General features: G+C 41.0%; 9 protein-coding genes, 1 long non-coding RNA gene, 3 other non-coding genes and 1 pseudogene across 17 annotated transcripts in view; 10 read left to right on the forward strand and 4 right to left on the reverse strand.

The window, feature by feature from the left end:
• Positions 1 to 1,086: 1,086 nt before the first annotated feature.
• Positions 1,087 to 13,520, reverse strand: LOC117497931 (phosphorylase b kinase regulatory subunit alpha, skeletal muscle isoform-like; the record flags this gene model as incomplete). The annotated part of the gene is given in 18 exon segments (XM_034149961.1): positions 1,087 to 1,134; positions 1,137 to 1,220; positions 1,328 to 1,406; positions 2,191 to 2,298; positions 3,829 to 3,924; positions 4,904 to 5,026; positions 5,908 to 5,961; positions 6,591 to 6,737; positions 7,365 to 7,463; positions 8,826 to 8,867; positions 8,869 to 8,907; positions 9,611 to 9,693; positions 10,114 to 10,168; positions 10,170 to 10,283; positions 10,403 to 10,448; positions 11,219 to 11,322; positions 11,324 to 11,383; positions 13,214 to 13,520. Coding segments are annotated over 18 exon segments (1,459 nt in total), but the record flags the coding sequence as incomplete, so codon positions are not given.
• Positions 13,521 to 14,235: 715 nt separating this feature from the next.
• Positions 14,236 to 16,422, reverse strand: LOC117497941 (tripartite motif-containing protein 16-like). Its single transcript, XM_034149972.1, has one exon. It carries the CDS (start codon positions 16,331 to 16,333, stop codon positions 14,657 to 14,659), a length of 1,677 nt encoding a protein of 558 aa, XP_034005863.1. The 5' UTR covers positions 16,334 to 16,422; the 3' UTR covers positions 14,236 to 14,656.
• Positions 16,423 to 16,868: 446 nt separating this feature from the next.
• Positions 16,869 to 19,768, forward strand: LOC117497942 (histone deacetylase 8-like). Its single transcript, XM_034149974.1, has 4 exons — positions 16,869 to 17,071; positions 17,161 to 17,213; positions 17,871 to 18,001; positions 18,729 to 19,768. Exons 2-4 carry the CDS (start codon positions 17,167 to 17,169, stop codon positions 18,890 to 18,892), a joined length of 342 nt encoding a protein of 113 aa, XP_034005865.1. The 5' UTR covers positions 16,869 to 17,071; positions 17,161 to 17,166; the 3' UTR covers positions 18,893 to 19,768.
• A 1,868-nt stretch (positions 19,769 to 21,636) lies between these two features.
• LOC117497940 lies at positions 21,637 to 23,449 on the reverse strand (annotated as a pseudogene).
• A 262-nt stretch (positions 23,450 to 23,711) lies between these two features.
• LOC117497943 (histone deacetylase 8-like) lies at positions 23,712 to 25,506 on the forward strand. 4 transcript variants are annotated; one of them, XM_034149976.1, is made up of 3 exons: positions 23,712 to 23,878; positions 23,968 to 24,020; positions 24,604 to 24,929. In XM_034149976.1, exons 2-3 carry the CDS (start codon positions 23,974 to 23,976, stop codon positions 24,824 to 24,826), a joined length of 270 nt encoding a protein of 89 aa, XP_034005867.1. In that variant the 5' UTR covers positions 23,712 to 23,878; positions 23,968 to 23,973; the 3' UTR covers positions 24,827 to 24,929. The 4 variants fall into 4 exon arrangements, 3 of the variants coding, with proteins under 3 accessions (XP_034005867.1, XP_034005866.1, XP_034005868.1); XM_034149975.1 differs by having other exon boundaries at positions 23,712 to 23,858; XM_034149977.1 differs by having other exon boundaries at positions 23,735 to 23,792.
• Positions 25,507 to 28,408: 2,902 nt separating this feature from the next.
• LOC117497947 lies at positions 28,409 to 42,940 on the reverse strand. The gene is given in 6 exon segments (XM_034149981.1): positions 28,409 to 30,027; positions 30,029 to 30,065; positions 30,067 to 30,261; positions 35,761 to 36,419; positions 36,421 to 37,412; positions 41,226 to 42,940. Coding segments are annotated over 6 exon segments (5,043 nt in total). The 5' UTR covers positions 42,898 to 42,940; the 3' UTR covers positions 28,409 to 28,539.
• Positions 30,489 to 31,094, forward strand: LOC117497944. The gene is made up of 3 exons (XR_004557513.1): positions 30,489 to 30,609; positions 30,825 to 30,933; positions 31,040 to 31,094. It is a non-coding gene; the product is annotated as an uncharacterized LOC117497944 (long non-coding RNA).
• A 2,605-nt stretch (positions 42,941 to 45,545) lies between the features above and the next one.
• LOC117497961 (histone deacetylase 8) lies at positions 45,546 to 80,226 on the forward strand. 2 transcript variants are annotated; one of them, XM_034150003.1, is made up of 11 exons: positions 45,546 to 45,771; positions 45,881 to 45,933; positions 46,589 to 46,719; positions 50,262 to 50,403; positions 50,999 to 51,111; positions 51,471 to 51,548; positions 51,648 to 51,756; positions 54,130 to 54,302; positions 55,273 to 55,367; positions 68,669 to 68,774; positions 78,451 to 80,226. In XM_034150003.1, exons 1-11 carry the CDS (start codon positions 45,655 to 45,657, stop codon positions 78,471 to 78,473), a joined length of 1,140 nt encoding a protein of 379 aa, XP_034005894.1. In that variant the 5' UTR covers positions 45,546 to 45,654; the 3' UTR covers positions 78,474 to 80,226. The 2 variants fall into 2 exon arrangements, with proteins under 2 accessions (XP_034005894.1, XP_034005895.1); XM_034150004.1 differs by having other exon boundaries at positions 45,739 to 45,771; positions 46,605 to 46,719.
• A 6,416-nt stretch (positions 80,227 to 86,642) lies between these two features.
• Positions 86,643 to 95,908, forward strand: cited1 (Cbp/p300-interacting transactivator, with Glu/Asp-rich carboxy-terminal domain, 1). Its single transcript, XM_034149963.1, has 2 exons — positions 86,643 to 86,839; positions 90,836 to 95,908. The coding sequence occupies exon 2, from the start codon at positions 90,856 to 90,858 to the stop codon at positions 91,417 to 91,419; it is 564 nt and encodes a 187-aa protein (XP_034005854.1). The 5' UTR covers positions 86,643 to 86,839; positions 90,836 to 90,855; the 3' UTR covers positions 91,420 to 95,908.
• Positions 95,909 to 100,745: 4,837 nt separating this feature from the next.
• rps4x (ribosomal protein S4 X-linked) lies at positions 100,746 to 109,758 on the forward strand. The gene is given in 8 exon segments (XM_034149964.1): positions 100,746 to 100,819; positions 101,412 to 101,489; positions 102,557 to 102,737; positions 104,554 to 104,651; positions 105,498 to 105,585; positions 105,588 to 105,668; positions 107,702 to 107,859; positions 109,612 to 109,758. Coding segments are annotated over 8 exon segments (786 nt in total). The 5' UTR covers positions 100,746 to 100,816; the 3' UTR covers positions 109,711 to 109,758.
• LOC117497965 lies at positions 103,309 to 103,386 on the forward strand. The gene has a single exon (XR_004557517.1). It is a non-coding gene; the product is annotated as a small nucleolar RNA SNORD61 (small nucleolar RNA).
• LOC117497962 lies at positions 106,406 to 106,476 on the forward strand. The gene has a single exon (XR_004557515.1). It is a non-coding gene; the product is annotated as a small nucleolar RNA SNORD61 (small nucleolar RNA).
• LOC117497964 lies at positions 107,940 to 108,010 on the forward strand. The gene has a single exon (XR_004557516.1). It is a non-coding gene; the product is annotated as a small nucleolar RNA SNORD61 (small nucleolar RNA).
• An 8,438-nt stretch (positions 109,759 to 118,196) lies between the features above and the next one.
• nhsl2 (NHS-like 2) overlaps positions 118,197 to 127,500 on the forward strand; it is a 143,011-nt gene continuing 133,707 nt past the window's right edge. The window contains exon 1 of the mRNA XM_034149982.1: positions 118,197 to 118,482. Within this exon, the coding sequence (XP_034005873.1) occupies positions 118,197 to 118,482 (286 nt within the window). The remainder of the gene's footprint in view (positions 118,483 to 127,500) is intronic.

Genomic DNA, 127,500 nt, shown 5'->3' on the forward strand with positions numbered 1-127,500 from the left:
TTTTCTACATCAACATGTGTCCCCTCTTCTTCATGTCTCTTCTACATCAACATGTGTCCCCTCTTCTTCATGTCTCTTCTACATCAACATGTGTCCCCTCTTCTTCATGTCTCTTCTACATCAACATGTGTCCCCCTTCTTCATTCTCTTCTACATCAACATGTGTCCCCTCTTCTTCATGTCTCTTCTACATCAACATGTGTCCCCTCTTCTTCATGTCTCTTCTACATCAACTTGTGTCCCCTCTTCTTCATGTCTCTTCTACATCAACATGTGTCCCCTCTTCTTCATGTCTCTTCTACATCAACATGTGTCCCCTTTCTTCATGTCGTCTCTTCTTACATCAACATGTGCCCTCTTCTTCATGCTTCTACATCAACATGTGTCCCCTCTTCTTCATGTCTCTACATCAACATGTGTCCCCTCTTCTTCATGTCTCTTCTACATCAACATGTGTCCCCTCTTCTTCATGTCTCTTCTACATCAACATGTGTCCCCTCTTCTTCATGTCTCTTCTTCATCATCATGTGTCCCCTCTGTGGAAAGAGACTCTGAAAGTTTCAGGAACAAAGATTCTCTCTCTTTTTGTCCTGATCCATTTTTATAAAAACTTGTCTGAAAATGATCTGATCAGATTTTGGCCACTTTATGATGTCATAACAATTGTTGGCTTGTGTAACCATTAGCCAATCACCAACCAAGGTAACCCCCCCCCCCCCCCACCTTATCACCTGAATCTCCTCCTAGAGCACCATTGTGTTCTTTGTAACCAAATCTCTCTCAGAGGGGCGTGGGGAGGGGCTCCTTATTTTCATCTAAAGTAACAGACAGAGAATCAGCACTTTGGAAACAGGGCTGAAACAGAGGGGATTATGGGTAATGCTGCAATGATCTGTTTGGTGTTTCAGCCAATCATCTGAGACCTATAATGTATTGATGAAAAACAGTATGATAGGGGACCTTTAAGTCCAGTTATCAAGAGAAGCTGTGGAGCAGAGAGTTCTCTTCCAGCCAGAGGTGAGGCCTTAAGCGCTTTTATTTTGATTATTTGATTATTGAGGATTCAAATGTCCTCTGAGGTTGTACCGAGTCGGGCGTAGATGTGGCTCAGGACTCTGGAGGGCTGCACGTGGATGGATAGATGTCAGCGACCGTCTCCACCTCAATGCCGTTCTTCATCAGCAGCTCTTTGATCTCCTCCGTCTCCGCCAGGATCGACACTACGACAAGAGAGAGGAGAGGTTTAAACATGGATAAAACACTGTTAGCACTTCACTAGGATTCTCCAACGCTATTCTGGTGTCTAAAACTTGTCCTGTAATCTCACCCTGTACCACCACGTCAGGTTTGGGGATGGTGGAGAAACGTCGGTTAAGAGGGTCGATCTCTCCAGGGGCGAGGAATCCCTGAAGAATTGGGAGAGAGGTCAAAGTCAGAAGCTACATCTCACTTCGGTTAAATGGATTCCTTGCGTCCCTCACTTGCGTTGTTTCCCTGCGACTAGTCCCTCCCACCAAGGAAGCATGGAGAGACGCAGGAAACCCACGGAAGCAGGGAAATGAGTTTTAAGAGCAATGGGACGTCGTTTCCTCCGGAGCGTCACGTTGAAGCGACGTCCGTTTGTGATGACACCGCACAGCTGATCGTCTGACAGCAGCCGGATCAGTGCATGCGCTGCATCGTCCAATCAGTGAGCGATACACAGTAAGGGGGCGGGGCGAGTGTCTGAGGATTTCACCGGAGGATGGTCTGGTAGTTCCTCGATTATCACCCCTCGATCCTCCGGCACAAATAAGGCCACTGGGACGCTACTCAAGATGGCGCAGACAAATCAACTTTCAGTGCCCGAGGAGCGAGGGAATGAAAAATAACCGAAGTGAGACGCACCCAGAGTCACAAAATCCACAATAATTGATTTGTTGGATAATAAAATCACACAACACAACCTAATCAATATCCTATGTTTTGCATTCAATTGAAAAAAATAGTGTTTGCTGTATTGCTTGTGCTTTGAAACAAAGAAACAGATAGACGAGATAAAAAAATAATAATAACAAATCTGAATAATCCTTTAAAAATATTTATAATTGTTTTAGTTTCTGAGGAATTTCCAAGTGAAACTTCAACTTGTTCTGGAAAGATAATCTACCCAAGTGTGTTATTATTATTTAGAATAGATCATTATTTTACCTCTGACAGGAGGTTACCCAGGATGTACAGAGACTGTCCCCACTTCAGAGGACATTTCCCCATCGGGACTCTCTCCACAGAGTGGGGGTTCACATACTCCTCCTCCACCTGTTTCACAAACAAACAAACAAACAACAACAATTGCAATAATGTGGCATGAATCCTAGAAAATACAAAAAAACTAAAACCCTCTAAACCAAACGTTCAAACTGATTTCCTTTGACTAAATTTGATTTGATTTGAATGTGTAAAACAATAATGCAAAATGTAACATGCGAATGATTATACAGTACAAAATTAAGCAATGTCAAAATTGATATACAAAAATATTACTGATTCTAAATTATATAAAAACAAATAATCTACTTAATTACTAGGGCTGTCAAGTTAACGCGTTAATAACGCGTTAACGCAAAAAAAAATGAACGCCACTAATTATTTTAACGCGATTAACGCATGTGTATTTTTTGTCCTCGGCCGCCGTAGTTTCAGAGCGCATCGAGTTTAAAATACCATCTACAAGCTGATGCTGACAGCCCCGCTCCTGCTGCCCGCTTGTGGCAGACCACACTTCCACGCTCACCGGCAGGCCCGGACTGGCCATCGGGAGGACCGGGAGGGTGTGTGTATGTGTGGCGCGAGCGAAGCACACCTTACGTGTTGTTGTTAGCATCTGGTGCTAGCTAGCTGAGCTAACGGATATAAGGAGCTGTTTCAATGAAAACAGAGGAGCGACATTTCGCCGACAACTGCGCCGAGCACTTGACTTTATGCAGGTAGCCAGACAGCACACTCAGCACGGATAGTGCCGCAACACAGCTCATACACACAGGCATATATGCCTTGAGCTGCACATAGCTCCAACGATCACACACACACACACACCCACACACACACACAACACACCACACACACACCACACACACACACACACACACACACCACACACACCACACACACACACACACACCACACACACACACACACACACACACACACACACACACACCACACACACACACACACACACACACACACACACACACACACACACACACACACACACACACCCACACACACACACACACACACACACACAACACACACACACCACACACACACACAACACACACCACACACACACACACACACACACACACACACCACACACACACACACACACACACACTATTGTATGAGAGAGGTTCCAGGTTGAATTGAGGCGAATATTTGTAATGTTCAGGTTGTTGTGTTTAATATTCATGAGAATATTTGTCATTGTTCAAATGATAATAAACAAACATATAAAGCATAGTTGTACACTCATATGTTGATAAGAGTATTAAAAACTTGAAAAATATCCCTCTAAGGTACATTTAGAACAGATAAAAAATGTGCGATTAATTTGCGATTAATCGCGATTAACTATGGACAATCATGCGATTAATCGCGATTAAATATTTTAATCGACTGACAGCCCTATTAATTACACATCCGAAAATGCAGAAACACCAGAAAAGAACAATATCAGTCAATACAAGCCCATTTGAAATATAAGGACCTCAATTAGACTGTTTTTATTGCCAATATAAAAATATGTCAGCACACATTTTCTACAGCTTCCCTCCAACGCCTCACCTTATCAGCAGGTACGCTGTAGAGCTCAGGCACGAGCCGGATCCCGTCCTTCTGTTTGATCAGGATCCCCTCCAGAGCCTCCTGGTACTCCTGCACCTGAGGAAAGAAACACAGACACACAGGTGGGAAGTAGTGGAGTACAAATACTTCGTTACTGTACTTAAGTACATTCTTCTGGTACCAGTACTTTACTCCACTACTTATTATTCTGACGACTTTTTACTTTGACTTCTTACATCTTGAACACAAATACCTGTACTTTCTACTTCTTACATGTTGAACCCAAATACCTGTACTTTCTACTTCTTACATGTTGAACCCAAATACCTGTACTTTCTACTTCTTACATTTTGAACACAAATACCTGTACTTTCTACTTCTTACATTTTGAACACAAATACCTGTACTTTCTACTTCTTACATGTTGAACACAAATACCTGTACTTTCTACTTCTTACATGTTGAACCCAAATACCTGTATTTCTACTTCTTACATGTTGAACCCAAATACCTGTACTTTCTACTTCTTACATTTTGAACACAAATACCTGTACTTTCTACTTCTTACATGTTGAACCCAAATACCTGTACTTTCTACTTCTCACATTTTCCAAACAGGCTGGTTCCTTTAGTTTGAATGTGTGTTTGGTGGCGTGATCATTATTATTTAGAGTCATTGCGTGCCTATTGATTTGAACACGATCCGTGTATCCATCATTTCCTGGTCTTCTCTAAAGAAGAGGGACCAATGAAAACGTTGTCATTTGCCGTTGTTCAGCATGGAAACATTCATTAGCTAACAATGACATTATTGTTCTATTAATATAAAGGGAGGTCAGGTACTCTTTAAAACAGCTGCTAGTTATGGGTACTTTTTACTGAAGTACATTTCAAAGCCCTCTTTACTTTTACTTGAGTAAAGAAGTTTAGTCAGTACTTCTACTTTTACCAGAGTATTTTTAAACATCTGTACTTCTACTTGAGTAAAGGATGTGGGTACTTTCGCCATCTCTGCACATATATTATAAAATCCCCCCAGGTGTGTATCCATACAGTCCATAGTGATGAAGAGTACCTGCTCGGGGCTGTTGATGAAGATGCCGTCCAGGATGAGGTAGGTCCAGAACAACGGCCACTCACACTCGATGTTCTCAAACAGCTTCAGCTCTGCAGACTCGTAATACAGGCGGTTTGGATCCTGCAGAGGAAATTACATTAATGTGTGTGAGGGTAGAATATAATCATTTAAAAGTGATATTGTATTGATCCCTGTGAGAAGGTCAAAAATCCATGGATCTGAATCTGATAGGGCTTCTTTAAGATTACATTCTTGCTTCATTTGAAACTGAACTAGTGCACTGCAGCACAAATCCTAATTCACACAAGTTATTTTCACAAAACAAAAAATATTCTTTATTACGCTGGAGTTTGGACCCTTGTGTGTTAAAAAAAAAAAACCTCTACGTAACTTCTTAGCTTTTGAAAATCCATAAAAGTGCACGTTTTTTGGGTTAAAACCATTTTATAATTGCTTTTGTAGGCTTTATATGCCTCGTTTTCTAATTTTCAAATATTCCTTTAGACGTTGAACCCCTGTCTCTGTCTCGCTGCTGAATAACTGGGACAATGAAAACAAGTCGGACAAAAACACACCATTCTCACATGACTACAACATGAACATCAGAGCATTAAGGAACAGATCAGATGCAGTAAGAAGTCCTCTGGCAACTAAAGAATAAACCTTTTTCTGTTCCTTTTCTCTGCAGTGCATTGAAGCAAACACAACCTCACAGTCCCCTTTGTGTGAGAGCTAAGCAACACTGACATGCAGCTCGAACAGCCACACGAGAGGAGGAGACGGACTGAAAACAGAGAGTTTAAACCTCCGAACAACAGACACCATGAATGGACTGCAGACAGGATAACACTGGGGCTCCTCACCTGGTCGAGAGAGGTGGATTTACTCAGCATTTTCTGCTTTAGGTGGTGAAAACGTGACACAGAAAAGCCACGGAATAACTTTCTCTACTACTCATGTGAACAAAGTGAAATAAATGATATAATAATATGGTTGTTTACCTCTTTCGGGGTCTTGTGTCCGTCTCTGAGGAACCTGCAGCAGCCGTACCGACCCTAAATTCAGAGAGTAAAAAATGCATGAGGTATAAAGTGTGGCAGCATCTGTTAAAATGTACTTTTGGACTTTAATCAGTCATCAAATAAAAGTCAAATACTAACCCACTGAGGTTTATTACGTATGGTTTCCATACTGTCTTCATGTGACGTATTTATCATGATTTGTTTCCTGTATTGTACTCATGGGTAGTGTCAGATTTATTCCCTTTTTTAAGCTAATTTTGAAAGCCAGTTTCGACAGTAAAAATACACTTTCTCAAACCCATTCTAACTTTACTTGTTGATCCTTTCACTGGTTTGTTTTGGCCAAGAATACAAACTTTAAAGAACATTGTTTTACAGCGACAACAATGGATATAAATGCAAGACTTAACTGTTTCATCCCAGAGAACGTCTCTTGACGTTTTGACAGCCTCGACAATAAAAAGTCCAGGACTTCAAATTATGTTGTGTTGTAAATACTGTACAGTTTCAGGAAGTTGTTCTTTATTAACTAGGAGGTCTAAACCACATCTGCCATTTTCTTCAAGCTATTAGTCTTAAACTGCAGCCCTAAGAATCAATATTTTCTACCTTTCAGATAGTGACTGAACATATGTTTCCTGTTTCTCTGCACTTCTCCGTACCTGCAGTTTGGAGATGATCTCCTCCTTGGTCCTGTTGACGATGGAGATGTCCTCCACAGCGAAGGCGGGGTACGAGATGATGGCGAGGACTCCTGCGTCCACCTCTTTAGAGATGGAGGCTCGGGGTAACATCGACGTCAGGATGGACTGGAGAGGGAGAGAGCGAGGGATAAATATAAATCATGGCATCTGTTGGGAAAATACTGAATGTACTCTTCCAATATGAGAGTCCACATGATAACAAAGGTATCCCAACTGTAGCTGTGTACATGACAGATGTATGATTACCTAGAAGAGCATCAGGACTGTTTTAGGCATATGGTAGCTATGTGATTAACATGATGATTCAGCCTCTATGGAGATAGACATATGACAAGCATGCTCATTTCTGACGTGGAGCTAATCTGAAGTAAACATTGAATACTGCTTTCTATTCCTCCATCTTGTGACTGTGTAACTCCCTCTCTTGGATATCAGCATGTGAAGGACACTGTTCAGGAACTAGATGATGCTCTGTATGTGATGACTACTTCCATTCTGGAGAGGATCACAAATACATGGATCCTGAGATTGAAGATCAAGCTGGTGACCAGTGATTATTAACATTTTTAAGTATTCAGAAAAAGTCTGAATTTTGAGAGAAAGTCTGAATTTTGAGATTTTGAGAAAAAGTCAGTATTTAAGGTTTATATATATATATATATATATATATATATATATATATATATATATATATATATATATATGTGTGTGTGTGTGTGTGTGTGTGTGTACCTGGCAGTGCTGGATGTCGTCAGCCAGAGCGTGGACCACAGACCCCGGTCCTCCTTTCGCTCCGAAAAGGTTGAGGTCGTCCAGGGCCTCCAGAGCCGCCTGCAGGAAACACAGACGTCATGTGACCTTTTGACAACTACAGAGGTCATGTGACCTTTTGATAACTACAGACGTCATGTGACCATTTAATAACTACAGACATCATGTGACCTTTTGATAACTATGGACATCATGTGACCATTTAATAACTACAGACGTCATGTGACCTTTTGATAACTATGGACATCTTGTGACCATTTAATAACTACAGACGTCATGTGACCTTTTGACAACTACAGAGGTCATGTGACCTTTTAATGACTACAGACATCATGTGACCTTTTAATAACTATTACACTATGATGTAATAAAAACGACTGGGATTATGCTTTTATAATATAATGTCTATATTAGTACTAATACACAACATAATATATTGTAATAAACACATTTTTACATATCTATATTTTACTTTGTCCTTTTATTGCACATGTTTTTCTTTATCCACATATGTTTTATTCTATATTATTCTAAATTGGGAATAACTAGATGTTATTAATGGAGCAAGGAAAGTCCTGCAGGGGTGCCCCTTTCCAAAGTCTTAAAATAAACCGTGTGTGTGTGTATGTGTATGTGTATGTGTGTGTGTGTGTGTGTGTGTGTGTGTGTGTGTGTGTGTGTACTGGGTACTGCGAGTCCTGTGTTATTTCTGAGTGTGATCCATTCCTGAAGGTTCACAGTGAACCTGATGCCTCGTGTACACAGAGAGCCAAGGACAGGCTGGATCGCACGCACACAGTTTCCTGTTATCTGAAAACTTCCTCACAAGAATCAAGACTCTTTCTCCTAATATGATTTGTTTTGATAAATAAGAGAAAAAAATGAAACCTTTATTGCTAAAAATGACTGTTCTGTTCTTTAAAAGAGATTTTAACTGAGGGATTTTCATTACAGCAGCACTTTATGTATCTACACTGATATCACAAAGTATCTGTGCTGCTGTTTTCACTTTCAGCTCCAAAACAGTGTCCTACCATCTGATCCTGAGTCAGTTTGGAGAGTCCGGGCCATTAAAGGTAAGCCTAAAGGCCAGCAGCAGTGACTAGACATCTAAACAGCCAGAGAGTTTTACTGGAACCTGTTATGTGTGTGTGTGGTGTGTGTGTGTGGGTGTGTGTGTGTGTGGTGTTGTGTGTGTGTGTGTGTGGTGTGTGTGTGTGTGTGTGTGTGTGTGTGGTGTGTGTGTGGGTGTGTGTGTGTGTGGTGTGTGGGTGTGTGTGTGGTGTGTGTGTGTGTGTGTGTGTGTGTGTGTGTGTGTGTGTGTGTGGTTGTGTGTGTGTGTGTGTGTGTGTTGTGTGTGTGTGTGTGGGTGTGTGTGTGTGTTGTGTGTGTGTGTGTGTGGTGCTGGGTGCATGTATTAACCTTAGCCTGCCTATAGAGCTGGACGTTAATCTCGGTGATGCCCCTGGTTGGTTTTGTCTCCTCTCTCCCACATCCCATAATCCTGTGAGGAACCAGAAGGAAAAAGATAGAGTTAAATGTCACATTACAGGATCAAGACGCAGTGTATGCTCCGACCGTCCACACTCACAACACGGCCGACAGACATAAATAAAACCAGCGGACTGTACTCGCCATGACACAGACAACTTGTGGTTTTGTACTTGTTTCACTCTGTCTAGTTTCTCAAGGTTCAAGGTTCAAGGTTCTTTATTGTCAATCTGACATAGCACAGAGTAATTATGTAGTTGAAAATCTTATGTCACAGGCTTCTCCAAACAATGCCAACATAATAACAATAAGAGCAAGAGCAATACAAAAAGAAAAATAGTTATTATATAGTTGTTTCAACAGTTACATTTTTTAACAGTCTCACTGCCCGCCGGGAAGCCAACTGTCTCCGAATCTTCTTGTCCTTGCATGGATGCTTCTGAACAGATATGAGGAGCTGTGAGCTCTGAGTGCCTAACAGCTAACGGCTGATGTTGGTTTTGTGGTTCGCATTGAAGATGACGTCACGGCTCACGCCTACACTGCGTTACTATAGTTACTGCCCCAGTTCCTAAACTGTAATGGAAATGCAGGCATAAAGTGAGCCTGGCTAACAAGGCCTAACGAGGCCTAGCCATACCGTATTAAGCCGAGCGAGTGGGAAAGCGCCATAAGTGGATTTGCTTCTAGGGCTTTGACAATGGAAGGACACTTACAGCCACTTTGTAAGCCGTCTCGATGTAGAACATGAGATTCTGAACTACGTCCACTTCATCTTGAGTGTAGACGATATGGAGACCTGGTGCGCCACACACAAATACAGAAAAGGTTTATATTAGATTGTACGTAAATAGTTAATTGCAGGCATTCAAGTATTTGTCTGTGCTGGAATGAAGAAGTGCTATGAAACATAATACACTGATATGCCTAGTATGATCAATCTATGTCTAAATCTGAAAATAGAAGACAAAAATAACACTTACTTTTATATAACTGAATGTAAAATAAATCTTAAGTTTCATAACACCACATTCAGTACCATGTTTCCTTCACATTAACTCAAATATCCTTGATCTTGTTTTTTTTTGTTGAACTAAATCAGATGCTCTCAGATACATTTTAAATTAATACGCCAGAAATTAACTCCGGATGATCTGGATTTGCCCCAGATTAATTTAAGATTTAACCTGCAAAAATATCCTGTTTTTCCTATATTTACCGGAAGCAGTCATCTGAGCGAGGAAGAGCAGGAAGAGGGAGGTGGCGTCGACCTGCCAGGTGACCCCACTCATCGTCTCCCACTATCGGAGCACAGGTGTTGGTGTTGTACTTAGCATGGAGCGAGTCTGAGGTGCTTCTGCTGTATTTAAACTTCTCCACTTTATCCATCTACAAATACAGCAAATAATAACGTGTTTATAGAAGAAATCACAAGGAAGGAAGCGGTATAAAAACTCAACAATGTATGTATCGTGAAAAACAAAGAAGGGGTATTTGAGAGAACATACCTGTCTCATTATGCACTGAAGGATGCCTCTCATTAGCTTCACCACGCTCTGAAGAGAAAGAGATTAAAATCAACTTTTTTCCACACATTGCATCTGGTTTTCAGTTTAGAGAACATTACGGACATGGACTAAAGTGTAAAACATAATACACACTTAATAGAGTGGCGCAGCAAGGAATGAGACCTAAGCCCAGAAACTTAGCATTTGAGCACTTTCGGGTACACTCATCAAGGCTTTTTTGATTGGTTTTTAGTTAGACGCCTGAATAAGATCTTTGGTTAACACAATCTGAGCTAACATTTTGTTTTATAACATTAAATATGTCAAGTAAATACCGCGGCTGGTGAATGTCCTGAATTTCTTATGTGTATTGCGATTGCTACCCAAGAGTCTATATGAGGACTACTACTGCATTAGCCGCCTTTAGCTTAGCGGTGGTGACATGAAGTCATGTGAAAGTGCTGTAGTTGCCTTTATATCATAACCTTTGTTTTGTACTTCTCAAGACTACATGTATGCATCAACATTTATTAGAAGTGGTGTTAATATGTGGAGATTATTCTGCTTAACAAAACATGTAAGTATCATAAACGTGCGTTAGCAATAATCCAATGGAAAAATCCCTTGCTTTTTGTTGAGAGACCCCTTGCATTGCTAACTTCCGGGTCAACCTACATAAGTCACGTTATCACAGCACCACACTATTCCACTGTCTTCTTTTACAGAACGCACGCACGCACGCCACGCACGCACGCACGCACGCACGCACGTACGCACGCACGTACGCACGTACGCACGCATACGCACGCAAGCAGCTACCTGCTCAGTTCGTAGGCCCTTGGCCTCTTGTCTTCGTCGCGGTCAGCGTTCTTCCTGTAGGCCAGGCTGAGCCCCCACACTGAGAGGATGCAGTACACATTCGTCTCTGACCCACGAGTGGTTCTGATCCGAGTTGCCAGGCAGCAGACCCGTCACTGGATCCTGTCAGACACAGAGAGAGGTCAAAGGTCATGGGTCAATGGTTAACAAAACAGAGGGGCCCATAAATATGTGTAAAAAAGTATATGTACACGTCTTCTCCTTTAGCAACATTTTTTTTTTTTCCTTTGCAGAATTAAAGCAACTTCCTTAAAGTTTAGTATCTGTAACATATCACTTAATAACATTTCCCATAAGCCCATTCAACGATGACTTCACTCCAAATTCAGCACTTCCATTTACAGTTTTTAACTAGTTTATATAGATCTACAAAGAGCACATAACTGAAAGGTGAGATCCCCAAACTCCACGACAAATGATTGCTGTGCTAAATAATCAGGATTAAACCCCAATTCAGAATGTTTCTTCTCCTCATAGGTGTCTTTATTGACTTACATAAGATAGCATGTAGTTGTTGGATTTTTGCTCTAAAAGCCAGGTATTTTGCTGTCCTTCACTGCAAACATCGCTGCCACAAACCCGCCGCTGGCTGCAGATACACTCTTTACAACGTCAGGAGGATACGTCCCCATCTGACCCAGAAGAAAGTGACACAACTTCTGGTCCAGGCTCTCGTTCATCTCACGCCTAGACTACTGCCAACTCCCTCCTGGCTGGTCTACCTGCATGTGCCATCCGACCTCTGCAGCTCATCCAGAATGCAGCGGCTCGCCTGGTCTTCAACCTTCCAAATTCTCCCACACCACGCCGCTCCTCCGCTCACTTCACTGGCTTTCCAGTAACTGCTAGAATCCACTTCAAGGACACTGGTACTTGCGTACCATGCGTGAATGGATCTGGCCCTTCCTACATCCAGGACATGGTTAAACCATACACCCCAGCACGTGCACTCCGCTCTGCCATCAGCCCAAACGGCTCGCTGCACCCGCACTGCGAGGGGGACCCAAGTTCCCATCAGCAAAAACATGTTGGTTTGCTATCCTGGCTCCAACATGGTGGAATGAGCTCCACATTGACATCAGGACAGCAGAAAGCTTACAATCTTCCGGCGCAGACTGAAAACTCATCTCCTTTGACTCCACTTCGAGCAATACAATTACTAACAAAGCACTTATATACTAACAAAGGACTGGCTTTATCTAAAGCCAGTTGAGTAGCACTTGAAATGTTTTGGCTCTATGAAACCTGATGTACTTATATGATTCTGTTTTCTTCTAGTTTGTATCTTCTTGGCGAATGCCACTTATTGTAAGTCGCTTTGGATAAAGCGTCAGCAAACGCATGTATGTAATGTAATATTGACTATTTACAAAGTTAAGTGTGACATGCCAATGATTAGTCCGTAGAGAACAATAATGGCCAACTATTTGTTTTTGTAATCAATGAATCATTGAAGTCATTTTTCAAGGAAGAATGCAAACAGAAAATGCTGTATGCAGCCAGTCAAAGACATGCATTTGTTTTTTAAACAACACAGCACACCTTGGACTTGAGGGGAACTTAACTGGACATTTTTTCACTATTTTCTAACATTTTATATACCATTAATAACTAATTCATCAAGATAATACACGGCAGACTAATCCATCATGAAAATAATTCATACTTGGGAACATATAATGTATTGAATGAGAGTCAAGTGAAAAGTGCAAGTGCAAAATAATATTTTAAAGCTTCATGAAGACACACACACTGTAACAAGTAATGAGTGTGTAATATACAGTAGTGTGCATGTGTGTAAAGATGCATTGCGCAATATGGAAACACTGCTGCCACTGCACCAGCGAACATAACCTGTATGCAAGCATGGAACAGATGATAATGTACTTTTATTTAACTGTGAATTTGACTAGAACACTATAAAATACTCACTTGGTGTCTCAGGATAGTTTGGTGCACCATCCGGGCATAGTTGTCCAGCTTTACGCCGGAATTGCTCCTGCTTCTCATGGTGATAAGTGCGACGTTCAGCTCACTTTCAGGAAGGATTAAAGTACAAAACAACACAAAACTTGCTAAATCCTCGACGGTAAAGTCATTTCTTTGGTGCTTCTCGGAGTCCAAAACGCTGTAAAGAAGTGCAGCCTTCGAGGGGAGCAGATATATCCTGCTGCCTGGCTGCTGGCTGTCAAAACACAGACGTAACTGTGGCAGGAACCTGCAAGTGTTGTAACCTGAAGCTGCGGCGAGGTGGGCCCCGGAAGTCACGCCTTCAAAATAAAAGCTTGTCAGGAAACATAGCTCTGTCCTGTTCTTGCGATGCATTTGTTTTTTATTACAGGCCAAGAAATCCATAAATTGAATAGAAAAAGATGTCTAGTTTCCCCACAATGTATTCCTGTGAGTAAGATAAAAATAAGATAGACCTTTATTAAACCCTGTGGGGAAATTCAAGAGTTTAAACAGCAACACTGGAGATTGAAAAACAGCACAGATTCACACAAATTAATACAATTAAAGATACAATTATATTCAGGTAAGTAACTGTTCAAATAAGAAATGAATTAAATGAATATATAAGACGTCTTGGACTGTCACAGTATAAAATTCACTGTCACCATGTGTCACTGATTTCTGAGACACTTGAATTAAATGAAGCTCAGCGCAAGTTCTTTCAGGAAGACTGGGTATATACACATTCACTCCACAGCTGCATATAATCAGCTCATCACGGGCGTTGTCTATAACCTATTACATTCACCTCATTCTCCAGCAGCAGCCAATCACTGTGCTGCAGCCAAACTTTAAAATGGTTCTCCTCTCTCCTGCAGTCAGCTGTGATTTCAGGTTTTCATGCTGCGGCCCGCCTCCTCCTTAAAAACTGAATGATTGAAACTCAGTAGAAAAAAACCGACAAAAGTAATTTTTTAAATAATAGAAGTTTGCTGATAAAATGGTGACAACTCATCGATTTATTCATTTATTTGTACAGATTTGAACATATACTTTTTATAAAAGATTCCTAAAACGTGTTACAATGTAAAGACAGACATTATGTGTCATACTAAATTATATTTTACATGTTATAAAGAATCCAAATACATTCGTCATACATTTTTACATAATTACACCTGTTTATATCAAATTAGATTAGACATTTTGTAAATGTTGGACTTTTCCAAGCATATTATGTAATGAAAATGTTGAGAAAATATAACGTACAAATCACAACTTCAACAAACAAAATTGTTTTATCTAAATTAAAATAGAAAGACACAGACAAAAAAATCAAACAGGGAAAATCCCAGTCCCAGCCGTGTTAGAGTCCGGACATATTGTAGTTGCTCTGTGTAGTTGCTCTATTTAAACTTCCGCCTACTTCAGCTCACAAAACTCCGCTGAGCTTCCAGGAGTGTTTGAAAGCCCAAACCCAGGAAAGAGAGGCTGAGTGAAGGTGGCCTGCTCTCTGTGGAGGAGGGTCATGGTGTCAGACACGCTGTAGAAAGAGAGAGAACCTGCTCTGTGATCCAGGTACACTCCTATTCTGGAGGACGGAGGGCCTGAGATGGGAGTAGAAATATATTGATGGTAGAATGTATATTTACCGCCAATGTTACACACTAATGCCCAAGATTTGTTATTTCCAAATCCACATTCCTTAAATGTCCCAGTTCTGTTAATATCCTTGTATGCCACTGCTATAAGAGCTTTCCCGCTCCTCTCCACCTCCCAGTAACAACGTCCAGTTAGACCCTCTGTACTCAGGACCTGCCATCTTTCACCAAATCTGTCTGGGTGAGCAGAATATGACTGATCTACTTTCATTAGTGTTGCTTTCCTGTTCCCGTCACTCAATGACAACTGCCTCTGTGCTGTATTTGGATCCAATGTGATTTGACGAGAATATGTCCTGAATTCAGCTCTGGTTCTGGGCTCTGCTTGGGTCATTAAAACATCCACTCCAGTCACTGCCAGAGAGATGTTTTCCCACTCCTCAGTCACAACACCCTGCAGTTTATCTCTGGTCTTTGACACCGCCGCGGTCACGTCCTCAAATAAGCGCAGAGGACAGATATCAATGCTGGGTAAGTCTTCAGACTCACTCAGACGTGACAGTGAGGGGTAGGGGTAGTTGTTTAGGAAATGCAGGTGGTCCTCGGTGTGAGAGAGCTGCAGCAGCTCAGCGTCTTTCCTCCGCAGCTCAGTGATCTCCTGCTGCAGCTTCTCCTCAAGATCTTGAGCTTGACTCACTTGGGTTTTCTGCTGGGATCTGATCTTCTGCTTCACCTCAGAGCTTCTTTTCTCAATGAGATGAATGAGCTCAGTGAAGATCTTCTCACTGTCCCTCACTGCTTCATCAGCAGAGCCATTGATAGCCTCCACCCTCTGTTGAAGCGCCTTGACGTCTTTCTCTCTGTCCTGGGCTCTCTGTTGGACTTTTCCCCGGCTCACCCCGAGCTCCTTCTGCCTGTCAGCCCTCTCTGCTGCAGCGGAGACGGTGTCATGGCCTTTGTGGTCATCCATGGAGCAGAGATAACAGATGCACCGCTGATCAGTGCGGCAGAAAATCTTCATCACCTCATCATGACGAGAGCAGATGTTCTCCTGAAGCTTTGAGGTGGCTTCAACCAACTTGTGTTTCTTTAATGGAGCTACATCAAAGTGAGGTTGGAGGTGTTGCTCACAGAAAGAGGCCATACACACCAGACAGGACTTGAAGGCTTTCAGCTTCACCCCGTAGCAGAAATCACAGACCACATCTCCAGGTTTTGCAATGGAAAGATCAGGTGAAGCATCTTGAAGCCCTGTTTTCTTCAGTTCCTCCACTAACTCTGCAAGCATGGTATTTTTCACCAGGGCAGGCCTCGGTTTGAAGCTCTGACGGCACTGTGGGCAGCTGTAGGTTTTCTCCTCATTCTCCTTACCCCAGCAGTCTTTAATACAGCTCATGCAATAACTATGCCCGCAGGGAATGGCTACCGGATCCTTTAGAATATCCACACAGATCGAACAGCTCAGTTTTTCCCGACCCAAACTCACTTGCTGCGCCATTTCTCCTCTACGACAGTGAATGTCAGTAAGGTTCACTTTCTGTTTCCTGATGTTGAATCACTGATCTACAACGTATGGGCTTTTCAGCACTTACACGTCACCACGTGGTGCTTACACCCATCTTTAAACTGTCAAATCTGTGAAAGGGGAGGAACAACGTCTGAGCTGTGTAGACTTTGAGCAGGAGGAGCCAGATGGGCGTGAAACACTATTAAACACTTTTAAAACCTAAGCATTACAAAAAGTGAAAAGACTACAAGAAATCCCAGAATGCTCCTATCTCCTCATACGTTCTACTTTAAAAAAACGTCCGAACTCGGACCGTTGGATTCAAATTTTTGACCGTTAGGAATAATTCCTCCCCTTTATTCGTTGCCAAAATTGTCAAAAACAGTACAAATATTTAAATTGATAACAAATCATAATATAAATGTATATATTTTATTTTTTTAATCGTCATATATTTTTCTAACAGACTGGCAGTGATGTTACACCGACTGTTGACGGTGTAACACCACACTGGAGAATACGCTTGCATCCCTTCATTGTAAATTGTTTTTTTAGCTCCGTTTATTCTCCTTTAAATATCTTTAATTCATCGTAAATGAGTTGCAGCGGAGACAGCGATGATGACAGCAGTAGCTGTAAGCGGAAGGTGGCTTATGTTTACAGCCCGGAATACATCCAGACTTGCGATAGTTTATCCAAAGTACCAAACAGGATGAGTTACCTTGAAACGTTAGTTCACTGTGAGGCGTTTTACTCACTGGTTCTGCTTTGTTGTTATCATTTTCAATATTTAAATGTAATTCTCTGCTCATTTCCAGAAAAGTATGGTCCACTCACTGATAGAAGCCTACGGACTCCTTAAACACATGAGGTGAGTGAAGCTAATGTTGGTTTCTTAGTTTAACAGAGCTATTAAAACACATTTTAATAACAGAGAAATAGCATCACATAAGGTTGCTTTACAGACGAACAACAAGTATGTTTACCTAGGTGCTTCCTGTAGTGCTAACCTTTTAAAAGTACTCCTTAAAATGAATCAAGTGGATGCTGATACATAACTTTTTTAATTGACTAATTTAACTTTGTAACATAACCATGATGTTCTGAAGGAAACTGATGTGTCTGTCAAACTGGAGTCAATGGCTTTGACTTACTATTTTTAAGCTGATCTTATTACTTATCTTTTTAGGTGGAGCTAACTCCTTGTAAAACGACCTCAGTCTTTTAAGGATTACACTTTGCTGCCCTAACCACATCCCTTACAACCATATACAAGTCTATTCATCCTCCCAGTAAATATCATGGATGTTTTTGGAAAGAAAAATGTAGAAGCTTCTATAAAATTACACAAAACCTATAGCTGTAATCCAAAGACTTCTTAAATATTGAATGTTGTTAAGGTGTGGCTGTCTTACTTTTGGCTTTTTTGTCACTGGATTTTTATTGACAAAGACTTCCTCTGCCACTGTTTGCTTATACAACACTAAAGCCTGCACCACTCATATTATTTTATTTTCCTTCCCCGCAGCGTCGTTAAACCTCAGGTAGCGACCATCGAGGACATGGCCAAGTTCCACACAGACTCTTATCTGGAGCATCTTCACAAGATCAGCCAGGATGGAGACAACGACGACCCGCAGTCCGGAGACTACGGCCTGGGTGAGAAGAGCCACGAAGAGCCTCTACACAATGCCATTTGTTATCAGAATCTGTTCATTCACTACAGACAGATTTATGGAAGCATTAGATGAAAAATAAAGGGTTTCAAGTGGAAACAATTACTGCTATATGACTTTTTGAGAAGAGCTATGCAGTTCTGCTTTGTCGCCAACAGGGGGCACTATAACACAAGCTTCAAAAACAATAATAACAGCTTTATTACAGGCCAAGAAATCCATATATTGAATAGAAAAAGATGTCTATTTTCCCCACAATGTATTCCTGTGAGTAAGATAAGATAAGATAGACCTTTATTAATCCCTGTGGGGAAATTCAGGAGTTTAAACAGCAACACTGGAGATTGAAAAACAGCAGATTCACACAAGATAGATCACACAAATTATTACAATTTAAAGATACAATTATATTCAGGTAAGTAACTGTTAAAATAAGAAATGAATTAAATGAACATATAAGACGTCTTGGACTGTCACAGTATAAAATTCACTGTCACCATGTGTCACTGATTTCTGAGACACTTGAATTAAATGAAGCTCAGCGCAAGTTCTTTCAGGAAGACTGGGTATATATACATTCACTCCGCAGCTGCATATAATCAGCTCATCACGGGCGTTGTCTATAACCCATTACATTCACCTCATTCTCCAGCAGCAGCCAATCACTGTGCTGCAGCCAAACTTTAAAATGGTTCTCCTCTCTCCTTTAGTCAGCTGTGATTTCAGGTTGTCATGCTGCGGCCCGCCTCCTCCCCATCCACCTCCTTTCATCATATCCAGTGCCAGGAGAGTTAATCCAAAGACCTCATCACACCTCCTCTTCATCCCATCTCCTCATCAAATCCAGATCTTCAGCATCATCACCAGTGTCTAGACCCCGGGGGGTTCCCTATATGCTCACGGCTGCATTTCCCCCTTTAGATATATGATTTCAGGATCGGGGTCTAATCGCCAAAGACTTAACATTTATCATATGGCATGTGTCAATGAATGTTCTTTAAACAAAATGAAGTCTCTCCTGATTGAACTGTGAATGAGCAACACATCATTATTTGTTTCTTTACCAGGTCAAATGTCTGCTTTGAAAAAGGACTTTATCTCTCCTGCTCCATGTTTAAGGGAGCCTCTGTTCCTCAAGCTTCTGCACTTTACGTTGCTTTTTAAAAACTGACACGTTATTGACATTTATATTCACATTTAAGTGTCTAACTTGGGTTTTTCCTTTTGCACTTAAAAGCACCAAGTCTTTAAATCAACATAAAAAAGTGTATGTATTCAACATTCAACAGCGTTAGCTCCCAGGAGGTGTTGCTGGTGGAACAGGGGCTAGTTCCACTCATTTCTGTAAATCCATACAATCTTTGACCTTTGATCTTGGTACTTATTTTAATGTTAATTGATATTCCCAAAAATGTCTTCGGCTTTTGGGAAAGACAGTTCAAAAGATAACTAATAAACAACAACAAACACCTAAAGTCAAATAATCATTGGTAGCTGGATAATGTGTAAACCAAATCCTGGTGATCAACTCTTTGTTGGATTTTTCATATTTTGTGTCAATGTGATTTTAATTAAGATTTCCTTACCTGTAACAGTAATTATTTATTCATCTTAGAACATGGAAAGAAAATGTGTAATCTTATTAGGAAGACTGATGAAAGAAAATGTATTGAGATACAAATGTTAATGACACATTGTTTGACATGGTTAAGATTTGAGTAACAATTAAAGCAGGACTTTAACATCTGAACACTTTTATCCTATTATCGGAGATATTCGTTTTTCAGACTTGTTTTAAAGAGCGAGTTATCAGTGCGACTGATTTGTCAGCATGTAAAGAGTCGCCTCAGAGCTCCCTGTGTACGTCTGTTTCACTGAGTAGCTCTGAGCTCTTATTTAAATGATTTGGGATAAGGTGTAGGAACGCATGTCATGTGTTGTGTCTCGTCAAATGTGTTAGTTGTGTTTATGTATTTTGTCATTTCCTGTTTTATTTGTACTTACCTCTTGTCTTTCATTCAGGCCCTGTTTCTTCCTCCCCTGTGTGTTTCCCGCCATCATCAGTGTCTGCCCCGCCCCGGATTGTTTCCACCTGTTCCCACTCACCTCATGTTTAAATAGTCCTGTCTCTCCCCTGTCCTGTGTCAGTCGTCTTGTTTGTTTCCCCGAATGGTCGTGCCAAGCCTCAGCTCAGAAAGGATCGCTTTTCACTCGTGTCAAGTTTTGTTATTGTTTGTTGGCTTAAGTTTTTATTAAGTCCTCTTTTTGTTATGCTAGTTTTTCCTCCTTGTGAGCGCCTTTTTTATTTCCACACCTACTCTGTAAGAGGGATTACCTGCACTGTGAAATAAATATACTTTTTTTATTCAAGACTTTGCCTCTGGGTCGTGCATTTGGGTTCATCAGTTGTGTCGAGGTCCTGACATCATGCAAAGTACTTTTTTCTTTCTGACCGACATTTGAACTGAACTGACATTTTGGATATGGACCTCCGAATGAAGACAACACAAAAGGGATACGGATGTTTATGGAAGTTGGTTTACCTAAGACTCAATAATATGCCTAATTTATACTAATTCCTGTCATTAAGCTGTAAATTAAATCAGTGCACACAAATTCATACTTGTTATATTCCTTTATTATTTTTGGAGTGATGTACTCTTTGTTGTGTTCTGATATACTCCTGCCAATAGGGGGTGCAGTGTAACCATAGTAACATACAATGTTGAGAGAATAACTGTATGCCCGGGAGTTGATGCTGTGGCGGTTAAGCATGAACAACAGTAAAGAGCTTAGTACCCGTATCCTCTGTCCCTTGCTTCATTAATGTTTTTACTAATACACAACACTCTTCTCACTATCTTCAGCAATAAAGCAACACATGGTATGTTGTCTGTATGATTTCCCAAACTTTAACTCTCCTATCGAGTGTTTTTGAGACAATGTGAAGCCTGTAAAGCTTTCTATCATTCCTATTTTATTCCTGCATGATTGTTGTGGAATAACTCAGAAAATCACACACTTTGAAATATTGTCTTGAAATGTTTTCCTTTGCAAAAGAACCAGCATTTCACAAATAGGGTTGATTTATCTACCTGTATATTTGTGTTACCAAAATATCTTAAAAACTGAATGATTGAAACTCAGTAGAAAAAAACGGACAAAAGTAATTTTTTAAATAATAGAAGTTTGCTGATAAAATGGTGACAACTCATCGATTTATTCATTTATTTGTACAGATTTGAACATATACTTTTTATAAATGATTCCTAAAACGTGTTACAATGTAAAGACAGATGAATTTACCCTTAACAAGTTTACATTGAAATTGTACCCTTACTTTTGCAGTCATATTAACAAAATAGATGGAAATTTGTATTATCAGAACTAGAGCAACATAGAATGCAGTACAGACACCATTATGTGTCATACTAAATTATATTTTACATGTTATAAAGAATCCAAATACATTCGTCATACATTTTTATATAATTACACCTGTTATTAAAATTAGATTAGACATTTTGTAAATTTTGGACTTTTCCAAGCATATTATGTAATGAAAATGTTGAGAAATATAACGTACAAATCAGAACTTCAACAAAAAGATTGTTTATCTAAATTTAAATAGAAATACACAGGGAAAAAATCAAACAGGGAAAATCCCAGTCCCAGCCGTGTTAGAGTCCGGACATATTGTAGTTGCTCTGTGTAGTTGCTCTATTTAAACTTCCGCCTACTTCAGCTCACACAACTCAGCTGAGCTTCCAGGACCTTGCCAAAGCCAAAACCCAGGATAGAGAGGCTGAGTGAAGGTGGTCTGCTCTCTGTGGAGGAGGGTCATGGTGTCAGACACGCTGTAGAAAGAGAGAGAACCTGCTCTGTGATCCAGGTACACTCCTATTCTGGAGGACGGAGGGCCTGAGACGGGAGTAGAAATATGTCGATGGTAGAATATATATTTACCGCCAATGTTACAATCTAATGCCCAAGATTTGTTATTACATCCAAATACACATTCATACAGTGTCCCAGTTCTGTTAATATCCTTGTATGCCACTGCTATAAAAGCTTTCCCGCTCCACTCCACCTCCCAGTAACAACGTCCAGTTAGACCCTCTGTACTCAGGACCTGCAATCTTTCAACAAATCTGTCTGGGTGAGCAGAATATGACTGTTCGCTTGCCATTAGTGTTGCTTTCCTGTTCCCGTCACTCAATGACAACTGCCTCTGTGCTGTATTTGGATCCAATGTGATTTGACGAGAATATGTCCTGAATTCAGCTCTGGTTCTGGGCTCTGCTTGGGTCATTAAAACATCCACTCCAGTCACTGCCAGAGAGATGTTTTCCCACTCCTCAGTCACAAACACCTGCAGTTTATCTCTGGTCTTGACACCGCCGCGGTCACGTCCTCCTCAAATAAGCGCAGAGGACAGATATCAATGCTGGGTAAGTCTTCAGACTCACTCAGACGTGACAGTGAGGGGTAGTTGTTTAGGAAATGCAGGTGGTCCTCGGTGTGAGAGAGCTGCAGCAGCTCAGCGTCTGTCCTCCGCAGCTCAGTGATCTCCTGCTGCAGCTTCTCCTCAAGATCTTGAGCTTGACTCACTTGGGTTTTCTGCTGGGATCTGATCTTCTGCTTCACCTCAGAGCTTCTTTTCTCAATGAGATGAATGAGCTCAGTGAAGATCTTCTCACTGTCCCTCACTGCTTCATCAGCAGAGCCATTGATAGCCTCCACCCTCTGTTGAAGCACCTTGACGTCTTTCTCTCTGTCCTGGGCTCTCTGTTGGACTTTTCCCCGGCTCACCCCGAGCTCCTTCTGCCCGTCAGCCCTCTCTGCTGCAGCGGAGACGGTGTCATGGCCTTTGTGGTCATCCATGGAGCAGAGATAACAGATGCACTGCTGATCAGTGCGGCAGAAAATCTTCATCACCTCGTCGTGACGAGAGCAGATGTTCTCCTGAAGCTTTGAGGTGGCTTCAACCAACTGTGTTTCTTTAATGGAGCTACATCAAAGTGAGGTTGGAGGTGTTGCTCACAGAAAGAGGCCATACACACCAGACAGGACTTGAAGGCTTTCAGCTTCACCCCGTAGCAGAAATCACAGACCACATCTCCAGGTTTTGCAATGGAAAGATCAGGTGAAGCATCTTGAAGCCCTGTTTTCTTCAGTTCCTCCACTAACTCTGCAAGCATGGTATTTTTCACCAGGGCAGGCCTCGGTTTGAAGCTCTGACGGCACTGTGGGCAGCTGTAGGTTTTCTCCTCATTCTCCTTACCCCAGCAGTCTTTAATACAGCTCATGCAATAATTATGCCCACAGGGAATAGTTACCGGATCCTTTAGAATATCCAGACAGATCGAACAGCTCAGTTTTTCCCGACCCAAACTCACTTGCTGCGCCATTTCTCCTCTACGACACTGAATGTCTGAACTCGGACCGTTGGATTCAAATTGTTGACCGTTAGGAAGAATTACTCCCCTTTATTCGTTGCCAAAATTGTCAAAAACAGTACAAATATTTAAATTGATAACAAATCATAATATAAATGTATATATTTTATTTTTGTAATCGTCATATCTTTTTCTAACAGACCGGTAGTGGTGTTACACCGACTGTTGACGGTGTAACACCACACTGGAGAAGACGCTTGCATCCCTTCATTGTAAATTGTTTTTAGCTCCGTTTATTCTCCTTTAAATATCTTTAATTCATCGTAAATTAGTTGCAGCGGAGACAGCGATGATGACAGCAGCTGTAAGCGGAAGGTGGCTTATGTTTACAGCCCGGAATACATCCAGACTTGCGATAGTTTATCCAAAGTACCAAACAGGATGAGTTACATTCATGAAACGTTAGTTCACTGTGAGGCGTTTTACTCACTGGTTCTGCTTTGTTGTTATCATTTTCAATATTTAAATGTAATTCTCTGCTCATTTCCAGGCAAGTATGGTCCACTCACTGATAGAAGCCTACGGACTCCTTAAACACATGAGGTGAGTGAAGCTAATGTTGGTTCTTAGTTTAACAGAGCTATTAAAACACATTTTAATAACAGGAAGAAATAGCATCACATAAGGTTGCCTTTACAGACGAACAAGTATGTTTACTAGGTGCTTCCTGTAGTGCTAACCTTTTAAAAGTACTCCTTAAAATCAGTGGATGCTGATAAATAACTTTTAGTCAATGTCTTTGATTTACTATTTTGAAGCTGATCTTATTACTTATCTTTTTAGGTGGAACTAACTTCTTGTAAATCGACCCTCAGTGTTTTAAAGGATTACACTTTGCTGCCCTAACCACATCCCTTACAAACCATATACAAGTCTATTCATTCTCCCAGTAAATATCATGGATGTTTTTGGAAGAAAATTGTCGAAGCTTCTATAAAATTACACAAAACCTATAGCTGTAATCCAAATACTTTCTTAAATATTGAATGTTGTTAAGGTGTGGCTGTCTTACTTTTGGCTTTTTTGTCACTGGATTTTTATTGACAAAGACTTCCTCTGCCACTGTTTGCTTATACAACACTAAAGCCTTGCACCATTCATATTATTTTCTTTTCCTTCCCCGCAGCGTCGTTAAACCTCAGGTAGCGACCATCGAGGACATGGCCAAGTTCCACACAGACTCTTATCTGGAGCATCTTCACAAGATCAGCCAGGACGGAGACAACGACGACCCGCAGTCCGGAGACTACGGCCTGGGTGAGAAGAGCCACGAAGAGCCTCTACACAATCCCATTTGTTATCAGAATCTGTTCATTCACTACAGACAGATTTATGGAAGCATTAGATGAAAAATAAAGGGTTTCAAGTGGAAACAATTACTGCTATATGACTTTATGAGAAGTGCTATGCAGTTCTTCTTTGTCGGCAACAGAGGGCACTATAACACAAGCTTCAAAAAACAATAATAACAGCTTTATTACAGGCCAAGAAATCCATAAATTTGAATAGAAAAAGATGTCTATTTTCCCCACAATGTATTCCTGTGAGTAAGATAAGATAAGATAGACCTTTATTAATCCCTGTGGGGAAATTCAGGAGTTTAAACAGCAACACTGGAGATTGAAAAAACAGCACAGATACATGACACAAGATAGATCACACAAATTATTACAATTAAAGATACAATTATATTCAGGTAAGTAACTGTTTAAAATAAGAAATGAATTAAATGAACATATAAGACGTCTTGGACTGTCACAGTATAAAATTCACTGTCACCATGTGTCACTGATTTCTGAGACACTTGAATTAAATGAAGCTCAGCGCAAGTTCTTTCAGGAAGACTGGGTATATATACATTCACTCCGCAGCTGCATATATCAGCTCATCACGGGCGTTGTCTATAACCCATTACATTCACCTCATTCTCCAGCAGCAGCCAATCACTGTGCTGCAGCCAAACTTTAAAATGGTTCTCCTCTCTCCTGCAGTCAGCTGTGATTTCAGGTTGTCATGCTGCAGCCCGCCTCCTCCCCATCCACCTCCTTTCATCATATCCAGTGCCAGAGAGGCTAATCCAAAGACCTCATCACACCTCCTCTTCATCCAATCTCCTCATCAAATCCAGATCTTCAGCATCATCACCAGTGTTCTAGACCCCAGGGGGTTCCCTATATGCTCACGGCTGCATTTCCCCCTTTAGATATACGATTTCAGGATCGGGGTCTAATCGCCAAAGACTTAACATTTATCATATGACATGTGTCAATGAATGTTCTTTAAACAAAAATGAAGTCTCTCCTGATTGAACTGTGAATGAGCAACACATCATTATTTGTTTCTTTACCAGGTCAAATGTCTGCTTTGAAAAAGGACTTAATCTCTCCTGCTCCATGTTTAAGGGGGCCTATGTTCCTCAAGCTTCTGCACTTTAACGTTGCTTTTTAAAAACTGACACGTTATTGACATTTATATTCACATTTAAGTGTCTAACTTGGGTTTTTCCTTTTGCACTTAAAAGCACCAAGTCTTTAAATCAACATAAAAAAAGTGTATGTATTCAACATTCAACAGCGTTAGCTCCCAGGAGGTGTTGCTGGTGGAACAGGGGCTAGTTCCACTCATTTCTGTAAATCCATACAATCTTTGACCTTTGATCTTGGTACTTATTTTAATGTTAATTCATATTCCCAAAAATGTCTTTGGCTTTTGGGAAAGACAGTTCAAAAGATGACTAATAAACAACAACAAAAACCTAAAGTCAAATAATCATTGGTAGCTGGATAATGTGTAAACCAAATCCTGGTGATCAACTCTTTGTTGGATTTTTCATATTTTGTGTCAATGTGATTTTAATTAGATGTCCTTACCTGTAACAGTAATTATTTATTCAACTTAGAACATGGAAAGAACATGTGTAATCTTATTAGGAAAGACTGATGAAAGAAAATGTATTGAGATACAAATGTTAATGACACATTGTTTGACATGGTTAAGATTTGGGGTAACAATTAAAGCAGGACTTTAACATCTGAACACTTTTATCCTATTATCGGAGATATTCGTTTTTCAGACTTGTTTTAAAGAGCGAGTTATCAGTGCGACTGATTTTGTCAGCATGTAAAGAGTCGCCTCAGGGCTCCCTGTGTACGTCTGTTTTCACTGAGTAGCTCTGAGCTCTTATTTAAATGATTTGGGATAAGGTGTAGGAACGTATGTCATGTGTTGTGTCTCGTCAAATGTGTTAGTTGTGTTTATGTATTTTGTCATTTCCTGTTTTATTTTGTACTTACCTCTTGTCTTTCATGTCAGGCCCCTGTTTCTTCTTCCTCCCCCTGTGTGTTTTTCCCGCCATCATCAGTGTCTGCCCCGCCCCGGATTGTTTCCACCTGTTCCCACTCACCTCATGTTTAAATAGTCCTGTCTCTCCCCTGTCCTGTGTCAGTTCGTCTTGTTTGTTTCCCCGAATGGTCGTGCCAAGCCTCAGCTCAGAAAGGATCGCTTTTCTCTCATGTCAAGTTTTGTTATTGTTTAGTTTTGTTGGCTTAAGTTTTTATTAAGTCCTCTTTTTGTTATGCTAGTTGTTTCCTCCTTGTGAGCACCTTTTGTTATTTCCACCACCTACTCTGTTAAGAGGGATTACCTGCACTGTGAAAATAAATATACTTTTTTTATATTCAAGACTTTGCCTCTGGGTCGTGCATTTGGGTTCATCAGTTTGTGTCGAGGTCCTGACATCATGCAAAGTACTTTTTTCTTTCTGACCGACATTTGAACTGAACTGACATTTTGGATATGGACCTCCGAATGAAGACAACACAAAAGGGATACGGATGTTTATGGAAGTTGGTTTACCTAAAGACTCAATAATATGCCTAATTTATACTAATTCCTGTCATTAAGCTGTAAGTTAAATCAGTGCACACAAATTCATACTTTGTTATATTTCCTTTATTATTTTTGGAGTGATGTACTCTTTGTTGTGTTCTGATATACTCCTGCCAATAGGGGGCGCAGTGTAACCATAGTAACATACAATGTTGAGAGAATAACTGTATGCCCGGGAGTTGATGCTGTGGCGGTTAAGCATGAACAACAGTAAAGAGCTTAGTACCCGTATCCTCTGTCCCTTGCTTCATTCATGTCTTTTTACTAATACACAACACTCTTCTCACTATCTTCAGCAATAAAGCAACACATGGTATGTTGTCTGTATGATTTCCCAAACTTTAACTCTCCTATCGAGTGTTTTTGAGACAATGTGAAGCCTGTAAAGCTTTCTATAATTCCTATTTTATTCCTGCATGATTGTTGTGGAATAACTCAGAAAATCACACACTTTGAAATATTGTCTTGAAATGTTTTCCTTTGCAAAAGAACCAGCATTTCACAAATAGGGTTGATTTATCTACCTGTATATTTGTGTTACCAAAATATCTTAAAAACTGAATGATTGAAACTCAGTAGAAAAAAACGGACAAAAGTAATGTTTTAAATAATAGAAGTTTGCTGATAAAATGGTGACAACTCATCGATTTATTCATTTATTTGTACAGATTTGAACATATACTTTTTTATAAATGATTCCTAAAACGTGTTACAATGTAAAGACAGATGAATTTACCCTTAAAAAGTTTACATTGAAATTGTACCCTTACTTTTGCGGTCATATTAATAAAATAGGTGGAAATTTGTATTATCAGAATTAGAGCAACATAGAATGCAGTACAGACACCATTATGTGTCATACTAACTTATATTTTACATGTTATAAAGAATCCAAATACATTCGTCATACATTTTTATATAATTACACCTGTTTATATAAAATTAGATTAGACATTTTGTAAATGTTGTACTTTTCCCAAGCATATTATGTAATGAAAATGTTGAGAAAATATAACGTACAAATCACAACTTCAACCAAACAAGATTGTTTTATCTAAATTAAAATAGAAATACACAGACAAAAAAATCAAACAGGGAAAATCCCAGTCCCAGCCGTGTTAGAGTCCGGACATATTGTAGTTGCTCTGTGTAGTTGCTCTATTTAAACTTCCGCCTACTTCAGCTCACACAACTCAGCTGTTTCACCAGGATTGTGTGGAAGCCAAAACCCAGGATAGAGAGGCTGAGTGAAGGTGGTCTGCTCTCTGTGGAGGAGGGTCATGGTGTCAGACACGCTGTAGAAAGAGAGAGAACCTGCTCTGTGATCCAGGTACACTCCTATTCTGGAGGACGGAGGGCCTGAGACGGAAGTAGAAATAAGTCGATGGTAGAATATATATTTACCGCGAATGTTACAATCTAATGCCCAAGATTTGTTATTACATCCAAATACACATTCATTAAATGTCCCAGTTCTGTTAATATCCTTGTATGCCACTGCTATAAAAGCTCTCCCGCTCCACTCCACCTCCCAGTAACAACGTCCAGTTAGACCCTCTGTACTCAGGACCTGCCATCTTTCAACAAATCTGTCTGGGTGAGCAGAATATGACTGATCTACTTTCATTCGTGTTGCTTTCCTGTTCCCGTCACTCAATGACAACTGCCTCTGTGCTGTATTTGGATCCAATGTGATTTGACGAGAATATGTCCTGAATTCAGCTCTGGTTCTGGGCTCTGCTTGGGTCATTAAAACATCCACTCCAGTCACTGCCAGAGAGATGTTTTCCCACTCCTCAGTCACAACACCCTGCAGTTTATCTCTGGTCTTTGACACCGCCGCGGTCACGTCCTCAAATAAGCGCAGAGGACAGATATCAATGCTGGGTAAGTCTTCAGACTCACTCAGACGTGACAGTGAGGGGTAGTTGTTTAGGAAATGCAGGTGGTCCTCGGTGTGAGAGAGCTGCAGCAGCTCAGCGTCTTTCCTCCGCAGCTCAGTGATCTCCTGCTGCAGCTTCTCCTCAAGATCTTGAGCTTGACTCACTTGGGTTTTCTGCTGGGATCTGATCTTCTGCTTCACCTCAGAGCTTCTTTTCTCAATGAGATGAATGAGCTCAGTGAAGATCTTCTCACTGTCCCTCACTGCTTCATCAGCAGAGCCATTGATAGCCTCCACCCTCTGTTGAAGCGCCTTGACGTCTTTCTCTCTGTCCTGGGCTCTCTGTTGGACTTTTCCCCGGCTCACCCCGAGCTCCTTCTGCCTGTCAGCCCTCTCTGCTGCAGCGGAGACGGTGTCATGGCCTTTGTGGTCATCCATGGAGCAGAGATAACAGATGCACTGCTGATCAGTGCGGCAGAAAATCTTCATCACCTCGTCGTGACGAGAGCAGATGTTCTCCTGAAGCTTTGAGGTGGCTTCAACCAACTTGTGTTTCTTTAATGGAGCTACATCAAAGTGAGGTTGGAGGTGTTGCTCACAGAAAGAGGCCATACACACCAGACAGGACTTGAAGGCTTTCAGCTTCACCCCGGAGCAGAAATCACAGACCACATCTCCAGGTTTTGCAATGGAAAGATCAGGTGAAGCATCTTGAAGCCCTGTTTTCTTCAGTTCCTCCACTAACTCTGCAAGCATGGTATTTTTCACCAGGGCAGGCCTCGGTTTTGAAGCTCTGCCTGCACTGTGGGCAGCTGTAGGTTTTCCTCCTCATTCTCCTTACCCCAGCAGTCTTTAATACAGCTCATGCAATAACTATGCCCACAGGGAATAGTTACCGGATCCTTTAGAATATCCAGACAGATCGAACAGCTCCGTTTTTCCCGACCCAAACTCACTTGCTGCGCCATTTCTCCTCTACGACAGTGAATGTCAGTAAGTTTCACTTTCTGTTTCCTGATGTTCAATCACTGATCTACAACGTATGGGATTTGCAGCACTTACACGTCACCACGTGGTGCTTACACCCATCTTTAAACTGTCAAATCTGTGAAAGGGGAGGAACAACGTCTGAGCTGTGTAGACTTTGAGCAGGAGGAGCCTCGGATAGCCAGTAAATGAAGTCGACAGTGGGGAGGCGAAGTCAAACCTAAGCATTACAAAAAGTGAAAAGACTACAAGAATGCTCCTCGCTCCTCATACGTTCTACTTAAAAAAACATCCGAACTCGGACCGTTGGATTCAAATTTTTGACCGTTAGGAAGAATTCCTCCCCTTTATTCGTTGCCAACATTTTCAAAAACAGTAAATATATTTAAATTGATAACAAATCACAATATAAATGCATATATTTTATTTTTGTAATCGTCATATCTTTTTCTAACAGACCGGTAGTGGTGTTACACCGACTGTTGACGGTGTAACACCACACTGGAGAATACGCTTGCATCCCTTCATTGTAAATTGTTTTTTAGCTCCGTTTATTCTCCTTTAAATATCTTTAATTCATCGTAAATTAGTTGCAGCGGAGACAGCGATGATGACAGCAGCTGTAAACGGAAGGTGGCTTATGTTTACAGCCCGGAATACATCCAGACTTGCGATAGTTTATCCAAAGTACCAAACAGGGTGAGTTACCTTGAAACGTTAGTTCACTGTGAGGCGTTTTACTCACTGGTTCTGCTTTGTTGTTATCATTTTCAATATTTAAATGAAATTCTCTGCTCATTTCCAGGCAAGTATGGTCCACTCACTGATAGAAGCCTACGGACTCCTTAAACACATGAGGTGAGTGAAGCTAATGTTGGTTTCTTAGTTTAACAGAGCTATTAAAACACATTTTAATAACAGAGAAATAGCATCACATAAGGTTGCTTTACAGACGAACAAGAAGTATGTTTACCTAGGTGCTTCCTGTAGTGCTAACCTTTTAAAAGTACTCCTTAAAATCAAGTGGATGCTGATAAATAACTTTTCGTCAATGTCTTTGATTTACTATTTTTAAGCTGATCTTATTACTTATCTTTTTAGGTGGAGCTAACTCCTTGTAAAACGACCTCAGTCTTTTAAGGATTACACTTTGCTGCCCTAACCACATCCCTTACAACCATATACAAGTCTATTCATCCTCCCAGTAAATATCATGGATGTTTTTGGAAAGAAAAATGTAGAAGCTTCTATAAAATTACACAAAACCTATAGCTGTAATCCAAATACTTCTTAAATATTGAATGTTGTTAAGATGTAGCTGTCTTACTTTTGGCTTTTTTGTCACTGGATTTTTATTGACAAAGACTTCCTCTGCCACTGTTTGCTTATACAACACTAAAGCCTGCACCACTCATTATTTTCTTTTCATTCCCCGCAACGTCGTTAAACCTCAGGGTAGCGACCATCGAGGACATGGCCAAGTTCCACACAGACTCTTATCTGGATCATCTTCACAAGATCAGCCAGGACGGAGACAACGACGACCCGCAGTCCGGAGACTACGGCCTGGGTGAGAAGAGCCACGAAGAGCCTCTACACAATCCCATTTGTTATCAGAATCTGTTCATTTGAACCACCTGAAATGCTGCTTTGTATGAATTTAGTAGAGTTTCTAATGAGAAACTACCTTTTAGGCTGAGATCATTTTATATAAATGACAATGTATGCAGTTTATTGTGAAGGACAGCAAATTCAGGTTACAGGAGAACACTCAACACATTTTCTGTCTCAAATTAATCTTTCACATTCACTACAGACAGATTTATGGAAGCATTAGATGAAAAATAAAGGGTTTCAAGTGGAAACAATTACTGCTATATGACTTTTTGAGAAGAGCTATGCAGTTCTGCTTTGTCGCCAACAGGGGGCACTATAACACAAGCTTCAAAAACAATAATAACAGCTTTATTACAGGCCAAGAAATCCATATATTGAATAGAAAAAGATGTCTAGTTTCCCCACAATGTATTCCTGTGAGTAAGATAAGATAAGATAGACCTTTATTAATCCCTGTGGGGAAATTCAGGAGTTTAAACAGCAACACTGGAGATTGAAAAACAGCAGATTCACACAAGATAGATCACACAAATTATTACAATTAAAGATACAATTATATTCAGGTAAGTAACTGTTAAAATAAGAAATGAATTAAATGAACATATAAGACGTCTTGGACTGTCACAGTATAAAATTCACTGTCACCATGTGTCACTGATTTCTGAGACACTTGAATTAAATGAAGCTCAGCGCAAGTTCTTTCAGGAAGACTGGGTATATATACATTCACTCCGCAGCTGCATATAATCAGCTCATCACGGGCGTTGTCTATAACCCATTACATTCACCTCATTCTCCAGCAGCCAATCACTGTGCTGCAGCCAAACTTTAAAATGGTTCTCCTCTCTCCTTTAGTCAGCTGTGATTTCAGGTTGTCATGCTGCGGCCCGCCTCCTCCCCATCCACCTCCTTTCATCATATCCAGTGCCAGGAGAGTTAATCCAAAGACCTCATCACACCTCCTCTTCATCCCATCTCCTCATCAAATCCAGATCTTCAGCATCATCACCAGTGTCTAGACCCCGGGGGGTTCCCTATATGCTCACGGCTGCATTTCCCCCTTTAGATATATGATTTCAGGATCGGGGTCTAATCGCCAAAGACTTAACATTTATCATATGACATGTGTCAATGAATGTTCTTTAAACAAAATGAAGTCTCTCCTGATTGAACTGTGAATGAGCAACACATCATTATTTGTTTCTTTACCAGGTCAAATGTCTGCTTTGAAAAAGGACTTAATCTCTCCTGCTCCATGTTTAAGGGGGCCTATGTTCCTCAAGCTTCTGCACTTTAACGTTGCTTTTTAAAAACTGACACGTTATTGACATTTATATTCACATTTAAGTGTCTAACTTGGGTTTTTCCTTTTGCACTTAAAAGCACCAAGTCTTTAAATCAACATAAAAAAGTGTATGTATTCAACATTCAACAGCGTTAGCTCCCAGGAGGTGTTGCTGGTGGAACAGGGGCTAGTTCCACTCATTTCTGTAAATCCATACAATCTTTGACCTTTGATCTTGGTACTTATTTTAATGTTAATTCATATTCCCAAAAATGTCTTTGGCTTTTGGGAAAGACAGTTCAAAAGATGACTAATAAACAACAACAAAAACCTAAAGTCAAATAATCATTGGTAGCTGGATAATGTGTAAACCAAATCCTGGTGATCAACTCTTTGTTGGATTTTTCATATTTTGTGTCAATGTGATTTTAATTAAGATGTCCTTACCTGTAACAGTAATTATTTATTCAACTTAGAACATGGAAAGAACATGTGTAATCTTATTAGGAAGACTGATGAAAGAAAATGTATTGAGATACAATGTTAATGACACATTGTTTGACATGGTTAAGATTTGAGTAACAATTAAAGCAGGACTTTAACATCTGAACACTTTTGTCCTATTATCGGAGATATTCGTTTTTCAGACTTGTTTTAAAGAGCGAGTTATCAGTGCGACTGATTTTGTCAGCATGTAAAGAGTCGCCTCAGAGCTCCCTGTGTACGTCTGTTTCACTGAGTAGCTCTGAGCTCTTATTTAAATGATTTGGGATAAGGTGTAGGAACGCATGTCATGTGTTGTGTCTCGTCAAATGTGTTAGTTGTGTTTATGTATTTTGTCATTTCCTGTTTTATTTTGTACTTACCTCTTGTCTTTCATTTCAGGCCCTGTTTCTTCCTCCCCCTGTGTGTTTTTCCCGCCATCATCAGTGTCTGCCCCGCCCCGGATTGTTTCCACCTGTTCCCACTCACCTCATGTTTAAATAGTCCTGTCTCTCCCCTGTCCTGTGTCAGTTCGTCTTGTTTGTTTCCCCGAATGGTCGTGCCAAGCCTCAGCTTTGAAAGGATCGCTTTTCACTCATGTCAGGTTTTGTTATTTTTGTTGGCTTAAGTTTTTATTAAGTCCTCTTTTTGTTATGCTAGTTTTTTCCTCCTTGTGAGCGCCTTTTGTTATTTCCACCACCTACTCTGTTAAGAGGGATTACCTGCACTGTGAAAATAAATATACTTTTTTTATATTCAAGACTTTGCCTCTGGGTCGTGCATTTGGGTTCATCAGTTTGTGTCGAGGTCCTGACATCATGCAAAGTACTTTTTTCTTTCTGACCGACATTTGAACTGAACTGACATTTTGGATATGGACCTCCGAATGAAGACAACACAAAAGGGATACGGATGTTTATGGAAGTTGGTTTACCTAAAGACTCAATAATATGCCTAATTTATACTAATTCCTGTCATTAAGCTGTAAGTTAAATCAGTGCACACAAATTCATACTTTGTTATATTTCCTTTATTATTTTTGGAGTGATGTACTCTTTGTTGTGTTCTGATATACTCCTGCCAACAGGGGGCGCAGTGTAACCATAGTAACATACAATGTTGAGAGAATAACTGTATGCCCGGGAGTTGATGCTGTGGCGGTTAAGCATGAACAACAGTAAAGAGCTTAGTACCCGTATCCTCTGTCCCTTGCTTCATTAATGTCTTTTTACTAATACACAACACTCTTCTCACTATCTTCAGCAATAAAGCAACACATGGTATGTTGTCTGTATGATTTCCCAAACTTTAACTCACCTATCGAGTGTTTTTGAGACAATGTGAAGCCTGTAAAGCTTTCTATAATTCCTATTTTATTCCTGCATGATTGTTGTGGAATAACTCAGAAAATCACACACTTTGAAATATTGTCTTGAAATGTTTTCCTTTGCAAAAGAACCAGCATTTCACAAATAGGGTTGATTTATCTACCTGTATATTTGTGTTAACAAAATATCTGAAAAACTGAATGATTGAAACTCAGTAGAAAAAAACTGACAAAAGTAATTTTTTGAATAATAGAAGTTTGCTGATAAAATGGTGACAACGCATCGATTTATTCATTTATTTGTACAGATTTGAACATATACTTTTTATAAATGATTCCTAAAACGTGTTACAATGTAAAGACAGATGAATTTACCCTTAAAAAGTTTACATTGAAATTGTACCCTTACTTTTGCGGTCATATTAACAAAATAGATGGAAATTTGTATTATCAGAACTAGAGCAACATAGAATGCAGTACAGACACCATTATGTGTCATACTAAATTATATTTTACATGTTATAAAGAATCCAAATACATTCGTCATACATTTTTACATAATTACACCTGTTTATATCAAATTAGATTAGACATTTTGTAAATGTTGGACTTTTCCAAGCATATTATGTAATGAAAATGTTGAGAAAATATAACGTACAAATCACAACTTCAACCAACAAGATTGTTTTATCTAAATTAAAATAGAAATACACAGACAAAAAATCAAACAGGGAAAATCCCAGTCCCAGCCGTGTTAGAGTCCGGACATATTGTAGTTGCTCTGTGTAGTTGCTCTATTTAAACTTCCGCCTACTTCAGCTCACACAACTCAGCTGAGCTTCCAGAAGGGTTTGAAAGCCCAAACCCAGGATAGAGAGGCTGAGTGAAGGTGGTCTGCTCTCTGTGGAGGAGGGTCATGGTGTCAGACACGCTGTAGAAAGAGAGAGAACCTGCTCTGTGATCCAGGTACACTCCTATTCTGGAGGACGGAGGGCCTGAGACGGGAGTAGAAATATATCGATGGAAGAATGTATATTTACCGCCAATGTTACACTCTAATGCCCAAGATTTGTTATTTCCAAATGCACATTCCTTAAGTGTCCCAGTTCTGTTAATATCCTTGTATGCCACTGCTATAAGAGCTTTCCCGCTCCTCTCCACCTCCCAGTAACAACGTCCAGTTAGACCCTCTGTACTCAGGACCTGCCAATAACCACCAAATCTGTCTGGGTGAGCAGAATATGACTGATCTACTTTCATTAGTGTTGCTTTCCTGTTCCCGTCACTCAATGACAACTGCCTGTGTGCTGTATTTGGATCCAATGTGATTTGACGAGAATATGTCCTGAATTCAGCTCTGGTTCTGGGCTCTGCTTGGGTCATTAAAACATCCACTCCAGTCACTGCCAGAGAGATGTTTTCCCACTCCTCAGTCACAACACCCTGCAGTTTATCTCTGGTCTTTGACACCGCCGCGGGTCACGTCCTCAAATAAGCGCAGAGGACAGATATCAATGCTGGGTAAGTCTTCAGACTCACTCAGACGTGACAGTGAGGGGTAGTTGTTTAGGAAATGCAGGTGGTCCTCTGTGTGAGAGAGGTGCAGCAGCTCAGCGTCTTTCCTCCGCAGCTCAGTGATCTCCTGCTGCAGCTTCTCCTCAAGATCTTGAGCTTGACTCACTTGGGTTTTCTGCTGGGATCTGATCTTCTGCTTCACCTCAGAGCTTCTTTTCTCAATGAGATGAATGAGCTCAGTGAAGATCTTCTCACTGTCCCTCACTGCTTCATCAGCAGAGCCATTGATAGCCTCCACCCTCTGTTGAAGCGCCTTGACGTCTTTCTCTCTGTCCTGGGCTCTCTGTTGGACTTTTCCCCGGCTCACCCCGAGCTCCTTCTGCCTGTCAGCCCTCTCTGCTGCAGCGGAGACGGTGTCATGGCCTTTGTGGTCATCCATGGAGCAGAGATAACAGATGCACTGCTGATCAGTGCGGCAGAAAATCTTCATCACCTCGTCGTGACGAGAGCAGATGTTCTCCTGAAGCTTTGAGGTGGCTTCAACCAACTTGTGTTTCTTTAATGGAGCTACATCAAAGTGAGGTTGGAGGTGTTGCTCACAGAAAGAGGCCATACACACCAGACAGGACTTGAAGGCTTTCAGCTTCACCCCGGAGCAGAAATCACAGACCACATCTCCAGGTTTTGCAATGGAAAGATCAGGTGAAGCATCTTGAAGCCCTGTTTTCTTCAGTTCCTCCACTAACTCTGCAAGCATGGTATTTTTCACCAGGGCAGGCCTCGGTGTGAAGCTCTGACGGCACTGTGGGCAGCTGTAGGTTTTCTCCTCATTCTCCTTACCCCAGCAGTCTTTAATACAGCTCATGCAATAATTATGCCCACAGGGAATAGTTACCGGATCCTTTAGAATATCCAGACAGATCGAACAGCTCAGTTTTTCCCGACCCCAAACTCACTTGCTGCGCCATTTCTCCTCTACGACAGTGAATGTCAGTAAGTTTCACTTTCTGTTTCCTGATGTTGAATCACTGATCTACAACGTATGGGATTTGCAGTACTTACACGTCACCACATGGTGCTTACACCCATCTTCAAACTGTCAACACTGTGAAAGGGGAGGAACAACGTCTGAGCTGTGTCGACTTTGAGCAGGAGGAGCCTCGCATAGCCAGTAAATGAAGTCGACTGTGTGTGGGTTATACAACTCGCCTTCATTCCAGGAAAAGGAGTGGTTTAAGAGTTGCAATCTGTCGTTAACCCCTTAGTTAGTCTGCCTGTCAGATAACTAAAGAAAACTGTGGATCTTAAAAGGTTAGACAAGATCTTTACACGTCTTGAAATCATGTCAACCATATTTACAAGGCACATCAATGTCTGTACCACATAAAATAACGATATTTTCATGAAACAGCAAATATTTAGAGAATACAAAATAAGGCACACAGGAATCAATTCTAGCTGATAATCAATACACGTCATGTGACGTTATGCACTTTTCTAACAATATCTAATAAGATAGTTTGAAGTAATATGTTACAAAGTGTATTTCATTGGTTGCTTCTGATTTCCATTCTCCCTCCATCTGTATTAAGACGTTACAATCTTATGTTATTTTATTTTTGATGATGATACATTCTGTTTTTGGTATTGGTATAAAGGGATTTTAGTTGAGTTTATGGCTGACATGACGCCTGTTTTACATTCTTGTGTTTGAGTTTTTTTTTTACAGTCTTTGTGTTCGATTGGTTATGTTTGTTTGTATTACTCGTTTTTTTCAAGGCTTTTTGATGCATATGATGAGGGGGAGGCTGAAGGGATGCTGGCAGGATGCACTGTTTTCTGAGCAGTCCCTCTTTCACAATATATAGGCAACACTACTACTACTACTACTACTACTACTATTACTACTGCTACTACTACTACTACTACTACTACTACTACTACTACTACTACTACTACTACTACTACTACCACTACCACTACTACTACTACTACCACTACTACCACTACTACTACTACTACTACACTACTACCACTACTACCACTACCACCACCACCACTACGACTACTCCTACTCCTACTACTACTACTACTACTACTACTACCACTACCACTACCACTACCACTACCACTACCACTACCACTACTACTACTACTAATCAGAATATTAATAGTATACATTAGCTTATAGACCACCATCTGGGAGGTGTATTTTTTTTTTAAATTACCAATTTCTATTATTTTATTGCAGTGGAAAGGGCCAAGCTTCCCCTTTATAAAACTGTTGAAAATCGCTTAAAATGAACTGCAAACAAATATGAATAGTGTCTCTGATGCACGTTCTTTTATATAAATAAATACATACAAATACATATTAATTTCACTGTATTCATTGGTATCAGTTATAATACATGTTTTATTTTGAGTTTTGAACCGGAAATGCTATTAATTGTTGTAAATAACTTGACACTAGTGTAGGTTACTCCACTGAATGTAGTTTGCACACTATTGTACTCAGAATTAAAGTCATACATCAAACTTGTACATCATTACAGATATTTAAGAATAATATAAAAGCTCAAAAGTGCATAACTGTGTGCTGTCAAATTTAACTAGGAAGTCAACTGAATTAAAAACAGAACGAAACAGCCTTTCTCCAACTTGTACATTTAGAGGTTTTACACATGCATAATCCAGATCCAGCATTAGATGATTAGTGATTAATAAAATAAGGAGAAAATATTGAGTCGATGTGAATTAAATGTGGTTACTACAACTCAGCAATTTCTTTTTTGTTTTGTCTTGTAATTTCAATTTCAGTTTATTTGATTTGATCTATGTTTCTGATCTAGGTTTGTAAATGAATAAATGAATACAAAAATAAAACCACTGTTTTTAGCGTCCTCTAGCGAAAAGCAAGGACGTCATATATTTGTCCACATTTTATAAACATACTTTAAACTTTAATAAACCTTATCAACCAAAGTCAATTGGAAACGAATGGTCGTGCCAAGCCTCAGCTCAGAAAGGATCGCTTTTCACTCATGTCAGGTTTTGTTATTTTGTTTATTTTTGTTGGCTTAAGTTTTTATTAAGTCCTCTTTTTGTTACGCTAGTTTTTTCCTCCTTGTGAGCGCCTTTTGTTATTTCCACCACCTACTCTGTTAAGAGGGATTACCTGCACTGTGAAAATAAATATACTTTTTTTATATTCAAGACTTTGTCTCTGGGTCGTGCATTTGGGTTCATCAGTTTGTGTCGAGGTCCTGACATCATGCAAAGTACTTTTTTCTTTCTGACCGACATTTGAACTGAACTGACATTTTGGATATGGACCTCCGAATGAAGACAACACAAAAGGGATATGGATGTTTATGGAAGTTGGTTTACCTAAAGACTCAATAATATGCCTAATTTATACAAATTCCTGTCATTACGCTGTAAGTTAAATCAGTGCACACACATTCATACTTTGTTATATTTCCTTTATTATTTTTGGAGTGATGTACTCTTTGTTGTGTTCTGATATACTCCTGCCAATAGGGGGCGCAGTGTAACCATAGTAACATACAATGTTGAGAGAATAACTGTATGCCCGGGAGTTGATGCTGTGGCGGTTAAGCATGAACAACAGTAAAGAGCTTAGTACCCGTATCCTCTGTCCCTTGCTTCATTAATGTCTTTTTACTAAAACACAACACTCTTCTCACTATCTTCAGCAATAAAGCAACACATGGTATGTTGTCTGTATGATTTCCCAAACTTTAACTCTCCTATCGAGTGTTTTTGAGACAATGTGAAGCCTGTAAAGCTTTCTATCATTCCTATTTTATTCCTGCATGATTGTTGTGGAATAACTCAGAAAATCACACACTTTGAAATATTGTCTTGAAATGTTTTCCTTTGCAAAAGAACCAGCATTTCACAAATAGGGTTGATTTATCTACCTGTATATTTGTGTTACCAAAATATCTGAAAAACTGAATGATTTAAACTCAGTAGAAAAAAACGGACAAAAGTAATCTTTTAAATAATAGAAGTTTGCTGATAAAATGGTGACAATTCATCGATTTATTCATTTATTTGTACAGATTTGAACATATACTTTTTATAAATGATTCCTAAAACGTGTTACAATGTAAAGACAGATGAATTTACCCTTAAAAAGTTTACATTGAAATTGTACCCTTACTTTTGCGGTCATATTAACAAAATAGATGGAAATTTGTATTATCAGAACTAGAGCAACATAGAATGCAGTACAGACACCATTATGTGTCATACTAAATTATATTTGACATGTTATAAAGAATCCAAATACATTCGTCATACATTTTTACATAATTACACCTGTTTATATCAAATTAGATTAGACATTTTGTAAATATTGGACTTTTCCAAGCATATTATGTAATTCAAATGTTGAGAAAATATAACGTACAAATCACAACTTCAAACAAGATTGTTTTATCTAAATTAAAATAGAAATACACAGACAAAAAATCAAACAGGGAAAATCCCAGTCCCAGCCGTGTTATGGCGCATTTCCACCATGGCGCGGAGCGCGGTTTAAGCGTGCCGTGTCGTGCCGTGCCCGTTTTTGGTTGCGCTTCCACTAGGCCTAGGTACGGCCCGGCCCGGCCCGGGGCCACTTTTTCACCTCTTTTCTGGCCCGACAAAATTGTGGTTCTATCGGGGCCAACAAACAGGGCTGAGTCGGGCTGAGTATGCTAAACTAAACTTGCTCTATTTAAACTTCCGCCTACTTCAGCTCACACAACTCCGCTGAGCTTCCAGGACCTTGCCAAAGCCAAAACCCAGGATAGAGAGGCTGAGTGAAGGTGGTCTGCTCTCTGTGGAGGAGGGTCATGGTGTCAGACACGCTGTAGAAAGAGAGAGAACCTGCTCTGTGATCCAGGTACACTCCTATTCTGGAGGACGGAGGGCCTGAGACGGGAGTAGAAATATATCGATGGTAGAATGTATATTTACCGCCAATGTTACACACTAATGCCCAAGATTTGTTATTATATCCAAATCCACAGTCATTACCTGTCCCAGTTCTGTTAATATCCTTGTATGCCACTGCTATAAAAGCTTTCCCGCTCCACTCCACCTCCCAGTAACAACGTCCAGTTAGACCCTCTGTACTCAGGACCTGACGTCTTTCAACAAATCTGTCTGGGTGAGCAGAATATGACTGATCTACGTTCATTCGTGTTGCTTTCCTGTTCCCGTCACTCAATGACAACAGCCTGTCTGCTGTATTTGGATCCAATGTGATTTGACGAGAATATGTCCTGAATTCAGCTCTGGTTCTGGGCTCTGCTTGGGTCATTAAAACATCCACTCCAGTCACTGCCAGAGAGATGTTTTCCCACTCCTCAGTCACAACACCCTGCAGTTTATCTCTGGTCTTTGACACCGCCGCGGTCACATCCTCAAATAAGCGCAGGGGACAGATATCAATGCTGGGTAAGTCTTCAGACTCACTCAGACGTGACAGTGAGGGGTAGTTGTTTAGGAAATGCAGGTGGTCCTCGGTGTGAGAGAGCTGCAGCAGCTCAGCGTCTTTCCTCCGCAGCTCAGTGATCTCCTGCTGCAGCTTCTCCTCAAGATCTTGAGCTTGACTCACTTGGGTTTTCTGCTGGGATCTGATCTTCTGCTTCACCTCAGAGCTTCTTTTCTCAATGAGATGAATGAGCTCAGTGAAGATCTTCTCACTGTCCCTCACTGCTTCATCAGCAGAGCCATTGATAGCCTCCACCCTCTGTTGAAGCGCCTTGACGTCTTTCTCTCTGTCCTGGGCTCTCTGTTGGACTTTTCCCCGGCTCACCCCGAGCTCCTTCTGCCTGTCAGCCCTCTCTGCTGCAGCGGAGACGGTGTCATGGCCTTTGTGGTCATCCATGGAGCAGAGATAACAGATGCACTGCTGATCAGTGCGGCAGAAAATCTTCATCACCTCGTCGTGACGAGAGCAGATGTTCTCCTGAAGCTTTGAGGTGGCTTCAACCAACTTGTGTTTCTTTAATGGAGCTACATCAAAGTGAGGTTGGAGGTGTTGCTCACAGAAAGAGGCCATACACACCAGACAGGACTTGAAGGCTTTCAGCTTTACCCCGTAGCAGTAATCACAGACCACATCTCCAGGTTTTGCAATGGAAAGATCAGGTGAAGCATCTTGAAGCCCTATTTTCTTCAGTTCCTCCACTAACTCTGCAAGCATGGTATTTTTCACCAGGGCAGGCCTCGGTTTGAAGCTCTGCCTGCACTGTGGGCAGCTGTAGGTTTTCTCCTCATTCTCCTTACCCCAGCAGTCTTTAATACAGCTCATGCAATAATTATGCCCACAGGGGATAGCTACCGGATCCTTTAGAATATCCAGACAGATCGAACAGCTCAGTTTTTCCCGACCCAAACTCACTTGCTGCGCCATTTCTCCTCGACGACAGTGAATGTCTGTAAGTTTCACTTTCTGTTTCCTGATGTTGAATCACTGATCTACAACGTATGGGATTTGCAGTACTTACACGTCACCACGTGGTGCTTACACCCATCTTCAAACTGTCAAATCTGTGAAAGGGGAGGAACAACGTCTGAGCTGTGTAGACTTTGAGCAGGAGGAGCCTCGCATAGCCAGTCAATGAAGTCGACTGTGTGTGGGTTATACAACTCGCCTTCATTCCAGGAAAAGGTGTGGTTTAAGAGTTGCAATCTGTCGTTAACCCCTTAGTTAGACTGCCTGTCAGATAACTAAAGAACACTGTGGATCTTAAAAGGTTAAACAAGATCTTTACACGTCTTGAAATCATGTCAACCATATTTACAAGGCACATCAATGTCTGTACCACATAAAATAACGATATTTTCATGAAACAGCAAATATTTAGAGGATACAAAATAAGGCACACAGGAATCAATTCTAGCTGATAATCAATACACGTCATGTGACGTTATGCACCTTTCTAACAAGATCTAATAAGATAGTTTGAAGTAATATGTTACCAAGTGTATTTCATTGGTTGCTTCTGATTTCCATTCTCCCTCCATCTGTATTAAGACTACAATCATGTGTTATTTTATTTTTTATGATGATACATTCCGTTTTTGGTATTGGTATAAAGGGATTTTTGTTGAGTTTATGGCTGACATGACGCCTATTTTACATTCTTGTGTTTGAGGTTTTTTTTTACAGTCTTTTTGTTAGATTGGTTACGTTTGTTTGTATTACTCGTTTTTTTCAAGGCTTTTTGATGCATATGATGAGGGGGAGGCTGAAGGGATGCTGGCAGGATGCACTGTTTTCTGAGCAGTCCCTCTTCCACAATATATAGGCAACACTACTACTACTACTACTACTATTACTTACTACTACTACTACTACTACTACCACTACCACTACTACTACTACCACTACTACTACTACTACTACTACTACTACTACTACTACTACTACTACTACTACTACTACTACTACCACTACTACCCACTACCACTACCACTACTACTACTACTACCACTACCACTACTACCACTACTACCACTACTACTACTACTACTACTACTACCACTACTATACTACTACTACTACTACTACTACTACTACTACTACCACTACCACTACTATTACTACTACTGCTACTACTACTACTACTACTACTACTACTACTACTACTACTACTACCACTACTACACTACCACTACCACTACTACTACTACTACCACTACCACTACTACCACTACTACCACTACTACTACTACTACTACTACTACTACTACTACTACCACTACTACTACTACTACTACTACTACTACTACTACTACTACTACTACTACTACTACTACTACCACTACCACTACTATTACTACTACTACTACCACTACTACTACTACTACTACTACTAATACTAATAAGAATATTAATAGTATACATTACCTTGTAGACCACTATCTGGGAGGTGTATCTTTTTTTTAAATTACCAATTTCTATTATTTTATTGCAGTGGAAAGGGCCAAGCTTCCCCTTTCTAAAACTGTTTAAAATCGCTTAAAATGAACTGTAAACAAATATGAATAGTGTCTCTGATGCACGTTATTTTATATAAATAAATACATACAAATACATTTTAATTTCACTGTATTCATTGGTATCAGTTATAATACATGTTTTATTTTGAGTTTTGAACCGGAAATGCTATTAATTGTTGTAAATAACTTGACACTAGTGTAGGTTACTCCACTGAATGTAGTTTGCACACTATTGTACTCAGAATTAAAGTCATACATCAAACTTGTACATCATTACAGATATTTAAGAATAATATAAAAGCTCAAAAGTGCATAACTGTGTGCTGTCAAATTGAACTAGGAAGTAAACTGAATTAAAAACAGAACGAAACAGCCTTTCTCCAACTTGTAAAGCACATTTAGAGGTTTTACACATGCATAATCCAGCATTAGATGGTTAGTGATTAATAAAATAAGGAGAAAATATTGTGTCAATGTGAATTAAATGTGGTTACTACAAATCAGCAATTTCTTTTTTGTTTTGTCTTGTAATTTCAATTTCAGTTTATTTGATTTGATCTATGTTTCTGATCTAGGTTTGTAAATGAATAAATGAATACAAAAATAAAACCACTGTTTTTAGCGTCCTCTAGCGAAAAGCAAGGACGTCATATATTTGCCTACATTTTATAAACATACTTTAAACTTTAATAAACCTTATCAACCAAAGTCAATTAACTTTAAATGCATTAAATATGAAAGTGTGGCCTTAATTAATCTAAAGCGGCACTTAAACACTTTTAAAACCTAAGCTATTATTACAAAAAGTGAAAAGACTACAAGAAATCCCAGAATGCTCCTCGCTCCTCATACGTTCTACTTTTAAAAACGTCCGAACTCGGACCGTTGGATTCAAATTTCTGACCGTTAGGAAGAATTCCTCCCCTTTATTCACTGCCAAAATTGTCAAAAACAGTACAAATATTTAAATTGATAACAAATCATAATATAAATGTATATATTTTTATTTTTTTAATCGTCATATATTTTTCTAACAGACCGGTAGTGGTGTTACACCGACTGTTGACGGTGTAACACCACACTGGAGAAGACGCTTGCATCCCTTCATTGTAAATTGTTTTTTAGCTCCGTTTATTCTCCTTTAAATATCTTTAATTCATCGTAAATGAGTTGCAGCGGAGACAGCGATGATGACAGCAGCAGCTGTAAGCGGAAGGTGGCTTATGTTTACAGCCCGGAATACATCCAGACTTGCGATAGTTTATCCAAAGTACCAAACAGGGTGAGTTACATTCATGAAACGTTAGTTCACTGTGAGGCGTTTTACTCACTGGTTCTGCTTTGTTGTTATCATTTTCAATATTTAAATGTAATTCTCTGCTCATTTCCAGGCAAGTATGGTCCACTCACTGATAGAAGCCTACGGACTCCTTAAACACATGAGGTGAGTGAAGCTAATGTTGGTTTCTTAGTTTAACAGAGCTATTAAAACACATTTTAATAACAGAGAAATAGCATCACATAAGGTTGCTTCACAGACGAACAAGTATGTTTACCTAGGTGCTTCCTGTAGTGCTAACCTTTTAAAAGTACTCCTTAAAATCAAGTGGATGCTGATAAATAACTTTTTGAATTGACTAATTTAACTTTGTAACATAACCATGATGTTCTGAAGGAAACTGATGTGTCTGTCAAACTGGAGTCAATGTCTTTGATTTACTATTTTGAAGCTGATCTTATTACTTATCTTTTTAGGTGGAGCTAACTCCTTGTAAAACGACCTCAGTCTTTTCAGGATTACACTTTGCTGCCCTAACCACATCCCTTACAACCACATAAGAGTCTATTCATCCTCCCAGTAAATATCATGGATGTTTTTGGAAAGAAAAATGTAAAAGCTTCTATAAAATTACACAAAACCTACTGTATAGCTGTAATCCAAATACTTCTTAAATATTGAATGTTGTTAAGGTGTGGCTGTCTTACTTTTGGCTTTTTTGTCACTGGATTTTTATTGACAAAGACTTCCTCTACCACTGTGTGCTTATACAACACTAAAGCATGCACCATTCATATTATTTTCTTTTCCTTCCCTGCAGCGTCGTTAAACCTCAGGTAGCGACCATCGAGGACATGGCCAAGTTCCACACAGACTCTTACCTGGAGCATCTTCACAAGATCAGCCAGGACGGAGACAACGACGACCCGCAGTCCGGAGACTACGGCCTGGGTGAGAAGAGCCACGAAGAGCCTCTACACAATCCCATTTGTTATCAGAATCTGTTCATTCACTACAGACAGATTTATGGAAGCATTAGATGAAAAATAGAGGGTTTCAAGTGGAAACAATTACTGCTATATGACTTTTTGAGAAGTGCTATGCAGTTCTGCTTTGTCGGCAACAGGGGGCACTATAACACAAGCTTCAAAAACAATAATAACAGCTTTATTAAGGGTAACTTTTCTTCTCAGTGCCCTAAGCTAAAGTATAATCTTCATAGCAACTAACTGTCCTTTCACATTGTTTTTGTACTTTGCTTGAGATTGCAATACAGATAAAACACACCCTCACCTCACCTAACCCTTAATCGGGTGGGAATTATTTAAAAATCCCACCATGGTTTGTTGTTCTTGGAGCAGCCCATGCTTCTCTCAAGTTTACTTTTCTAACTTCAGACCAATCCTCAAGTTCACCCTCCTTGTTTTCCTTTCCTTGACTCGTTCCCTAGCTGTCTCCCTCCTTGTTGTTATTCGCCCCCATCCCTCATGGCTCCTCTTGATGTCCTCGACTGATCCCTCTGTCGCTTCCTCCTTTTGTTTTCTGCACACCTCTCCCAGGTTCATCCTTCCGTCTTGATTGAGAAATGTCTCTCTGTCATTTATTTTACATCAGTCTTTTGTTTCCATCCATAATGTTGACTTACCTCCCTAATTTCTGTCTCCCTCATTTCCTATTATCTCACCCATGTCTGTTTTGTCTAATTTCTCATTCTCCTCTGTTTCCCATTTCTCCATCTAACTACTTCCTTATTATTTTAATTCCCAGCCCTTCAAATAGATAAATCAACTGAAAATCTATGCACATATATTTTCTGTTTTATTTATTTATTGTTTATTTAACTCAGGGGTGGGGAACCTTTTTCCTCTCAAGGGCCATTTCAATTTTTGCAACATCCTCCGAGGGCCGTACAAATTATTGACCTCTGCTTAAAAATACTAAAATCACAGCCCATTCATTTGGCCTTTCTTTCATGCTGTGCAAAGAAAAAGCAACCTCTTAATCCAGATATCTCACCATGACTCGCGCATGCATGCACGTGCACGGTTGTGGCATGACCACCAAAACAGAAAGATATTGACACAAGATGTGTGCAAATGTATTTAGTTTCCTATCCATGTGGACATGATTTAAGGGGGGGGGGGGACCTAACTTCCTCTAGGGGGCTCCGGGAAGATTTTTTTTTAAATGTTGAAGTTAAAAGCATCAATCTGGTGCACTTTGAGAGCAACATGAAGAGATCTATGGATACATCTCTCAACATCCATATGAAACAGAACTGTAAGCAGATTTTATTTTTCTTTATGGATATTTCACAAATCACTCCCCTCTCAAACTGTATTCTTGTTTATTAATAACAACTTTTACTGTCATATAGTATTTTACACCTGTTTACTTTATTCTCTTATTTTTTTATAACTATAATGATCATATCAAGATGTGCCTTTACCTCACTGGTCGTAGAAGCTTCTTATATTCGTTAGCATAGCTAGCTAATCAGATGCTAATAACAACAAAGTAATTGACTGTATGATCAGTATGACCGATGAACAGACGCCACTGGGCTTTCAACTAAAGACACAGCCACGCAAAAACTGCGGCATGTGTACGGCTCCTTATAGAGTGGCGAAGTCACGCCCACTTACTTCCGGGTAATGGGACCTTATTTCGGAAAAATTATGCATTGAAGTCAATGGGGAGAGAAAACTTATCTTTCGATCCCGTTTGAATTGTGCCATGAATTACACATATGATGTTTGTCAATCTTAAAAAACCATTTCCATGTCAAAAAAGTCACAGTTTGTCGTAAAACTGTTGAAATATAAGACTATGAAAAATACGTAACTAGAAAGACTACAAATCCCAGAGTCGCGCAAGTGATGTCACGATTGTTTTCCTCCGCTAAGATAAGATAACTTTAACAAGATGCCTGTGTGCTTAGTACCAGGTTGTTATTATACCAGCAATGGGTCTTGCTCGTTCTTTCGCTTCCCGTCTTCCCGACTTTATATATACAGTCTATGTTCCCGTCTGATGAAAGGACTAGGAGTGTCTGGATCAAGCTAGCTAGTAGCTAGCACGTTAGTTAGCATTACAGCCGTGTCATTTTTATTAGCCTTAACATGAAGTAACATGAAGTAACCCAACATGTTAAACAGTAATAGTAGTAGTCATATTTCGTGAACCCTTTGAATAGTACTGTCACCGGTGTGATCATTCTATAATACACAATTTAAGCCCGGGGGAGAAATGCTAACGCTAACGCTAGCGATCTTCTCTACTTCATGCTATCTGCACAAATGGTTGACATTAAACATTAAAACGACCAGGCAGTTCAGAGAGAAGGCAGGCAGGCAGCTTTGCATGACATTCTTCAGGACGTGTTTCATTGTGGTGATAGTGAGGGTAGCCAATCGTTTTGTTGACAGTAGTGACGGCCATCTTGGTGACGTGTGTTGTTCTGTGAGACCAGAGATGTAGTTCATTGAGCGTTTCACACAAACAAATGTGTTACTTCACAGTTTTACGACACATTTTTTTTTTTTGACTTGCAAAATTATCTTTTAAATTGACAAACATCATATGTGTAATTCGTGGCACAATTCAAACGGGATCGAAAGATAATCTTTCTCTCTCCATTGACTTCAATACATAATTTTTCCGAAATAAGGTCCCATGGAGGTCCACCGGAAGGGGAGGGACTTCGCCACTCTATGGGTACTGCCATTTCTGAAGTGCCGGCCCGGAGCGGCGTTCTGGTGCTCTCCGTCAGAACTGCACCGCTGTCAGACGAGACAAATACCACGTGATGACACGTTAGGCTCGTGTTGTGTTCAAGGAACCTGACCTTGGCCAGGAAAAACAGGCACTCTCTTGTTTAATTATGTTGCGGTCTAGATTTCTTTAATTTTTTTCTTTTTTGCGTGTGTTAATTAATTACCTCGAGGGCCGTACCAAATGGTCTCGCGGTCCGTATACGGCCCAGAGGCCGGAGATTCCCCACCCCACTCAATTGCATATTTTGATCATAAAAACCTGATTTATGTTGCAGTTGTCTAAAAACACTGCTAAAAATGACTTTACATATAATAAAACTCAAAAGAAAAAGCAATAAAAGACACAAATAAATAAAAGGAAACATGAGGGAAACAGAAGAAGTGATTTACATAAAAGAACTGTCTTTAAAAAGTACGTTTTAAAGGATAAAAATGATCTTGCCAGCCAAATTACTCCAGCAATTATCTTTTAAGTCAACATGTCAATGTATCCTTGGGCAAGATACTTAACCCTGAGTTGCTCCCGATGGCCAACGGTGTGTGAATGTTAGGTCCTACTCTAGGTAGGGTACACTGCTCTGTATGAATGGGTGTGCATGGGTGAATGACATGTAGTATGTAAAGCACTTTGAGGGGTCTTAAAAGACTGGATAAAGCGCTATATAAGTACAGTCCATTTACCATTTAACTTTTTTTCATGTGTTTCTCTCTGTCCAGGTTACGACTGTCCCGTGGTGGAGGGGATTTATGACTACGCGGCAGCAGTAGGGGGCGCTACACTGACAGCAGCTCAGTGTCTGATGGACCAAAAGTGTGAAGTGTCTGTAAACTGGGCAGGAGGCTGGCACCACGCCAAGAAGTAAGTCTTCAGACAGAAAATATATGGACATTACTAACTACATACAAGAGTCCTCATCAGTTCCTGTTACAGCCTGATGATGTCATGTTAATGTTCTGATGATGTCATGGTAACGTTCTGATGATGTCATGGTAACGTTCTGATGATGTCATGGTAACGTTCTGATGATGTCATGGTGTCACGTTCTGATGATGTCATGTTAACGTTCTGATGATGTCATGATAACGTTCTGATGAGGTCATGGTAACGTTCTGATGATGTCATGGTGTCATGTTCTGATGATGTCATATTAACGTTCTGATGATGTCATGGTGTCACGTTCTGATGATGTCATGGTGTCACGTTCTGATGATGTCATGGTAACGTTCTGATGATGTCATATTAACGTTCTGATGATGTCATGGTGTCACGTTCTGATGATGTCATGGTAACGTTCTGATGATGTCATGGTAACGTTCTGATGATGTCATGGTGTCACGTTCTGATGATGTCATGTTAACGTTCTGATGATGTCATTTTACAGCCTGAGGGGGGCGCTGCAGGAAAAGACTCTCAAAGCTCACAGGTTTATTTATTTCCCCCTCTGTCTCTCCAGGGATGAGGCGTCAGGTTTCTGTTACGTGAACGATGCTGTGCTGGGAATCCTCAAACTGAGGGAGAAGTACGAGAGGGTTCTGTATGTGGACGTGGATCTGCATCATGGAGACGGTACGCACTCTAACAACAAAGCAGAACTTAAATCGGTTTATGTATCATATTCATTATCAGGTGGAAATTCAGTGACACAAGTTCCCCTTTCTGAGAAACCTACAGCGATACCAGGTGAAGGTGAACAGGTTGAATCATATTATTATAACTTCACCATGAGCAGCCAAACCTTTTGAACTGAGCAATGTAGCATTCATATCGTATTATAGCTAATACACAACTGTTTGTATTGTACATGTTCTACAATGTGCACGTTTTAACAACTTAGGTTTAAATGGAGTATTCTGATTCTAACTCTGATAAAGTACCCAGATATTCCACATTTTCTGTCATTAATTATTCCCTCTCCTCTCTCTCAGGTGTGGAAGACGCCTTCAGCTTCACATCCAAAGTCATGACCATCTCGTTTCACAAGTTCTCCCCCGGCTTCTTCCCAGGTCCTTCCTCACAGACACTCACAATACATTTTAACAAGATAACCTGCAATGTGAGACAGTGTAAGATAAGTGTGTGTGTGTGTGTGTGTGTGTGTGTAGGTACGGGGGACCTGTGTGACACGGGGCTGGGTAAAGGACGATGGTACGCCGTGAACGTCCCACTGGAGGACGGCATCAAGGACGACAGATACTACCAGATTTTTACCAGGTACACACACACACACACACACACACACACACACACACACACACACACACACACACACACACACACACACACACACACACACACACACACACAGCACACACACACACACACACACACACACACACACACACACACACACACACACACACACACACACACACACACACACACACACACACACACACACACACACACACACACACACACACACACACACACACACACACACACACACAGAGAGAGAGTAAAGTATTAGGAATTCCCCCATCTCCTCAAGGATCCCTTCAGAGTAATCCTATGTTCCCCACCCAGAGGTCAAAGGTCAGGGCCAACGTAGAGCAGTGCCTTGGAGCAAAAGCACTATCAGCGTTTTATCAAGGACACTTCAGCAGGGGGATTTCTTCCTTAATCTAACTGAGGACTCATTGGATTTTGAAAAATGTAACTTCTCAATTTTCGGGGAAAGAATGTGTTGTTGTTTTAGAAGTGAAGGATTCTGGGATTATTTTAGCTAGTGGTTATTTCTGGAGCAGCAGTATATCAAATTATTTGTGCTGTGGGAGCCACAATGTTTGTTTAGCTGTTGTTTATTATTCCTATTATGATCATTATTTGGTTAGACTGCACACATTTGTTTTGGTAATTTCCTGTAATTGTCACCTGGGTGTGGTTTTTGGTATTCAGTGCACCTGGTGGATGAAGAGGGTGATTTGGCTTTTGATTGATTGATTTATTAACATTTTGTTATATTTTATCCTGAAACAAGGACTTCAGCAGGACACACATGGACATACATACACACACACACATACACATACACACACACACATACACATGGACACACACACACACACACACATGGACATACACACATACACATACACATACACACACACACACACACACACATACACATGGACACACACACATACACATGGACACACACACACACACACACACACACACACACACACACACACACACACATGGACATATACACATACACATACATACACACACACACATACACATGGACACACACACACACACACACACACACACACACACACACACACACACACATAGACATATACACATACACATACACACACATACACACACACACACACATACACATGGACACACACACACATACACATGGACACACACACACACACATGGACACACACACACATACATGGACATACACACACACACATACACATACACACACACACATACACATGGACACACACACACACACACACATGGACATACACACACACACATACACATACACATACACACACACACACACACACATACACATGGACACACACACATACACATGGACACACACACACACACACACATGGACATACACACATACACATACACATACACACACACACACACACACACACATACACATGGACACACACACATACACATGGACACACACACACACACACACACACACACACACACACACACACACACATGGACATATACACATACACATACATACACACACACACATACACATGGACACACACACACACACACACACACACACACACACACACACACACACACACATAGACATATACACATACACATACACACACATACACACACACACACACATACACATGGACACACACACACATACACATGGACACACACACACACACATGGACACACACACACATACATGGACATACACACACACACATACACATACACACACACACATACACATGGACACACACACACACACACACATGGACATACACACACACACATACACATACACATACACACACACACACACACACATACACATGGACACACACACATACACATGGACACACACACACACACACACACACATGGACATATACACATACACATACACACACATACACATGGACACACACACACATACACATGGACACACACACACACACATGGACACACACACACATACATGGACATACACACACACACACATACACATACACACACACATACACATGGACACACACACACACACACACACACACACACATACACATGGACACACACACACACACACACACACACACACACACACATGGACATACACACACACATACACATACACACACACACACACACACATGGACATACACACACACACATACACATGGACACACACACATACACATGGACACACACACACACACACACACACACACACACACACACACACACACACACACACACACACACACACACACACACGAGAACAAGTAGGTGTTTAAACTCTGAAATGCGTCACTGTGCATCATCAGCGGTTCCTGACATGTTTACCTCTCTGTCGTTCCCCAGCGTGATGCAGGAAGCGCGGGCGCAGTTCAACCCGGAGGCCATGGTCATGCAGCTGGGGGCCGACACCATGGCGGGGGACCCCATGTGTTCCTTCAACATGACCCCAGTGGGGGTGGGCAAGTGTCTGCAGCACGTCCTGCAGTGGCAGCTACCCACGCTGCTGCTGGGAGGAGGTACAACGCGTTTATTATCCTCACCCCTGTGGGTTTTTGTCAGAATTGGAATCCGAAATACCTTTATTGGACCCACAAAGGGGAAACTTACAGTGTTGGAGAGAATCACACACACACACACACACACACGGACACACACACGGACACACACACCATGCTCTGTTCCAGGCCCTTCAGCCCTCGGCCAGATGATAGCTACTACTTCTCTGACACAATGAAGCCATTTTCCTCAACTACAATCCCACCTCTCTTCCTCGCTCTCTGTCCTACATACTTTCCCTCCGTTATATCCTCCTCTCCTTCTTGTCATTCTCTTGATTTCACTCCAAAACCATCCTCTCTTCATCCTTCACTTTGTGTGTGTGTGTGTGTGAGAGAAAGAGAGGGATGGAAACTTTTCTGACTTAATAATGTGTCTTGTGAGCTTCTGGTTCTTTTGGCTGTAAATCACTAGTTTTTACACAATACAATATTAAATTGATATGATTTTCTATCTGCCACGGTAACATTTAGAATCACTTGAAATCAGGGACTTGTTATTGATATTAGACGATATTGAGACGATGTCATATGCCCATTAAACACCATCAGTCACATTGATATAAACTCCTAAAAATCGACTTAAATCCACATACACTTTTATAACTGGACGCTTACTAACATTTACATGAAAAGTTAAACACAAATAAATTAACTTCAAAGTGCAATTTCTGTCCTGTTTATTTATTTAATTTATTCCTTTCAACAAAAAACTATAAAGAGCAACATTTCTCATGTTTAAGGAATTTCAAAATAAGGACGTGTCTTGAAGATGATGATATGTTTTGTTGTTAGCATCATGGGTTGTTGAATCGATATATCAATCCAAATCAATAGACAGTATCAACCCTATTATTTACTTGATTATCATAAGACTAGATCTATTTGAAATAAAAGTATTTCAGGATCTTTTTTTGATGTGCCTCTCCAGGAGGTTATAACCTGGCTAACACGGCCCGATGTTGGACCTACCTGACGGCCGCCGTGCTGGGAAAGACTCTCTCCTCCGAGATACCGGACCACGAGGTACGACAACACACACACACACACACACACACAGTCACACATATTCCCACATGAGCACAATCACGCCCATTCATCGTACTGTCACACAGAATCGCAGGCCAACACACACGCGCATAAAAACCCCCACAAACACACCCTCTTGTGTTCACTGTCTGCTGAGTCACTCCTGCTAATCAAAGATGGCCGCCTGCTTCTCAATAAAGGGGTTTGTCTGCAGGTGACTCAGACGCAGTGTGTGTGAGGCAGAGAGAGAGAGAGAAGGGTTCGAGTGTTGACAGTTCCTCTCTGTCTGCCTCATCAAACAGTCTCTCCATCTCCTCTGGCATCAAGGGGGACTTTTATTGTGCCGTCATTAAAGGGGAAATCTACACTTCAATTCACATAGTTCACCATGTTGTGCATGAACCAAAATGTCTTTAAGGCTAATCAGTGCATCTCTTTATTCTGAAAATACTCTATTGCAAAGTAAAACTCCTAAAATGAAAATGTAACTTCTGTAAAAGTACAAAAGTAGTAGCTTTGAGATATACTTCAAGTATCAAAAGTACTCCCATTTCAGAATCATATCAATTAAACCACTGGATTATTGTTATATGTGGAGTTCATTTTAATTACTGTATACACTGCCGCTGGATATCTTAACCCATAGTTATATCTCAGTCAGTGATTATTTATTAGCTTATAATATAAATACAATTTAAAAAAACTAGCAACTGAAGCTGTCTGATAAATCTAGTGGAGTAAAAAGTACAATAGAGCAAGTTGTAGTATAAAATGGAACTACTCAAGTAAAGGTACAAGTATTGAGTACAGAAGTATTATCATACAATTGTACTTAAAGTATTACAAGTACACAGTATGCACAATATTAAAGTTTTCTGTTTAATGATGTACTAAAATACTGGGTATATTAGTAATTCAGTACGGCATCATATTTGAAATATGTCATGTGTTTTTATATGTGAAAAGTAGCTAGTAACTATGAGTTTTTGATACATTTAGTGGACTAAAGTAGAATATTTACTCAATTTAAGTATGTCAAACACTTAGTTACTTTCCACGAGTGCCATTAACAACATTTAGACCGCCGCTGATTGGACCAATCACGTCGCAGTAAACCATAAACACTTTAAATTGAGCTTAATGTTGTTATTCCCCATAATAAGGTCATATAGTGAACGTAAACAAATGAACCGACTGAGATGTGAGTGGAAACTCTCGGGTTTACCTTCTCAAGGAAGCAAAACATCCCGATGATTTATGTGTGTAAGAGAGAGGACGTGTGTGAGCGCTGATTTTCTCATTACGCTAACTGCTTAATCAAATAGAGCCATCCTCTCTGCAAATAGAAATCAGTTCAGCCGTCTGTCTTCCTGCGCCGATACTCTCACACACACACAAAGAGTCTCTTTCTCCAGCTACTGATTTTTGGACCTTGTCTTGGTCAAATGTAATGAATAGCTGCGAGTGTGTGTGTACATGTGTGTGTCTTACGCGAGAGTGTGTGTTCCGAGCGTGATGAAGGTGCCTCTTGTTTCTCCTTGTCAGCGTCCAATGGCCCTACATAGCCTTTGACCTCATTAAGAAGCACTCACTGAAAACAAAGCAACTATCAGTGCGGGCAGCTGCCGCAGATGATGAAGACGAGGACACACACACACACACACACACACTCATACACACGCAATCACTTTCCCAAACTGGCTTATTAAAATCCTTATCGGCTTCTTTTACCATTTTATAAGCTAAAATATATCTATTTTGAAGGTCATTTTCTGCTAAACCACTGCACAACTTTACACGGATATGTGTTTGTGTGTGTGTGAGTGTGTGTGAGTATGTGTGTGTGTGAGTGGCCCCGTCTGTGCCCGTTGTGCTCGATAAGAGGGGCATTTATCCATGATGACCAAGCAAAGCTAAAGTTCCAGCGACACGGGGAACAAAAACTACCTTTGTACCCATTTTGTGTGTGTGTGTGTGTGTGTGTGTGTGTGTGTGTGTGTGTGTGTGTGTGTGTGTGTGTGTGTGTGTGTGTGTGTGTGTGTGTGTGTGTGTGTGTGTGTGTGTGTGTGTGTGTGTGTGTGTGTGTGTGTGTGTGTGGTGTGTGTGTGTGTGTGTGTGTGTGTGTGTGTGTGTGTGTGTGTGTGTGTGTGTGTGTGTGTGTGTGTGTGTGTGTGTGTGTGTGTGTGTGTGTGTGTGTGTGTGTGTGTGTGTGTGTGTGTCCAACCGTCTGCTCTACTGTAGACAAAAACCACATTCATTACAGTCAGATAATGTACTGGCCCATTATATAGCATTTTTTTTTTTTTTGCGTTTCATTGTATTATGAATTTCCACCAAAACAAATGGGAAACTACCACTTAGGAAGCTTCACCAAATAAAGGGATTTATGGGAAACTAAAATAAATGTCCTTATCTGACATATATCTGTATATAAAATAAATAATGCTTCATCTAGTCTTGGAAAATCAGTCGTTTTAGTTTGTTTTATCTGCTCGAATCTCCCAGATATCGAGCCAAACATATTTCTGTTGGTTTGATTTAGTTTCAAATATTTCCTTTTAGTATCAAATCAACTTTATATTTTTTCCTCAGTACCCAAGAGGGCATGTGCTCCGTCTCTGCCATGTCTAAAAGGTTAAATATAGTAGTCTAAAAAACACAAACATCAGTCACAGCGGGCCAGTCACATCAACAATAGTGCTGTAATATTCCCTGATTACCAGACAAAATATTACACTGCAGATAACCCGCACAATGAACACTTATTATGCTCCAATATCTTATGCAAACACCAGTAAACGTTCCTTTTGTGGTTCAGACCAGGACTCGAGCCGCCGGGTCGAAAGTCATTAACCCTCCCGGTCGGCTTGTATTGTCTGTTAGCGGTTAGCTGATCCTGATTGACCCCCCATTGTGATCGCACTGGAGCCAATCTGTGAGTGGATCAACAATACGGGGCTTCCTAAGAATAGCCACAGGGGTCAAAAGGCCGGTTAAAGTCTCTGATTGGACGCCGGGCATATGGATTGCCTTTTTATAAATGTATTTGTTTTGTTTCCCTTAAAGAAATTGTCCGTCCTACTTGTTGTGTTACGGCTTCTCCAAGAACATCTGTAGCGTTTGATATGCTGTGCCTTTTGATCTGGGAGTCTAGGAAAGTTAGCTTTATGCGTTCTTGCATTCGCGAACACATTTTTGAGGATATAGATATCTGGCTTCAAAGAAAGGTACTATGATGGAAAAACACAAGAAGAGTGTCATGCCACGAAATAAGGAAGACTTTTATTTGTTGTATTTGTTTGCCTGTTTGCTGTCCTCGCTCCAAAATGAGAGAACTAGCTCCCTATTGATATCAGGACTGCAGAAAGTCACATGCTGAGCCGTAGACTGAAAACCCACCTGTTTCCACTGCCATTCAAATCTAATATTAAAGGTGGGGTAGGTAATTTTGGAGAAACCAGCTCGAGATCGCTAGAATTTGAAAATACACAGCTGGAAAAAATCTGCCACTTCCTTACAGAGCCCCTCCTCCAACACACACGAACGCGCACATGACCAATGAGGGCACGAGATAAGTTTGTGCCCCGATGGAAGGCTGACAGGCAGGTAGGCCATCCAGTTATTTTAGCCGGGCCGGCTCAGATGATTGGTCGTGCTTTTTACAGTACTACGGCTTCCACAGATGATATTTTTTTATGTATTTTTTGTCAAAGCACTTCAGATATTCATTGCTATCGGGATGTTAAGAGCATTCCATGGAATATAACAAAAAGTGTATCTCGAGCCGGTTTCTCAAACTTACCTACCCTACCTTTAAATAGAATATTATTACCTACAATGGTTTGACTTATTTGAAGCTAATGCACTTGCAGGTTTCTTGCTGTTCTGAGTTTGTATTTTCATGGTTAAAAGCCGTTATTGGATATCGTATCCTCTTGTGGTGACGTTGGTTTACAACCTTTTTAATTGACATTGTCGCGAGTCAAAAACTGACATCCATAGATGGGTTTTACCCCATTTTGAACCGGAGCATCTGCCGATTAATTCCATACCCAATATTCATTATAATCTACTAAAGGAAGGCACGATACAAGTTTTTTGTTTTTTCTTTGCAACCTTGACTGTAAGGGAGCCTTGAAGGGACAATTGAGTGAAATCCGACCCTTCTTTGTTTGGGAGGAGTGAGGGAGATGCACCTATTATTAAGAACATTTGTGGTCATTTGTAGAGCTTGTTAGGCTAAGCATTTGCTTGTCAGAATTAAAGGGAGTCAAACTTAAATAGCTATAGCTTTCCAAAGTGTTTGGTAAACAGTCAGAGATTTCCATCTGACTTTCTTCATCCCCCCCCTCTTCTCTCGTTCTGTTTTCGGTTGTTTCCCAGCAGCTGAGTTCCTCCCAACCGCGCTGCTCTGATAAAAACAAACCACACATCCAAACTTCCTGCGGTGCACAGAGAGAACATGTCCTCACAATACTGCTGGTGTGAATCCAGCTCATATCCTCCGTCACATACAGTACTGTCGCTCCTCTCTTTCCTGTCTCCACTGCGTGCACCCATTAAGAACATATTGCGTGGGCAAAAAATATATTTAAAACGGAAACTGGCACCTGGATTTGCTTCATATGCAGAGACTCATCCAGAGTAGTGTTAGGGCCACAATAACCACTTCAATTTGGGGTCAAAAAGTACAAAATCTTATCTGTGCTTTTGTATTTTGGGGCAAAACTTAGATTCTAACCCAAACCCTAAGTAAAATGTACCCTAACTACATCTAATAAAGAACCCAAAAGCTGTATTTGACACTGAAATCAGATTTAATAAAACACCTTTAACCCCTAACAGGAGACTAAAAGTGATCTCAACTCTCCAAAAGGCTTCATTTCCTAAATCAGAAACTTAAAAACTAAGGTACGGAGATTATTTTTTCAATATTTAATTACGTTTTTTACGCTTTTAACCACTGGACTTACAGATATTCACTTTATATTCCAACAGCAATCAATAAATTCAATGCTCATTTTTATTAAGTAAAAAAGACATTGGAAAGGGTTAGAGATTTTGTTGCATTTTTCTCCAAACGCTTTCTCTGTTGGACCCGTCCTCAAGTATCTTTCATTGCGCTTCTTGATTATGGCATGGAAGGGCACCATTATCTTTAGACAGAATAGATGAGAGTAACACCTACGTCACTTCTGGGCGAAAATTACGGCCCCGCCCACTTTTGGGGGAAAACAACGCTGTCATTTGAATGGCGGTCAATACAAATTCTGACGTTTTTGCCAATCCGATCAGAAATTTAAGAAAACCGTGGATTTTTGGATCTTCAAAGAGCCCGATTACGATGGCCAGTCAGGCAAACAATTACATTAAATCATTGGAAATCGACAATCGGGCTCGATATATGGTTAAATTAAATTCAGTAGGCGAGGCTGTAATTTTCGCCGGCTGTTACTCTCATGAGCGAGGCGGAAAATAGTTGTTGTATCATGCCAAAAAGCTGCTGTGTCGTTTATTGCTCCTCAAACATCAAAACATAATCCAGAGTTTCTGAACTTCCTCTAAGAAAAATGGACAGTGAAAGAAGAGCTCTGTGGCTTCAGGCTTGATCGCCATTTAAATGACAGCGTTGGTTTCTCCCAAAAGTGGGCGGGGCTGTAAAGTGACGTAGATGTTACTCTCATCTATGGACATCGATCGCCAACTGCTATATTTAACCATATCTCAAGCCCGATCGTCGATTTCCAATGATTTCATGTAATTGTTTGCCTGACTGGCCGTCGTAATCGGGCTCTTTGAAGATCCCAAAATCCACGGTTTTCTTACATTTCTGATCGGATTGGCAAAAACTTCAGAATTTGTTTTGACCGCTATTCAAATGACAGCTATGTTTTCCCCCAAAAGTGGGCGGAGCCATACTTTTTGCTCGGAAGTGACGCATGTGTTACACATGTATGGCAATTTAATGCAAAAAACACCCTCTTTTCCACACTTTGAAATGTGGAAAAAGTCTGTGTTTTGTGTCAGAAATTGAATCCAGAACCACACGGTTGCTGTCCAAACAGTAATAATAATAATAATAGATATCAAAGAACCTCTGGGAACTGGTCGGATACACACGCTTGTAAACAGCAGCCAACGTGCGTCTGTCTGTGTTTTTCCAGTGGCTGACTTTAATTCCCCACAGAAGTAAATACAAATGTGTGTCCGACTCACCGCCACACAGGAAGGGAGTGCGTCTCTGCTCCCAGATTGGCAGCGGGGGAAACGTCCCGCCTCTTTACTTCCTACTTCCTCTTTTCCTGTCTGCAGCCACTTCCTGTCCTACCCCTCGCTGCCGTCACGGCTTGTGGCTCAATCACCGGAAACAAGTGTGTGTGTGTGTGTGTGTGTGTGTGTGTGTGTGTGTGTGTGTGTGTGTGTGTGTGTGTGTGTGTGTGTGTGTGTGTGTGTGTGTGTGTGTGTGTGTTGTGTGTGTGTGTGTGTGTGTGTGTGTGTGTGTGTGTGTGTGTGTGTGTGTGTGTGTGTGGTGTGTGTGTGTGTGTGTGGTGTGTGTGTGTGTGTGTGTGTGTGTGTGTGTGTGTGTGTGTGTGTGATGTGTGTGTGTGTGTGTGTGTGTGTGTGTGTGTGTGTGTGTGTGTGTGTGTGTGTGTGTGTGTGTGTGTGTGTGTGTGTGTGTGTGTGGTGTGTGTGTGTGTGTGTGTGTTGTGTGTGTGTGTGTGTAGTGTGTGTGTGTGTGTGTGTGTGTGTGTGTGTGTGTCCGCCCCTGCTCCCTTCCATTCGTCTCTTATCAATCGTTGTTAATCAGATGCCTCGCTGCTGTGGATCTGACTCGTGGTGGGGAAAGTGTTGATGGATGTTGGGATGTTCCAACAATGAGCCGAGCGCGTTGCTTTCCTGTCTCGTTTCTCTTCGGGGAGTTGCAGTTGTCTTTTTAATGTCTGTTTGTGTTTCAAGTTCATGGACGGGCCATCATTCACTTTCTTATCTCCACTTTTATTTTCCTATTAGATCAGATATGTTCATAAACCCAGTGTCTCTGTGTTTATAATATACGACCTTTTGGAGTTGTTTTTTCATCTGAATAACTGATGTTTACCCATACAGTTAGGTCATACTTCATAGTTAGCTTTCCCACTTATTCCCACTTCTCACTAATTGGATCAGAGTTGTCTAAAAAAATGTATGTTTTATATATCGCTACAGTCAAACCTTAAAATGTAACCACATTTTTTCAGCTTTTATGCTGCAGAGTTGCATACTGACATTTGATAAACAGTACTTTTTGGAGTATATAAGAAGAAGAAGAAGATACACTTTATTAATCCCTTACAGGGACATTTCTTTCCCCACTCTGTTGTGTTTACACACATTACACACACAGGGGAGGATATACATGCACAAACACAGAGGATATACATGCACACACACACAACCACATGCAGATAGGAGAGGTGGCAGAGCAGAGAGGCTGCCAGGTACCCGGCGCCAAGGGAGCAGTTTCGAGGTTAGGTGCCTTGCTCAAGGGCACCTCGGCAGTGGCCTTGGAGGTGAACTGGCACCTCTCCAGCTACCAGCTCACTCCAACTTGTTTTGGTCCGATCGGGACGTGAACCGGCGACCCTTCGGTTCCAAGACCAAGTCCCTACAGACTAAGCCACTGCCGCCCTGATATAATGATATACAGTATCATTCTCACAATCTTATTTATTAAACACAACCATTACGATGAGTCTACATACTTTTGACACACAAACGTACACACAATAATACTCTAATACCACGGGAAATATAAAAAACCACGGCCTAAAGAAAGGTTGCCAGATCTTGTGCTCATTTCCAGTTTCATATTTGCATTACACGCTTCAATGTTCACTTTCAATATAATCTCACAGTCTTCCCTCTCCTGATTGTTCGGCAGCATACAAACAGTATTTCTTCCCTTAAAAGGAAAACTGAATGATGGATCTATAAAAGTCCAGATGTAGAGTGAGGGAGGTGTACGTGCGCGATGTGACTCAGATTTGGGCATCGAGCCGTTTTTTTTTTTTTTGCTTTTCCTTGTTGAACACATTCATTAGATATCTTGATAGCAGACAGAGTTCATTTGTTGTTCTGAGACGTTTTCCCCTCCGCTGTGCAGCTCCGCATCCTTCATGACTGGAGTTCCTGCTGATCGCTGTGAAAACAAACACACACACAGACACACACACACGGCTGTCAACAGATGGGCTCATGCATACGAAGACAGTGGGATCTCACTTTAAGATAAACATCCAGGCAAAGAAATAATTTTTTATTCTTTTTTTTTTAAAGCGATTATTCCTGTTTTTCTTTCTGAATTATCAATAAAAGACGTTTAGATTTGCGTTATCTGCATCAAGGCCAGTGTATCTTATACAAACACGCTTATATGAGTTGTGAGCAATGGCCCGAGGGTCCATGTTGAGGCAGATAAGTAAATAAACGGAGACCTTCCACTATTTATCTCTCTGAGTCTCTGCTTGGGACACTGGAGCCAGTCAGCTGGTATTTTCTGTCTCGTGACCTTGTCCCAGTGATGTAGAAATACTGCGTCACTGGATCCTGCACTTAAGTCTCTTGTATAATTTATTTTTGTCGGTCTTCTTCCTTTTCTCTCATAATATTGGTCCCTGTATCTTTAAAAAGTGTAAGGAATATTATACGAAAATATCGGAAAATGTTTCTTTTAGGAGTGTCTGCACCTCTGTCTTCCCCGCTTCCTCTCGATTTCTCCCCCTGGTCATCCAAGCCAAACAAGCAAGAGAGATCAGGCTGTGTGTGTGTGTGTATAATCGTGTGTGTGTGTGTGTGTGTGTGTGTTGCTGGACAGCGGGAGACGGAGCACTGGGTTCATGGGAATACATTGTGGGTGTGTATATGTGTGTTAAGTAACTTCTCTCATGTTGTGCTCTGTTGAGGCCGGAGGTAAGACACAGAAACTCATCGGAGCTAATTGGAAACAGAGACACACACACACACACACTTAGAGACACCATGGATATTTGCTGGTATGCCTGTACATGCAAATGTCTGTGGACTTTCAGACAAATACACACACCTTCATCTACTCCAGACTGCATGCATTCTCTCTCTCGCTCACACACACACACACACACACGGATATTAAACAAAGACAGAGTAGTCTTTGTCTTCCAAGTACACCAAAGTATAATACTCCTACTGCCTGTTGGCTCATACGTACGTGTGTGTGTGTGTGTGTGTGTGTGTGTGTGTGTGTGTGTGTGTGGTGTGTGTGTGTGTGTGTGTGTGGTGTGTGTGTGTGTGTGTGTGTGTGTGTGGTGTGTGTGTGTGTGGTGTGTGTGTGTGTGTGTGTGTGTGTGTGTGTGTGTGTGTGTGTGTGTGTGTGTGTGTGTGTTGGTGTGTGTGTGTGTGTGTGTTGTGTGTGTGTGTGTGTGGTGTGTGTGTTTTTCTCTAATGACATCCATCAAATCCACTATCCCTAATCCCTCGTATTTATAATGTCTGTGGAATTAGCCAAAAATCATTATGGGATGTTTGCAGAATAATTTCTCCACCTTAAAGGAGCCGTCTCATATTTGATATTTGCAGCCTACGACTTCTAGTCAGAGACCACTTGTGTAAATATTAAAACCTTTAGTTAAGACATTTATTATTCTATTGACAGTAAATGTATCTCCTTTAGCTAGTAGCTTAGCACAAACATTTGAAATTTGGAGAACCCCTCCATTTATCGAACGCTTGCAGCAAAAATAGCGTACCGTTCCTTTAAGACTTTCAAAACACAAAAGAAAACCACAAAGGTAATACTGATTCAGATCTTTGCACATAGTTTGACACGATGTCCAACTCAAGCTACATTTTCTAGCTTTTTTTGGAGCAGTCGAGGCAGATTTAATTGCATGTGGTAGGTCAAGAATGAACTGTCATGCTCAATTTTCGGCGTAATTATTAGCAGAGCAGATTTGAAACTGACAAATACTCATTAGGTGCTTTCACACCGGAGTACTTTTCCCCGTACTTTTCCCGTTTAGTTCCGATAGTTCCTGGGATTTTGCGTTCACACCAAAAAGAGAACTTAGTTCATGAGAACTTTCCCCCCCTTTTCAGTCCCTGCTAGAGAGGTGGTACTTTCCTGGGGAGAAAAAAGTTCCAATTTCTGATTGGCTGGGCGAATTGCAAAACCACGCCCCGTAAAACTCTGAAAAGTTTTTTGAAGCCGCTATTGTATTTGCTGGCATTAGCATTATTAGCATTAGCATTAGCCCAGCGCACCAACGGAGAGAGAATAACTTATGGCAACACAAAATAAAGCATGGGAGCGGTGGAGATGAGGAGGTGTCGGCGTTCTGGCGATTTACTCAGAAGGCTTCAGTAGAAGCTGCTGGGAGTCCCAGCAGCTTCTACTGAAGCCAGTCCCCAACTCCGGGGACTTCCGGCCGGGGACTCCGGGTGGCAGTATACGCCGTGAAGTGGTTTGCGGCCTGCCAGTAAACCCAAAGCAGAAGAAGAAGAAGTGACGTCAGCGGCTTCATTTGCGTAATCTTCCCTCAGGGAATTTATTCCGGTGTGAACGCGATCTGCTCTTTAGTTCCATGGGGGAACTAAGTGCTGGGAACTAAGTGCTGGGAACTAAGTACGGCAAAGTACTTGGTGTGAAAGCGCTATTGTACTATGTTTGGAGGAATATTGCTGTAGGCTGGTTGAATATCTTCTGCTGATTCTTCAGAGTCCAAGGCTTTCACAACAGTGTCTGCGAACACACTTGACGCACTTGTGGTCAGAACCTGGCCTGCGAGTTTGTTTTGCTCTCATGGCACAGAGTCACGGCCCGAACAAATTCCCTGGAAATTTGCTTTTTCAGTTGACACGCTCTGGTTTTAACTTCTCGTTGAACCCACGCTCTGGATTTCCACCTGTTTTTTTTTCTTCTTTTTCTTTCAAACTGGCTGGTTTTCATGGAATCGGTCCGACTCTGCATGAAATGCCAGGAGCCTTCGGTATGTGCTGAAATCATCTCAGGCTGTTTCTCTTTTCTCCTTCTTGTTGGTGAGGCCCAGGCTGTCCAGTTGGAGTTTGACTGATTTGTGGTTCATCTGGTTACATTTTCTCTCTGTACATGAACCAGACTGTCTCATACGTTTGTTTGTGTTAATGCAACTCCTAGACAGCAGTGGGTTCAGGAAATATAAGGAACATATGTCCATCTGAACGCACTGATGTTTGTCTGTTAGCCTCTCTGTGTCCTATCTCTAGGGAGATTGATTTCAGTCTGTCCTCCACTTTGATCCAGACTGAAATACCTCAATAAATATCGGACAGATTGCCATGAAATGTGATGGATGAATCCCAATGACTTTGGTGATTCTTTCACTTCTCCTTTAACACCACTCTGAGGTTCACATTTGTGGTTTAAGCATCTCTCTGTGTCAAAGAAAATCTTGTATTTGAGGATAATATTGACAGAGCTTTGGAGTAATGAAACCTTTAAGCTGTCTGCAAGCTACACAGTTAGTTACATGGATAAACATCTTTAAGATATTATCTTTTACATATTTAGACATAAAAAAAAAGTCTTTCACATATACCTTTTATCCAATGCGACTTACAAACACTTCAATACCGTAGACTACGTGCCTACAAGAGCTATTTGGGGTCAAGTATCTTGCTGAAGGACACTTTGACCCACTGAGACACAATTTAGTAGCAATGGCTTGTTCTGTGATTGGTGCGATTATATTACAGCATCATGTGTCGTTAACGTTATAATCTCATCTTTAATATCACAATCCAAACTATATAAATAACCCTAACTATTCTTATGGAGCGCAAAGCAACATTTGGGTTGGCATGCATGTGGAAAACGAAAATGTGGGGTCTTAGGCCCCAGCTCCACGGGAACCCATACGGCAAAACGCATCGGAGTAACGCAAATGCAACCGCAAAAAACCTTCCGCCCACACGCAATATACACCGGATTGTGTCAAGCTCCACGAGACGGCTCCGTTTACATCCAACCGCTGGAAAAGCTGCAGTACATGTACGTGGCGCTGTAACTTCCTCCACAAAAGCAGCAACTTCCTCCACAAAAGCAGCGAAGAAGAATGGTTGTCATGGCTGCACTTCTGTTTATTCTCCGCGGTGGGGGCGGAGGGAACCGCGCAGAGTTTTTCGCCGGTCAATGTGTGTTAAAGTTTAAATCTTCATGCTTCCTCATGCAGCAGCTGATCCAGTAAGTAAACCCGACAGTAAAAATAAACATATTTATAACTAGTTTAGGTAGTTTGAGAGGTAATTAAAATAGCTAAGGGTGGTGATCTGACTTGAAGTGTGTGTTTTGCTCTCGCTGCTTCACAGCCGGAGGAGCTGCGTGTCTCCGTCCTGTCAGATTAGACTTCACTCGCGTTTATGTTCATATCGAGATAAAGATAAATAATCTGAATTCAGTGTGCAGTGTACTTTTGCGGGGGTGAGCAGCAGAGGTGGGGAGAGGCGGGGAGAGGCGGGGAGAGGCGGGGCTATGAAACGGATGACCGTATAGGCGACCCCACGGCCCCGTTGGACCCCCCAGAGCGCTCCGTTCCCAGATCTATCCACCTTTGGACCCGTTGTCGTTTGCGGGGTCTGTTTCTACGTTTCTGTTACGGCGTCGTCGAGCTTAAAGGGCTATACGCATGAGAAATATGCGGATTCAACCCGTTTTCGTCCCCGTGGAGCCTAGGCCTTAGATCCATGTCAAGGGACGGCAAACTCGTCTGTAATTATGGATTTGCAATGCACTCGTGCTGAGAGGGTGATCATGTCGCTCCTCAAGAAAAAATGTAACCGCAGTGTGCAGATTCTACAGATAATATTTATATCATCTTAGTTCTGGTAGAACAAAATCGCCTTCAAAACAATCGTTGGTTCAATCATCCCTTTAATCATGGACATGCCATCCAATTGCCAATCAGTACAAGCCTAATTTAAATATGGTTTATGTTTAACCACAAAGGGTAATTGGTGGTCAGTGTCAGGAGTCTTTTCCACTGTTTTCAATCAATTGAATTTCTTTTAAGTAGGGATCTCAGAAAGCCTGTGTTAATATTCATTACCAGTCAGTTTCACAATCCAACTCTTCAAAGTCCAAATGTTCCAGTAAAGCAGCTGCGATCTTTAAAAAAGAGACAGAGTAGAGAGTGTTCTCTGGCGCTGTGCTGCAGTGACTGTGTGCAGATGTGTGGGATTAAAGTGTGGCTGTGAATAAGAAATAATTCCACAAGTTGTCATATTGATTGCAGCGCTGTGATGTCTAGTTTTTTACAGAGTACGGACCCGACTACTCGCTGGAGATCAGCCCAAGCTGTCGACCAGACCGAAACGACAGCAAACACCTGGACACGGTCATCAGCACCATCAAAGGTGTGTGTGTGTGTGTGTGTGTGGGGGGATGCACAGGTGTGTGTCGTAGAAGGTAAACAGGTGTGTGTGTGAACCCTGGTTCAACTAAAGCCTTTTGTCTCTGCGTGGCTCTTTGTATGTGTGGTTTCATGTGTCTGTTCTTGTTTCTATACGTCTCTGTGTGGGATGAAAGTATGACTTGTTCTTCTGCTTCTCTTTTCCCCCTTCCCTGTGGCTCTTAACATCTTTGTGTGTGTGTGTGTGTGTGTGTGTGTGTGTGTGTGTGTATATGCCGATGATGACCCCACTGTATTGCCCGCAAACTCAGTGAGAGTCTGGGTCTTCATACATGTGGTATTTCTTCATTTCTGCATCTTTTCTCTCTTTATATTTGTTTAAATCAGTGTGTCTGCTGCACCCAGGAGACTCTGAGGCGGGGTGAAACTGAGGGGGAAAGTTGAGAGTCGGGGAGGATTATTGTAATGAGGGCGAGGTCAGGGAAAAAGCGTCTAAGAGTCGGGGTCATTTTCCGAACGTTACGCTGTTTGCAGCCGTGTTTCCCAGACCTGAATTTGATCACTCGTTGAATGTTGTTGTGTGGAAGTGTTAACCACAGAGCGCCTCCTTCCTTTCCCTTTGTCAGTGAAATGTAATATTTGACGCAGCATTTATCCATTAATTCCCTGTTTCTGATAGAAAGTCTGAATACAAATGTCCTAAATCTGGTCACATCACCGTGATTCGTGAGGGAAACTTATGTTAAAAAATGTAGCACTATAATTTATTTTGTACTATATTAAAATAACCTCAAAGACGATGCTTTTTTAAAGCTATTTTTAATGCTCTCTTCATCAAATAAGCAGCAAAACACTTCAGGTTCAGGTTCTTTATTTGTACCCGTAGGTAGATTTTGTTTGCAGAGGGATCCATCCTGACACTAAAAACAAACACAAACAACAGACGCATCTCTAATAAAAGGACTAATAAAAAGTACAAGTACACCCTGCTCCGTCAAATCTCAAAAATATTTAAAACACTAGTACAAACATGGACATTCAAAATTCATAATTAAATAAATAAATAAAAATAGGCATCTGTGTGACACTCCTATGATGTGTTAATTTGTGCAATAGCTGCTGGGATAAAACTGTTTTTATACCGCTTCGTTCTACTCTTTGGGACAAGTAACCTCCGGCCCGAAGGAAAAAGCTTAAATGATGAGTGCAGAGGGTGGGAGTCATCGTCTAAAGGTCCTTACACACAAACTGACACCAAAGAACACGTCCCGACGGAAAGTCGCCTCACGTCGCCTCACGTCTCCTGCGTCTTGGCCAACAGTCGCACTGGAACACACCGCAAAGACTTCAGCCGACGGCCAAGAAGCACGTACGAACTGCGCATGCGTGAGTGGCAATAACTCTCCTTACCAGCAGGCGGCGGTAGTGTGTATTCGTCATTCAAAAGAGGCAACAACCGGAAGACAGACTGCGTGATACACCGAGAGAAGAAGAACAGACTGCGTGATATAAACAAACAACAAATAGCGTGTGCGTTCCATTTTCACTCTACAGCGAGAAGCTCATGGGGCTTTCCCAAACCTGTGTCGAGAGCTGGAGTTAAATGAAATCTCACATTTGCCTTCTTAATAGTTTGTTTGGGTCCCTCACTTCCGTTTCGCTTCTCATGCACTGATTCGCTAAGCTGAATAGCCAATCAGAGTGATTTCTTTAGCCGATAGCCTCTCAACATGTTGAATCGGCGGCGGTAGGTGTCGGCACGGCCGAAAAGACACGACGGTGCGGGACACACCAAGACACACCAATCTGAGTAGGGCGACACGACGCTCATCGACGGCCCGACATCTATCGACGCCGAAAATTGGCTTGGTGTGTAAGGGACTTAATATGGAGCTGGATAACCGCTGTAACTGCCTGAGGTACAGGGTCTCCAGGTTTAGCTGTGGCTCACCAATCAGTCTGCTGGACCCCTTTACGATCTGACTCAGAGAGTTTCTGCTCTTTAAAGTCAGGTTACCAAACCATGACATTAAGGAAAAAGACAGACTTGACTCGATAAAACATGATCATCATGGTTTTGCAACATTAAAATAGGACAGTTTCCTAAGACAGTACAAACGCTGGTAAAAGAATACGCACACAAGTTACCCAAACGCCTGCCCAAACAGGAATGTCTTTAAAAGACATTAATTAATCCATTTAGTCCCTCACTAAGTCAGTTGTAATCGGTATTCCCTGGAGCTCGTTTGATTTCTTCTTCAAACTGTGATGCCTTTAGACTCACTTGGTGTCAGTTTTTCCATTAAATTGATCATTTTCTCACCGTCTAAACTACAAGATGCTCCAGGAGCTGATGTTGTTTTCCAGTGTAGGGTTAATGAACTACAACCTTATAACTTAAAATTGGTATTGTTGACAAAACCCTGTTGGATGTAGTAGCATTTAATCTGAACAGCATTACGTCCTCTGCTCTGAGAAACTGCAGATCACATCCAATCAGGGCAACAGGAGTTAATTCACCCCAAATCACTTTGGTCTGTTGGCTCGCATGAAATCATCAGAACCAGAGAGGGTAGGGAGTATCGCTGCTTTCCACTCATACGGCTTTTATTAGAGGAACCGGTGGACGAACTGATGGATGGAGAGAATAAAAAAAAGAGTTAGAAATTAAACGCAGACAAGCCAAAGATGGAGAGAAATGTGTGTTTGGCTGCAGACCTGATTCCGCCTATAAGGGTGTACATGTACTGGATTTATAGTTATTGTGAATATGTATTGATTTTACAGCTTTTCCCCCTCCTTTCTTCTCTGTCTTCCATTGAAGTTTGAGTCCTGCGTTCAACCCGTCACATCTGTTCAGTGTCCTCTCTCGTTCTCTCTGTCTTTTCTTTCATGTCTCTTCTACCAACCTCTACTCTAAAACCCTTTTTCTTTTTGACAGTTTCAAAGCTTCACCACACAACAAGCAGACACCAAAACCACCGAGAAGAGAGCGCATTAAAATGTAAAATATCGAGGCATTTTGTCTCTGTCTCTGATTAAAGACGGACCCACATGTCTGCTGAGTTAACATGCACACACACGAATAAGAATAGGCCATAACACACACACACACACCTCGAAGCTAACTTATCCAAATGACATCATCGCGTTGGATAAGTGTTTCTCTGCTTTGCTGCCTATAAACACTGGTTTCCATGAGAAACTGTGCTGTGTGTGTGTGTGTGTGTGTGTGTGTGTGTGTGTGTGTGTGTGTGTGTGTGTGTGTGTGTGTGTGTGGTGTGTGGGTGTGTGTGTGTGTGTGTGGTGTGTGTGTGTGTGTGTGTGTGTGTGTGTGTGTGTGTGTGTGTGTGTGTGTGTGTGTGTGTGTGTGTTGTGTGTGGTTCTGTGTGGTGTGTGTTTGTGTGTGTGTGTTGTGTGTGTGTGTGTGTGTGTGTGTGTGTGTGTGTGTGTGTGTGTGTGTGTGTTGTGTGTGTGTGTGTGTGTGTGTGTGTGTGTGTGTGTGTTGTGTGTGTGTGTGTGTGTGTTGTGATGTGTGTGTAGTGTGTGTGTGTGATTGTGTGTGTGTGTGTGTGTTGTGTGTGTGTGTGTGTGTGTGTGTGTGTGTGTGTTTGTGTTGTGTGTGTGTGTGTGTGTGTGTGACTCTCCAGAATCCCTTTCTTTCTCATTGTAATTAAGCATGTGTTGTGACACAACCCCTTTATGTTTAACTAACACTGTACACATGTGTCATGCAGCTATTTTGTACCAACAGGAAACAATAAAAGGCAGGCGTGCCATTTATTTAGTTGCACAAGAAATCATCTTGATTGGTTGACGACTTTATTTATGGTGCAAAAACTCAGATTTTTTTAATAGGGTTAGCTATTCATTAAAAATCCCTGTGAAGTAACTCAACTATAACTATTAACATGTTTTTAAGCCATTTTATTCCTTTTTCTTCACCAAATAAGCAGCAACACACTTGATAAAAATGTTCGATTTGATTGCTTGACGACTTTTTTTTGTTGTTTTTTTTTAAATGGGACCGTGTTTTGTGTGAAAGTATTCACGAGAAAACAACAGTTGAAAAATGACAGTTAAATGCGAAATAATCCCAATAAAAAAGAGAACTTGTGAATAAAAGCCATAAGCTTTACAGCCCTTAATGTCCCGAGACTCAGCTGTGTGTTGAGTTAAATAATAATAATAATGTCAGCACATATTCATTAAAATCACAAACTACTCGGCAGTAAATCAAGTAAAAACAACAGTTTGAAGAGTTTTATAGCTATATTTCCAACATTTGTCGACATATTTGACTGTTGGAACGCAGTGGCGCCGAGCCGTGACTTTTATACCTAGGCCCTCTAACCCCCACCCCTTCCCTCGAGAAGAAAAGAGTTATTACGTCACAGCGTATACTTCAGCGGAATATCAAAACAACGGCCCGGGGTGCAAAACGCATCACTGAAAGCGACCCTCTACCACACAAAACAACACCTGTGAACCCAATTTGCGTTCTTTGACATTGAAAATGATATTGCATTGTGTTTGTTACTTTCGTTGCAGTTGTATGTCTTAAGTGTAATTTGGCATGCTTTTATTTTGAAGGCGAGTTTACGCTGTTGACAGGAAGTTGTTGTTGCTATGGAAACAAGAACAGATTCACAGCGGGCGGAACTTGTCATAAAGTCCGCGATAATAAAACCCACCCATTTAGAGGGAAGATATGATTGGTCAATTGTACTGTCATTTGACATTACTCTCTCGTTCAGTTACTATAGCGGGCCCTCTGTGAATTCACAGCAGGACCAATCAGCTCCTGTCTTCACCTCGCAGAGACGGCTTCTTTCATTTAACCCTTCACATTCAAACAGAAACTGAATAGGCAGATTCGAACGATTTATTTATTTGGAAATGTTATTTTAAATACAATTAAATCAAGTTATTTTGGTAAAACTAATGAAAAATATAACTAAAAGAATATTTTAAAATATATATATATATATTTTTTTAATATTATTTTGTAGAATATCTTAGACCCTCAGAGCCCTGACGGCTCGCCACTGTTGGAACGTCACCAAACAGCCTTTTTACTACAAAGTCATTAAATCAACATCACAACATGTTGGGTTTTGTGAAAGTTGCTCCATTTTAGAATGATATCAAATGTAACAATAACCTGCACTAACAAATGTTTCAGTAATAATAAAAACATCTTTCTCTCACACTTTAGAAAACGTTTTCCCTTCTGTTATTTTCCCAATATAAATTATAATAAACATTGTGCAAGGCATTTAAATATAAGTCGTAATGGGCTTTTCTAGTGATTCCTATTTCAAGGATTACTCAGTGTTTCCAATTGTTTCCCGTTCGTTCACACTGAGGCTTGTTAAGCGGGCGTGTCAATTAAAAATCTATTTTCTTTATTTATTTTTTTATGGCTGATTGTCAGAGGCAGCAGCTGTCTGCCTGCATTCACTGCTCTGTGTTTACGAGGCTCTGGTAGCGTGATTTCCCAGGAGGCTGGTGTGTGTGTGTGTGTGTGTGTGTGGTGTGGGTGTGTGTGTGGCTTCATCAGTGAGAAGTTAGTGTGTGTATAAACCACCAGCCTTTCTGTGGGACTGTGTGTGTGTCAACAGGGAAATATTGCAGCATCTTTACATCCTGCTACTCGTGCTCGTTAATTCTACCCTGTGCTGAAGCTGCTTGTCACACACACACACACACACACACACACACACACACACACACACACACACACAATGAAGTTATTCACATTCACAGAAAGATATACAACTGATTCAAGTAATGAAACTTGGTCAAAGAAGAAATATATACACAATCAAACTCGAACAAGAGACATAAGGACACACACACACACACACACACACACACACACACACACACACACACACCTGCAGTGTAATACCCACCCACACATGCTGTGATGGATGAACGTTTGCAGGTAGTAAATATCCGAGGCCTCCGTGGACGCTCGTCACTTTACCAGAATTTACCGTCTACATCTGTTAATGGAAAAAGGAGAAGACGCAGATGGATGTAGAGAGGGAGATCTGATGGGTGGGTGGGGGGGGGAGTTAACCTGCAATGCGTTCATATTTTTGTTAAATATATACGAAAATAGTCATGATTGTTTAGTTGGTTCCCCTTAACGCTGTGGAGAAACCGTCGCCGCTAAAGACTTAGTCAGAAACTTCTCTGTCCTGTTTATTTATAAAGATATAACCCAGTGTGACTCACTTGGAGCTTAAACTGTCTTTGTTATTGTGATTTACAGTAATCCCTGTCTGAATATGAGTAAGTTTGTTATGTAGAAACGGGAAATTCTCAACCTAAAAAGAAGAAATGACTGTGCTGAGGCAGTCTCAACAAAAATAAAGACAATTCAGGATTCGCTGCTTTGCGTTGTCGTGGAAAGTACAGTATTAGGCCAGGATTAGACACACATTTGAGCTGAATTTAAAACGTAAAGTCTGTATTTGTGAAGATTTGGCATGAAAATCAGTCTGGGAAGTTCAGTTTGAGTTAAGTAGTGCTTCAAGATTAGGAGGACGTGAAAACGAGAACACATTTTGTGGCGAAACTTGGGCGAGGACATCAACATAAAAGTAAAATAACAAGTTGGTTTCATGCTGTTTTTAGCAGCTGAAGAGTTGAAATAGACTGAGCTGCCGGCCACAGCTAAAAAAGGTTTGAGACTTAAGTGATGCGTAATCCATAAAATAAATGTTTATCAAACGCCAACACACCCCACAAAGCTCCACAACACCGTGAGGAACAGTCTCACCCCTGTGAATCACGGCAGTCATTTTCATCCTCGCGGTACAACGAGAGGTTTAAGTTTTTATCCAGATGAGCCTGTGGTTTGTCGGGGGTGTCACTACGTCATGTGGCTTTGTTAAAATAAATCCGGAGGCTTTCGTCAGTCTGTAGGCAAACTTGAGCTCGTTTTGTGTCGTTTAAAGACTTTCTGGGTGTAGAAATCTTAACCTCTTGCTTGTCTTGAGTGAGTGGTGCAGGAATGAGTCCGAAAACCCGGGAATGAGTCAGCTTTTAAAACTTGGTTCCCTCCTCTTTGAGTCAAAGTTTTTGGGATTTTGTTGTTGCTCAAGTGCCTTAAAAACCTAAGATAAAGACTTTCTATGGCATAAATACGTCAGTTAATACCCAACTGGTACATTTTAAAAACGGTAGTTGCTAAAAAGCTGCTTAACGTGAAGACTTAATGTAATCATGCCGAACATTAGCCGCCTTTAGCTTAGCGGTGGCGACGTGAAGTCATGTGACCGTGCTGTAGTTCCTTTATAGCCCAACATTAGCCACCTTTAGCTTAGCGGTGGTGAAGTCATGTGACCGTGCTGTAGTTCCTTTATAGCCCAACATTAGCCACCTTTAGCTTAGCGGTGGTGACGTGAAGTCATGTGACCGTGCTGTAGTTCCTTTATAGCCCAGCATTAGCCACCTTTAGCTTAGCGGTGGTGACGTGAAGTCATGTGACCGTGCTGTAGTTCCTTTATAGCCCAGCATTAGCCACCTTTAGCTTAGCGGTGGTGACGTGAAGTCATGTGACCGTGCTGTAGTTCCTTTATAGCCCAGCATTAGCCACCTTTAGCTTAGCGGTGGTGACGTGAAGTCATGTGACCGTGCTGTAGTTCCTTTATAGCCCAACATTAGCCACCTTTAGCTTAGCGGTGGTGACGTGAAGTCATGTGACCGTGCTGTAGTTCCTTTATAGCCCAGCATTAGCCACCTTTAGCTTAGCGGTGGTGACGTGAAGTCATGTGACCGTGCTGTAGTTCCTTTATAGCCCAGCATTAGCCACCTTTAGCTTAGCGGTGGTGACGTGAAGTCATGTGACCGTGCTGTAGTTCCTTTATAGCCCAGCATTAGCCACCTTTAGCTTAGCGGTGGTGACGTGAAGTCATGTACCGTGCTGTAGTTCCTTTATAGCCCAACATTAGCCACCTTTAGCTTAGCGGTGGTGACGTGAAGTCATGTGACCGTGCTGTAGTTCCTTTATAGCTCAACATTAGCCACCTTTAGCTTAGCGGTGGTGACGTGAAGTCATGTGACCGTGCTGTAGTTCCTTTATAGCCCAGCATTAGCCAGCTTTAGCTTAGCGGTGGTGACGTGAAGTCATGTGACCGTGCTGTAGTTCCTTTATAGCCCAACATTAGCCGCCTTTAGCTTAGCGGTGGTGACGTGAAGTCATGTGACCGTGCTGTAGTTCCTTTATAGCCCAGCATTAGCCACCTTTAGCTTAGCGGTGGTGACGTGAAGTCATGTGACCGTGCTGTAGTTCCTTTATAGCCCAACATTAGCCACCTTTAGCTTAGCATTGGTGACGTGAAGTCATGTGACCGTGCGGTAGTTCCTTTATAGGCTAACGTTAGCTTTTTACTTCTGGCAATTGCATTTATGCTTCAAATGCCATAAAGTGTTTGTGTAGATGTTCCTGCTGGACAAAACGTGGAAGTAGCACACAGGACTTATTTTCTGGTATATTCCGAAATCCAATGGAAAAATCCCATTGGCTTTTTGTCGAGGTAGCCCTTGTGATGCTATCTTCAAGTCTACAAAATTACTCTTTTACTGCTCCACTCTATTCAAGATTCAAGGCTTGATTGTCATGTGCACAGTAGCTGCCGTGTAGATATGGCAATGAAAAACTTAACTAGGAACCAGCAGTGTAATGTAGCTTTAAATGAAGTCACTAGTGGCGTCACCATCTCTGAGATACAGAGGGTTCAGCATCCGGAGGAAAAACACATGGAAGCATTACAAAACAACAGTTGAGTTTCTCCTTGATAGAGCTGCTGTTGTTGTTGTTGTTGTTGTCCCTGCAGCAAAACATGACTCCACTGACAGCTCCACAATGGCCAACAAACAGGACATCCTCCCTCACAATGACTCATCCCGTGTGTGTGTGTGTGTGTGTGTGTGTGTGTGTGTGTGTGTGTGTGTGTGTGTGTGGTGTGTGTGTGTGTGTGTGTGTGTGTGTGTGTGTGTGTGTGTGTGTGTGTGTGTGTGTGTGTGTGTGTGTGTGTGTGTGTGTGTGTGTGTGTGTGTGTGTGTGCGTGTGTGTGTGTGTGTGTGTGTGTGTGTGTGTGTGTGTGTGTGTGTGTGTGTGTGTGTGTGTGTGTGTGTGTGTGTGTGTGTGTGTGTGTGTGTGTGTGTGTGTGTGTGTGTGTGTGTGTGTGTGTGTGTGTGTACTTTCCCCCAATCAGGCAATTTAACATAACAAAGGACAAACAAAGCATCATTGTTTGCAGTGTAACGTATAAAGTAAACTGGCGACTAGACTTTATAATGCAGCCATTGTGTCAAAACAATGTGTGTGTGTGTGTGTGTGTGTGAGACGTGGAAACCAATCTGTGTCTTCATGCAAATAAACTGGCAGTGTTGCTTAACGTTGTAATTTCCATATCGATCCCCGCTTTGCATGCTTTTATTTCCTCGTCAGCGACCAGGCTTACCTCGGCCAGATGTTATTTAGCATTTTCATTGGGAAGTGTGTGTGTGTTTCTGCTTCCATCTTTGCTCTCCTGTTGTCTAATGTGTGTGTTTAGCCTCCGTTTGCACCCCACTTATGTGATGATTTGGTGTTATTATGAATGTGTTCACCCCCCCCCCCCCCCCCTTCCTCATTTTTCTCTCTTTTCTCTTGTTTACAGGGAATTTGAAGAATGTGGTTTAGGAGCCGGCAGCCTCCTCCACACCCACACACACACACACACACACACACACACACACACACACACACACACACACACACACACACACACACACACCCACCCACACACTCCATGTTTCCTAACCAGGGCGATGCTCGGCGGCCTTAATGAAGACAATATGGAGACGGACCCCTTCGGCCCCGAGGCATGAAGGCAGGATAAATAGAGCAAGAGAGGGGTTTGGGAAACATTAGCTGAGTGTTTCCAGGGGGAAACAGTTTAATAAGAGGGGGGGGGGGGGTGATGTGGTTGCTGTACAGTGTTTGTAATTCTTTTGTTTGTTGGAAAAAGGTGTGTGTGTGTGTGAATGAGAGTTCACTCAATCGTTTTGTTGGTATCGGGGGATGCGTTTGTGTACATCCCGTCAGTGGGATATTTTACACTGAATGGAAAACCAGATTTCTTCAGGTGTCATGTTTCACGTTCACCCTGGTGCTGCTGCTGTGATTTCACCCCCCCCCCCCACCCCCCGAGGACACATAAGCTCTAAAACAGACACAAAAGCCCAACAGTGCGGTTTCCCCCAAACGTCTCGTTAAAAAAAAAAAAAAAAACCTGAGCGAGTCCGGAAAGTCCAGAAAAAAGTACTTTTTGAAATGAATTGAGAAACTTGGAGAGTAAACAACGTCTGGAAAAGAAAAAAGACACGTTGGTGAAGTTAGCCACATTTGTTTAGACCCTTGGGCAAAACCTGTAAATGAAACATCTGGACAGCGTTTGTCTCTCTGTGAAAAACACACTTTCCCTGAACATCTTCCAAAGATTTCATCAACTTCAAGAAGGTTTTTAGATGAAACATTAACGAGTTAGAAGAAGGTGAAATCAATTCAAATATGGCCGCTGCAGAAGATTTAATCTTTTACAACTCTTGAAATATTTAATATGTTCTTCTCAGCCGTAGCGTCACATGTCCTCAGTGCCAGATGATCAAAAGCCAGTCTGTCGTATAAATAGTTCCTCTGTTAAGAAACAAACAAGATGTTCCCTTTTTAATGTCGCTATACTCTCCCTAAATACACAGTTTGGGAAACATAAAATCCCCCCAGCTGTCGATGTGAGTCACATTTCACAGCTGCATGTTACTGTGGACAAACAAGTGACACCGAAATGTTTTTGAAATTGACATTGCACTCTGAAAGGTTGAATAACTAGGGCCAAATTGCGTTCCTTTTGGACCATAGAAAAAGTGGTTTTACACAAAGAAATCCAACTCAAGGTCCACTGTGGATCTTGTTTAGGAACTTTCAACTGCATATTATGGTTTTGCCTAGCTCCAAACTTCCATTAGTGAAATTGTGGTAGCTAAAAACATTCTTCAGACATTATAATCGTTCAATATTCCTTTTTATTCTTGACGATTTTCCCAAAAATGGCAAAAGAACAGGAAAATTCTCCCTTATTACATTTCAAAATGGCGTCTTAGTGAAAATAACACGTTTAAACCTGAGTCACTTTCTTCTACTACATTGTTTAATTGTCAATATCCTGTATGTATGTTACGTTACACAAGACTGACTGTCATTTGACCAAAAATCTTCAAATATGGAAACATTTTAGCATAAAGTTAACTTGTGAAATTGTTGGAAATCGTAAAGAAAATGTGTTTAATTGTTATATTCATGCATTTGTTTTTTCTTTTTTTCTTTTTTAAACTTGTTGGCATGTGTTAAAGTGTACATACAAGGAGCGTTTGTTGAAATAAAAGCCAGGAGAGCATGTTGTTGTCATGTGAGCGGTGATTTATGTGTGTGTCGCTTTAATGGAGAGCGTTTGAAAGGGGAACCACAAATGTCGGGCCGTTTCCTTCAGAAGTGATGTTCCCTAAATGAATGGCCCCTGGAAAGTGTGTGTGTGTGTGTGTGTGTGTGTGTGTGTGTGTGTGTGTGTGTGTGTGTGTGTGTGTGTGTGTGTGTGTGTGTGTGTGTGGTGTGTGTGTGTGTGTGTGTGTGTGTGTGTGTGTGTGGTGTGTGTGTGTGTGTGTGTGTGTGTGTGTGTGTGTGTGTGTGTGTGTGTGTGTGTGTGTGTGTGTGTGTGTGTGTGTGTGTGTGTGTGTGTGTGTGTGTGTGTGTGTCCTGTGATCTTTATGAACACTGCTGCGGTCACCTCGGCGGTTTGAGCCCAACGTAGCCGAAGCAAATGAAACTCATTACAGCGTTTACGAGTTTGGAAAAGGAGAGACGATTGAAATTCTATCTCATAAACTGGGAGCAGGATGGGGGGGTTTACATTGCAACGAGTGGGGGGGGGGGGGGGGGGAGGAGGGAGACTTTGTGTGTGTTTATGTAGTTTTTCTGTTTCTGTTTAAGGATGGATATGTAGCCAACATTTTTTTTTTTAAATACGTGACACCCCAAAAAATTAGCTTTGAAAGAGATTGTTGTCATCTTTCTGATATCAGGAGGCATGTGGCGTAGTGGGTTAGTGCGTAGGTGTTCGGATCAGGGGGTCACAGGTTCAAACCCCACTGCAGTCAGCATGTCGTTGTGTCCCTGAGACACTTCACCCCAAATTGCTCCTGTGGGCATTGTCCACAGTATTGAGTATGTAAGTCGCTTTGGATAAAAGCGTCTAACATGTAATATCAAAACATTCCCATGTCAGTCGTCTCGTACAACAAATTATAATCGAATAGGAATATTATGATGTATCGGCACAGTATCTCTCAAAAATAATGTACCTCCTATGTATTCATTGAAGTACTTATTTTACAGTGAAGTGGAGAAGTACAAATGTACAAATCAGAGTTTATTTCGTCCCACAAACCTCCTAATTTCCACATTTTGACAAACTTTAATCAAGTGTGTAGTTACCTAACCATAACCACAATCCTCCCCTACCTTTAACTATACATGACTTGCCTTACATGCATTGTAGGAAAATAGATTCAGCATTGAACGTAAGTCAGGGTTTTGCAGATTCGTCTAAAATCAATGTTTTTGTCTGGCAATAGGAGTGTATGTTCTAACCAATAAACCCCCCGAACATGAGCTACTTGGAAACCTAAAACCACTTTGATCTGCACTAATAAACTGATATAATGACAGGAAAGTAGTACACAGAACTTTTAGATTATGTCCCAGGTCATAGAAAGTGTCTTCGACCACGTCCAGAGGCTAAAATGTTTCTGAAAGGCCACACACAGACGAGACAAAGCCTGAGTCTGTACTCTTGGAAATGACAGAGCAGTTGAGTAATGAATGTAAAAAAGAGAGCTTGTTAAAAGTTATATCCTTGCCTACTTTCACACCTCTGCACATGTTGGGAAGCAGATGGGATGGTCGGTTTCGGTAAAAACTACACGTAATAGTCGGATTCATTCCTTTCTAATCAGGACACTGAAGTGTTTTAGACGCTTTGAAGACAATCTGACGAGTTTTGTTGGATAAACGTAACATTTTTGTACTAAACCAAGCGGGCAAAATGTACCAATTACTCTTAACGCAAGTTTGCAGCAAGAATTTGGGGTAGAAACATAATAATTAACTGATTTAAAAGGCTATAAAACACCTTATTATGTCTTGAATGTTCAATAGAGACTTGAATCCCTTTGTGTTTAGTGAGAACACAAATAGGTACAGAAGTTGATCACCTGATGCCTTAGCGGCCTGTCCACACGGCTGCGTGCGTTGAAGCTTCAACGCTTCTTCCCATTCACTTTGAATGGGGTGATGTCACGCTTTGCCGAACTGCATTGTGGTTCCGTGGCTTCGCTTTGCTCGCGTTGCTCGCTTCAAAAGTTGAGAAAAGTTCAACTTTTGAAGCTTCGACGGAAGCGTCAGCCAATCAAATCATATGCCAGTACAAGCTCTAGCCAATCAAACCATGTGCTTGTGTGTCCGGGGCGGCAGATTCATGTGATTGGTTGTTGGTTGAGTTTCAGACACGCCCGCCGGCAAGCTTCAACGCACGCCGCCGTGTGGACGCTGCGTAATTGTAGTGATGTGACGTTCGCGAACGATCCGATTCTTTTGAACGGCTCTTTGGTACGAACGAAGGGAACCGAGTCGTACTTGGTGAGAGCCGTTCTTTTTATCGTTGGTTCACTGCCTGCCATAAATCTACTCGCCTTTAAAGGAACTTGCTTTCCTGAATGCAAAGTTGCCGTAGATGACGGCATAACGCGTGCTGCTTGAGTAGTAGTTTGGCTGGCTGAGAGATGTAGCAAGTTATACATTTTCTGTGAGTAAAAGTAGATTCCTGGCAATACAGTCAATCATTATCCTGGTGATTATTTCGCAGATAAACCTATTAGCCCCGCCCCCTTAAAGAAAAAACGGCTCTTTTGAACGGCTCTCGGAAAGGAACGGAGCCATAAGATCCGGCTCCCTTCAAAGAGCCGTAATTCCCATCACTACTTAATTGGGAACAACTGATCCCAGATATAAAACAGTACACGCCACATCACTTTTGTCCACTTGCAGCTCTGATGTCTATGACCTAGAGACAAGATTGTAGAGATTTCTAGCTGTCCGATTCACGGAAAACAGATCTTCCACACTGTGGTGAAGAAAGCGCTGCCAGCATTGAACTGTAATTTGTATTTGGCTCAAATGTTCTTCTTCCTCACGCACGCAAATGCAGTTTGTTGAGTCCATGGAGTACAGTTCTGGATTTAGTTTCATCAGAAGATGGTGAGTTGAGGGGTTTTGTTATACTTGTATGCTCCATGGGTTTCATTAAACCGCAGTATAATACTCTTTCCCTGTGTTCATTTGACAGAACAGATGAATAATGGAGGCCAAACAAAGCACTGGTTTCATTAGGCTCTTGTTTACTGGATGTATCCCTGTTCTGGTTTCTGTTGAACACACCTTTACTTCTCCATGACAAATAAACTTTCCCAACGACTTTTATGCAAATCAGCGCCAGTGATTTGAATAGAGAGTCATCGGACCCTCGCTCATGATTACTTTAGATAAACCAAGTCCTTCCTCTTTGGATGGGTGCTAAACATTTGCATAAGCCTGTTTAAGTTTGGGGACTTTTTCCAAACCTTTGGGAATACAAAAAAAACTCTGACATATCGGAGAAATCCAGAAAAGGTTTCATCACAGTTTCCATCCACTCCGCCAAAACTAAAAAATCCAGCTTGGCAGTCAATATAATTATTTGTCCTTTTTGGATGGAAATCACAAACGGTTTGTTAGATTTGCATAACGTCTTACCAAGGGAACAAAGCAGGGGGGGGGGGGGGGGGGGGGGGCTTCGTCTCTACGTCCTCCTCCTCCTCATCAACATGTGAAGTGTCTGCGGTCAATGGCGGAGGGGATTTACTCTCACAATACAGACAGATGCCACCTTTTATCTGCTTAACGGAAGAGAGGGGCGCGTGGCACTTGTTGTTGGCGCGTAATGACGTGCTGCCTCCACACACACATGCTGAATGGACTTGTTCTTTTTTTAGTATGATGGGGCCGTGGGGGAGGGTTTTTTTTATTTTGGGGATGAATTGGAGGTTCCCCCCAACGACACTTTGGGTGATTTCTCTTTCTACTCCGAGCAGCCTTTTGTTTGTCCCGTATGAATACAAGAGGATAAATGGACCCACAGGAGAGGAGGGTTTCAGCAGATCTGGGGTTGAGCTCCTCGTGGTGACGTTTAAAACATTTAATCCAGTGACCACCGGCTGTGATCACCTCTGATATCGGATATATAGTAAAAAAGTAGATTTAAAATACTTACGTTTGCCTCCAATAATACTCTTACAGTGTGGTTTGGTGTTAAAGAGTATTGGAAATTAGATACATGTAATTGTTTGCCATAAGGAAATGGATATGTTGCACTAATGGGGAGGAAAGTAAAAGCTACAAAAGCATAACATGAAAAAAAGTTCGACATTTGACTGAATTTAGTGTGTTTATGTGACATTATTTGTTCATCTCACCATATAAACACCCCTTATGTGGGGTAATTAATGTGTATTCCGTGTATATTTTTGCAAGTATATCAAGCCTGCATTGTTTTATGACAGATTTAAATCCAGCCAAAACCACTTGTGTGACCATAACTCAACATAAGAGCACAAAAAGACTCCAAACAGGAAGTATTTTAATGAAGTGGCTGTGATGACTTCTGACATTTTTAGCACAAGTCATTGATATTAATGGTGGTCTTGGAGTTTTCCCTCATGTGACTTTGTTCTAAGAAGATGGTTTATGAGTCACAAAGTGGTACACACACACACACACACGCACACACACACACACACACACACACACACACACACACACATGACTCATATTATGTTCTAAATGCCAAACAACCTGACAAATTAAATCACAGTGCATATTCATCAGAGTCTCTAATCACACGAGGACATCTCAACAAGAACATCAACATGTTGTCATGCAAATCATTCACAGACCCCCTGTGTGTGTGTGTGTGTGTGTGTGTGTGTGTGTGTGTGTGTGTGTGTGTGTGTGTGTGTGTGTGTGTGTGTGTGTGTGTGTGTGTGTGTGTGTGTGTGTGTGTGTGTGTGTGTGTGTGTGTGTGTGTGTGTGTGTGTGTGTGTGTGTGTGCGCGCGCGCGTCCGTCCCTCTCTCTCTCCCTATCTCCCCTCTCTCGGGGTGAGCGACACAGACAAAGACTGAGTGCTCTGAAATGGTCCATTTGATTCCTGGTGGTGTTTCCTTCAGAGTGAGAAACATCTGCCCTGCGGAGCGGCTCCGTCTAAACTCTGGAGGCTGGATTCATCCAAATATCGGAGCTGGAGAGACCATGTTTTATTCCACAGAAGTCTTTTATGGCGCATTTCCACTACACGGTCGGCCTCGGCCACACTCGGTACGGCTAGGTACGGCTTGGCCGCGTTGGGCCTTAACAGGGCCGACTCACTTCATGCTGCGCTTCCATTACAGTTTAGGAACTGGGGTAGTTACTATAGTAACGCAGTGTAGGCGGAGCCGTGACGTCATCTTCAATGAGAAATCCAGAAACACAACACAGCCGTTAGCTGTGAGCACTCAGAGCTCACAGCTCCTTATATATGTTCAGAAACTCGACAAAAGTTAAACAAGTACACACCACAGACTGCCTGTGTCATGGTGAATACAGTCGCTGCTGTATTTATGTCTGTATAGGCCGTTGTTGTGAGTGTGGACGGTCGGGGCATATACTGCGTTAGCTTAGCCAATCTCCATCTAGAAAAACACGCATTTTAAAAGGTTTTTCCCCTGCCGTCTGTCTGCAGACTTGACAAAGCATTAATTCATGGTTTTTACTAACCGGTATCAGTATGTTGTTACTTCGGCATCATTTTGAAACGTGTATTACAATTAAATCACGGTCAAATATGTCCATCTTGTTGTAGTTCTAGCCCTCTTGCCAGCGCTCCTCTCTCTAGTTTAGCATACTCAGCCCTGTTTGTTGGCCCCGATAGAACCACAATTTTCTAGGGCCAGAAAAGAGGGGAAAAAGTGGCCCCGCGCCGTGCCGCGCCGGAACGAGGCCTAGTGGAAGCACAACCAAAAAAGGGGACGGCACGACACGGCACGCTTAAAGCGAGCTACGCGCTGCAATGGAAATGCGCCATTAGGGAACCACAGTGGGGAAAAACACAGGTGAAAGGAATACAATGACTGATGGCTTGATTGCATTTAGCTGCTGGAGTTCCAGGGTCCAGATATGTTGGTTGCCAACTCATTAAACATGAACATACTTTACAAATTGTACAAACACAATAAGACAAAATAAGTATTGTTTCCAGAAACAAACCTGCACAATTCTGCAAAACCCTGAATTATATATTAGGCGTTTATCATTTCAGTTCATTTTCATCATCCTCATTTGCAGCAGTTTCTGGAGGTCTCAATGTAAAAAAATAGTGTGAATATAAGCTACTTTATTCCAAGAACTGCATGAATCTGACTCCCACTAGTTGCTAAACCTTAGATCTAATGCCCAATACTTTCATATTATAACTATCAAAGCGCCCACAGCCTTTGTTTTCTACCTTATGAGAATGCTATGTGTATTTACTGTCATGATTCAATTTCTCAAAATCAGTTTGGACACGCCCCTCGACCAATAAGATCGCTCTTCCCGCCTCCATCCGGATCCTTTGGAAATCCGCTTCCTTGTTTTGGGATGGGAACACACACACACACACACACACACTCACTCACTCACGGCTGGTCAGAGAGCAGAGAGAGAGAGCTTCTCACTGAGGAGCTGACAGAGTGTGTGTGCGGATCTCAGCCTCTGGTTCTCGGAAACTCCAGAATAACTTCCCTCTGACTCCTCTGAGGAAACGTTGGACTCTCCGGACTGTTTTCATCTTTATTTGACTTCTTCATCTTTATTGAAGGACTGCACCGGGCTTCTCTCACAGGTTGGTGTGTTTCCTCTTTCAATGCGTGTTGAAAGTACAGGACTTGTTGACATTGTGTCAATCTGGAAGTGTTTACATAACATTTTGAATAAGATCAGCCTTTTTTTTTTGCATCCACCTGAAATGTTTCTGCTGCGAAAGCATATCATTCGCATTTTGTATTTGATTTGTAAATATACCCTTAAAGGAAGTGGGTTTGCATGCTTATTTATGCCCATGTGATAGTATAAACACATGATACTTGCAGGCATACTTGCAAAACAAATACAACGTACGGAAATGAGCATTTCATGGGCAAAAAAATATAAATATTTCAGTAAAAAAAAACATGTTTTGTTATTTAAAGTGTGTTTGCAATGTGCATTCTTACTTCATTTAAACCTTAAACCAGTGAAAATGTGATACAAGTATTTTTTTAAACTGTCATTTGAGTTGTTTCCAAGTTTTCCAACATGCAACAACTTAGCTGACACTCTGTTTTCCCTCTTTTTTCTAAATTGGCTTCTCATTAACCGTCTTCAATATGGAGTTGGAGGCAATTAAATCAAGTGGTGAATGCGTCACGCTGGGGAAGCATATGGTGTGTGTTGGTACTTGTGTGTGTGTGTGTGTGTGTGTGTGTGTCTGTGAGGGACAGGCTGACGTTTCAATTGGCTCGTCACACTTTAATTGAGTAATTGAAACCTCTGTTGTGTGTGTGTGTGTGTGTGTTTCTGTGTGTTTCTGTGTGTTTCTGTGTGTGTGTGTTTCTGTGTGTGTGTTCTTTTGACCAATTGCATAACCCTTTCTAAAATACGCTTATGATATAAGGGTACCAATTAGTGTGTGTGGATAGCGAATTGATAACGAGGACATTTTAGTTCCTGCTAGATGTCAATGTTAACATTTTAAGGACTTTTAGTTGATGTTTGCAAGTGATGAAGACCATGTGATCTGATAGAAACCTCCAGAACAACTACTAAATGGACCTCGATTAAGAATAAACGTTATCCTAGGAGTTTAGCGTCTTAATTCCACTTTTGTAAAACAAATGTAACGTAAAGTGTCAAATCCTTACATTTAAGAAGCTGAAATCAGAGAATATTAGGCTTTTTGCTTCATAAATGGCTTCAAATATGAATTATCTGACTAATGAAATGCATGACTAATGGCGTTATTGTATTTCTGTAGGGAGTACATCTGTTTTGCTTCTAAAAAGTGATTTTGAAGTGATGCACTTATCCCAAAGCTTCCCATTCATTCACTGTAATGTTTCTATAATAAGGTACGAGGAGACTGCCGTGTTGTTCACTTTCAGACTCTCTCTACTGATAATTAAAATGAAAAGCAGAGCGCTCCACGGCCGAGACTGCTAATGAAATCATTTACAGGGAAACTGAAGCCACTAACCCATGTTCACAAACTCATAAAACAGCGTTGGAAGAACACAATGTGTCTGGTCAGCTGTGAACAGGAAAAAACATTGGCTCTCCTCCAAACGTTTCACACAGCATCCTTCCTCATGTTTAGCCTTCTGTTATTATGAGCAAATCTTCAGCCAAAAACAAGCATGATGAAAACAACTCTCCGTTATTGACTCCCTCCGGTCATTTGAATGTCTCCTGAGTGCTTATAAATGTCACGTTGACTCAGTTAAAAGGCTGAAATTGACACTTTTATTTTGTCAGGGAATGGAATAAATTGACTAGCTTGTGTCGACAATTTGATACGACCATTAAGATATTCTTTAAAAAAAAATGACCTACGGGTCGTTTAGCAAGGTTTCTAAGTTTAGTAAGTGGTGTTTTTTACGTAAATAAATGCCTCATATATCCAAAAATGTGACGGTAAACTCTGACGTCTTTGATCATTCAAACCTAATGATGTTAACAGGACTCAGGCTTTCTCCAAATATTCAACATTTCTCAACCAAATACCTAAAAGCATGTGTTGCAAATTGGATGCACGCTGAGATGATCTCCTCCACCGTCACAAAATGTTCCCTAATGCACCTTTTTAAAATGTTATGTTTGAGGAATATCACAATCCTTAAAGAGCCGCGTTTCCTCTGTGCCCTCGGAGGAGAATGTGTGCGGTTTTTTAATTTGTTTGTGTCTCCTGGACTCAATGTGCTGGAAAGCTGTCGAGCAGAGGCACCATGTGCAGCCTGGCCCTGACAGTAATCAGTCAATGAATAATGAATAATGAACACACACACACACACACACACACACACACACACACACACACACACACACACACACACACACACACACACACACACACACACACACACACACACAGACCTGCCACTGACAGCTGTTTGGTATCTTTGTGTGTGTATTAACTCTATCAGTGGAGTGCAGCTGCATGCCTGCCTGTAGCAATTATGTTCTCGCTAAATAAGAGCCAGCGCTGGGAGGAGGGGCTGTGTGTGTGTGTGTGTGTGTGTGTGAAAGAGAGCATATTAAGTGATTAACTTACTCAAAGGATAGCCGCATGATGTGTGTTTCTGTGTGTGTGTTTCGAGGCACACATGCTTTTTTGAACTGTATGTAATATAAACCAGCTCGGGGACTTCAACATGAGCCTCCAGGAGTCTCACACGCACACTGGGAAACACACTTTTATTTTTTTTACCTCCACGCACATCTCAATGACATTTTTCTCAGTGTGTCAAGCTTTCCACAACACACTCTTTCCTCCACACACACACACACACAGAGTCAGACATATGCAATGCTCTGTGTATTTATCCTGCCATGTGACCCAATCACTCTTTGAGGTCCTCAAAGACTCTGTTGTGCTATGAACTCCACACACACGCACACAGACCTCATAAACACTCACTAACCCCGTTAGTACCCACAGGCCTTCTCCCCGCAGCCTTTTCATGCTTAATTTGCTGCTCAATAGGTCAAGAGTAAAAGCAGACATCAAGCGAACACACACACACACACACACACACACACACACACACACACACACACACACACACACACACAAAATCCGTCTCGAACACGTCGAGTCATGCGGCTGGCCGGCATGTTTTCCAGACAGTCACAACTTTCAGTGATTTAAAGAGTCATAAGGACACGAGTAAAGCCGCTCTTAAGTCAACAACGCCTTCATTGTTGGTGCGGTTTGAAGCAGCCACATGTTTGTCAGGAAAACGCTTTTTAATGACCACTTACGTTTTTTGTCATCCGTTGTTTAGTGAGCAAACGTTTTCAGGAGCGGAGGAAGTATTCAGATCATAAGTAAAAGCAGAATTACCACACAGCTATTTAAAACATTACTGTGGAAACAAACAATGTAGAAAGTACAATAACAAAGCCCCCAGACAATCAGCTTTATTTATTTGGCTGTCAAATGCTTAAATAAATGATTGAATTATTTAAATATTGACAATTCGATGTAACCCAGAAACCAAAGGCAGATGAGGAGGAAAGTCCCTGCCACCAAACGACAGAAATATGAAGCAAATATTACAGTCCAGTGACTCCGCCTCACGTTAATGTGAAGCGTACACACAACTCATTTATTTCCATAACGACAGATTGCAGAATATGAACATGTGCTCACAGGGGCCAGTGAAAAGAAAAGATTGATTCACGCCTGTGTGATAATTATAGCGTTCTATAAACCAGCAGCTACCAATCGTTATGCTAAGCTAGGCTAATCACATGCTGATACTAGCTTCATACTTAGTACACAGATATGAGATTGGTATGGATATATTTCCAAATATTTCAAACTTTTCCCTTGGAATTATTGCGTGCATCAATTCAGTATATTCTGGTTTAAACTGCGATGTGTTTTTTTTTCGAAGTGGATGTTATCTGTAGGTATGATATAACCAAATACATATGAGTCCACGCTACAATAAAGAGGGTATACACAGAAGTTATAAAAACATTTTCATTTCCTGGACTTACTTGACATCAGATCAACGGATTCTTAGATATCTCGTTCACCCAGTTTACATTTAATTACATCGCTTTTCTCTTCCTGTAGGCTCTGGTGTTTTCCTGGTGATGACCTCACTGCTGTTCCCTGCCCACGCTGCGATGAAGGACCTCTCCTCTTCCTCCTCTCCTCTCAGCACCCTGCTCCACTACCCGAACTCCAAGTCCTCCGTGGCACCGTTCTCTCCATCTTCCGGGACCGCATCATCGCCAACGCTATCCTCCACTCCCATCTCCAAACCTCAGCCTTTCTGCCTCCAGACGGGACCTCACCTCATCGCTAGCATGCAGCTTCAGAAACTCAACTCTCACTACCAGAACCTCGCCGGTGCTTCTGCGGGACACCAAGCACCTGGAGGAGCTCAAAGGGGATTCGGTGCCTCGCCTCTGGGCACGGGAAACCAGATTCTGGGCCCCTCTGGAGGTCTGGGTGGAGGTGGGATGGGCGTTGGTATGAACATGGGGAACCAAAGCACCAGCACAGGTGCAATAATCGATTTTGACCCCGTGGACGAGGAGGTTCTCATGTCACTGGTCGTTGAGCTCGGTTTGGATCGAGCCAACGAGCTGCCTGAACTCTGGCTCGGTCAGAACGAGTTTGATTTCATGTCAGACGTACCGGCCGGATGCTGACCAAACGAGGAGAAAAAAGACTTTCGAGATGCAAAGAGACAAAGAGAGAGAAGACCTTGCTCTGTTTTGTTGTTCCCTTTCCTTTTTGTGGGTCCATACAACTGAAGAGACGCTGAGTTACAAAGAGAAAGAGATCCATTTCCTATTTTGTGTTTATACTCCTTATGCAGACGGATATTGTTATTTAAAGCAAGAAGAGAGAAAACGTTTTTTTGTTCAATTCTATCAGTGCATTGTTTTTCTCTCTTGGATCAAACTGATGGTAGAAAAACCAACCTGATGGGATTAAGAAGTCTTTTGTTGCCTTCATTGCACTCTGATTGTTGCCTCATTGCACGAGCAGAAACAAGGACTATGTCTGTCGTAATGGCTTAATGAAAAACAAGGTGATTGACGGCTGGTTGGAGACGTTTGGCGCTCTCTGGAAACACAACGTAAAGAAGACGCACCTGTTGGACTTTAACAGTGCTGTATTCTCTAAAAAAAAAAAAAACATGACATTATGGGAGATTGGTGAAGGATGACAAACACTACGGTTCCTGTTTTCTTGAAGGACAATATTAGACTCACGGGAAAGAGAGTCCCGTCTCGCCCTCACAAAGATCACAAAGACAGTGATTGTCTGAGAACTGGTTATCTCAATGTTCTTTCTTTCCTTTTTTTTTGTTTGAATTAAGTTCAACCATCTTATTCACAGAACATGTTATTTAAGACAGTGGCTGATATCCATCCGGACTTCTTGACAAGGAGTGCTTCTGTACCGCGTCTATAATCAGTCTGAACATAATGAATTAGATCAAGGGATGTGGAATCTTTCGAAGCATGGGACCTGAATGGAGTAAATTGTTTCTCTCTCTCTCTCTGGAAGCAGCCTCGTTTAAAACGATCGAGGCCTTTTTGGTCATGTGAGATGCTGATGTATGATTTGTTTTCTGGCCTGCAGTGTAAGAACATTGACCCGTTTGGTGTCTGTGACCCTTAATAGCACTTCCTCTTACATTAAATAACAAGGTCTTGTCAACCGAAAGGCAATAATAGACAAATTCAAGTGCCCTTTGCCTTCTGTTTTTCCTGTTTCACCACTTTCATGTTTGTGTCAAAACAGTTTGTTTAGCCCCAACAAACCTTTACATCATATCAGTGTCCCTGATAAGGAAGTGTTTTCTGTCGGGTCATCGTCAGGCCTGCAGACTGCTGTTTGCACACTTTGCAGGACAGATTTGAAGTTAAACACACACTGTGGTTTGGTTTCAGCAGTGCAGACTTTAGGATGGTTCAGGTTGGACCAAAGTGAGCTAAATAACATATCAACAAGCTAGCATTGTGCCTACTGTCCACCATATCTAAGGACCCCATCCTTGTTGAACAATTATAAACTGAGAAATATCAAAATAAAAGACTATTGTTTTTGATTTGACACTTGCTAGCTAGCTATCACTCTCTATACTAACATGTGACTTACTTGGGGAAACGTTAGCATTAGCTTTACAGTAGATCTGTATGGAAAGCATGCGGCAAAACTCTTACTTTTGTGAAATATACTAAATAATATCACTTTAAAATAGTAGTTTTACCAAACAATGCCAATTCAAACTCCAGCTTTTTCTGTGGCTCTTTTTCTATATCATACAAGTAAACATTTAAGCTAACGTGGAAGCTAACACTAAATCATAAGAGCTACTGAGCTCACATATCAAATCAAGCTCAATGACAAGACTGCTTGTCCTTGGGTCAAATTAGACCCGTTTCGCAGTTATTTTATGTTGAGATAAAGGGTATTAAAATGTATAGCATCTGGGGTCAATTTTTGTAGAATTAGTCAAAATTGTTGCCTTTTTTAAACTCAGAAATTAGGTTTGAATTCGTGTAAATGAAGTCTATTGACCGTACATTTAGAAAAGAAGAGTAACTCTTAAATCGGAATAAAGTTGGCTCAAAAGGTGTTACACAGATTTGGGTAATTATTTATACTAGATGCTTTAAAAACAGTGAAACCCTGAGGACAAAAGTTGATAGGAAGACAACACAAGGGTTGAATAAGTGAAGCTGAATCCTTCAATACTAAATATCAAAACAAAGCTAGTTCGCTGCAACCAAATGTTATATTTCTAATTTGCATTTCCCTTGTTTGACCAACATGATGCTGCCATAGTTAACTCTCCAATTACCAGGTGTTTTTTTGCACACTTGTGGTTGGGAAATACCCAAGGGTTAAACTGACACCTCCACCTCTTCCCACCTATAGCAGCTGTACTGTGCTGTTTCATGCTGTAGATTGATCCACGTTAGCACGGGGGCTCTGACCCATAGTGGTAAGAAGAGACAGGGCTCGAACTGTGAAGCGGGAACAAAGGCCTTTCACTCTCAACCTGGTGCGTCTGTCATCCCGGGGCATTGTGGGTCTCCTCTTGGACCACACACACATGAAATAACACACCTGTTCATATGCACGCAACACACTGAAACTACGTATAAAGGCATCGAAATAAACCCAGCACACATGGGATGGTATTACAGCAGGGAAACGGGAGTAGCAGCCATGAAACAGGCACTTGTTCAGTTACACACACACACACACACACACACTTTACAGGTTATTGGGGTTGTTGGTTGGTGTGTGTGTGAGAAGAGATAGTGATGTCAGAGTGTCTGAAAATGCAATTGTGTGTAAGGGGAAACTATGAGCAGCAGGTATTACGTCTGCGGGAAAACTGCGGAAAAACCCCGCCGAGACTCATTAATTTATTTAGATTTAGACAGGTCAGTTTACACACACTCAACAAGTCCCTGCACACATGCTTCCAAACATCAATTTTGACGTCGATTATAGGTCTCGGTTACACTCAATGAACTTCCTTTTCCTTTCTTTAATGAAACGCGAGAAGCAGTGAATAATGAAAACCCGATGAAGGAGTAATTTGACAGAATCCTTTCTTTAAAAAAAAAAAGAAAGGGATTTCCCCGCTTTTATTGAAAGGAATTAAGACGCTTCTCATCGCCTCAAAATCCAAAAGACAGGCGCGCTGATTCACTTATCCTCCATCTCATCGCCTAAGTGGGTCAAAATAACATTCTTCACATTGAGACAGTCTTGTGTTTGTTTCCATCTGCACGACTTTGTTTTAAAGCTGTGTGTGTGTGTGTGTGTGTGTGTGTGTGTGTGTGTGTGTGTGTGTGTGTGTGTGTGTTGTGTTGTGGTCCAGCCTTGATCCCAGCTGAGTGAATGTGTTGTTTTTTTTGTTGCTTTGCCTCCCATGAGAAGTTGCCTAGTCGAGATGTTTGAATCTTCTGAGGGTTTTCATTTCATTTCCTCTTCTCCTTGACGCCCGATATTGCAGTTTAACCCCGGTGCCGGCGGTGACCTTTTGAACCCAAATATACCTCATAGCTATTTGGTTTCTAATGACAAAAACTTAACTCCACGCAAAATATTCCTCATTTTTGGTTTCAACCGAGCCTGGAATACCATATAAGTGTATTTTGGCAACTAAATGATGACAGAAAACTTGATTAAAATCAAACAAAACCATCTTAAAGTTGTTCGGATTGCATGGTTTTGGTAAAACTACAAATCTTAAACCCAATACAGATCATTTTGCGAAGTAAACTACAAGTTTTAAGTCTGACTTCCTGTCTTTTTTCCATAATTAAAGTCAAGTGCTAATATATTTGCCATCTAGGACACTTCAATCAACAGACAACTAATAACCAACCAGTTTGATAATGGACTTTTTGATTAAAATGATGTTTTAGAAACATCAGAGTTTGCTTATTCCAGAGAAGATGCCACATTCAATAAGTTACAGCCATTAAGGGCAACAAAATCGCACAGCAAAATGTCCTTAATTCGCAAACTAACACGTTAGATAGAGTATATTTCTGTTTAAACCTCACAAAACGGAGATGTTAAGACTATATTTCACTGTTTTCAAGGAATTACAAACCCTTCCTAATTCACTTGTTTTAGGATGTTGGGATTCTTCCTGCTCTTTGTATCTGCGTCTCGTGGTCTCTACAACACATGAAGTGGATTTACAGTTTCCATGTGACAGCAGTGATTTGTAGCCTCCGAGCCTCAGGGTCATGAAAAATGTTCCGGCACATCAAGGCCCGTGAAAAGCCTCGACATGAGCCGTGATATATCTCTTAAAAGGTCGCTGTTACAAGGTTCCCTCTCCACACGTAATGAAAATGTTCAGCCACTGAGGTCTGCTTGTGAAACTGAAGCAGACTCTGATTTAATCATCATATTCACGTTAAAACATGTAACTTGTTTTTACATGCAGTCTGTCTCCTTTCTTTTATGTTTTTCTAATGATGAAATGAATATTATTCAAAGATGATTTTTAAAGCACTTTTGCTCAACGGCTCTCACTTGTACATCTATATGAATATGTAAATGATTGATATCATATAACGAAAAAAAAAGCTTGTATTTTTGTTACGGCTATGAGTTTTGGGGGGGGAAATAAAGAAAGTGAAAATGTAACTGGAGTGAAAGTGTTTCTTTTAATAACAGACGGACACAACATACAGGATATGAAGTCAAATGAATATACATTTTTTCCAATTTTCCTTGAACATGTTGGATAGGTTTAATCATATCAACAGATAAATGTGCCTTTCATAGACTCTAAAACAATATATTAACCAGATAAGGTCTAACGTTTTCTGAATAATAGCTTCATACATGTAATTAATTGTTTAACCCTCCTATTGTCTTCGTTCCCCCCCCCCCCCCCCCCCCCCTTACTTTGGTGTTCGCGGTCCTGTTTTAACTGCTATTACATTAACACAAAAACCATTAATCATCACCAAATGTCATTTAACACCCTTTCAAACTGTACATATTGTATCAGACTACTGGTATACATGAAAAACTGCAGTAAATATACAAAGAATAGACACTGAACATGTATTGCGTGTGCCAGGTGTGATCCATGTGGGGGGATGGGCACATAAGAGCGGGAAATGTGTCAAATTGGTCTGTGTGTGTTTGAGTGTGCCAGGTGTGATTCACATGGGGGGATTGGGCACATAAGGGGGGGGGGGGGAGATATCTAGAGTTGACCCGAAGACAACAGGAGGGTTAAATACAGTATTACTATAACTATACATTATGGTACAAGGCTTCCATCTGGTGGCAGGTAGTGGTAAATACACAATAAACAACCTGGCGTTTAGACACTTTAAAACACCCAGAAAACAAAAAGTAAGCTATTTACATCTTTTAGGCTACATTTTCCACGTGAAAAAAACTAACTAAATGAGTGCATAATGTAGTAAAATGTAGTGAAATATAACATTAAAAAGGTATGTGTGTGTGTGTTGTCTTGTGGTCAGGCCTTGATCCCAGCTGAGTGAATGTGTTTTTTTTTACTTTGCCATCCATCCATCCATCCATCCATCTTCTCCCGCTTATCCGTGGTCGGGTCGCGGAGGTATCAGTTCCAGCAGAGAGCCCCAAACGTTCCTTTCCCTGGCCACATCAACCAGCTCTGACTGGGGGATCCCAAGGCGCTCCCAGGCCAGCGAAGAGATATAATCCATCCACCTGGTCCTAGGTCTGCCCCTCGGTCTCCTCCCAGCTGGACGTGCCTGGAACACCTCCCTAGGAAGGCGCCCAGGTGGCATCCTTACTAGGTGCCCGAACCACCTCAACTGGCTCCTTTCGACGCGAAGGAGGAGCGGTTCAACTCCGAGTCCCTCCCGGATGACTGAACTTCTCACCTTATCCCTGAGGGAGACGCCAGCCACCCTGCGGAGAAAACCCATCTCGGCCGCTTGTATCCGCTTTTTACTTTGCATACAATTATTTTGACATATTTATCTCCATTTTTCTGTCCAATAAAGGTTTTGAAATCAAACTGATAACGTGAAGTGTCAGACTTTAATGCAGTGCTGCCATCTAGTGGTTATAGTACTTCATGGAGATATGTTAACAGAAATGCAGAAACTGTGCATTTCACATTTAATGATGTGCTAATTTGAACTAATTTATTCATTGTTGGGTAGTTTTATCTACAGCAATGCATCTCATTCTGTAAAATCGTCATGTATTTGTCTCAAATTAAACACATCTGGAGATACATGGTTTGCACTGTAATCTGATAACTGTCAAACACATATAGTGCAATTAAGAAAGTACAATATGTTCCTCTGAAATGTAGTGGAATATAACATTAAAAAGGTTTTTTAAAATCCTCAGATTTCTACTTTAGAACAGTACACGAGTAACTCTACTTAGTCATATATATTGGAGGCGTGTGGCGCAGTGGGTTGTGCGTAGGTGTTCGGCTCAGGGGGGTCACAGGTTCAAACCCCACTGCAGTCAGCATGTCGTTGTGTCCCTGGGCAAGACACTTCACCCCAAATTGCTCCTGTGGGGATTGCCCACAGTATTGAGTATGTAAGTCGCTTTGGATAAAAGCGTCTAACATGTATTATGTCATGTAATGTAATATTCACTGCGGGGAAATAGTGAGGCCTAAATGGAGAGAAGAAAGGAGAAGAAAGACTAAAAAGAGCAGTGATACATTAGGAATATGCTGTTATTAATATAACGAGTGAGGCTTTAGCAACAGCTGTACACAAAAGTAAATAAAACAATGGATGCTAATAACTAAGAACGACTAATAAACCATGATCTGTTTTGTGCACAAATTGGGAAAAGTTTTAATTAAAGGGAGGAACTTGCTGAAGTGTGCGTGTATGTGTGTGTGTGTGTGTGTGTGTGTGTGTGTGTGTGTGTGTGTGTGTGCGTGCGTGCGTGCGTGCGTGCGTGCGTGTGTGTGTGTGTGTCTAACATGAGATCCATTTTAATCCATGCATGCTGTTTTCATTAATGCGATCAGCTGGACTTTTTTACGCTCTATTTCTCAAACAACATTGCAAGACTTAAGACAGTCGGTTTAAACAAACGTCGCCTCCGTTATTCCTTCAACTTTTAGTAACATGAGCCCAGAAATGTGTCTTTGATCCAAAATAACTTCCTGAAAAGAAGCGGTCACCGGCAGTATTTGTTAGGAAAGGGGTCAGGAAATAAAGGTGCACGGCTTTTGATATGCTGCTACACTGCTGGTCTTTGTAAAAATGTAAAAATGTGCTGAATTAAATGTAGGTCAGTGGGTGATTCTCCACTTGTTAAACTGCCCTGAAATCAAACGTGTGCACATGCTAAAGAGTTAGCTTTCAATAAAAGGAAATTAAATGGGTCACCAGAGATACATGTGTGAATGTACACTGCAGGAACATTATAAATAGGTTTGTCCTGGGGGTTTTGGTATTTGTTCCTGGAGGGAAGCAGCGTTCAGAGATAGAAAGATGGCATGTGTGCATCAGTAGGAATGATTTGGCAGAGGAAGAAAAGACCCGGAGGAGATGTATCTCAATGAGTGTAAACAGGACTGGGCTCTGCCTGTCACACTGGTATTTCCTGCAGGACAGCAGCCCAAAACACAGGAAGAAAGAGAGAGGGGAGGCACTGTCAGAGGGCTAAATGCAGGGAGTATGTGATCATTTCAATATTTAGCTTAATCACTCGTGCTCAAAGAGTGATTAAGCTGTGAATGGGATAGGTGTCAATAATTAAGAATGACTAAATCGTGATCTGTTTGTGCACAACGTGGGAAAAGCACTTTTAAAAAGGAGGATGTGTGTGTGTGTGTGTGTGTGTGTGTGTGTGTGTGTGTGTGTGTGTGAGATCCATTTTAAAGGTCCCATGTCATGGCCATTTCTACTGATCATAATTCCATTGTTGAGGTATACTAAAATACATTTATATTGTACAATTTTCCAAACTCACATTGGTTTCTCATACAGCTCCTGCCCCCCCCCCCCCTCCCTGTGAGCTCAGTGGCCGTCTGCGAGACAGCGAGACACAGAGAAACCCAGCCCGAAACACACACACGCAGCCTGGCTGGGAGTTTGTGTGTGTGCCCAGGCTGAGTTCCGCGGTGTCTCGCTGTCTCGCCGACCCCACACCAGTGAGCCAGCTCACAGTGTCCCGCTCCTCGCAGCAAGTCCGCGGATTGGTCCAAACGTAACGGCTCCGTGGACGTAACGTAACGGCTCCGCGGATTGGTCCATTTGATTTGATTTGGACCAATCTGCGGAGCCGTTACGTTACGTTACGTCACTATACCCAAGAAGTAAACAATGGAAAAAGAGAAATCTCCAACGAGGCGTTCTGGGGCAGCATAGACAGGTCTTTTCTGTGTTAGAGTTTTACTCGCTACAGGGTGTACTTTGAGGGTTTGTGACTGCAGACCGTTTACATGCATCAAAACCTACATAACACACAAGGGGACAGGTAATAACCAGAAAAGCATGACATGGGACCTTTAATCCATGCATGCTGTTTTCATTAATGCGTCATTCATAAATGAAACTGGATTGCACATCTTATTTTATTCTGTAAACTGTATCACATAGTTAATAGTTTGCACATTACATGTTTCTAATTCTATACAGAAGAACACGAGATATATTTTACATATTTTAAGGTAAGTGTAAAAGTGTCTGTTATATATTTTTATAGATTCTAACTTTTTTAGTACTTGCTTTTTCTTTCAGTATACTATGTTATGCACTCACATGAAAAAGCAGATATTCTGTTCCACCTGGAGTAAATTCACAAGCTACCCTGCACAAAGTCATTAAAACTAGCTGCACCTTTACCAGCTTTGATAACACTTTAATCAGAGGTGGGAGAAGTACTCAGACCTTCTTGAGTAAAGTAGAAGTACCAGAGTGTAGGAATACTCTGTTACATTAAAAGTCCTGCATTCAAAATGTTACTCAAGTAAAAGTAAAAAAGTATCAGCATCAAAATATACTTAAAGTAGCGACAGTAAAAGTAGTCATTGTGCAGATTGGTCCATTTCAGAATAATAGATATGATATGTTTTATAATGATTGATCATTAAAGTGTTCTCAAAGCTGGTAAAAGTGCAGCTAGTTTGAATGACTTTGTATACTGCAGGGTAGCTTGTGAATTTACTCCAGGTGGAACTAAAGTCTGATTTAAGACGTTATTATATTTCACATTATTAATCCAAATCTGTAAAGTAACTAAACTTCAATAAATGTGGTGGAGTAACTCAAGTAAAGTCAAAATACTTAAGTACAGTACTTTACACCTCCGACTTTAATGCATCAATAATTATAATCAAAACATATCATATTATTCTGAAATGGGCCAATCTGCAGAATGACTACTTTTACTCTTGGTACTTTGACTTGTAACAGAGTATCCCTACACTCTGGTACTTCTACTTTTACTTTAGTACAAGATCTGAGTACTTCTTCCACCGCTTTTGTCCCTCCCAGTCTGCCGTAGCCGCTTTTATCATCGGATACCGGAAGCCGTGAGGTCCTTTCCCCCGCAGACTCCAACATGGTGAGCTGTTCTTCCTCACGATTCCTCTCTGAAATAATCACTAAACATCTCTTTTTACCGCTATATTAGCACAAACGTACAACTCCTAGGTTGAAACTCCACATCTTATAAACGGATCGATGTCTAAATTGTAACGAAAAGCTTCGATGTTTGCTCTTTATTGATGATTTAAAAAATGTTCTCATCCTACTTTGGTTTTCCACGGGCTCGTTAGCATTAATGTTGCTATCACCGTTAGCTTGTTAATTTAACTGGAACAACTGTTATACAGTATTGGAAGAGTCGCTTTTTTTGTGCGCGATGTGTGCAAATTGTGTTTTTATTTCTACAGTGTTAAAGTCCTGTGTTAACAAACTCAATATATTAATGCTAAATATGCGGTTATGTTAGCATGGCTAGGCCGCAGCCAGTTATTCTGCGGCATGTTAGCAAACAATGCTAACATGGCTAAAACTAGTTTTAATGTCTATTTATTGGTGTTTTCACCATTTTATAATCCGGTATTATACACTTCTGGTTCTGGTAGTGTTCAGGACGTTTTGAAGCGGTTGTTGTCCCGTTATTTACCCGGTTTTGTCCTCTTTTCCTCCAGGCAAGAGGACCGAAGAAGCACCTCAAGCGCGTCGCAGCGCCAAAGCACTGGATGCTGGACAAGCTCACAGGAGTCTTTGTAAGTAACAACTTCTAACAGTGTATTTATTGTTAATGTGTGGTTTTAATCTGGGATAACTGGGGTTTTAATGGTAGCTTTCAATGTTGGGGTCTTGTGTGTATATAGGATGCTTCGGTATGAACAGAGGCATTGAAAGCTAACTTCATTATTTGTCTTTCTAAGTAACATTTTCCTACAGTGTGTTCTTATATTCATTTTAATAGCCATCTTTTGTAAAACTGTAGCTGTTCATGTTAGGGTTTCATGTATGTTGATGGTCTTCATCTTCATGAACTGCAGCCGAGGCAGGGATTGCTCACTTGCAGTCTACTTTACCTCACTTGTTGATTACTGTATCCAACATGTACTTGTATTAAATTTATGTTAGCTTAAGACCAGTTTGTGCCTCAATAAGTCGATTTACTGCAGTCCTTAAAAGTGTTTCCTGATCTAATAACCATTAGTCAAAAAGACCTAATGGGAAACCTGGTCATCAGAAGTCTTAAAAGTGTTGGATTATTTGCTCCAAAAATAATAGATTACCTTTCATAACGGAGAACTATTGAATTTGGTTATCGTTGATTAAAAACACATGCTTCAAACTGAGGTTGTTTCCCTCACAATACCACAAGTACTTTTCTTGCTCCTGCTAGCATGCAACGTTTTCATCTAGGTGAAGTTAACGGCAATGCACTTCTAAATCTGCAATGTTAAGATGCAATTGTTGGACAAAATACCTCTGCAGTTTCTAGAATTATGCCATTAGCTTATTTTTCACCAACCTGATCACCAGCTGTCATTTGACATCACAGAATAAATCATTATAATGCAAATTCTTCACTTGAATGCTCTATTATCTATTTTAAGTTGAGAGGTTTTTGCAAGTTGGGCTTGAAATGTTTACAAAGCAGCCACTATTGTATGCAGAAGGGATACATGAGGTCTGATAAACGTTATATCACTTCTTAAAGGAAATGGTTGAGCTTCAGGTGCAATTATGTTTAAAAAACCTAATAGACAGTTGAAGGACCGTACACACAACCATCATTCAAGGTAATAATACAACTTAATGTTATGTTTCTCAGGCTCCTCGTCCTTCCACCGGTCCCCACAAGCTGAGGGAGTGTCTGCCCCTCATCATCTTCCTGAGGAATCGCCTGAAGTACGCCCTGACCGGAGATGAGGTGAAGAAGATCTGCATGCAGAGGTTCATCAAGATCGACGGCAAGGTCCGCACCGACATCACCTACCCCGCTGGATTCATGGGTGAGTTCACTCTTAAAAGTTATTCACAGCTCATATCTATGGGTGAGTTTTCGGAGATTCTTCAGAGCTTTCTGTCAATGTTTTTATTGGTTTTTACAACGCAATAATGACGTAGCACATGCATGACAAATACATAGTTACAAAGCAAACAGACAAAACACAGCTCAGTCTCAGACATGCATACTTATCAACGTATCACATTTATGATCAGAGGAGATTCATGAGGTTCCTTTAACAAGAAAGCCGACAATTCAGGTCCACGGAAATGTAAGTAAGACTGCCAGATTGTATAGGACTGGTCAGATTTGGCGTGTAAAACATTTGTGAGATTTTCTGTCTGTTAAGAATTATTAACATACTCTGCAGAATGGCTCTTTTGGCAAGTGTTCACGTTTCAGAGCTCATATCGGCTCTACGTTTTGTCTGTCAATGTTACATTACTCACATATTGTGCGTAATTGGTTAGTGTTAACATTTGGTTAAGTAGCTCTGGAAATGGTTTCTGTGGTGTTGCTGTTGGATGTGAAGCTGCTAACTTCTACAACGATGCATCTGTCAGTGATTAGGAGGAGCGATGATGATGATATTTTGGTTTTGATCAGCAATGAGTTGAAAATACACAACCAATCCTCTAAGAAGTTCTGAGCTCCAGATACAATCACCACTTGTGTTTTCAGGTCCTGTTAGACAAGTGGAACGTCTCCAAGTCAGTCATTAAGTTGCTTCATATTTGAGGCCATGTTTGCTTGAGCTTACATGTCATATTATTTTGTTAAGAAGTGGCTTTTCAGAGTTAAAAACTGCACATTTGACTGTTTTTTTCAGCCATGGTTGTCAGATCCAACACCATCTAGTTGGTTTTCTATACTGTCAAGCTTTTGTATTTTAAATGACTTTGGATTTGTGATGTGTCGACTATATTTAACAAGGCTATCATGGATTTCAGTCGACGTATATTAAAGGAAATAACTTGTTCTGGTTCAAGTGGTAACCCTTTTTTTTATTGGGATACAGCCATTTGGAAAAGGGCTAGTGATACCCAGACACCACAGAACAGAAGTGCAACGTAAACTTGTCCCACTTGGCTAGATTATAACCTGGGAGAGATTGAGATTCATATTGTCTTTGGGAAGATTTGGAAGCAAACATTTCTTTGCAAGTGCATGGCCTCAAACAGGAGTTAACGGTGCTTGCGGTCACGCCTCCACCCACCTTGCCGCTGGTCAGCAGCCTCCATGTGGAGGTGTGGAGTTTTAATTTCAGAATCCAAGGGGAAGCTGTCGATGACCGCTGTCTATTTATATATTACATCCACACTGATCAGTCTGCTACTCTGGGCCATTAGCAGGAGTAGAACAAGTTGATGGCTACTCTTTTTAAATGCTATTAGGCATTAACACGATGCACTTATTATCCAATCTTTTATTTTTTTACACAATTGACTAAATGTACACTATTTCAGATAAGTAAGTTAAGTTTTGCATTTTGGGAGACATGGTTTCCATATTCACTGTCACACTTTGACTGTTTTTGTATTGTATAAAATATTTGTTAGGGCTTTATGGTACTTGGTTTGTCATAGTTTTGTATTTGAAAGATATCTATTAACACGAGAAGTAGTTTTGATACACTGACAGGAGTAAAGATTTGATCAGTTTATTAAATTGCAATTGGCTGATCAGTGTTCCAGCGTTTAATCGTTTTGGCATTTGACTGACTTGTGTTAAATCCATAGAGTTTTTTTTTAAACCATGAATTCCTCGTGAGCAGTAGAGAAAGTGTGTAATCTAAAACCCGCTTGTCTCTGTTTATCCAGATGTGATCAGCATCGAGAAGACCGGAGAGCACTTCCGTCTGATCTACGATGTGAAGGGACGTTTCACCGTCCACCGCATCACTGCTGAGGAGGCCAAGGTAACGATGTTAAGCCCAAAATGTTACATCTTTTAAGTTTCGAGAAGTTACCCCCCCCTTTTGCTTTCATATAACCAGTCACCTCTCATTCAAACAAAGCATAAGAGGAAACACTGACATAAAAACAAACATTGTTATTACTTATTCCTTCTACATGACTCTGGTTGTAGTGACAGTGCTGAGATTTGGTTGATTTAAATTAGTCTAATCGTCATATGACGGCGTAGTGGGTTGTCCGTAGGTGTTCGGATCAGGGGGTCACAGGTTCAAACCCCACTGCAGTCAGCATGTCGTTGTGTCCCTGAGACACTTCACCCCAAATTGCTCCTGTGGGGATTGCCCACAGTATTGAGTATGTAAGTCGCTTTGGATAAAAGCGTCTAACAAATAACATGTAATGTGAGAAGGGGTTTAAGGATTTGGTTTTATGCCTGTTGCCAAAAGGATCAGAGCTGGGTTTCAAACTGGTTTAATCTCCTAAAACCTCTGGTGAAATCTGGTTAAAATCCTCTGCTGTGGGAAGAACAACAACAGCAGCAGTTTGGCATCGAGATCTGTTCCTTAGTTTAATAATAAGCTTTTCCTGGGGCTCAAAGTGCTTTACATGCAACTGCAGGCCAGGTCACAGGCTCCTCCAACAGTGCAACACAAACAATTATAATCTGGTGCAGAATACTCTATATACAAGAAATTGTAATATTGATATATATGAGTTGCAAACAGATGGATGTTCGTTCAAAAGTTCAGGTGTTTAACGGTCTTATGGCCTGTGGGATGAAACTATCCTGTAGTTGTTTCTCTTCTCACACGTGCGTTCTCCTAACCCTTCTCCCCTTCCTCTCGCAGTACAAGCTGTGCAAGGTGAAGAAGCTGATGGTCGGCACCAAGGGGATCCCCCACCTGGTGACCCACGACGCCAGAACCATCCGCTACCCGACCCCCTGATCAAGGTCAACGACACAATCCGCATCGACCTGGACACCGGCAAGATCTCCGAGTTCATCAAGTTTGATACCAGTAAGTCCCAGCCCCCCCCCCCCCCCCCCCCCCCCCCCCTCAAAGCATTTACCGGTAACACTTTAGATCAAGGTATTCACCATCAACTAATTGCTACTTAACATGCATATTAGAACCAAACTACGAGTTAGAAATGCATCATTTTGAGTTATTTTGACACAATGAACACTTGCTACACTTGTCTTGTTACATCAGAGTAGATCAGATCTGTTGGGTATTATTACGGGATGATTACTATTCTTGTGCTACTGCATATTAAGACCAAAACTCATGTACAACAACTTCCTAACTTCCTAACTTGTAATAAATAAACACAAATTAAAGGGTTATTGAGGAAAAACTCTCAACTAATGGCTTATTACTTGTAGAATATGGTCATGTAGAATAAGGCATTCGTCTGTCTGTCTATCTGTCTGTCTATCTATCATTAATAAGTGTTTTATACCGAGTCATAAAGAGCCAATGCACTGCTAATATGCATGTTAATTAACAACTAGTTAATGGTGAATATGTGTACGTTAATATAAAGTGTTACCCATTTATAGTACTTTGTCTATAGATAGAATCGGAGAGATGAAACCCTCTTTAATTCTCAGTTACATTTGACCTCTGCATTTAACCCATGCTACTAATAGGTGTCTATAAAGTTATTTAAAATGGAAACAAGCTCTAAGCAAACCTTTAATTTATGTATAACCCTACCTAGCTGTGCCCTAAGACTATTGCTAACCCAAGGAGCAATGATGATGTTTTTGGTTTTGATCAGCTCTGAAAAAACACTACCAATCCTCTAAGAAGTTCTGAGCTCCTTAAAAAAAGACCATTTTAATCAGAAATGCATCTTTACAACTTCACCTAGAAACAAAGACTACAAAATACCTTTTTTTATTGGTGCTTATTTGTGTCCCTTGCTTAAACTCAAACGGGTAACTTGTGCAAAGTTAGACATCCTAAATGTGTACTTTTGTTTTGAACGTAGTTTTTATTTCAGTCTCATTATACATGCATGATCACATTTTGGTCCACAGTTTTTCCATTTAGCTTTATCTACATAGCAACATAAGAAAGAGTACAAAAATAGATCAATAGAAATACTAATAAAATAGCAACGGTCTGTCTCTATCTGTCTCTCCGTCTGTCTATCTATCTGTCTCTCTGTCTGTCTGTCTATCTCTCTGTCTGTCTGTATGTCTCTCTGTATATCTATATCTATCTATCTATCTATCTGTCTGTCTGTCTGTCTGTCTGTCTCTCTGTCTGTCTATCTATCTGTCTGTCTGTATGTCTATATGTCTGTCTATCTATCTGTCTATATATCTGTCTGTATATCTGTCTGTCTATCTATCTATCTGTATGTCTGTCTGTCTATATGTCTGTCTGTCTGTCTCTCTGTCTATATATCTGTCTGTCTGTCTGTCTGTCTGTCTGTCTGTATGTCTGTCTATCTGTCTATATATCTGTCTGTCTATATATCTGTCTGTCTATATATCTGTCTATATATCTGTCTGTCTGTCTGTCTGTCTGTATGTCTATCTGTCTATCTGTCTATCTGTCTATCTGTCTATCTGTCTATCTGTCTGTCTATCTGTCTATCTGTCTGTCTGTCTGTCTGTCTGTCTGTCTGTCTCTCTGTCTATATATCTATCTGTCTATCTGTCTGTCTCTCTGTCTATCTGCTTGTCTGCTTTTGATGATCCTCCTAACATGGTTTCTCCAAACTACAGTGTAGTTAAGTCGATGAAAATCTCAGGTCCCAGGCTCCTCAAACAGCGCAACACAATAAAAATAGTGCAAGTAAATACAATACAATAGAATAGAAGTAGTGCCATAAGAGTCTAAATACAAGTGATACATAATGTGTAAGTTGCAAACAGGTGATTGTTCTCAGTTCAGATGTTTACCAGTCATCTTCACCTAGAAACCAAGACTACAAAATGCCTTGTGAAGTTGGCGCTCCCTGGAATAGTTGGACGTCCTGAATTTGTACTTTTGATGATCCTCTGACATGGTTTCTCTCCTCCTTCCTCCTTCAGGTAATCTGTGCATGGTGACCGGCGGTGCCAATTTGGGTCGTATCGGTATCATCACCAACAGGGAGCGTCACCCCGGATCCTTCGACGTGGTGCACGTTAAGGACAGCGCCGGCAACAACTTCGCCACCAGGCTCTCCAACATCTTCATCATCGGCAAGGTGAGGGCACGGAGAAAGACTGATGAGCTCCAGGAGAAAAGGAATAGCTCATATCCTCAGATTTCAGATCGACTTTGGGAGCGATGATGATGCTTTTGGTTTTGATCAGCACTGAAAAAACACTACCAATCCTCTAAGAAGTTCTGAGCTCCGTAGATAGAACATTTTCAACTTTAAAACGTACCTTTTTCTCAAACTCTCTGCCTTCTCCTTGACTTTAAATCATCGGAGGTCTCAGGGAAACATGAATGCTAAATGAAAACTAGGTTCAAGCACATTTGTACTCTATTTATAACCCCAACTAAGAGTATTGCTTACCCTAGAAACACTAAAGGAGACTACAATAAGACATTTAAATGTAATTTCTACTAACTTGTGTCCCCGCTTAATCTAAAATGGCTAATTTATGCGCGGTTGGCACTCCTTAATATAGTTTAACGTCTAGATCTGCTAAACCAAACCCAACAAAGGTCTGGATATTCAACGGCACAGTGTTTGAACACTTGATGAGCTGTGATATCAAACACATTGAATTATTTTAAGTACCTCTCCTGTGAGAAGTGTCTGCGGTGACATTTATTTTGACCACAGCTGTCGTTTATGTGCTGCGTGACATTTATTCCACGGTGCTTTTCCTCGCCTTGGAGACGCCATCGAGTGTTGAGCCGTCTCTCCCTTTTTATAAATACTGTTGTGTTGAAATGTCACTTGGCCACAATATTATCCTCCTGAAATCTTAACGGCAAAGCAATGAAACGACTACAAATGTTAATTAAACTGTATATGCTAATTATAAATGGTCAGGAATACCCGGTGTAATCATTCCCATTGTGGTGTTTCCAAAAGAAAAGAAAAGCACAAATCTTGACTTGTTTTTGGTCCTTCTTGGCTTGAAAGATTAAACGGCTAAATTATAAATGGTTGCCCAACAATATATTGCATTTAAATTCTCCCCTTCATGTATAAATCAGGAGTACAAGCTCCTGTTATGAATAGTTTTAGGATCTGTTCCTCTTCATCATCTAGTGCAGCCTGCATCAACATAAAATGAAGACTTAAGAGCACAAAACATGACTTTTCTGCACCAGTTTTTGACCATTTCCCACCTGTCTTTGACCATTTCCCACCTGTCTTTGACCATTTCCCACCTGTCTTTGACCATTTCCCACCTGTCTTCGACCATATCCCACCTGTCTTCGACCATTTCCCACCTGTCTTTGACCATTTCCCACCTGTCTTTGACCATATCCCACCTGTCTTCGACCGTTTCCCACCTGTCTTCGACCATATCCCACCTGTCTTCGACCATATCCCACCTGTCTTCGACCATTTCCCACCTGGTTTTGACCATTTCCCACCTGGTTTTGACCATTTTCCACCTGGTTTTGACCGTATCCCACCTGTCTTCGACCATATCCCACCTGTCTTCGACCATATCCCACCTGTCTTCGACCATATCCCACCTGTCTTCGACCATATCCCACCTGTCTTCGACCATATCCCACCTGTCTTTGACCATTTCCCACCTGTCTTTGACCATTTCCCACCTGTTTTTGACCATTTCCCACCTGTTTTTGACCATTTCCCACCTGTTTTTGACCATTTCCCACCTGTTTTTGACCATTTCCCACCTGTTTTTGACCATTTCCCACCTGTTTTTGACCATATCCCACCTATTTTTGACAATTTCCACCTCCATCCTGTTCCCTTTGATCCACACTAACGTATCACTATTTCCTCTCCTTTCTCCAGGGCAACAAGCCATGGGTGTCCCTGCCCAGAGGAAAGGGAATCCGTCTGACCATCGCCGAGGAGAGAGACAAGAGAATGGCCGCCAAGCAGGGCAGCTAGAGGACCACTGCCCCATGGTTTTCAAATAAACTGTTATTTACAAAACACTTCACTGGTCTGGGTGTCTTTTGTATTCAATACTAGGCTTCCTACACTCAGATACACATGCATGGGGGAGTTTAAATGCCTCTAGAGTCATGGCAGGGAAAATCTAATAATATATGAATATCTGGGTTTTAAGGTGACTGCTCCACTTCTCTTCACTATGTATTCTACACTCAAACTGATGGCTTTACTGTATTAAGACTCACGAGATATTGAGAGTGTTTTGAGGTTAGTCCAAATTCAGTCAAAGCTAGGCGATGACATCCTTTCTATTGATTTAAAGTTTTCTATATTATGTGCCCCGTCCTAAGTTTTAAGGTCAGTGTTGAACAACATTCAGCGTATAACAGTGTTTTCTTTAAAGGGGACCTATCATGCTAATATTAAAAATATCAATGCTTGTCTTTGATAAACAGTTTTATAAATAGAGTTGAAGTCAAGCTTGCTTAGCACTAGGGCTGTACCCGAATATTCGTTCGTTGGAGTACTATTCGGGTTTCAAATTCGTTTTTTGCACTGCGGCTGCCAAATTGAATTTATTGAAATCTCCAATATCAACGTAAGAGCTTGTGCCTCTTCGGGGGGTGCTAACACTTAACCATAAACGTTATCATTTACTTTCTCCGTCTTTATATGTAGATATGACTTTTCTCCGTCGCGTTGTATCCATAGCAACAACAACTTCCTGTCAACAGCACTAACTCCTTCAAAATAAAAGCATGTCCATAAAAAAATAGGAAGCCAAGCCAAATTACACTTAAGACATATACAACTGCAACGAAAGTAACAAACACAATGCAATATCCTTTTCAATTTCAAAGAACACAAATTGAGTTACATTCACAAATAACTATAAAACAACAATACTGTGTAGAATAACAATGAATGCCTCGAATAAACCGAAATACACGTGTTGAAGCGGTTCGCTGCTGATTACTACAGAATATCCGGAGCCCGAAAAATGTTATTCGGGACAGCCCTACTAACTTGGCACCAGAACAACTCTCAGTAATGCAATGAAGATAAATAATAATGCTATCCTAATAGACTTTAAAGACAAGCTGTCGGTGGTTCAGGTCAGTTGTATTCCTTGATAAGATGTCTGTACATGAATGGTTCCTATCTACTTAACTACGGGTGCTTTTGCATTGATCTGGTCAAATGAACCAGCTTTCCCTCCATGTTTCACCTGAAGCTCATCCTCATCTAATCCCTCCATCCTTTCCTCTCCATCCTGCACGCATCCATCTGTTGAGGCTCCTTAATCCCTCCCTCCTTCCTTTCTCCACTCTCATCCTCTTTGTATCCCATCCCCCCTTTTTCCCATCTTCCATCCTCTCAATTTCAACATTTGTTTCCTCCTTTCCTCTCTAGCCTCCTTTGTATTATCCCTATTCCTTACTCCCCTTTTTAAAACCCAAACTTCTCCCTTTATAGTTTCCTCATGTTTTTGATTCATCCTTGTTTCCTGACTTCTATATTTACAAGTCTGCACCCTTATTTACTTCATCTTTATTTACAACTATCCCTCCATCATTTAACTCCTTGCCCCTTTTCCCCTTGCTTCCTTGCTTTCCTTTCATCCTTTCCTATATTCTTATCTACATTTTCTCACACTTGTCCTTCCTATCTCCTGCTCCATCTTTCCCTCACTTCATTTCCAACCATCCTATATTGGCTTAGAAACGTCCTTCCTTACCCTCCTTTACACCCTTGCTTCCTTGAATTGATTCCTTAGATTCTTTAACCATTTCAAATCTTGATCTCTTCCTTTCCTTCCACCTTTTACTTCTCTCAGTCCATCCTACCTTCCTCTTCCCTCCCTCACTTCACCCTTTGCATCAAACCCTTCCTAATCCACCTTTTCTTTCTCTATTTCCAACCCTATCTTTTAGTATCTATCCTTCCCTTCTCTCCCTGCATCCATCTCACGTCCTTCCTGCCTCCTTCATCCCTCCCCCTCTCTGTGTTCTGACTTCAGTACCAGTCCATATGGCGACTGCTGGGATCCAGCCTGCTCCGCGCTGCAGAAACCTGGCCTGGCACACACCAGCTCTGTGTGTGTGTGTGTATCATGTGTCCTGTTCTGGCCCTCAAGTTCACCTGAGTGTGTGTTTCAGTGACTCCTTCTCCCTCGTGACTTACATTTCCAACCCTACCTCTCCAAATGCACCATACATACCATAACACACACGACACACACAGCAGGAATGTGTGTGTGTGTAGAGCGGTATGGCCGTCTGCTCTGTGTTCTGCAATCCATCATATTTGGCAGCGAGGTGTAAGGACAGTGAGGACAGTATGTGTGTATGAAATAGTGGATGAAGTATTCAGATTGTGTACTGAGCTAAAAGTACTCATACCATACTACAAAAATACTCCACTTTAAGTATCTGAAGTACAAATTATGATAGTAACGATGACCTCGATTTGACTCGAGGCTGCAGCGTTTACAGATCAGTGTGTGAGAGATGAAGCTGCAGATTTAATACTTTAAAGTCTGTGGTTTATTAACAAATCAAAAGTGGCAGCGTTGTCCCCGTTTTTTTTATAGGCCTGGGACCAGTTCTTGTAAACAAACACACACACACACAAACACACACACACACACACACACACACACACACACACACACACACACTTTGAACATTTGAAATATGAGGCTCGCCAGACGCTCTGGTCCTGCTCAGCATCCCCTTGTGAGCAGAGCAACAATCACATTTGATTCACACACAGACACACACACACACACACACACACACACACACATACACTCTCTCACACTCTCACACGCAGAGGCTTTGAAGTGCATTTGGCTGGATGGTGAGAAAAGAAATGAGCTGCAGAGAAAAACATCCACTCAAAGAGAACAAACCATTAAGTGAAATGATCTGAAGAGGGATTCCACAGAGCTGAACGCACTCATTGACACAGAAAGCAGTCACTCAAAATGCATTGAATTAAATGCATTTATCCTGCAAACCTCACACCAAAGGCTAACTGTTGCAACAGTCCAAAATGAAAGACTGGAAAAAGTGAAAGTCAGACTCTCAGAAGCTCAGTCTGGTCTTCAGCATGTTGCATCAGGGTCGTGCAAATAACAGGATCTTAAGTTGCGTGTTTTCAATTGTATTTTGGGGAATTTGGGTGTCAATTAGGGGCTTGGTTGATTTCAAATCCGTATTCTCTCGCTCTGCATCTCTCCGTGGTTTAGTGTTTGTCATTCTTTGGTAATTTTGTAGTCCTTTTGCATCTCTTTGTAGTTTTCTGGTAAAGTCAATTGTATTATATAGCGTAATATCACAGAATGTGCCTTAGCCAATCAGGTTGATTCTCTTCGTAGAGAGCTTTAGTAGTTGCTTTGGTGTCTTTGTAGATATCTTGTGTCTCCTTGTAGTCTTTTTGTCTCCTTGTAGTCTTTTTGTCACTTTGTCTCTTTGTAGTCTAATCGTTTTTTTGTGTGTGCATTTGTAGTCCTGTGTCTATTTGTAGTCCTTATGTGTCACTTTGTAGTCCTTATGTGTCACTTTGTAGTCCTTATGTGTCACTTTGTAGTCCTTATGTGTCACTTTGTAGTCCTTATGTGTCACTTTGTAGTCCTTATGTGTCACTTTGTAGTCCTTATGTGTCTCTTTGTAGTCCTTATGTGTCACTTTGTAGTCCTTATGTGTCTCTTTGTAGTCCTGTGTCTATTTGTAGTCCTTATGTGTCACTTTGTAGTCTCTTTGTAGGTTTTTTTTGTAGTCTTTCTGTGTCTATTTGTAGTCCTTATTTGTGTATTTGTAGTCCTGTGTCTCCTTGTAGTCTTACTGTGTCTATTTGTAGTTCTTTTTGTGGTCATTGTTGGTCTGTTCCTGGTTTTGAATGTGTGTCTTTGAGTGACAGTCGGTAGGTGAAACCAGACGGGTACCTCTGACACTTTGGGCCCCCTTGTCTTTCAAACATTTCAAATAAACTCACATGAATCACTTTGGATGTGACTCAAACTGATGCTATTGATCAAAGTGTTGCACGGAGAGTGAATACTAACCGTGGTGAGGCGGAGAGAGAAGAAGGAAGTGACCTCAGATTTGCATTGACATATCTACACTGTAGGTATGTACAAATGACAATAAAGTCCTAGAAAGTAATGGAGGTATATTTGGAGCGAGCGCCCTTTTGCAGGAGTAGAAGAAGTGGGCGGAGCTTCTGAAACAATGAAGTCAGTCATCGGTCGGATGGAGGGAGGAAAGAGGGAGGGAGAATGGGTGAGAACAGCTGTTTCTAATCAATTGCTTCCATGTGATTGACAGCCTGACTGACTGCCGGCTGATTGGCTGACGGCGGGCAACTTTTGACAACTCAGTTTGACCTTACTTCATCTGTTAATTGACATGTTGGTTGTCATGGCAGCTGATTGGTTGGCCCAGCGACGACACTGATACGATTTCTTTTTTTTGCACGATGTGGTAACTGTTTTCGGATGACGTAATGCGGCCGCTCCCTTCCGCTTCTTCTCCCTTTTCTCCTCCAGCCACTTGTGCACTGCTTGAATCAACATCTCACACACACACACGCACACACACACACTCAACACGCACACGCACGCACACACACACACACACACACACACTCGATCCTCTGATACTCTCATAAGTTTCTCATGTTGATGTTATCAATTGTGTCAATAAGAGGCAGTTTATGTTTAAATTCCTTCTCTTTTCTCCATCCCCCTCTTCTTTAGACAGACACAGACTGCATGAACAAAAACATTTAGGTAAGCCAAGTTCACGTCTGGGAGGGGTCTCAAAAGGGGGCCCAGGGGCGCTCTGAGGGCCAGATGTGCTTTCTTTTTTGGGGGGGGGGGGGGGGGGGGGGAGGAGGGGTACGTTCACGAGCCTCGAGAAGAGGCAGTTTTCACAAGGCTCCGGAGAAAGTCCTGGAAAGTGTTTCAGAGACGTGCGCTAAAACGTCATCGTGCAGTAAATTCACCTCCAGCTGCAGGATGAAAACGCCCGTTAGAAGAGAGGGAACAATGGTTATCAGAAAATGTATAAAAGTCTAAAACTTAACGGAATGATGTGAGGATTTCAGTAAATTAGATGTAAAACAATCAATTTGACGGTAAATCTGAAGGGTTGCATGATAAAAAGACTTTCATTTAGCTTTTTCTGTCTTCCCGATATTAGTTTTTCTCCTTGTTTAATATCATATGTAGTGTTGCAGACAGTTTGAGAAGAGAGAGTCTGGAAACAGCTCACAGACATGCTGAAGTTTTTGAGATGAGCCCAAAAAGATGGGAGCGACTGATGGATCAATTGAACACAAAACAACAGTAGGAGGGAAAGTCAAAGGTCAGAGCGGTTAAAGAAACCTGAATGAATGAGCAGATACTGTTGGCTTCAGGTTGTTTAAAGTCCCAATCCATATCTGTTGTTCTAAAAAGAAAAACATATCCCGAACAAAAGGATCAATTCACCTCTCAGCCAATCAGTGACCTCGTCTTGACACAGTGATGTAATGCACCTTTTCATGGACTTTTTAACCTGAACCAGGGTTTGTTTTTGTAGTTTCGAAAGTGTACATTTACCTCATAACTTTTAAAGAGCACCTGCTAACGTTGTGCTAAACTTTGATAGCATCCACAAGTACGTTGGTGTTAAATAAGCTTCCTTTGCTAACGTGCTAACTTTCGTAGCTTACGTATGAGCAGATAAACACAGATTTTAAACAACTCTAGACAACTGTTTTTAGTGTTTTTAAAGCTCTTTAACATCTAGAGCAGTGTTTCTCAAACTCTTTCATACCAAGGACCACTTAACCAATAAAAAAACACTCGCGGACCACCTAACTCCACAAACACATCGTTTTTCTAGAACAGATTACAAATCGCCTGAAAATGGTACAAACAGGTGGCAACATGTGTGACGAAGGTGTTGCGCTGGGCTATATCATGCAATCGAAAGTGAAACTTAAGCTCGCTCCGTTGCGGAGATATTCCCGCGAGAGTACGGAAAACTTAAATGTATTTATTTATTTCAAATGTGAAATGTTACCAATATACTCATGGACCACTAGGGGCAGGGGACTAAAAATCAGCCCGGGAAACTCGACCGGCCGAACTCGGTACCGCTAGTCAATTGTCAACGGGGGGGGGTGCTAGTGAATTGTCCGACCGGCCCAGTTCACTTCGGTACCGGCCCATGCAGACACAGAAACATTGGGTTAACATTTCTTCAAAACTCCAGCTGAAGACATATTATTAAACTAATCAGAGGAAGTAGATTCTTCACATCTCCTTTTTGGGAATAAAACTCTAAATTCATGAGTCATTTCTCATGAGAGGAGGTGAACAGAGGACAAATTGTGAGATTTACAGCTGAGGATGTGAGCAGCTGGCTGGGGGAAACGGTGGTGAAGCTAAAGGAAATACAACTCAGAGATGTGTTGCTTAAAGCTAACCACGTCTGTAGTGTTAGGTTTTCTTCCCTGTGCACTTGTCACTTTGTGTGGAGGAAGAAGAAGGTAATGTTGGTTCACCAAGATGTGGCTCAGAGCGAGGGTGCGTTCAGGGACCAGGAATAGAGCAGGAATTCTACAATAAATCTAATCTTGTGACTGTGTTTTCCTCTTTCTGAAACTCGTGGCATGTGAAAACGATGACATGTCAGAAGCTTCAGATCTAATAGGTGTTAACTTGCGTTTTAGCTACAAGAAAGCTTGTATCCAGGAGCTAAGTGAGCGGCTTGTTATGTGCTCATCCAGATTAGCAGGTCTCCAGACAAGTGCCTCTGAGCTTTAACTTGTTTGTCTTGATGTGACGTTTAAACTACTGGCCTTTAATGGGTTTTTTTTCCAAATCTGTGCAGACTTTTAGCATTTAAACACAGAAAACTCCAAATAATAGTGTAAATAAAGCATATAGGAGTATACGATGTATAATCCTGTCTGGTGTGAAGTGTGAATTTTCTGTCTTCTTCTTGTTCTTCTCGCACTTGTTCTTGTGTACACACACACACACACACACACACACACACACACACACACACACGCACGCACGCACGCACGCGCGCGCGCAGTCGTGCATGAAGGACTCCTGGAGAGTTCATCCATCCCTTCTCCTCCTCTCCTTATCTTCCTCCTCTTCCACCTGTCCTCTTCTTATTCTTCTCCTCCATCTTTCTTCTTCTTCCATTTCTACTTTCCCCTCCTCTTCACCTCCTCACCTCTCTTCTCCTCTTCCTCCCTCCTCCAGGTTTCATCGGGAAACACCGGACTGTTGCGCTCCGTGTCGCTGCGTAAAGCCGGCAGAAGTGAGTAGTGATGCTGAGCTAAGTACCTTCAAAATAAAAGCACGTTTTGAGGAAAAAATAGGAGCTCAGACACACTAAATAATTCCAGAAATGTCACCCAAAGCAGCACATATAGGTTACGATGTCAGGCGTGTGGCGATGTGCGTTGGGATCAGGGGAGCACATGTTCAAACCCCACTGCAGTCAGCATGTCGTTGTGTCCCTGGGCAAGACACTTCACCCCAAATTGCTCCTGTGGGGATTGCACACAGTATTGAGTATGTAAGTCGCTTTGGATAAAAGCGACTTACAAGTAACATGTAATGTAATGTATACAAATGTTCAATATTTAATAATGAATACCAAATAATAGGACATATAGTGATAGGTTTACTTTTGTTTCCAGAAATAAGTGCCAATTGGTAAAGCCTGCACAAATAGGACTACCTTTAAAATATATTCTATTATTTTAAGCCAATGTTATAATTTTTTAAGATTATGTTAGTTGAAGGGTGTATTTTCATATTGTTGGCTTCTATGACCAATATAGCCCAGTAAAGTGTCAAGAACTTATTAAGTCTATATATGAAAAAAAGATGGTCTTTTTATAAATTGATGAATCATTTTGGGAACTTAGGATGTTTGGATATAAATCGTAAGAAACTTTTATTTTGTGTAAAAATGTAATTTATTTTTTATTTGCTACATTAGTTTTTAAAATAGTTTTTAGAAAAGCTTTTATAATAGAACCATTTTTTGCTCCTTTCTTTAAAACAAGAGTATTCTACTACCTTAGTGTTTGTATGCACAATTTACACCAAAGCAAATTCCTCTTATATGTAAACCTACTTGGTAATAAAACCGATTCTGATTCTAACTTTTCAGGCTTTTATTTTGTACATTTCAACCGGATGTTTAGCTTGTTACACCCTGGCTGTCTTCACAGCAGTCTCCCCAGCAGCTGAGTGTATCCTCTCCACCAAGAGAGAGAAAAGAGCTCGCTCGCAGTCAAAAACAATGAGTGCGCACGACGCGCAACTCTCTCCAAACGTCTCCAGCCACCGCCCCCCCTCGGAGGACCCGGAGCATGCAGCTGTGCGCCAACCGGAGGGAGAAGGACCACCGGAATATAACTTGACAACCTGCGGAGTTTGTTTTTGGGAGTAAATCATGCCTTTCTGCAAGCGGACGATACTTCCCAAGGATGTGTGCAAGCTCTCCGCGCGTCCCCGCCTGCAGGAGGAGGTTTTCGGGGACTTGGCGGATGTTTGCGGCTTCACTATGTGCTCGGTGCTCCGGCAGCTCTCGGATCTGTCCCGGCACTCCGTGGGCATCCTGGAGGAGCTGGAGGGCGAGCTGGTGTCCGCGTGCCACCGGTCCGCGAGGCTGGAGGGTAGAGTGGCCCGGGTGCAGAGGCGCGTCACCGAGCTGCTCAGCAAGCCTCCGCCACTGAGAGGTGAGAGGAAATGAAAAAACACACCTGGAGTCACTTTACATGCTTCAAAGTTTCTGATATCAGAACCAAATTCCTGCTTTCCTGTGTTTCTGTTACTTGTGTCCATGACTAGAGGTGGGAGGAGTACTCAGATATTGTACTTGAGTAAAAGTAGAAGTACCAGAGTGTAGGAATACTCTGTTACAGTAAAAGTCCTGAACTCAAAATGTTCCTCAAGTAAAAGTAGAAAAGTAGTGATTGTGCAGATTGGTCCATTTCAGAATAATATATATGATATGTTTTAAAATGATTGATCATTAAAGTGTTCTCAAAGCTGGTAAAGGTGCAGCTAGTTTGAATGACTTTGTATACTGCAGGGTAGCTTGTGAATTTACTCCAGGTGGAACTAAAGTCTGATTTAACACTTGATTATATTTCACATCATTCATCCACATCTGTAAAGTAACTAAAGGTATTAAATACATGTAGTGGAGTCAAAGTTCACCATTTACCTCTGAATTGTAGTCGAGTAGAAGTACAAAGCAGCAAAAAATGGAAGGTATTTTACAGTATGAGTAGATGTACTTAGTTACTTCCCACCTCTCACCATGAGTCCCCATCAGCAAGCCTCCACGAGAGGTAAAAGGAAATTAAACTATGGATGTAATTCCTGGAGAAATGGCTGTTTGCTGAGTTTCTGAGTGAAAGTATGAAGAAGCAGTTAGCAGGTGAAGGTGCATGAATATTGTTCAAGTCTGAAGAGTTTCTCCGTTGACTTCTATAGAAACATGTTGGTGAATTATGGTCAGGACTAATAGAGCGCACCCGTCCAAATTCCTGCCTTTCTGTGTTTTTCTTACTGTCCATGACTCATGAGTGCAAACAGTGAGCGGTCACTGCTGAGATCTGTCCAGGCTGTGAGTAAGAGGTTTATTATTGGAGGGTTTGTTATTGTCAGCTGGTGGAGATGTGCCCTGCGTTCAGTGGCTGCAGGAAATCTGAGAAAAGTAACACAAGAAAGATCCAGAAAAGAGGTTAAACCATGCTTGAAAAGGCGACTAATTAATTGACAATTTGTAACGTTCAATGGGTGCGTGTCAACAAGTAGTGTAAGAATTAGATTTTCTGGTGTTTCCGTCTTGGAGTTTCACATTTTTGGGGCAAAATAGGATGAACTAAGTCTTTCATCTTTTCCTGACAAGTACACTTTTTGTGACAGTGGCTTTGCTTGGTGGAGGTGCAGGTTTACAAGCTGCTCCTGAAGGCAGCACGATGTGGGTGTGGAGAGGAATGTGAGCTGTGTGTGAACGCAGAGATGTCATACGTGCATTACAGTTTTCTCTCTACCTGTCACCTTTTCAATGTCACCTCCTTCTGTGATGCAACTATACAGTCTTTTCTTTAATATCTGTGGACTTTCTCGCACAGTTTTGGAGTTTAAGTGAGTTATAGAAGGTCATTCAGATTCAAGATGATGCTGAACTTAAAGCCTCTGATGAGAAATGTGGCTGACTTTTTGTTACTCCACACGGATGTTTGAATGATTTTTGCAGTTTGACAGTATAGCAGTCTTGTTTCCACAGTCTTGTCTGAAGTGTGCTCCATTAAATCTCAGTTTAAACACTGCGACTGAGACATCTTGTGTGCAGCTGTTTCAAAATGAAAATGATTTGCATATTCACAGTTTCTGGATTTGATTCAATCGAAGCTTTTTTTCCCTGAGAAAATGCGTATAAGTAATTATTCAAAGAGTATTTTCACGAGTCCTTAAACATGACAGGAAATGCTCTTTAAGTCTGAACTCTTTTTTTAACTTTAAGAGTCATGTTGGGGTAAGAAATGTCAGAATTTATTTGGGATTTAGGGTCGATATCATCTTTAAAATCATCTGCAGATTTTGCACATTTGTTCGTCCTCATATTTGATATTTTACGACTAAGAATTGCCTCTTGTTGTACAATGAAGTATTTCGTGTTTAATTCAAGTGTTGCTTCTTAAATGCAGTCAGTGCACCGGCCAACAGTTGCAGAATTGAAGGTCTTACTGTATATTTTCATCATCTTTATCAAAACAAGCATGTGCAATCCAAGCCAGTCTTCACAGCAGGCGTTTCTGTGGCACTCGTCCATCCCAGAGTTCTCAGAGCTCTCCTCCAGAGAAACCTCCACTAAATCAGAAGCTTGTGGTTTTTCTGACAGACGGTTTGAACGGATGTTTACTTTAAGGTGGCTTTAGACGTGTGATTTTGTGCGCGCAGGTCACCACGTAGTCCACAGCAGAGTCATTGTTTCAAGCTTTTCAAAACGCCTCATAAAGTCTCACAATAACAATCTATAATCTAAAATAAACCTGCGATACAATATGTCATCACAATGCAAATCAATGCTGTTCAATAGTGTGTACATAAATACACAACAATACTGTGTGTTGGAATGGATTTGCTTGCTGTTGCTGAGCTCATTAGTGTCAACATCTACCTGACAACAGCTCAGGTGATGCTGCCCAGATGCATGATGGGAGATTTTTTATTTTGCAGTCCTGTTTTAAGTCTGCAAACTATGCACAAAAGTTTCTTCTTTGTACAGCTTAAGCGCGAGTGAATGAATAAGGAAAGCTGACTGTGAACAAGAGTGTGTGTGGTGTGTGTGTGTGTGTGTGTGTGTGTGTGTGTGTGTGTGTGTGTGTGTGTGTGTGTGTGTGTGTGTGTGTGTGGTGTGTGTGTGTGTGTGTGGTGTGTGTGTGTGTGTGTGTGTGTGTGTGTGTGTGTGTGTGTGTGTGTGTGTGTGTGTGTGTGTGTGTGTGTGTGTGTGTGTGTGTGTCTTTCTGTTCTTTCTGTTCTTTCTGTTCTTTCTACATTCTGTGTGGGTTTTGACTGTATCACTGACATGTGGGCAGAAGCACATGCTAAGTAATCAATAGAGCCTTCCCTGATGATCATCATCATCATCATCATCATCATCTATTTTCCTCTCTTTCTTGCCTCCTACTGTCTCAGCAAAATATGTAAAAAAACAATGATCTCACAAAAACAACAACAAGGTATAAAAATGTAGTTTTCTTTCTCTGCTGCGTGATTTAAAAATCTTCGCTCTGCAGTTTCATCCACGTTCCTCTGAATTTGAGTTTCCACACTGTTGCTTTGAGGCAACTGAGAGTCTTTTTGACCCTCACAGCTTGCCATCTATACATATTTAACTTTTTACACTTTGTCATATTTGCTGACATGTTTGTGAAGCATGACATGAGTTTGATGTTGCATGTCTTGGTGGCACAGTGCATGAAAAGGGTCAAACTGAGACAAAAACATAACCTGATGGAGAGATGTAATGACACATATAACTTTATTAATGCATATATTGCTTGTTTTTATGTTTTTCTTCTAAATATAGCAATATAATGCACACAGTAAGGGATTAAAACCTTTGAAATCCTAATTGTCTTGGATATAATTTGGAATATAATGCTATTAAGTGATCCCTTTTAATTCAACAGTGTAGGCATCAAATTGACTCTACATTAACAGACATATTAGTCAAATTATTTATTTAATAATAATACAAATAAAACAAAAAAATGGATTGAAATAAATACAATAAAATAATTTAAATAAATAACATTTAAATAAATAAAATAAAATTATATAAAATAAATGTTAAATAGAATAAATAATAAAGGTGCAACAAAAGTGGCGCTATAGCCTTCAATGGTGGCCATCTTCCATTTAGCTTGTTCTGTTTCTAACTGCTACTATATTCTATAAATACTACTTTACTATACTGGTATAAACATGTTTTACCCGGTCTCCATTGCATAATGTCGGGTTTCTGCGGCTTCAGCCAGGAAACTGTTATCATTTTTCACTGGTCATGGTTTGAATCGGTAATGATGAGAAAAAAAAAAATCACATTCTTTTCCCTCATTTGTGGGAAAAAGTGTTTTTCCCTCCTTTAACGGCCGAGGACAATCCCCCCCTCCACCTGCCAAAACAAGAACTGCGTAAGGCGTTTCTGAAACACATGTTCAGGCCTCCATGAGGGGGTTTTTTCCACCCTGAGTTTGTTCAGGAGTCGGATCTCGTTATAGGGTTAGGGGTGAAGAGGAAGAGTCTCAGAGGAAGAGGAAGAGGAAGTCGATCTGCGAAGCTGATATCGCAAGTTTTCACGTGTCCAATTTCCACTGAAGCTGTCACTCAGGAGCAGAAATACTTTGTTACTGTACTTAAGTACATTTTTCTGGTATCAGTACTTTACTCCACTACTTACTTTTCTGACCACTTTCTACTTCTTACATGTTGAACACAAATACCTGTACTTTCTACTTCTTACATGTTGAACACAAATACCTGTACTTTCTACTTCTTACATGTTGAACACAAATACCTGTACTTTCTACTTCTTACATGTTGAACACAAATACCTGTACTTTCTACTTCTTACATTTTGAACACAAATACCTGTACTTTCTACTTCTTACATGTTGAACACAAATACCTGTACTTTCTACTTCTTACATGTTGAACACAAATACCTGTACTTTCTACTTCTTACATTTTGAACACAAATACCTGTACTTTCTACTTCTTACATGTTGAACTCAAATACCTGTACTTTCTACTTCTTACATGTTGAACACAAATACCTGTACTTTCTACTTCTTACATGTTGAACACAAATACCTGTACTTTCTACTTCTTACATTTTGAACACAAATACCTGTACTTTCTACTTCTTACATGTTGAACACAAATACCTGTATTTTCTACTTCTTACATGTTGAACTCAAATACCTGTACTTTCTACTTCTTACATGTTGAACACAAATACCTGTATTTTCTACTTCTTACATGTTGAACACAAATACCTGTACTTTCTACTTCTTACATTTTGAACACAAATACCTGTACTTTCTACTTCTTACATGTTGAACACAAATACCTGTACTTTCTACTTCTTACATGTTGAACTCAAATACCTGTACTTTCTACTTCTTACATGTTGAACACAAATACCTGTACTTTCTACTTCTTACATTTTGAACACAAATACCTGTACTTTCTACTTCTTACATTTTGAACACAAATACCTGTACTTTCTACTTGTTACATTTTGAACTCAAATACCTGTACTTTCTACTTCTTACATTTTGAACACAAATACCTGTACTTTCTACTTCTTACATTTTGAACCCAAATACCTGTACTTTCTACTTCTTACATTTTGAACCCAAATACCTCTACTTTCTACTTCTTACATGTTGAACACAAATACCTGTACTTTCTACTTCTTACATGTTGAACACAAATACCTGTACTTTCTACTTCTTACATTTTGAACCCAAATACCTGTACTTTCTACTGCTTACATGTTGAACACAAATACCTGTACTTTCTACTTCTTACATGTTGAACCCAAATACCTGTACTTTCTACTTCTTACATTTGAACCCAAATACCTGTACTTTCTACTTCTTACATTTTGAACACAAATACCTGTACTTTCTACTTCTTACATGTTGAACCCAAATACCTGTACTTTCTACTTCTTACATGTTGAACCCAAATACCTGTACTTTCTACTTCTTACATGTTGAACACAAATACCTGTACTTTCTACTTCTTACATGTTGAACCCAAATACCTGTACTTTCTACTTCTTACATTTTGAACACAAATACCTGTACTTTCTACTTCTTACATGTTGAACACAAATACCTGTACTTTCTACTTCTTACATTTTGAACACAAATACCTGTACTTTCTACTTCTTACATGTTGAACACAAATACCTGTACTTTCTACTTCTTACATGTTGAACACAAATACCTGTACTTTCTACTTCTCACATTTTCCAAACAGGCTGGTTCCTTTAGTTTGAATGTGTGTTTGGTGGCGTGATCATTATTATTTAGAGTCATTGCGTGCCTATTGATTTGAACACGATCCGTGTATCCATCATTTCCTGGTCTTCTCTAAAGAAGAGGGACCAATGAAAACGTTGTCATGTTGCCGTTGTTCAGCATGGAAACATTCATTAGCTAACAATGACATTATTGTTCTATTAATATAAAGGGAGGTCAGGTACTCTTTAAAACAGCTGGTAGTTATGGGTACTTTTTACTGAAGTACATTTCAAAGCCTCTTTACTTTTACTTGAGTAAAGAAGTTTAGTCAGTACTTCTACTTTTACCAGAGTATTTTCAAACACGAGTATCTGTACTTCTACTTGAGTAAAGGATGTGTGTACTTTTACCATCTCTGCTCAGGAGGAACTTGAGGAGTTTTACATCCAATAGTACTCCAATTTAGATGAACAGTTTCTTTACCAAGGTCACAACATGTAGAAGGTCTCAAATCCAACATGTGAATATGAAAAACAAAACGTATAGAAATCAAATCAATAATAACACTGAGAACGTAAATAACACAGGTATAACAGAAATAAAATAAAAGATGGGTTATATATAAGGTCATCCTACATATTACAATAATACAGTCTAATATACTAAATACTAAAATGTCCATTTACCAGAATATATTTAAAAAAAAGAAGACATTTCATATTATTTTGGGGTGTCACACAGTCCAGTTCCTTTTATAATCCGTCCATTATTAATCCCAGTTTCCTCCTATTGCCTCCACCAATGGTGTCCATCTTTCTTTAAAATGTTCCCTCTGTAATCGTAGCATATATATAGTTCTTTCCATTGTATAAATATTTCTTAGAATTGTCAGCCATTGCTCTTGTTTTAAGCCATCTTATTGTACCTCTTCTCCCTCTCTGCTCCGCACACTGGGGTTTTTATTTCCTGCCTCTTTCTCCCGGAGCAGGAGCATCCCAAGTATGCGAGTGGGAACCAAAGTGTTTTTCTTTTCGGTGCCTTTTTTCCAACTTCATTCTCTGGGAAACCACATTCTTCCTGTGACCCAAATCTGATTTTAAAGGCTGATTTTGCACAAGTTTGATATTCCCAGTTGAGGTTTTAAAAAGCTTCTCTCTGTGGTTTGAGACTATAAGCAGATTTCTGTTTTAAAATATTTGTATTGAAGTTTTCAAATACGAACGTTACACATACATACAATAACGGACATTACACATACATAAATGGTCAGTGTAGGTGGCAGATACAGTGTAAAATCAAATGAATAGGCATGCAAATAAACACAGGTCAGTGTACAGATGATACAGGACAAAAATCTGAAAGAATATGACGTGGGCTACTACACTTTAGAATCGTATTCCCGTTGCCCCCTTCCCCGCCCCGGTCTTTGGTGTTATTAATCATTACCAACTAGGGCTGTACCCGAATATCCGAATATCCGAATATTCGTTCGTTGGAGTACTATTCGGGTTTCAATTTCGTTATTCGGATATTCGGATATTCGTTTTTATTTTTATTTGAATTTATTGAAAACTCCAATATCAACGTAAGAGCTTGTGCCTCTTCGGGGGGTGCTAACACTTAACCTTAAACGTTATTGTTTACTTTCTCCGTCTTTATATGTAGATATGACTTTTTCTCCGTTAATCTCCGTCACGTTGTTTCCATAGCAACTACAACTTCCTGTCTACAGTGCTAACTCTCCTTCAAAATAAAAGCATGTCCATACGAAATAGGAAGCCAAGCCAAATTACACTTAAGACGTATACAACTGCAACGAAAGTAACACACACAATGCGATATCCTTTTCAATTTCAAAGAACACAAATTGGGTTACATTAACAAATAACTATGAAACAACAATACTGTAGAATAACAAAATGAATGCCGTGAATAAACCAAAATACACGTGTTGCAGTGGTTTGGCTGATTTGGGATTTTCAGTTTTGTAATCTGGTTAATCATGTTAAGAGCCTCCTTCCAAAAACGATTGACCACATTACATTCCCACACACAGTGAAGAGTGATCCTTCGTTACATTTAAAGCAGATGTCTGGGGTATTGGGAAGATTTCTCTTTTTGGACAACGACCAATCAGTGATGTCACAGCAGGTGTTTCCTTTCGCTTAGCCGCTTTCACACCAAGTACTTTGCCGTACTTAGTTCCCAGCACTTAGTTCCCAGCACTTAGTTCCCAGCACTTAGTTCCCCCATGGAACTAAAGAGCAAATCGCGTTCACACCAGAATAAGTTCCCTGAGGGAAGATTACGCAAATGAAGCCGCTGACGTCACTTCTTCTTCTTCTGCTTTAGGTTTACTGGCAGGCCGCAACAACTTCACGGCGTATACTGCCACCTGAAGTCCCCGGCCGGATGTCCCCGGAGTTGGGGACTGGCTTCAGTAGAAGCTGCAGGGACTCCCAGCAGCTTCTACTGAAGCCTTCAGAGTAAATCGCCAGAACGCTGACACCTCCTCATCTCCACTGCTCCCATGTTTTCTTTTGTGTTGCCATAAGTTAGTCTCTCTCCGTTGGTGCGCGGGGCTAATGCTAATGCTAATAATGCTAATGTCAGCAAATACAATGGCGGCTTCAAAAAACTTTTCCGAGTTTTACGGGGCGTGGTTTGCAATTCGCCCAGCCAATCAGAAATTTGAACTTTTTTCTCCCCAGGAAAGTACCACCTCTCTAGCAGGGACTGAAAAGGGGGTGGAAAGGTTCTCATGAACTAAGTTCTCTTTTTGGTGTGAATGCAAAATTCCAGGCACTAACAGAACTAAACGGGAAAAGTTTGGGTAAAAGCACTCCTAAGGGCAACGCACCTGCTGTGACATCACCAATTGTGGGCGTGGCCTAACATGAGTTTTGGGACCATTTTCTGCTTTATTTTGTTACTTTATTACTATATAAACTTTGGGCAGTGAGCTGCATTGTGGGTAACCATGTTTGACAAGAATGTGCTGAATAATGAAGACAGCTTCTCTGATTTTAATCTTTTAAAAACACTTTTTTAGGAGTGATACATCTGAAAGGTGCCCTTAAAGTTTCCTCCTATTTTACCTAAATGCTGCACATGATAAAGCTTTTTTCAAGAATACTTCGATTTGTTCTGACCTAGTTTGAGTTTTTAGTTAAGTAGAAGAGACCAAAGTGGTGCTTTTAC

Source organism: Trematomus bernacchii, unplaced genomic scaffold (assembly GCF_902827165.1).
Source record: "Trematomus bernacchii unplaced genomic scaffold, fTreBer1.1, whole genome shotgun sequence".
NCBI classification, from domain to species: domain Eukaryota; kingdom Metazoa; phylum Chordata; class Actinopteri; order Perciformes; family Nototheniidae; genus Trematomus; species Trematomus bernacchii.

What these genes read in the sequence shown, in the direction of transcription:
- cited1 (XM_034149963.1), top strand. Translation starts at nt 90,856, where the DNA reads ATGACCTCACTGCTGTTCCCTGCCCACGCTGCGATGAAGGACCTCTCC.
- LOC117497943 (XM_034149976.1), top strand. Translation starts at nt 23,974, where the DNA reads ATGGTCCACTCACTGATAGAAGCCTACGGACTCCTTAAACACATGAG. An exon ending in GGACTCCTTAAACACATGAG is followed by an intron (nt 24,021 to 24,603) that starts GTGAGTGAAGCT and finishes CCTTCCCCGCAG; the next exon opens with CGTCGTTAAACCTCAGGTAG.
- LOC117497941 (XM_034149972.1), bottom strand. Translation starts at nt 16,333, where the DNA reads ATGGCGCAGCAAGTGAGTTTGGGTCGGGAAAAACTGAGCTGTTCGATC.
- LOC117497942 (XM_034149974.1), top strand. Translation starts at nt 17,167, where the DNA reads ATGGTCCACTCACTGATAGAAGCCTACGGACTCCTTAAACACATGAG. An exon ending in GGACTCCTTAAACACATGAG is followed by an intron (nt 17,214 to 17,870) that starts GTGAGTGAAGCT and finishes CCTTCCCCGCAG; the next exon opens with CGTCGTTAAACCTCAGGTAG. An exon ending in GTCCGGAGACTACGGCCTGG is followed by an intron (nt 18,002 to 18,728) that starts GTGAGAAGAGCC and finishes TCTCTCCTTTAG; the next exon opens with TCAGCTGTGATTTCAGGTTG.
- LOC117497961 (XM_034150003.1), top strand. Translation starts at nt 45,655, where the DNA reads ATGAGTTGCAGCGGAGACAGCGATGATGACAGCAGCAGCTGTAAGCGG. An exon ending in GTCCGGAGACTACGGCCTGG is followed by an intron (nt 46,720 to 50,261) that starts GTGAGAAGAGCC and finishes CTCTCTGTCCAG; the next exon opens with GTTACGACTGTCCCGTGGTG. An exon ending in GGATCTGCATCATGGAGACG is followed by an intron (nt 51,112 to 51,470) that starts GTACGCACTCTA and finishes CCTCTCTCTCAG; the next exon opens with GTGTGGAAGACGCCTTCAGC.